Here is a 144179-nt window from a genome sequence, read left to right as displayed (position 1 = left end):
TTGTCTTTTAAGCTTGACGTGTGCAGGTTACTCATAGTGTAGAAGGGGGGGTATACACACCAGGATTCTAAATTTGGTTCAGTTTATTAAATATCTTGTGACAGCGTGGGTATTCTACCACCTTGAGTTTGGGGTCACGCGAGGTATGTCTCTTATCATTTCCATGGTTGTGGTCACTTTAGTTTCTGTTACAAGTGTTACCCCCTCTTGTCTGCCATGCCACTCAGAAAATGTATACGGTGCACAAGGTCAATATAGGGCTCATTGTTCACTCAAGACTCAACTACTACCTACTTCAATATAGTCCCTTTGGATATTGGGAGAGAAATCAAGAAGCTAGAAACTCAAGTAAGAGCGAAGAGAAAGTCTTTCTCAGATTTTGAGATCATCGAGGATGTCTCCTTGCTAGGATTCGGACCGTGTGCATACCAAGGGACCGACAAAACAATATCTCAACTATGTTGCTCTTTAGTTGCAAATAAACACTTTATTGGACCTGATTTTGAAAAACAACCCAGTAAAATAATACAATATGTTTTAAGTCCAAATCTCATCTACATAATTAAAAAAAAAAGGTTTTCTAAAAATTCTACAACTTCCTTAATATGTTTTTAGTACGTCCAAATATCATGTGCATAAAGAAATGAGAAAAATTCCAAAGATTCTACAAGTTCCTTTCCTAAAGGAATGGAGAGGAATTCTAAAGATTCTACTTGTTAATTTGCTTTGAAATATAATACAACAGATTTATTTTTATTAATATTGTTATTATGTAAATGGTGTTTTTATTATGCTAATAAATAATAAAGGATTTACCATAAAATAATTAAGAAACACTTTTATCAAGTGTGATGTGGTTTTTCTGTAAGTCCCCTTGAATATCATGAAATTGTGTCCAAAGCCCAAAATATAAAAACGAGTATTTGAGATTGAAAAAAGAATAACAGGAATGTATATTCTAATGGTGTATACTATACACTTGTCAAGTAACTGAATGCTTTGTTGAAAAGAGCGCGTTGGAAATGGTATGCACGGGGCAGACAAAATCTAACGAACATAAACAGGAATTCAACATGTATGAGAAAGAATAAAACAAGTCTGTTATATTGTGATAAAGAGAGTCTTATGTGTGACACATGCTGAGTGAAGGTATACGGATCAGGGCTTATAAAGAAACAACGTGTATGTATTTTTTCTTTGGTAACAATCTACAAATCTTATTTCTGCAGCTTCAGGTGACTATGGCTGCTTCATTGCTACTCTCCCATGCTTGGAAGATCCTTCGACATTAAGAAAGTTCGGTTATCAGGGTTTTACGTCCATGGTAGCGTGCCATTTGAAGGTTGACCGTGTTACGGATTTGAAGGCGATCGTAATGTCCAAAAGAGGGAGTAGGGAAGACAGACCTCATTTGAACTTTTGCGAATGCCACAGCGTTCTCGTGATAGCAAAGTAACAATGTTTGACGAGATGCAAAAGCAAAAGCAGACCAGTGTCCTTTATCATTCTCGATATGAAATGCCAGCAAACAAAAACAACGCGGTTTGTGTTTCATATCGAAATGACAATATGTTGCATTCAGTGGTTTGTTTTTCATGTTTACGTTTTGAAAGTCGTTGAGAGATGCTGCAACTACCGGGCAGGCGTGCTCGTCACCAGCAAAAATATATTATGGAAAAGGACTGGTGAGTGCCTTTGAAGTCCAGTATTCAAACATTCTTTTACCGACATTATAACGCAACAAGCTCATATCTATATATTTATACCAGGATATTGGTACTTTCTAAAAGTACAGACATTGTTTGTGGAGAACAGTACTGCTGCTTCATCGTGGATTTGAATATCAATATTCACTTTCGTTATAGTTAGTGCAAAAGAAAATTAATGCAGGGTGTTGGAATTGCGATGATGACAATTGTCTGCATATTATTCTGCATCGCCTCGTCATTATCATTATCATTATCAGGGGCCGATGCAGCTGCATTGACAAGTAGTAGCATAGGTCTTAGCAAAGACTACTACAAGAAGACGTGCCCAAGAGCAGAGAGTGTGATAAGAGATACCATACTCAACGCTACCCACTTCGACCCCAAAATCCCTGCTCGCATTCTACGCATGCACTTCCACGACTGCTTCATTCGGGTAATTCTTCTTATAATAATTACTAATCGCCCACTTACTCATTCTTTCTGTGTTGTAATATTACTCATCATGTCATCTTGATCTGAATAATTGTATCTTAAACATTGCAGGGTTGTGACGCATCGGTGCTGCTAGACTCTAATCCAAACAATGAAGCAGAGAAAGATGGACCGCCCAACGTTTCACTCCGCGCCTTCTACGTTATAGACGATGCCAAGACAAATATCGAGTCCATTTGCCCTAAAACTGTTTCATGCGCTGACATTCTCGCCATAGCAGCCAGGGATGTTGTTCTTCTGGTAAATTTCTGACTTCGTTTTCCCTAAAAATTCATTGCAATAACAAAAAAACCTATTCTATAGGGGATCTACCTAGCTATATTAATTGCAATGTTAACAACAATTTAACAGGCGGGAGGGCCACAGTGGGACGTACTCAAAGGACGAAAAGACGGAGTCGTCTCGAGGGCAAACGATACGAGGAATTTGCCAGCTCCCACCTTTAACATCTCTCAACTCATTCAAAGCTTCGCCCTCCGTGGGCTCTCTCTCCATGATCTCGTAGCGTTGTCCGGTACTAATTGAATATTCTCCCCCATAATCTACTTAATATATATTTTTTTTTCTGGTTGAATAATGACTCGTACTGCTATTGACAACAGGCGGACACACGTTGGGGTTCTCTCACTGCTCTTCCTTTGAGAGCAGAGTCCACAACTTCAACGCCACGCATAATGTGGATCCGACCATGGAGCCACAGTTCGCGCAGAAGCTACGCAGGGTCTGCCCACAGCCCAACACCAACAACAGCGCAGGTTCTTTTCTGGATTCCACGGCTACTCAATTTGACAACGCCTACTACCAAAATCTGGTACAAGGAAAGGGAGTGTTTGCCTCGGACCAGGCACTGTTCTTGCACAATGGTCGAACAAAGGCCATTGTGAAGAGATTCGCGAAGGATGAGCAGGCCTTCTTCAAAGCATTTGCAACCTCCATGCTCAAGATGGGAAGTGTTGGAGTGTTGACCACCGGAGGAGAAGTGAGAATCAACTGCAGGAAAGTGAATAACAATTCCTAAACGCACAAACAACAATAATTTCATGTAGAGGCCATCGGCGTCCATTCTCCCCTCCCTTTTGGGGCTTGATAACTGACTGCCATCTACTATAATAATGATGGTATTGTTTGCAGAGAATGTGTTTGGAGAGAGATAATATTTGATTATGTTCACTCCATCTTGTACTTTCTTTTATTTAATTAATACATAAAATAATGCGTATATTTATCCATTCCAGCCACGTATTCACTTGAAATGAAGTACATTTCGACACCCCATTATTTCCGAAGCAAAGTCCGGAATGAACTTCCCAAAGATGAATCGTTATATTTTATTGATCAAACATATGAATTTATACATATGAAGAAAAAAAAGTAAAAGGGAGATAGTTAGATTGAATAATTTCTCCATACTATGGAAACAAACTAAATCTAGTAATATACAATAAATCATGTAAGATTAATTTAATATCTCACTTCAGCGATATCATGTTAAGTAAAGGAAATTTTCACGTTTATCTGCAATTTGTTTTGAAGTAGGACAATGTGTGACATGAATTGTTTTGGTCTCTACATGATTTCTAATCAAATGATACTTGGTTTTGATATGTTTTGTTTGATCATGAAACTTAGGATTCTTCACTTCTAATCAAATGATACTTGGTTTTGATATGTTTTGTTTGATCATGAAACTTAGGATTCTTGACCAATTGAATTGCAGAAGAGTTGTCAACAAATAGAGAAGTTGAAGCTTTTTGTTTCTCTTGCAAATTTTCAATCTTCAAGTATTTTCCAAAGCCAGATGATTTCTTTAGTGGCTTGAGTTACTGCTACATATTCAGCTTCGGTGGTAGAGACTCCATTCTCCTTATCTCCATAAAAATTAGAATCAAAATAACCAACAAAATGGAAGTCTGAAACTTTGGAATATTAGATGCCCTAAGTTTGGGTTCCTTTTAAATATTTTAGAACTCTTTTCGCTGCTACCTAATTCCAATCACAAGGATGATACATAAATCTAGAAAGTATTCCAACAACAAATGTTATATCACTGCTAGTAATAGATAAATAAATCAAACTTCCAACAAGCTATTTGTACTTTGTTGGATCTTCAAACTGTTTTCCCTCTTCTAAGCCAGTTTCAAATTATGCTCCATTGGTGCCGCAACAGTATTACAATCCATCATACTATATATATATTCAATAACTTACCAACATATTGTTGAGATATTAATCTCAGTGTTAGTTAGTTGTTGGTTAGGTGTCATCTTAATTGATTTCTTGTCTGCTAGGTGTCATAAGCAGTTTAGTCTTACTTGAGTTCTACTCCATAGGTGTCTAGTTTTAATTTAGTTATTTATTATTGATGTATACAATGTTAGCTCCATTAAGTTTTGCACAAATTGCTGCCTACAATTATGGAGTTGCAGTCTTTCCTTAACTTATGGAAACCAACTGCAGTAGTTTCCTTAAGTTAAGAAAAGGCAACTGCAATTACTAATTTTGTAATTAGGAACTACTAAAGTGGTCCATCACTTTGATTCGAGTTCTCTGCCTTGATTTGTGGACATCTAACACATAGCTATGAGAAGCTTGATGGAAGCTTAGCTATATGTTCATCTGTTTGGTCCCCAAGCTCTTATCTCAATCCCCTTCAGTTTTACACCATCTAGCTGAGATAGCAGAGCTTGGAAGTGCCTTTAGAATTATTGTGTTCTTTTCTTTTGCTTGGATTGTAGCTGGAGTGCTGAAGAAGAAGCAAGCAAGTGGACTGTGGCCTTCATCAAAACATCACCAATGGCTGGAGGTAACTCGTATCCCTGGGCATTAAGATTTAATGATTCTTTGAGTTTATTCCGCATGAAGAATCGTTATTGAAACTGTAGATATTCTTACATACAATGTAACCTATTTTAGTCATTCAGAATACTGAGAAGAGCAATCTCTACTCCACTTTTCAATTTCATTCTTTGTCATTGTATCAGAGCTTACACTGCGTAAAACTCTTTGACAGAACAACAGAGATCAGAGTAGAATGCATAAAACTAGTTGAAAGCAGCATTTCATAAGTGTGTGTATTAAAAAAAGAAAAGAAAAGAAACAACATAAATTCACTACAAAGATCGTAGCAAAGTGAAGCAACTGTGAGACAAAAGTTGCTGCGAAGTTGCTTTGAAGAAAAACCTATTTTTTTGTGCACGGTGTCCAGGAGTCAAACCAGTGCGTTAGTAACACCACTAACGCTGGACAGTGAGAGGATCCTGTTCCTTGCATCGATTTCGATTTAACCCTCCTTGCTGACGAACAGTCGTTAGTGCTGTAACGCTCGCCTTCAGCTGTGACAAAGGCTTTAGCAGGCTACCCTTCACCATCCAGAGAAGTTTTAGCATGCTGCCTATCCATTCTTTCTGGTTGCGTTAGCAAAAGTCAAACCAGATTAAGTTTTTTTGTTTAACGAGGTATTTTCGTATTCATTTGGATTTTAAAAAATAAATTAAAACCTTATGATATGCCTTATGAGATTATGAGGTATGCGTGAGTTGAAACGTATTTTTTGAATAGAACTTATATTCAAAGGGTTTCTTATTTTAATATAAGAAAAGGGTTTTTTGAGTTTTTTTTAAATAAAAACTTGGAAAGAAAGAGGCATAGTGGATTTGAATTTTTTTTTAAGTTTTTTTTTAAACTTTGAAAGCAAGTGTAGAATTTTTTAAAGTTTTTTTATAAAAATTTGGAAAGGAAAATGATTTTTTAAAAGAGATTTAAAAGAAAAGGCAGATATTTTGCATTCAAAGAAATGGCTTCTTCTAATGCTTTGCCATAGACCCCGATTTTGTTTGGCAAAAAAATTGAGTTTTGGTTTTTGAGAATGATGACATTCCTGCAAGCACAAGAGTGTTGGGATACACTTCATACTGCATATGTAGAGCTGGCTCAAGAAGCATGGGTGGCCATGACTAATAATCAGAGGAATGCAACGAATGAACTCAAAAAGAAAGAACACAGAGCCAAATGTTGGATTCAAAACTCAGTAGATGACTCTATTTTCGACAAGATAACAGGTGCATCCACAGCACATGAAGCTTGGGAAATCTTGAAAGCTGCATATCAAGGTAATGATACAGTGAAGACAGTGAAATTACAGACATTGAGATCACAGTTTGAAACCCTAAAGATGACTGACACAGAAAATGTGGATCAGTTCATGACTAGAGTTGTGGGAATAGTAAATCAGATCAAGCTCATTGGTGAAACTATTTCAAATGAGAAAATTGTTCAGAAAAATCCTTCGAAGTCTGCCCAAGAAATATGACATGATTGTAACAACCATTCTGGAATCCAAAGATCTTACAACTTTCTCAGTAGAATAGTTGACTGGATCACTTCTAGCACACGAAACAAGACTCAACTTGACAAAAGATTCCATGGAACAAGCTTTCAAAGCACAACTCTCTTTTGGAAGAGGTAGAGGCAGAGGATATAGAGGTGGCAACAAGCGAGGTAGATCAGAACATCATCATGTAGCAGAGCAGTGGAGACCTCCACAAAATCAAACTCAAAGAAGTAGACCTTGGAGCAAATATAATGTCCAGTGTTATTACTGCAAGAAATTTGGGCATTATGAAAATGAATGCAAAAAGAAACAGTCAAATCAGCATAGAGGCAATGTCCATCTCTCCAACAATGAAGGAGAATCCTCTGAAACAATGTTTCTTTCATGCAATCTTTTTGAAGACACTCACAACAAGGATCTTTGGTTGTTGGATAGTGGTTGCAACAATCATATGATAGGTAACAAAAATCTGCTTTCTTATCTTGATGCTTCCATAACATCAGAAATTACTCTTGGAGATCGTTCTTGCATTAAAGCTGAAGGAAAAGGTATTGTTCCTATTCTTACTAAACAGAATCAACAAAAATACATTCCTGATGTTTATTATGTTCCAAATCTGAAGCATAACCTCATTAGTGTAGGAAAATTGATGGAACATGGTTATGATGTAATATTTCAAGGGAACATATGTTATATCTATAACAAACCTCCCAATAGAAGACTGATAGATAAGGTTGAAAAAACTAAGAATAGGATGTTTCCTTTGACTCTTAGAAGTCGAAATCTTTCACAGTCTTTTGTACACAATGTGTCAAGAATAGATGAGTCTCAACTATGGCATTCTAGATATGGCCACATACCATTCAAAAGTCTAAGCAGCTTCATAAATAGTCAATAGTCATTGGTCTCCCTACTATGAATGAGAAATACTGTAATTGTGAAATTTTTGTTCTGTCCAAGCATAAAAGAGACAACTTTCCCACATCTTCCTCTAGAGCAAAAGAACCTTTAGAGCTTGTCCATACAGATATATGTGGTCCAATGCAAACACAGTCTATTGGTGGTAGTCTTTATTTTCTAACATTCATTGATGATTATAGCAGGAAGACATGGGTGTATTTTCTGAAAAACAAATCAGATACATTCTCAAGGTTCAAAGAATTCAAAGTAGAAGCAGAAAAGCAAAGTGGAAAGCCTTTGAAAGTACTCAGATCTGACAGAGGAGGAGAGTACAACTCCAATCACTTCAAAGCATTTTGTCAACAACAAGGAATCATAATGCAGAACACAACAAGATATACTCCACAGTAGAATGGAGTAGCAGAAAGGAAAAATCAGTCAATCATGAACATGGCCAGATGTATGCTTCGTGAGAAGAAGTTGTCAAACAATTATTGGGTTGAAGCAGTTTCGACAGCAGTGTATGTTCTCAACAGATCTCCAACAACCACTCTCCAAGATACAGTACCTCAAGAATCATGGGATTTTTTGGATCAATATCTTTTTCACATGTTCCTAAGAAGCTAAGAAAGAAGCTTGATGATAGGAGTAAAAGATGTATTTTTGTAGGCTATAGTGAGCAGTCAAAGGCCTACAGACTTTATAATCCAATTACAAAGAAGTTTGTTTTAAGCAAAGATATATATTTTTTTGAAAATAAATCTTGGTCTGATCAAGTTGATGATGCTTCAAGTAAGTATTTTTATCCACCACAGCCACCTATATTTATGGTTGAAGAAGAGCCATACCATTCTGAAAAGGTACATCTTCAACCAGTGAGTCCACCAGCGATTCAACATCTTCAAAAGACAATAAAAAAACAAGAAGCATCAGAGAAATATATGAGCAAGAGCATGAATTTGACCAGCATAATATGTTTTCATTTCTTTCATCTCAACCAACTCATTTTAAAGAAGCAATTAAAGAAAGCATTGGGTAGAAGCAATGAACCAAGAAATTGCTACCATAGAGAAGAATCAGACTTGGGAATTCGCTGATCTTCCAAGAGACAAAACCAAAATTGGTGTAAAATGGGTATATAAGACCAAGCTAAATGAAAAAAGAGAGATTGAGAAACATAAGGCAACGCTGGTTGCGAAAGGATTCTCACAATAGTTTGGTGTCGACTATGGTGAAACCTTTGCTCCAGTAGCAAGGTTAGACACTATCAGAGCCATTTTTTCCACAACAATTGAGCACAAATGGAAAGTCTATCAGCTTGATGTAAAATCTGCTTTTCTAAATTGTATATTGTAGGAATAAGTTTGTTTAGATTAGCCTCTTGGTTTTGAAGTTCCAGGACACGATCATAAGGTATACATATTGAAGAAAGCCTTGTATGGTTTTAAATAAGCTCCAAGAGCTTGGCACAGTCACATTGACACCTATCTCATCAAAAGTGTTTTTTTTCAGAAGCAATCATGAGCCAACTTTGTATACCAAAATGCATGAAGGTAAAATTCTGATTGTATGCCTTTATGTAGATGATCTTCTTTATACAGGAAATATGATGTTAGAAGATTTCAAAGCAACAATGCAAAAAGAGTTTGATATGACAAATCTAGGAGTCATGAAATACTTCTTAGGCATTGAAATTCACCAATTTGCTAATGGAATTTTTGTCAGTCAGCAAAAATGTGCCAGTGATATCATCAAAAATTTCAAAATGACCAATTACAAACCTACAGATACACCAATTTCTCAAGGAACAAATCTGAGCAAAGAAAATGTAGCACCACCAATTGATTCCACACAATATAAAAGTCTAGTTGGTAGCTTGTTATATCTCACTTCAACTAGACTTGATATTATGTTTGCAACAAGTTTTGTCTCTAGGTTTATGCAGTCACCTAAGATTTCTCATTGGAAGGTTGCAAAAAGGATCTTAAGGTATATTGTAGGGACAATAGATTATGGTTTGTTTTATACACATTCTGAAAATTGTTCACTTTCAGGTTATACAGACAATGATTATGCAGGGAGTTTAGATGATCGCAAAAGCACCTCAGGGTATGATTTTCATCTTGGAACCAATCTGATTTCATGGGCATCCAAGAAACAATCAATCGTTTCAATATCTTCTACAGAGGCAAAATATGTAGCAACAAATTCAGCAGCTTGTCAAGCTGTGTGGTTAAGAATATTATTGAAATATATTTCAAATATTCAGAAGGAGCCAACTCCAATCTACTGTGATAACAGTTCAGCTATTTCCTTATCAAAAAATCATGTATTCCACAAAAAGAGCAAGCACATTGACACTCGTTTTCATTTCATTTGGGAGCTTGTCAATGATGGGGACATAGTACTTTCTTTCTGTGGTTCAAAAGATCAACTAGCAGACATTTTCACAAAGCCATTGGGCAAGAATGTATTTGAATTTCAAAGAAAACAACTTGGCATTGTAAGTGTCACTACATGTAACAGTTGAGATTAGGAGGGGATGTTGAGATATTAATCTCATTATTAGTTAGTTGTTGGTTAGGTGTCATCTTAATTGATTTCTTGTCTGCTAGGTGTCATAAGCAGTTTAGTCTTACTTGAGTTCTACTCCATAGGTGTCGAGTTTTACTTCAGTTATTTATTATTGATGTTTACAATGTAACCTATTTAGTCATTTAGAATATTGAGAAGAGCAATCTCTGCTCCACTTTTCAGTTTCATTCTTTGTCACATATTTCTTTGAGAGATGAAAATATGATGTGGTTTTTGATAAATTTCAATTCCAAGATAAGAATGAAGTAAACCTAAATATATTATATCAAAAAGCTTTTTCAATTCCTTCTTAATAGATGATATATATTCATCATTGCTTCCTATAATCATCAAATCATCAACATATACAACTAGATACACAATTGATCTTCCAACTTTCTTAACGAAAAGAGTTGCATCATCTAGGTCAAAATGTTTATATTTTAACTTAAGAAGATGTTTAGTTAGTTTCTCATACCATGCTCATGGCGCTTGTTTCAAGTCGTACAAAGACTTCATTAGTTTGCAAACCTTTTGTTCTTTCCCTTTAACAGAAAAACCCTCTTATTGAAGCACGTAAACATTTTCTTTCAAATCTTCATTTAAAAAGACAGTTTTGACATCCATATGATGAATTTTCCATTCTTTCTGAGCTACAATAGAAAACATAGATCTAATAGTGCCCCATTTAGCTATAGGAGAAAATGTCTCTGTGTAGTCAATACCCTCTTTCTATGCATATCCCTTTGCTACAATTCTTGCCTTGTGCTTATCAAGTGAACCATCAACTTTATACTAAGGTTTATAAATCCATTTGCAACCAATAGGTTTGATGCCAACAGGAGGATCCACAGCCTCCATCGGCCATTTTTTATGAGAGCATCCTATTCCTTTTACATTGCATCTTTCAACTTATCATAACTAGCAGCTTCTTCAAAACAAGTAAGTTCACAATCCACGGAAAAATTAAATTCACAATGAGAATAGTTACTTGAGGAACTTCATGTCTTAAACTCATCATATTTCTTTAGAAATGTTATGATACGAATTGATCTTCGCAAAGGTTTTGTAGGAAGTTTCTCATCTTCTTCATGCATCTTAGTTCTTTTCATCTTTGTCCCTATCATTTCTATAGAAACACTTTCATCAACCAATTTCTCTTCAGTAGCAGAAATATCATTATTGAGAGAAGGAAAATCCACAAACTTATCTAATATAGGAACCCCCCTTCAGGATGTGAAAGGATATTATTTGATTCATAATAAAACTTTTGAGGCACAAATGTTTCTATCTGATTAAGTTGTCTATCAACGGTGAGGGAATCTTTATCAAATTCAAGAAAAAATACATCTCTTGAAAAAATAAACTTCTTGTTATCTTCACCATACAATTGATATGCCTTAGAAGTCATAGAATACCCCAAAAATAAAAATATATATTTTATGCTTCTTTCACTCAACTTATTTCATTGGTGTTTAGGAATCAAAGCATAACATTGAGAACCAAAAATTCTGAAATGTTTAACAGGAGGAAGACGATTATACCACATTTCATATGGAGTTTTGTTGTTGATCACAGAGGAAAGACGTTGATTTCTAATATATATTTCACAGAGCACTGCTTCTCCCAAAAACATCAATTTGACATTCTTAAAAAACATCATTGACCTTACCATATTAAGCAATGTTCTGTTCATTCATTCTACAACGTTTTTTTGTTGTGGATTATATGGTATTGTGGTCTGGTGTTTGATGCCATTCTCTTGCAAATATTTTTCAAAAACATGTGAAGTATATTCTCCCTCATTATCAGTTCTTATAGTACTAATAGTATGTTTAGCTTCATTTTGTAATAGAGAGATGAAATTTTTTAAATACATAAAAAACTTGTGGTTTTTCTTTAAGCAGATAAACCCAACACATCCTCGAATAATCATCAATAAAAGTCAGTATGTATTTATTGCCATTCGCAGTTGGTACATGCATAGGTCCACATAAATAAGGGTGTATGGGACTTAATTTCCTTGTAGCTCTAGAATTAGAATTCTGAAAAGGTTGTTTGTGATGCTTGACCAATATACAGGCATTACATGGAGTCAATTTTCTTGGAACTGTTGGAAGTTGTTTAATCCCCTGTTGTTTCATAATTCTAATACTTTCATAATTAATATGATTGAATCGTGCATACCACAATAATGATGATGACAGCGTATCATTCTGTTGAACCAAATAATTAGTGTTCAATGCAACATACAACATACCTTTCAATTTCAACAATTTATCTTCTTCCACACCAGTCATTACAGTTTTATTGTCGGTTTCTCTTCAAATTTCCACTTTACCATCAAATATGTGGATGGAATGTCCCTCTTGTCTTATTTGTACAAGAGAAAATAAATTCCTTTGGAACTTAGGAATGTAAAGAACATCATTGAAAGTATAATCAGAAAGTCCATGGATTTTTAACTCAATAGAACCAATCCCTGATGGTTTGATTTGAGACTTATCTACAAAATACATTACTCCATCAATATTATCATTGAATTTTTCAAACAAATCTCTTCTAAAGGTCACATGAAAAGTGGCACCTATGTCTAAAATCCAACTGTCATGCCATGAAGAGAAAGAGGTACTAAATATATCTTCCATATGAAAATTACAATGAGAAACAACATAATGTGCATTCTCAGAAGACTGTCCTTTTTCTGGAATTAGATGATCTTTCTTTTCAATAATTTGTTCTTTTATTTCATTAATTTTAACTCAGGAAATTCTACAATTTGCAGAAGTATGTCTAATTTTACCACATATAAAGCATTTTACAGTTGTTTTATCAAAAAAAATTCTTTGTTTATCATTCTACTGTTTATCTCCCTGAATCTTTCTGCCCCCCTCCCTTTATAATTCTTCCTACCTCATCATCTATTACTCTTGGTATTTTTAACAAATTCTTGAGGTTTTTGGTCTTTTTGAGCAAGACATAGGGTTTCAGTATCAGAATTATGTGACGCATCTTTCTTGCCCAAACACTTCTCTCTTTCTGCAATTTTCCCTATTAATTTGTCAAAACCTAAATCTTTTAATTTCCCGCTAGCTTGGAGAGATTCCAAGTAGTGTGAATAACTAGGGTAAAGAGCTTTTATAAAGGCAGTAAGCTATAGATCAATTTTAACTCCAGTAGATTCAATTTCGTGATTGATGGCCTTAATTTCAGAAGCAAGTTTTAAAGGATGATTATCTTTCATTTCCATATTAAATAACTTCAACAATAACTGAATCTCCAATTCAGAATGTGAATCATAAATCTCTTTTAATTTTGTTATGGCATCATACGTTGTTTTACTTTGAACAATGTATCTACTTACCTCTTCTGAGACTGAAGTGGAAATTAAGGCATAGGCCTTCTTATCCTTACTTTGCCATATTTCTAATTGTTTCAACTCATCAGGTTGATTTGGTTCATTCCCATCTTTTCCTTCATAGACTCCATCCCACAGATCATTAAAACAAGCATATTTTTAACCTTTCTAAACTAATCCTGGTAATTTTCCTTTCCAGATAGAACTATCCCAATTAAGGATACCAAGAGGTTCATATTTTTTAAATAAGTTTATAGAACTAAAAAAAAATATGTTTTAAATCACTAGCACAAAATTCCTTTAAAAAAACTTCTGTTTTAACCACTTCCAGACACAGATTTCTCTTAAAAATAATTTGTTTTAACTTGCAGATTCAATAGTGTTCAATGCTTTTGTTTCATCCACAACAAGGCATAGATTTATCTTTAAAAAAAAAATTTAACTTACAGGTGCAACCATAACTAGGCACAAATTTGCCTTTCTTTTTTACAAAATATTGTGTTTTAACTTACTGATTCAACTGCCACCGGTAATTTCACCTTTGCACTGACTCGTGTCCAATGCCTAATCACACTGATGTTGGTAGTTACTCTACACAGGGTTCATTGTTGTGCCACAACATCGCCTTCACTGCAACATCAGATGAAATACACTAAGTGCAGACTTCACTGTACCGAATCCAACCATTGGCAGGTTAGGGGTCTTCTTGCACCAGCCTCCAAACTGTTATAGGTTCGTCCACTCCAATCGATCACACCAATCATGCCACAACACACACTTAATGAAACTTATGGAGAATTTCAATGTGCATATGGATCTGCTTCTCAGTGCTTTTGAAAAAGAACACAAAAAAACACAGTTTTTCGAAACCCTTATTCACACACTTCCTCCGGTCTCGGATGAACAAAATCGCCACAATAGTTTCTCACATAGAATGCATACTTTGTGAGGTCAATATATCTCTGAGCCACTCTGTGCTAATTCCATGATAGTGGTTTCCAAAACCACTAAGGATTCGTGTTCCCTGAAATATTGATTTTAGTTCTGGAAGCGATGGACATGCACCGATGGAGTGGTTCTACTCATATATAGCACATGTTTCTATAGTGTCTAGTGGACACTCCTTCAGTGGGTGTTTCTTTCTACACTGTGGGCAGAAAATAGCCATCGTTATTTCCAACTCCATCTACTTCTGATTTGTTTGTAATGTGCCCATCTGGGAGGATAATATACTTAGGATATCAGTTTTCAAATTATCCAGCAGGTTCTCAATTTCTACTTTTGTGATTCCCCCGCTTGATGCTTTGAAAATTTGGATTCCTTGTTTATTCCTTGCAACTCCTCTTGAACATTGAATACAGAGTTCACAGATGGTGTCAAAGTCTTCCTTAGATATATATCCTTTGCCTACTATGTTTAACAACTCCAAAGACTCTTCCCTCAAGACCCGGAGAAAAATAATTTTCAAAATATCCTTATCCAGGTCACTGTGGCCAGACCATGAACCATCGCAACGCTATCCCTTTTAATGTAGCAGGGAAAAATTTCGACTTTTAAGCATCATTGACATAGTCATACCCTCTGCAAATGATATCAAACTCAAACATGAATGATCCGGATTTAAATAGGAATGCAAAAAATTATAGAGATAAACATAAATACAGAGATGCAGTAGAAATAATACTTCGTTTCATTAATGTAAAACACTTAAATATGCTTACAAACAGAAATTGAAATAAACTAGCTCGGGCGATGGTAGCTTATCTCCGAGGAGAGATGTGGCGGCTACATGCCTCTGAACTGTCTTACAATGAGGCTCAAAAGCCTATTTATTGTTGAGAAACAATGGAAAACCCTAAACATCCAAAACCCTAACCCTAGGAGATGAAGCGCCAAACTATGGGCCTCGTTTTGGGTAAATTGGTACATCAACTTCCCGGGGTCGTAACTTTGGCATACGATCTCTGTTTGACACGCACAATACCTCGTTAGAAATATCTATCCATAGACCCAAGTTGCTCCTAGTTTTCCCAAAAAAGTTGTTTAGGGCCTCAAAACGGCTGTGGAAGTTCAGGACTCGAAAAACTGCCAAAAATAGTAAATTGTGCTACAAATAAGGAAACTGAAAAATTGGAAGAAACAATGGTGGGGGTCCAAGTGGAATTGGTGGGTGGCCACCAATATCCACTTGGGTCATTCCTCCCCCCTTAGGAAGCAATGGTCCCCATTGCGTTGAGTTCCTCCATGAGATGAGGAAACTTTTGTTGAACTTGGTCCCTGGTGAGCCACTTGCCCTGGTGAAGGAGTTGGACTACTTTGACAACTCGATACAGTTGGATCTTTTGCTGGTGAGTGTGCTTGATTTGTGTGTCCATGATCTGATTAGTTGTATCTTGTTACATGCATTCTAGATTTAACTCTATTGGTGTGAGTTGTTCTGCAATGTCGGATGTGTCTAGTAATGGTGGAAAGTATAGCCAAAGGTAGTCCACATTGAACACTTGGTGCGGGCCAAGGAATGGGGGAATTCTGAGCTCAAATGCATTATCTCCCACAGCCTTGGTAATGGTGTAAGGACCATATCAGAGTGGTCTGAGTTTTCGATAGGCTCCGGTAAGGCATTCCTTTTACAAATGCAACCAGACTTTGTCGCCCACCCGAAACTTGTGTGGCACCTGATGTTGATCATGTCGCTACTTGTACTTGGCATTGGATTTCTCCAAAATTTCATGGACCTACTGGCAGATATTTTGGATGTGATCAATGAGGTCGTTTGCCTTATTTGTTTCGGACTAGACATGAGCTGAATCTGCCTGAGTAGCTGCAAAGGGCATGGCCACATCAATGGGACATAATGGTTGGAATCCCAAGCGCACCTGAAAAGGGTTGTGGCCAGTCGAGCTGTGGAGAGCCTGATTATAGTTGTTTTGAACATAGGGGAGGCTCTCATCCCATGTGCGTGGATGCTTTGAGTTGTACATGCGCAGAATGTGTATGATCATCCTGTTGACAACCTTTGTTTGGCCATCAGTTTGGGGATGGAAGGATGTGGACTTAGTGAGTTTGGTGTCCAACATCGACCAGAGACTGGACCAAACTGTACCGAGAAACCTGTTGTCCTGATCTGAGATGATAGATTGTGGGATACCAAAGTGTACCCACACTCATTCAAAGAAGAGTTTAGAAGTAACTTTTGTTGTGATATTCTTCTTGCAGGCCGCCCTAATGGCCATCTTTGAGAACCTGTCGATGACCACAAAAACAAAGTCGTTTCCATGCTTAGTAGAAGGAAGGAATGACATGTAATCCATGGAGATGGATTCCCAATGTCGACTAGGGGTAGGCAGTGGAGTATAGAGGCCTTGCTTCTTGATGGTCAGTTTGGCAATGGCACAGGCAGTGCAGGATCTGATACTTCCTGACATCCTGTCGAAGAATCAACCAATAGAAATACTTTTGTAGTACTACCACCGTTTTCTCGACCCCAAAATTCCCAGCAGCCCAACTGTAGTGTGCTTCCCAAATCATCTTGGCACGCTCGCTTGAAGGAACACAAAGGTGACCCAGGTGGCATAACAGGGCATCTTGGACGTGAAAATCTGGAACATGTTGACCCTCCAAGAGTGTTTTGTAAGTGTGGTCAAATTCTAGGTCGCTTTTGTAGAGAAGTGGCCAATTAGAAGTCTCGTGCCCACAAGAGTTGAGCACGATGGTTAGTGCCATGATCAGTGGTCGACTGAGGCAATCTGCAACATTATTGGTGCTGCCCTTCTTATATTGATATTCAAATGGAACTGTTGCAGGTATGTGGACCACTTCTGATGGCGATCATTCTACAACTTCCCTTGAATATGTATGAACTGTAGGGGCCGGTGGTCTGTGTGGATGATCGTTTCCTTCCCCAAAATGTAATGCTTCCATTGTCGGCAAGCCTGCACAATGGAATACATCTCTTTGTCATAAGTGGGATACTTCCAGAGTGTGTCTGAAAGTGTCTCACTGTGATATGCCATTGGATGCCCGTGTTGAGAAAGGGCTGCCCCAATAGCATAGTTAGAGGCATTTGTCTCGATCTCAAATGGTTGTTGCAAGTCTGGTAAGGTGAGCACTAGTACCGAGCAGAGGCGATGTTTCAACTCTATGAATGCCTTTTGTTTAGATTCAAACCAAAAATAAAATTCTTTCACTCCTCCCTTGGTAACTTGACTCAAGGGCCAAGTGATATGAGAAAATCCCAACACGAACCTACGGTAGAAGTTGGCAAGACCTAGAAAGTTGCGGAGCTCTGTCAGAGTGGTTGGAGATGGCCAATCCCGAATGACTTGGATCTTAGCCAGTTCCACATGCACCCCCTGTTCATCAATAATGTATCCCAGATATTGAACTTGGGTCATGCCAAAAGTGCATTTCTCCAAATTGGCACATAACTTGTGTTGCCGCAGTGTTTGGAGAACCTGTCGGATGTGGTGCAGGTGCTCTTCCCAACTCTGGCTAAAGATCAAGACGTCATCCAAGTATACTACTATGAATGAGTTGGTGAATGGCCACAAGATGGCATACATTAGCCTCATGAAGGTTGCAGGAGCATTCATCAACCTGAAAGGCATAACCAACCATTCGAAAAGGCCCTCCTTGGCTTTGAAGGTAGTCTTCCACACATCGGAGGGTTCGATTGGTACCTGGTGATATCCTGACTTCAAATCGATCTTGCTAAAATATTTTCCCCACTTCAGTTAGTCTAGAAGGTCATCAATCCATGGGATCGGGTTACCTATTCCAGACAATGACCTTGTTCAGCGCCCGATAGTCAATACAGAGTCTCCAAGTCCCATCCTTCTTCTGTACCAACGGAGTCGAGCTCCCATAGGGCGATAAAATTGGTTGAATGTGACCTTTCTGCAGCAACTCTTGGATTTTCCTCTTGATTTCATTGTTCTCCATAACGGAGCGCCAATAGATTGGTCCATTGGGCAGCGACACACATGGGGTCAGATCAATGGAGTGCTTGACTTGATAGTTCAGAGGAACCCCTGCGGGGGAGGTGAAGATGTCCTCGTACTCCTCCATGACCTTGTCCATCTGTATTTGTCGTGTGGAAGGGCCCTGTCTGGAGGTCGTGGCCACCGTCTTCTTCTTTCCTTGAGGGCGTATCACCAGGAAAACAAATTTCCTGGTTTTCGAAATGAGCTTACTGCATTTTTTGCAGTAACCAAAGAGATGGTGATAAGCAGTGCTACCTCGGGTATCCTATACAACTTATTTCCCAAAGTAACAATAACAGCACGAGACCTTGACTCATATATAGCATGTCGCTTCCAGAAGTATGGTTGGCCTAATAATACATCACAAACATAAAGGGGAGCAACGTCACAAAATACCTCATCCGTGAAGGGCTTGATTTTGTATGGAAGGCGACACTATTGACTCACACGAAGATCTAGTCCTTGGTGAAGCCACCCGATGGTGTATGGTTATGGATGTGTTGTGGTCGGTAAGCCCAGCCGCTTCACAACCTCTGTCGAAATGAGGTTCTTTTGGCTCCAGCTGTTGACAATGAACTGTAGCAGGGAGCCCTTTACCCAAATCTGGGACTGGAAGAGGCGCTCCTCCTCTTCTGGATCTTCGAGTTCCCCCTTCTGGATCTTCATGGTGGCATCGGTGGCATTGGGCTCCGCATCGATAATCTACTTCCCTTTGTCATTACCCTTATTGAGTTCTTACTCAGAGTCTGAAAATGCATCTAATTCCAAAAACTCTAGCTCGGCCACGAGTGATTGCTTGGCCTAACACTCACTTGTGTTGTGAGTGGATCTCTTATGGAACTCACACCACTTTCCCGTTTCCTTCTTTGGCTTCACGGTGTTGTTCTTTACTTGCGGCTTTGGCAAGTTGTCCTAGGCCACCTTGCCTTGGCTTTTTCCATTGTTTAGTGGTTTGGGGGTGCCTTTCCCTTGCTTTAGAATTGCAAATCCAAAGTCTCGCTTCTTCTGTTTAAACTTATGCCTGATCTTGATAGCGCATCGGTACGTCGTGCCGAGGGAGGAGATGTCCAGGAAATCCATTCCGTCCTGGATGTACCTGTGTAGGAAAACACAGTATTTGAGTACCAAATGCAGCTCAGAATCCTTGATACCCAACTTTGTGTGAAGGGTATGAAAAATATTGGTAAACTTTGGCACGTCTTGGTCCCTTCCCTACCATAGCGTGGTCCACTTTATGTATTTATCCTCATAGCTTTTGACAGGGTAGTACTTCTCCTTGATGGCATTCGAGAATGAATTCCAAGTGGTTGCAGCTAAAAAAAGTGAGGTCGTGCTTTCATCCTTCTACTCGCAGTAGGTTTCCCACTAGTCTTTGACGTGGGGGACAGCTTTGAGAAGAGCGAAAGTAATCTTTTTCTAGTCGGAAAAATCATGAACAAAAAAATACCCTTATATCATATTTAACCATTTATCTATAGTGTCTACATATATCTGACCCTCAAATATGGGAATGCCAAAGTTAACTTGTACCTTAAAGGGTGTGGCGCTTCCAGAGTAGCTATTGCAAGTAGATGTGTCACCCCTGGGTAGCCGCTGAAGGATCTAGGAAAAGTTTTCCATCATCACGTTCCTTTGTCGCTCGAGGGTCTCTTCAAGCAATATTTTGATAGGATCTTCTACCCGCTCATCTTTCTTTTCATCCACCATGGGAGGTCGTTGGGATTTGCAAGGCTAGTCTTGCAAAGGTTTGACTAGTTCAAGCCCTAACTCCTTATATCCCGACCTCGTTAGGGACATGCAAGGAAAAACAGAGAAAGAGCAGACCGCTCTGATACCACTGATTTGGATTTAAACAGGAACGCAACATTTTACAGAGATTACCATAAATATAGATATGCAACAGAAATAATACTTCATTTCATTAATGTAAAATACTAAAATATGCTTACAAACAAAAATAGAAATAAGCTCGAGTGATGGTAGCTTATCTCTGAGGAGAGATGTGGCAGCTACATGCCTCTGAACTACCTTACAATGAGGCTCGAAGGCCTATTTATTGTTGAGAAACAATGGAAAACCCTAAACATCCAAAACCCTAACCCTAGGAGATGAAGCACCAAATTATGGGCCCCGTTTTGGGTAAATTGGTACATCAACTTCCCGAGGTCGTAACTTTGGCATATGATCTTTGTTTGATGCGCACAATACTTCGTTAGAAAGATCTACCTGAGGACTACAACTTTGGGATGAGTAACATCGAATAAAGAACCCATGTTACTCCCAGTTTTCCAAAAAAAACATCGTTTAGGGCCTCAAAACGGCTCTGGAAGTTGAGGACCCGAAAAACTACCAAAAATAGTAAATTTTGCTACAAATAAGGAAACTGAAAAACTGGAAGAAAAAATGGTGGGGGTCCAAGTGGAATAGGAGGGTGGCCACCAATATCCACCTGGATCAAGGAAAGTGTTTGGATCCTCCGTGGAAAGCCCATGGAAGTTTGGCAGTGCAGTCAGTGGAATAGGATTCATTGGTGCATCACCCGTAATTTCCTCAATTGGGAAATCAATTGAAGATGTTGCGGGTGCCATAAATATCCTCCAATACTCTCTTGGAACTTCAACAGGTTCTTGTTTTGTAACAACTAGTGGTTGTGAAGATTTGACAGCACTCCCCTGATCACGAGGTGAAGAGAATCCTCTAAAGCTTCCTTCTTCAATCCTTGAGTGGATTTCTTCTTCTGATTCTCTACTGGCTATCTCATCCTAGTCTGATACGAGAGGAAGTGTCTTTGCTTTCTCTGATGCCTTGTTTCTTGTTTCTCCTACAACTATTGAAAGGGATACTTCCACCTCTGGAGGCTGTATAGGCTATTCCACATAATGTCCTTCAGATCTTGTGGGAACCCTCACCCTAGGAGCAACTCGTGAAGAGGCTTATGATGCAACTTTTGTAATAAATTCCTAGATATTGGTATTTATCCCCAAATCCTTCCTTCCTTGCCTTTGGGGTCCTCCTCTTCCCCTTTTATTCGAACCCTTGTTCATACATTTATTGGAAAGAAAAAATTAAAGATTTCACAGCTCAAGATCTAGAGCAGGGTGAGGAAACTCTTTTCCCTCCTGAGGACAAGAGGATGATTTAAAAAAAAAAAAAAATCAGCAAAAAAAAAAACAAAAACAAAAACAAAAAACAAAAAAAACAAAAAAAAAAAAAAAAAAAAAAAACAAAAAAAAACAAAACAAAAAACAAAAACGAAACAAAAACTAAAAAACCAAAAATAAATAAATAAAATAAAAATAAATAATAAATAAATAAAACAAAACAAACAAACAACAACAAAAAAAACAAAAAGAAAAACAAAAGTAGAGCTCGGAAACTAGAGCAGGGTGAGGAAACTCTTTCCCTCCCCAGGACGAGAGAGTGGCCCCTATATAAAAATCAAAAAGAAAATGAAAGAAAACCCAGAGAAAACAATTAAGGCTCAGGATCTGGAGCAGGGTAACAATTCCCTCCCCAGAACGAGAGATTGGTTTCTACATAATCATCAAAATAGAAAATAAAGAAAACAAAACGCAACGCTCAGGACTCAGAGTAGGGCAATAATTTCCCTCCCTAAGACAAGAGATTGATCCAAAGATCAATGTAGATCATGTTCTTGCACCTTGTTAGCCTCCCTAGCTATGATGCCAAAATGTTGGTGTCCAAGTGTGAATACCTATTCAACCCCTTTCCACATTTAATTTATCAATTCAGGTGCATAATTTGTTTCAAGGCAATGCGAAAAATATATGCAGGTAGCAATGCCACAATCAATTAGTAATCTTATATTTAGCAACAGAGTTAACGAAAGAGTCACTATGACTGCAATTAAGAATGAATTGCAGAACTATAAAAAGCATTCACAGCAATTAACTGAAATACTATAACAGCAATTAAATTAGCTCAACACATATGAAATAACAACACACGAAAATAAAGCAGCACCTGATCAGAAGAGTGGGACCAACTCTCTAACCAAGGCTGTGATGGATTCACAACTTATAGAGAGAACAACAAAATAACTTTCTTTCAATTAAATTAAACAGTCTTTTGTTACAATCTCAATCTCTTGCACGACTAACCCCGATTCACAGCATTGAAACCCTTCTTATACAATACACATATAAAACTGTTTCTGAATATGGAAACTAATGTTCTATCATTATACAATCGTTACAACAGCCAACTAGTTTCCGAGAGAAAGACAAGAAAGGTCTAGAATAGGCTTGGAAGTTGTTATGTTGTTACAACGCTTTCCGATATGATACTGGAAACTCGGAATTGCTTCTGTGTTTTGCACCTGTAACCTTTGACCACCAGATCTACGGAAATGGAAAGATTAGTAACTCGCATAGGCAAATTCTCCATAACTATTACTTCATTAATTAAACATTCCGTGAAAGCAATCAAAGAGGGTTTACCTTATGCATTTAGGGCGATTAGTGAAATTAAATGATACAAAGGAGTGAGAGAGAGAGAGTAAAAATGGAGGGAAAAAGTATGTAAGTTTGGTACCTAATAGAAGCAAAGGAAAGTCACCGTAGGAGTGACCTTGGGTCCAACCACATCATCATCTCTGACGATGTCCCAAATATAGTCCCCATCCTAGTCAGCACCCAAGAGAGAGAAGGAAGGTAGCGCCTAGACAAGAGAGAGAATAGCTACCAAAGATAAATTTGGAGGGGCCCACCATTAGAGAATTTTTGAGGTCTAAAATGGGCCTCCTAAGGAATATTATAAAATAATAGTGGAAATAATAAAATAAGATTAGATTATCTCATCAAGTTTTGGAGGGAAAAAAGAAAGAACTAGTTTTTCAACTTATCTCCCTATGATTTTACTCAAATTTCGAGTGGGAGCGCTTGTTGGATGTATGTACCCATGTTGAATACTTTTGATGGACCCTACTACACGAAAAATGTGAAATACATGAAAAACATAATTGTAATCATGTTTTTCATGTATTTCACACTTTTTGTGTGGTAGGGTCCATCAAACGTATGCAACATGGTACTCCTTGGATGCAAAATTAAATTCCACTCCCAATGACTTCTCTCGCTTGAAATTTGAGTAAAATCGTAGGGAGATAAGTTGAAAATTTAGTTTTTTTTTACTCCAAAAAATGATGAATTATCCCCCATGGTTGACATTACTATATTGAATCTTATTGGTTCTTACAAAGTTGATTTTTGTTGTACATTTTTGTTGAGGCTCATTTTTTACCTCAAAATTTCTCTAATGTCTACAGTCAACAGAATTTCCAAGAAACTTCTCAAATAAGTTAGTTACAATACAACTAGCAATTTTGTAACAAATTTTGAGTGGTTTACAAATCCCACTAGTGTTTTAGTGTAGGGATAAGCTCTTTGAGTGCCTATATATAGGCCTCATTTTGAAATGTAAAAGGGGGAAAAGCCTTGGTTGTAGGGGAAACTCTACCAAATTTTTTGGTGAATTGTTGGGAGGTCTTGAAGCAATTTTGGCGAAGAATTATGAAGTAACTCTTGGGATGTCTATTTTTCTTATCATGTATGTTCCATTTCACCTTATGTTTTGAAGCTTACTACCAATAAAATGTAAGTTTATCCAATTTTCATGGCATTTTTAGTTGTGAACCTCATCTGTTATGTAAATTGTGTAGAATTGTATGAATATTTTAGGCTGAAATGAATTTTGACATCACTACGATAGTTTGTTTTAGTCTTTCAAGATCTATCAAATTATCTTAAAGAGTATCTTGGCTTTCTTGATATTTCTTACAAGGGTTTTAAAAGGAAATGGTAAATTTCAAAATTATGTGTTTCTAATGGCTGAATTCTTAATTTCTCAATCATCCACCATGTTTTATCTGGTTTAAAGGAATTCTTAATTGCTCCTTTAAATTGGGTAAGATCTCATTCTCCACAGTTCATCCATATTTTGTTTTTCAAAAGTTTTATGTCGAACCCAAGGGTTATGAATACTCCTACTCAAAACCAGTGGAAATGCAACTCAACAAAAGACTTAATGTATAGCCTTTCCCCCCAACCTTGATTCCCAAGCATCTCTCTAATTAACAACTACCTTAAGCATGATTTAAGTCGAATTTGAAAGATATTCTTATGCGTGACATGTTTCCTTGAATAACACTCAACGAGGGTCGAATTAAATGTGAATAATGTTATGGTTTATTTGTGATTTAGATTAAGTTGATCAATTCACTCGCATTTCACTATTGAAATTAATGTACCTGCATGGAGATTTAATCTAATGGTTGTGATAAAATTCATCATTTTATTTCCTTTTCTTGTGACATTTACAAGGGGAAAATGAAATGCATGTATCTTGAATGTTAAATAGAAGTTTGTCATACTCACTGATTCAAATTTGAATTGTGCATTCATATACATAATTGATTTACAAAGATGAATTAATATACATTCTATCTACTTGCTTTAAAATCATCTTATTTGAATATCGTTTGGTTAACGAATGGAAGCCAATACAATATAGTCGAAGGCCTATGAGTATAAAAGATACATATATAATTTTAAGATGATCATAAACCATATTTAATGTTGAATATTTTTAGTAACATAATAGAAGTTAGAACCACACTTAGATGTTCCCAGGCTCTATGTTACAACACATTAGAATATGAATCTGGGGATCCAACACAAGGTTAAGTTTTGTTTTTTAGGGTTAAATTTCCAATAAAACCCTCATCTTTTTAACAGGGTTTGTTTCTATCATAGGATACAAGACTCAAATTTTGCCAATTCTTTGTTTAGGTGATTCAACAAGCTCACACCCTAATTGTTCCTTCCTTTACATATGTACTTTGTTTGAATTGATTTATGATAGATTACTTATGTTGTGTAGGTTATGTGTGGTCATTACTTGTGGAGGATGTAAAGGGTAGGGTTTTATGTTTCCTACACTCATACCAGCTACTCGTCGACTTATTTTATCTCTTGCCTCTCCTATTATAGGGTTAATTTTCATGGATATTAAAAGCTACAGCCTAACATGACCATACCTCACTTCAACTTACTTACCCTGATAGTTAAAGTTCCCACTAGGCATATTAGCACTTACATGTATGAGTAGCCAATTCTATGGTCGATTTTGTATTAAGTATTATAAAAACAAACCTTAAATTTTAATATTATTCTGCAACATTGTTCTCCTCAAGAGGCACTAAGTATAATTTAACATTTTAACTTATCTATAACTCAGTATCTTATTATCTATTTCTCATTCTATAAAAGACTTATTCTGAAAATATTATTTTGATTTCTTTATAAGTACTCATTATGCTTTACTGTAAGTTATTGTTTCTTACATTTACAACCAAAACTTTGTATTTTATCCAAAACCCATTATTATCCTTAGATTTTTACCGAGTCTTTTATTCCTGCTTAAAATATTATTGTACATGTTTTATTTTTAGTTTTTTCATTTAACCATTTGCATAACTCTTATTTCTCTTACGGACTGGCCTCTATATAAATTAGAGAAAATCTACTATTACTTGCTCTGGTATGGCTAGAGAGGAGGTGCGTAGAGTGTCCCTAGTTCTGAATTTTGAAGTTAAATCGCTCAAGGATTCTTTCAAATATCTGGGGTTCTATTTGAAACCAAATAATTATAGGATAAAATATTGGCAGTGGATCCTTGTAAAATTGGATTCGAAACTGAAACATTGGAGCCACAAGTGGCTCTCTCAGGCAGGTAGGCTTGTTTTAATAAAATCTGTTCTGATGGCAATTCCAGTCTATTGGGTGAGCCTGACTTGGGTGCCCAAAGGTATTCTAAACTCTATTGAGAAACTTTGCAGCAGCTTTCTGTGGGCGGGGTCCAAGTTAGAGAGAGTTACCTCGTGGATCGCATGGGACAAAAGAGCTCGCCCTAAAGAGTGGGGAGGCTGGGGTATAAAAAACCTTGCTAGTTTCTCCCAATCCCTTGCAGCAAAGTTGGCTTGGAGGATCATTTCAACGGAAAATCTATGGACTGTTGTGACTAAAAGGAAATATATAGATCCATTATCAACGCTAGATTGGATCAGACTGCCGCAAAAGTCGTCCAAAAATTCCTCGGTGGTCTGGAAAGCAGTGGTTGCATCTGTTCACATCATTGAGAAGGGGTTGGCATGGTATGTGGGAGATGGAACTCAGATCTGCTTGGGGCGAGATCCTTGGATTGGTTGCTCTGAGGGGTTTACTCTATCTCAAGGTTTGGTTGAGGCTTTAAAAGACAGAGGTCTATACACTCTAAACCAGGTAGCTGATCCCCGGGCCTCTTCCATTTGGAACCAAGGGTGGCTTCAAGGACGAGACTTAGATCTGGCCGACGATAGGTTGGAGGAATGGGACAGGTACACAAGGGATCTCCTCAATTCCTCAGTGCGGCTATCTGACTCTCCGGACGAGCTAAAATGGGTTTTTGCTCAGAATGGCCTTTATTCCCCAAAGGCAGGTTACAAATGGATGATGTCTCAAATTGGTTGGGAGAATCCGGACTGGTGGACTAAACCGTTATGGAAGTTAAAAGGACCAGCTAAAACAAAATTGTTCTTCTGGTGCGTCCTTTTCCAGAAAGTTCCTACGTGGGATTTCCTTCAAAGAAGAGGCAGAATTGGTCCTGGTAGATGTCCACTGTGTAAAGACAGTGCTGAAACAGTTCAACATTTATTTCTCTTTTGCCCTTTCAATTCTAGCCTTTGGGCAGCAATGCTAAGCTTAATAAATGTACCTCATAGATGGGAAGGGCAGGGGCTCCTAGAGGCCTGGCAGAGTTGGTGGAACGTTTCTTTAAACGAAAGGGAACGAACCATCCCGTTACTCATTACATGGGGGACTTGGCTTGCCAGAAATCAAGCTATTTTCAAGGACTCTGCATTTCCTATTGGAAGACTTGCCGCTGAAGGAGCTGCCATCTATGAAAGCATTCCTATCCCTCAAGCTCTTAATTCCTCCAGAGCTGTTAGTCAAGAAGTCATTAGACACTCTATGCCGTGGGCTTATTTTGACGGGGCTTCGGATATTAATGGTCGATGTGGGGCTGGCTTGATCATTCATTTTTCAGAGGAGAAGATTGTTAAAGCCTCAATAGGCCTGGGACAGGGCTCAAATAATTTTGCCGAATTGAAAGCCCTTCATCTCCTTCTCAGCTGGCTTATTCTTCGAAATGTGAGAGAAGCTCAGCTTTTCGGGGATTCCATGAATGTGGTGAAATGGTTCAACGGGGCACATCGCTGCAGCAATCTTACTCTGCTTCCTCTGTTTAGAGAAGTTTCTCGGCTTAGAAATAGCTTCATGGAGATCTCTCTCAGTCATATCTTCCGGGAAAGGAATTCTGAAGCGGACCGTCTTTCTAAAGAAGGAGTTGATCTTGAGATGGGGTCGTGGGCTGTCTCGGAGGTTGATAATGGGGTTGTTCGACTTGTTGAACAACCCATCTTTGCTTAACTTTTCCGCTCGTTTCCTCTGTTCCTGTAAATAACCGTGTGGTGTTTCTGTCTCTTTTTTCATGTTTTTCCTTCTCTCTGTTTTTTCCTCTGCCGGTTTTCTTGGGCTGTTCTCCCTATTTGTGGATGCCCGGGCAGTGGTTCCGTCTCTTCTCTGTAGCGGCTTCAGAATCCTCAAGCTTATTGCGGATCTCTGAGACCCCTTTCCTGATCGCGCACACTCCAGCGTGGTCTTGATTTCAACGAATCGGTTGGATTTGGAGGATTCGTTCCTCTTGCGGTGGCTTGCCTTTTATAGCTGCGGGCTTTTGGGCTGTGTTTCATTGATTTGTGGTTTTTGGGAGGAGTTTCTCCTTCCTGCGATGGCTTGCACTGTCAGCGAGCTGGTTTGGTAGTTGAGACTCTCCCCGCTTGCTGGCGGATACAGCCTTGGCGTTTTGCTTACATACTCTATGTAACCCCCTTTTTTTCAAATAAAAAGATGGACTTTTTCTGTGGAAAAAAAAAAAAAAAAAACCTCTTATTTCTCTTACTCAAATAAACATGTGCATGTTCAACATTCATTTTTGCTATAAATATAGATTATTCTCGGTCCTATCACTTGTTACTTTTGTTTATTAGTTGAACACATACATAGCATTTATACAAATTATTTTTTAGGCATATATATCAGTTATACACACACATACAAATTATTATTTATAGTCTCAGAGTGCATGACTCCTAGCTTCTAAGTCTCTGCGCCTATTACTGCAAGGTTTTCTTGTATTATAAATAGGGACTCCATGATGTTTAAGGGGATGACCTGATAACTTTATCAATGTTAAACCCTGACCATAAAAACCACATTGTATACCAATGCATATGAAATCACATTGCAAAAACTCAGCTGAAACAACTTCTTTCTTAATCCATAGTTTTCTATACAAGATCATTATTTAATTCGAGCGGGCCTTTTCTTCCACACATATAGATACACATAACTATTCTCCCAAAATTAGTTATAACATAAGTGAAACCCTTTTCTCAAGATATCTTGATACTTATTAAGTACTTACATTTATTCCAAACTCATACATAAAAATGATATAAACTTCTACTTGGAAACTAAAAAATTTCCAATAAATCATGAACAAACAAAATTGTTACTTATCTGTGTTTTGGAAATATAATAGGAGCTAAGATGCTCCTCATAGTGGATGAATTGTTGTCTCAAATATTCCCCTCGACCTTGAGAGGTCTTTTCTGTCAAAAAAATAAATTAGTAACTTTCAAATTTCCTTTCTCTCCCACAATTTTTTTTCTAAATCATCTTATCCCCACCCATGACCTTTATCTCTCGTCTATAATTCTGGTGGTAGAAATATTTTTAAAGATGGAGGATTATTTTTCTTGATTGTAACAACTACCAAAGATGTCCTTTCTTGAACTGCAATTGATTCATAACTACTTCTTGATAGTTGAGACCCTGACTACTCACGTGTGGTGGTTCCTATTATATTTCCAAATAAAAATATAAGTGAAATAATATTTTATTCATACCAATATATTAACATTTACATATGTAATACAACTTTATTCTTGACTCCATAGCCAACACTTCCATAATATTTACAAGTAAATCTAAATAATAATGTTTACAAAAAAGAAATTGCACCAGGGTATCACAGCCAATATGTGAAGAACCAATCCTTGGCTCGACACTACTTATCAAGTGAGCACAAGTTTATAAAATTCTTAGGCCTTTCCACCTCATATACCTTTTAGTTGGTTGGGTCTAGGTAGGTAAATTAACCAAGCCCCACACTCCCAAAGTCCAATTGAAACAGGAAAACTTGTGCAAAATAAAGTAAAAAAAACAAGCAATAACCGGAGCCAAACAAAGGAATTCATCTTAAAGAAGAACAATTACTTGGAGAGAATATTAATGAACACAACATCAAGAACTGAATTCAACCAGTAAAAATTAAATTTAATTGTGTCATTGTCACTTGACAGTTTGGAAATTGACACATCAGGCAAAGATAATTGTCGTTCCCACAGTTGCTCCATTGGCCTAAATTGGAAATTTCCAAAACTATAGCCCACAGATTTGAGTCATGACAATCCTCCCCACTGAGTCGGCCACTGGTTGGAGAGATCCTATTGAATGCTAGATTTCCATGGGCTCACCTCCTTGCCACACTACAAATTTCTCGGCCGCTCTCTCATGGCCAAGCATTGGACCATCTAATCAAATGAAAACAGACCTCGAAACCATCATTTCTACCATTTGCTTTGCATGCTTGGTGCTGTTAGAATTAATGGAGAATAGGTGCTTCTTGTTACGTAGTTGTGATTCTTCTTTTCTTAGTTATTTTGTTCCTATTATTCAGGGATATGATTTGCTATCCCTAGCAAATTGTATCTATTTATTGTTGGAGATTGATGTGAAGCCTGTGTGGCATTTTGCTTGTAGGAGCTCTTGGTGATCTGCACCTGTGAGCTCCTCTTGTGTTGGTTTGTCATTTCACGTCTTCTGTGTGCAACTCTTAACATGGTATCAGAGTCGCAGGACTGGTAATCCTATAGGCTGAGTGAAGGGAGCAACTGTAGTGAAATCATCGCGAGTCTTGTGTGGAAAAGTGCAACGACCACCCTGTGATACTCCTCCTCATCGATCTGTTCAAAAATCGGTGCGAGTTGTTGATAGAACTTTGCAGATACGTTTTGTTTTTTCACGAAGATCTTCGTGATCCCGTGGTGTGTAAAAGCGTCGAGTGGATCCGTGGTGGCTAAAGCTGCGCGTGACTAAAGATGGTTGCGTGGTGGCTCTCTGTCCGCCTAAGGGAGAAGTGTGGACGTGAGGTGCGGTGGTCGGCTCGACCTACGTCGAGAGGGAGGCCCTGTCATTTGACGGAGTGGAGGCTGATTGAGGCTACGTGGAGGTTGATAGAGGCTACGTGGAGGCTGAGTGTGGCTGTTGTGGTCAGCATAGAGCATGGCTAGTGCTTGACTATGCGTTTGACTGCCCGGAAGTTGCGTGGTTGATTTGGATTGGTGCTCTCCCGTTCGTGCAGCGGATGTGTGGTGACTGCCTATAACTGTGGTGATCTTGGTAGGCAACGGAATTCTATAGTCCTTTTATCTGTCTTAGGACTCCACCTTATCTGCCCTCACACGTTTTTTTGTCGGCCGTCAATTGGATTCTGCTTGGAGATTTCCGTATGTGCGTGCTGCGTAGAGGAGTTGTTGGGTTCCGAAGAGACTCCACGTGACCACGTGGAGGAGTTTCCCGCTGATCGACATTCTTAATTTGTTTATGATATGAGATCCTTCGACACTAAAAATAATTTTTAGTTCATTAACCATCGGATGCTGAGATTTGGTGCAGAAATAATTATCACTCAGATAATTAAGTTTTTTAATTGAAGTTTGTTTCTTCTAATCTTTAATTGAAAAAAATTGGAAATTTATTTATTTATTTATTTATTTTTTATTGAAGGGATTATTATCTGTCTGGAGGAGAATGAGTTTGTTTCTTCATTCATATCCCGGATAAAGGAAGTTAAAGATAAACTATTGATATCAGTCAGACTGTGGTGAATGATGATCTGGTGATAATTACCATGAACGGCATGACAAATGATTATCAGATGTTTATAACGGGATTGAATGCAAGAGAAAAGCCTCTAGGCTTTGAAGAGCTCACTGGGATTTTGCTACAAGAAGAGGAAAGGAGGTTGTCTCTCAAACCTCAAAATCCAGATCTTGCATTGATGACAAAGTTCAAGCCAAAGGGGAAAGCAGTGGCTGATCACAGGAAAGGCAGTTCATCACAATAAAGGACACCACAAGGTATGACCTCACATAAACATGACTCTGCTCCTAAATGCTTTTATTGTGGTAAGATAGGCCATATTGCTAAATTTTTCCATAAGAAAAAGGCAGATGGGGATAGGTACAAGCAAAGAAGACATGCAGGCTATCTGGCTGATGCAGATCAGAATCAGGATGTTAGATTATTTATGGTTGAGACTGCACTAGCCATTGAGGAGGATGAATCAGATATTTGGTTCATAGATTCTGAAGCCTCCTCACATATGACAGGTAAAAAGCAATGGTTCAGAAATTTTAGAGAATCCAACACTAGAGTAAAAGTATACCTTGGAGATAATAGGGGGTATGAGATCAACAGACATGGAGATGTCCTTGTTACTCTGCCTGATGGAAAGATCAAGAATATATCTAATGTGTGGTATGTTCCTGGTATTAAGAAGAACTTGATTTCTGTATTAAAAATTACAGATCACGATCTCAAGGTGGAATTCTTTAAATCTCTTTATATTATTAAAGACTTGTTGGACTAGATGAAGCCTATTGCTACAGTTATTCGTATAGGAGGACTCTACAAACTAGATGTGAAGAGTACGCCACAACAAGCATTGATGTCATCAGATAAGTCTGCTAAAAATTTGTGGCGTCAACGACTTAGGAACATTAATTTCAGTGACCTTCTTCTGTTGCAGAACAAAGGTATGGTAGATGGTCTTCTTGTTTTGAAAAAATTGCATATTGATTGTGAAGCATGTGAATTTGGTAAACAACATAGAGATGACTTTCCCGCTGTTAAAGATAAGAAATAGAGGGATATACTTGAACTTGTACACACTAATTTATGTGGCCCTATGCAAACAAGATCGTTAGGTGGGGCCTACTATTTTCTAATCTTTGTTGATGATTGTACAAGATTCACATGGGTGTATTTTCTTAGACAAAAGAGTCATGCCTTTGAGTATTTCAAGTAGTTCAGGAACATGATCGAGAAGCAGACAGGAAAGTTCATCAGGATTCTTCGATCAGATCAAGGCGGAGAATTTAAGAAAGGGGATTTCAACAAATACTGTAAAGAGCATGGGATACAATAGCAGTTTACAACACCTTACACACCTCAATAGAATGGAGTAGCTGAGAGGGAAAACAGTACATTGGTGGAGTGTGCTCGCAATATGTTGAAAGGTAAGAATGTAACTAATCGCTTTTGCGCAGAAGCTGTCAATACTGCAGTATCTTTGAAGAATAGGAGTCCCACTAAAATTCTTGATTGTAAAACTCCTTTTGAAGCATTGTTTGGCTTCAAGCCTGCAGTAAGTCACCTTAGAGTATTTGGTTGTAAAGCTTTTGTGCATGTTCCCAAAGAAAACTGGAAGAAGTTAGATTCAGAGGCCATTAAATGTACCTTCACAGGATACTGCAGTGAGTATAAGGCTTATAAATTGTTTGATCCTTCTACTCACAAGGTGTTTGTTAGTAGAGACGTAGTATTCCATGAACAGGTTGATGATGGAAATCCTGTTCAAGATAATGAAGAATGGCATGTACCCTTACTTTCAGATGAGGATGTTGAAATAGGGATCAATCAACAACAGCAATAACAACAACAACAACAACAACAAGATAAAGAGGAGGAAATTGAGTTCAGTCCACAAAGAGAAGAACAGAGCAGAATAGTTGACACCCCACCACTCAGGAGATCTAGCAGGCCGAAACAGTTACCAGCTCGATATAGGGATTGTGCGCTCATGACTAGTATGTTAAACATTGCAGAACCTTCTAATTTTTATGAAGCTAGTAAGAGTTCTGAATGGAAGGAAGCAATGAAGGAGGAATATGAATCTATTATTAAGAACAATACTTGGGATCTAGTAAAGCTTCCTCATGGTAAACAACCCATAGGTTGCAGATGGTTATTTAAGTTGAAATTTAAAGCAGATGGGTATATTGATAAGCATAAAACAAGGTTGGTTGCAAAGGGGTATTCCCAGAAAGAAGGTATTGATTTTGAGGAAACATTTGCCCCTGTTGCAAAATTAAATACCATTAGATTGATTATTGCTTTAGCCACTAAGTATCATTGGAAAATACATCAATTAGATATTAAATCTGCTTTCTGAAATGGTGATTTAAAAGAAGTATAATTAGTGCAGCCTAAGGGGTTTGTTAAGAAGGGAGAAGAGCATTTAGTATGTAGATTAAAGAAAGCTTTATATGGTTTAAAGCAGACTCCTAGATCCTGGTACAACAAAATTGATTCATTTTTCCTCATGCATGGTTATAAACGGAGCAAAAATGATCCTAATTTGTATATTGTGTTTAATGATGAGGGGCAGATAGTGTTGATTTCTTTATATGTAGATGATCTGATCATGACAGGGAGTGCGGAAAATCTTATTGAAGAAATCAAGCAGCAGTTATCACAGAAATTTGAGATGAAGGACCTTGGAGAAATGCATTATTGTTTGATTTTAGAAATTTGGAGAGATTTAAGCCAAACTTTCTTGTCCCAGGGTAAGTATGCTAAGACTTGTTGACTAAATTCAAAATGGATGAGTGCAAGGTTGCATTTGTGCCTTTACAGTAGAACAACAAACTTTAGGTGAATGATGGTTCAAAATATGCAGATGCAACATTGTACAGACAGTTGGTTGGTAGTCTTATCTATTTGACTACAACAAGACCAGATCTAGCTTATGTAGTGAGTGTTTTGAGTTAGTTCATGACTCAACCTCATGAGAACCATTGGCTTGCAATGAAAGGAGTACTGAGGTATCTGCAAGGAACTTCAGACTTTGGTATTTTGTATTCTGACTCATTTGATGTTAGCTTGACAGGTTATACAGACTCTGATTGGGCGGGAAATTTAGATGATAGAAGATCAATTACAAGTTATGCCTTTAGCATTGGGTCCGGGTCATCTCTTGGTGCTACAAGAAGTAGCATATTGTAGCCTTATCCTCAGCAGAAGCAGAATATCAAGCTATGTGTTCAGCAGAATGTGAGGCAGTTTGGTTGCGCAGACTTCTCCAAGATGCAGGAGAAGAATAGACATAAGCTACAGTTATCAATTGTGATAATCAAAGTTCCATCAAATTGGCTTACAATCCTATGTTTCATAAAAACACTAAGCACATAGACACTCAATTTCATTTTTTCAAGGAAAAGGTGCAATCCAAAGAGATTTGTGTTGAATATTGTAATTCTAGTGATAATATGGTTGATATATTTACTAAGCCTCTGGGAAGACTAAAGTTTGAATTGTTTAGGGACATATGAGGTGTGTTTAAGAACCCTTTCTCGATTAAGGGGGAGTGTTAGAATTAATGGAGAATAGGTGCTTCTTGTTACGTAGTTGTGATTCTTCTTTTCTTAGTTATTATGTTCTTATTATTTAGGGATATGATTTGTTGTCCCTAACAAATTGTATCTATTTATTATTGGAGATTAATGTGAAGCCTGTGTGGCGATTTGCTTGTAGGAGCTCCTGGTGATCCGCACCTGTGAGCTCCTCTTGTGTTGGTTTGTCATTTCACGTCTTCCGTGTGCAACTCTTGACAGGTGCAAGAACTAACATAATTTCGCCACCCTTTCATCTTTTAGAGTGAAAGAGATTTAGTGTTTATACAGTATTGCATTACACTTGCGGGGACATGGTACCGCCTCTTTTGACTTATTGGACTAGTTCCTTTTGTTTCTCTAATCAGGGCATCTAATAAATATACATACATACATACATACATATATATAACTTTATTTTAAATTATTATTAATTATAAAAAGAATTAGTATTTCAATCTTGCATTTTAAAAAACATATAATAATGTCAAATTAAACGAATCAAAAAAACATAAAATTAACTAAATTATAATTTTATTTTAAATTATTATTATTAATTAAAAAATAATATATTAATTACATGTATACATTTTAAAAATAACTAAATTATAATTTTTATTTAAATTATTATGATTATTATTAATAATAGAAAAAATAATATATATAAATTAAATGTATATATATTTAAAAAAACATGTAACAAAATTCTTAATGATAAAAATTCACTTCTACTTTACTTTAAAAAAATTTAGTTTATTAATAAATTATTGTTTTATTATTAAATTTTATTATAATTTTATGTTTCATTACTATAAATTATAACCACTACATTTCTTTTAAAAAAAAACCATAATATAATCATAATATTTTATAATTATATATATATATAGATATAACATTTCAACCATAATATTAATAATTAAATTAAATCATGAACAAAAAATAACATTCTATTTACATAATTAACACCTCTCAAAATGAAAATGATTTACCCATTTGCTGTTGAAATGACAAAGGTGGCCAACCAAATTTCATGAACACGTGGTGTTAACTTAAAATTGAATTCAACGAAAACGAATGAAGGTGAAGCGTAATAAAGAGCGTTGAATATGCACTACATGTCAAGAGTAATAAAGAGCGTTGAATATGCACTACATGTCAAGAGTAATAAAGAGCGTTGAATATGCACTACATTTCAAGAGTAATAAAGAGCGTTGAATATGCAGTGCGTGGAGAGAAGGCATTCACATCCCGTGTCGCGAAAGTATGCTAACCTGGTTTGGTGCCGATGGTTGCTTCAGTCGCCACTCACCCCTGGGCTTCGAAGCGCCTTCGGCTTTAAGAAAGTTTGCTACACAGCATCGCCGTTAGGATTAGGGGCTTGGTTGAAATTTCAAAACAGACCAACCCTCAAATTCTCTTACCTGTGAAAAACAGTTTCAAGAAAAGATTTTGAAGGTTTTTTAAATTCTGAAACTGTATTCCACCGGCGAATCACGCCCATTGGAGGTTGCCAAATTCACGATGCATCCCATGCACGTTAAAATACCACACTCATAGTCGATACGACTAAATCTAACGATTGTCGTATGCTCTTATGTGATTTGTGTAAAGATATTTTGATAATTTTTTTGATTAATCATATTATGAGTTTTTGGTTGATCATTTAATGTAGTTCATCATCAAGAATTTTTGGTCTATCATTTAATGTAGTTCATCATCAAGAATTTTTGATCAATTATTTTTGGTCTATCATTTAATGTAGTTCATCATCAAGAATTTTTGATCAATTATTTAATATAGTTCATCATCTGGAAAAAATGAAAAAATCAATTAATCAAAATGTTTAAATAACGAAAATTAGCCATTAAACTGAAATCACAAATGCATCCCATTAAGACCCTAATGTGTAATCTATAGCATTCGGAGTGATAGCAAAGTAATCGTTTCTAAATGAGATGTGAAAGGAAAGATAAACCAGCTTCTTTTATCGAACTCGATATCCATGGCCAACCAACAAACCAATCGTGAGTGCCTTTGAAGAACAGTCTTCAAAGTTTTTTTTATTGAAATTAAACTGCAGCCACGCATTGAAACAATCTCATATCTGTATATATATCTATGCCGCCATAATATCAGCTCCCAACAGTTCAGTTGTAGTGTGTGGACGTTAAGTTTATACACTGATCATCGCCTTGGTCGCAAGCGACACTGCTTCTTCATTGTCCATTAGAATATCGAAGGAAGAATAATGAAGTGTGTTGAAATTATGATTGTTTGCTTATTAATCTGCATGGCTTCCACATTATCATTATCATTGTCAGGGGCCGATGCAGCTGCAGTGACAAGCAGTAGCATAGGTCTAAGGAAGGATTACTACAAGCAAACCTGCCCAAGAGCAGAGAGTGTGATCAGGGATACCATACGCAACGCTACTCTCTTCGACCCCAAAATCCCTGCTCGCATTCTACGCATGCACTTCCACGACTGCTTCATTCGGGTAACGTCTATGAATTGTTACTAATATTCCATGCTCATTCCTCAATCATTTCATCTTCATCTCATGAACGATATCATTACTTATGGCAGGGGTGTGACGGATCGGTGCTGCTGGACTCAACTACTACTCCAAGAAATGAAGCAGAGAAAGATGGACCACCCAACGTCTCACTCCGCGCCTTCTACGTTATAGACGATGCGAAGGCCAAGATCGAATCCATTTGCCCTAAAACGGTTTCCTGTGCTGACATTCTCGCCATAGCAGCCAGGGACGTTGTACTTCTGGTAAATTCATGGCTCCGTTTGCCCTAAAAATTCCTTGCAATAACAACAAAACTATGCTATAGGGATCCATCTATCTATATTAATTGCGATGTTAACAACAATTTAACAGGCAGGAGGGCCACAGTGGGACGTACTCAACGGACGAAAAGACGGAGTCGTCTCGAAGGCAAACGATACGAGGAATTTACCAGCTCCCACCTTCAACATCTCTCAACTCATTCAAAGTTTCGCCCTCCGAGGGCTTTCTCTCCATGATCTCGTAGCATTGTCCGGTACTAATAACATATCCTCCCTATAATCTACTAATTATTTCCTTTTCTAGTTGAATAATGACTCATGCTATTGACAACAGGTGGACACACGTTGGGGTTCTCTCACTGCTCTTCCTTTGAGAGCAGACTCCACAACTTCAACGCCACGCATAATGTGGATCCGACTATGGAGCCACAGTTCGCGCAGAAGCTACGCAGCGTCTGCCCACAACCCAACACCAACCGCAGCGCAGGTTCTTTTCTGGATTCCACCGCTACTCAATTTGACAACTTCTACTACCAAAATGTGATACGAGGAAAGGGAGTGTTTGCCTCCGACCAGGCACTGTTCTCGCAGAATGGTCGAACAAAGGCCATTGTGAAGAGATTCGCGAAGGATGAGCAGGCCTTCTTCAAAGCATTTGCAACCTCCATGCTCAAGATGGGAAGTGTTGGAGTGTTGACCAGCGGAGGAGAAGTGAGACTCAATTGCAGGAAAGTGAATAACAAATCCTAAACAGAGAACAACAATAATTCCATGTCACTTATAGGCCATGGGCGTTCTAGCATTCCTTCCATGTCACTTATAGGCCATGGGCATTCCAGCATCCCTTCCATTTGATGATACATAACTAACTGTTATTCTAATGTAGTGTTAATAATTCCTTGTCACGTCTGAGCCAGAGGCGTTCGAGCCTCCCTCCCCTTTTGATGGTTCATGACTAACTGGTATTCTAATATATTGTTTTTAGAGTAGTTTGGAGAGCGATGATATCTATATAAAATTAAAATTATTTGATTTTGTATCACACCGCTCGGTTTATACAATCAATGATCGGTGGAAAAAATGCAGGTAGATATAATAAATTTATTTGATTTTGTCACACACCGCCCTACAATTGGATTTGCTCGTTTTATTCAATCAATTATCAGTGGAATAAATGCAGGCAGATATATTTATTTGATTTTGTCTCAAACCGCCTTGCAATTGGATTTGCTCGGTTTATTCAATCAATAATCAGTGTAACAAATGCAGTTTCATGGAACGCATGCTGGCATGCATATTCTTTTAAATCCGACTGGGCAGACTAGTTAGCAAGTTTGTGTAGGGGTTTGTGGGGCTAAAGCTGTAAAAAATAAGTATAAGCATGAACACTTTTAAGAGCGAAGGCATATTTTTTCGGGTAAGCGAATTTCTCATCGGTTTATTATTACGTTTTTGCGTATCAATTTTATCCAGAATTTATAATCACTGTCAAATAAAATCAAAATAATTATATTGAGGGACAGAAATATATTTCCCTATGTATTAAAATTTATAAGGTCATTGGGAAAGAAAAAATTATAAACTCATTCATATTTTATTGAACCATTTTCACTCTTTCACTTTTGTTGATGGACAAAAGTATTTCCCTTTATATCTATGTACTATAATTTTATTGAGCCATTTTCGTTTTGCTGTTATTATGGATGTTATTTTCGTTTTTATGGGTGTTTTCTTTATAATAGAATATAAAGAAGATAGGTATTTTTCCTTATTAAATATGAGTATGAGTTGTTATATGAGTATGAGTGGTTATATGACATTCAAAAAATTTAATAAAAATAATATTTTAATAGCAATTATTTATATAATTTAATAAAAATCATATTTTAATAGTAATTATAAATAAATAATTTAATATTAATTTTTTTTTTCCTTGAGGGTGTATCATTAAGAAAACAAATTTCTCGGTTTTGGAAATGAGCTTACTGCATTGTTTTGCAGTAACCAAAGAGATGGCGGTAGGCGATGCTACCTTTGGTATCCTGTCCAACTTATTTACCAAAGTAAGTTACAATAGTAGCACGAGGCCTTGACTCATATACAACATGTCGCTTCCACAAGAATGGTTGGCCTAATAATACATCACAAACATCAAGGGGAGCAACGTCACACAATACCTCATTCGTGAAGGGCTTGATGTTGTATGGAAGGCGACACTACTGGCTCACGCGAAAATCCAATACTTGGTGAAGCCACCTGATGGTGTACAGTTGTGGATGTGTTGTGGTCGGTAAGCCCAGCCGCTTCACGACCTCTGTCGAAATGAGGTTCTTTTGGCTCCCGCTGTCGACAATGAACTATAGCGGGGAGCCCTTTACCCACATCTGGGAGTGGAAGAGGCACTCCTCCTTCTCTGGATATTCAGTTTCCCCCTGCTGGATCTTCGTGGTGGCAACAGTGGCATTAGGCTCTGCATCGATAATCTGCTTCCCTTTGTCATTACCCTTATCAGGTTCTGACTCAAAGTCTGAACATGCATCTAATTTCGAAAACCTTAGCTTGGCCACCAGTGACTGTTTGGCCCGACACTCACTTGTGTTGTGAGTGGAGCTCTTATGGATCTCACACCACTTTCCCGTGTCCTTCTTCGGCTTCGCGGTGTTGTTCTTTTCTTGCGGCTTTGGTGGGTTGTCTTGAGCCACCCCACCTTGGCTTTATCCTTTGTTCAACAGTTTGGGGGCACCTTTCCCTCGCTTCGGATTTTCAGATCCAAAGTCTCACTTCTTCTATTTAAACTTATGCTCGATCTTGACAGCATATCGGTACGTCGTGCCAAGCGAGGAGATGTCCAGGAACTCCATCTCGTCCTGGATGTACCTATGTAGGAAACCGCGGTATTGAGTACAAAATGCAGCTCAGGATCTTTGATACCCAACTTTATGTGAGGAGTATGAAAAATATTGGTAAACTACGACACATCTTGGTCCCTTCCCTGTCGCATCATGGTCCACTTTATGTATGTATCCTCATAGCTTTTGACAGGGTAGTATTGCTCCTTGATGGCATTCCAGAATGAATTCCAAGTGGATGCAGTTGAAAAAAGTGAGGCCATATTTTCATCCTTCTACTCGCAGTAGGTTTCCCACCAAACCTTGATGTGGGGGGTGGCTTTGAGAAGAGCGAAAGTAATCTTTTCCCAGCCGAAAAAATCATGAACAGAAAAAAGCCCTTCTAGCAGATTTAACCATTTATCTATACCGACTGCATCTATCTAACCCTCAAATATGGGAATGTCAAAGTTAACTTATACCTTAAATGGTGTGGCGTTTCCAGAAGAGCTACTAGAAGTAGATGTGTCACCCTCGGTAGCTGCTGAAGGATTTGGGCAAAGTTTTCCATCATCGCGTTCCTTTGTCGCTAGAGGGCCTCTTCGAGCAAGATTTTGATAGGATCTCCTACCCCCTCGTCTTTCTTTTCATTCACCATGGGAGATCACCGGGATTTGCGAGGCTGGTCTTGCAAAGGTTTGACCAGTTCAAGCCCTAACTTCTTACATTCCGACCTCAATGGGGACATGTAAAGAAAAACAGAGAAAGAGCAAACCACTCTAATACCACTAATCTGGATTTAAATAGGAATGCAACAAATTACAGAGATAACCATAAATATAGAGATGCAGCAGTGCGGTCAATGGAATAGGCTTCATTGGTGCATCACTCGTAATTTCCCCAATTGGGAAATCAATTGAAGATGTTGCGGGTGCCATAAATATCCTCCAATACTCGCTTGGAACTTCAACAGGTTCTTGTTGTGTAACAACTAGTGGTTGTGAAGATTTGACAGCACTCCCCTGATCATGAGGTGAAGAGAATCCTCTAAAGCTTCCTTCTTCAATCCTTGAGTGGATTTCTTCTTCTGACCCTCTGCTGGCTACCTCCTCCCTGTCTGATACTAGAGGAAGTGTCTCTGCTTTCTCTGATGCCCTGTTTCCTGTTTCTCCTACAACTATTGAAAGGGATACTTCCACCTCTGGAGGTTGTATAGGTTGTTCCACAGAATGTCCTTCGGATCTTGTGGGAACCCTCACCCTAGCAACAGCTCGTGAAGAGGCTTCTGATGCAGCTTTTGTAATAATTTCCTGGATATAGGTATTTCTCCCCAAATCCTTCCTTCCTTTCCTTTGGGGTCCTCCTTTGCCCCTTTTATTCAAACCCTTGTTCATACATTTATTGGAAAGAAAACATTAAAAATTTCATAGCTCAAGACCTGGAGCAGGGCAAGGAAACTCTTTTCCCTCCCCAAGACGAGAGGATGATTTAAAAACAATAAATCAGCAGAAAAAAAAAAAAAAAAAAAAAAAAAAAAAAAAACTAGAGCTTAGGAACTAGAGTAGGGTGAGGAAACTCTTTCCCACCCCAGGACGAGAAAGTCACCCCTATATAAAAATAAAAAAGAAAATGAAAGAAAACCCAGATAAAACAATTAAGGCTCAGGATCTGGAGCAGGGTAACAATTCCCAAGAACGGGAGATTGGTTTCTACAAAATCATCAAAACAGAAAATAAACAAAAAGAAAACAAAAAAAAATACTATACTCAGGACTCAGAGCAGGGCAATAAATTCCCTCCCTAAGACGAGAGATTGATCCAAAGATCAGTGTAGATCATGTTCTTGCACCTTGTTAGCCTCCCCGGCAATGACGCCAAAATGTTGGTGTCCAAGTGTGAATACCTATTCAACCCCTTTCCACATTTAATTTATCAATCCCGGTGCTTAATTCTTTTCAAGACAATGTGCAAAATATATGCAGGTAGCAACACCATAATCAGTTACTAATCTTAGATTCAGCAACAAAGTTAACGAAAGAGTCATTGTGACAGCAATTAAGAATGAATTGCAGAACTATAAAAAGAATTCACAACAATTAACTAAAATATTGTAACAACAATCAAATTAGCTCAACACATATGAAATAACAACACACAAAAATAACGCAACACCTGATCAGAAGAGTGGGCCCAACTCTCTAACCAGGGTTGTAATGGATTCACAGCTTATAGACAGAGCAACAAAATAACTTGCATTCAATTAACTTAAACAGTCTTTTGTTACAATCTCAATCTCTTGCACGACTAACCCCGATTCACTGCATTGAAACCCTTCTTATACAATACATAGAGAAAACTGTTTCTCAATATGGAAACTAATGTTCTATCATTATACAACCGTTACAACGACCAACTAGTTGCCGAGAGAAAGACAAGAAAGGTCTAGAATAGACCTGGAATCCGTTATGTTGTTACAAAGCTTTCCGATATGATACTGGAAACTTGAAATTGCTTCCGTGTTTTGCACCTGTAACCTTTGACCACTAGATCTATGGAAATGGAAAGATTAGTAACTCGCATAGCCAAATTCTCCATAACTATTACTTCATTAATTAAACATTTCGTGAAAGCAATCAAAGAGGGTTTACCTTATGCATTTAGGGTGATTAGTGAAATTAAATGATACAAAGGAGTGAGAGAAAGAGTAAAAATGGAGGGAAAAAGTATGCAAGTTTGGCACCCAACAGAAGCAAAGGAAAGTCACCGTAGGAGTGACCTTGGGTCAAACCACATCATCATCTCTGGCGGCGTCCCAAATATAGTCCCCGTCCCATTCAGCGCCCAAGAGAGAGAAGGAAGGTAGTGCCTAACCAAGAGAGAGAATGGCTACCAAAGATAAATTTGGAGGGGCCCACAATTAGAGAAATTTTGAGGTCTAAAAAGGGCCTCCTAAGGAATATTATAAAATAATAGTGGAAATAATAAAATAAGATTATATTATCTCATCAAGTTTTGGAGCGAAAAAAAAAAAAAAAAAACTACTTTTTCAACTAGTATTTTCCACTTATCTCCCTATGATTTTACTCAAATTTCGAGTGGGAGCACTTGTTAAATGTACGTACCCATGTTGAATACTTTTGATGGACCCTACTACATGAAAAATGTGAAATACATGAAAAATATAATTGTAATCATGTTTTTCATGTATTTCACACTTTTTGTGTAGTAGGGTCCATCAAACGTATGCAACATGGTACTCCTTGGATACAAAATTAAATTCCGCTCCCAACGACTTCTCTCACTTGAAATTTAGGTAAAATCGTAGGGAGATAAGTTGAAAATTTAGTATTTTTTTTTTACTCCAAAAAATGATGAAGTATCCCCCATGGTTGACATCACTATATTGAATCCTATTGGTTCTTACAAAGTTGATTTTTGTTGTACATTTTTCTTTTGAGGCTCATTTTTTACCTCAAAATTTCTCTAATGTCTACACTCAGCAGACTTTCCAAGTAAATTCTAGAATAAGTTAGTTAATACAACTAGCAATTTTGTAACAAATTTTGAGTGGTTTACAAATACCACTAGTGTTTTAGTGTAGGGATAAGCTCTTTGAGTGCCTATATATAGGACTCATTTTGAAATGTAAAAGGGGGGGAAACCTTGGTTGTAGGGGAAACTCCACCGAAATTTTTGGTGAATTGTTGGGAGGCCTTGAAGCAATTTTGGGGAAGAATTCTGAAGTAACTCTTGGGATGTCTATTTTTCTTATCATGTATGTTCCATTTCACCTTATGTATGTTCCAATTTTCATGGCATTTTTAGTTGTGAACCTGATCTGTTATGTAAATTGTGTAGAATTGTATGAGTATTTTAGGCTGAAATGAATTTTGACATTAGTACGATGGTTTGTTTTAGTCTTTCGAGATCTATCAAATTATCTTAAAGAGTATCTTGGCTTTCTTGATATTTATTACAAGGGTTTTAAAAGGAAATGGTAAATTTCAAAATTATGTGTTTCTAATTGTTAAATTCTTAATTTCTCAATCATCCACCAAATTTTATTTGGTTTAAGGAATTCTTAGTTGCTCCTTTAAATTGGGTAAGATCCCATTCTCCACATTTCATCCATATTTTGTTTTTCAAAAGTTTTGTGTCAAACCTAAGGGTTATGAATACTCCTACTCAAAATCAGTGGAAATGCAGCTCAACAAAAGAATTAATGTATAGCCTTTCCCCCCAACCTTGATTCCCAAACATCTCTCTAATTAACAACTACCATAAGCATGATTTAAGCCGAATTTGAAAGATATTCTTATGCGTGACATCTTTCCTTGAAGAACACTCAACGAGGGTCGAATTAAAAGTGAATAATGTTATAGTTTATTTGTGATTTAAATTAAGTTGATCGATTCACTCGCATTTGACTATTGAAATTAATGTACCTGCATGGAGATTTAATCTAATGGTTGTGATAAAATTCATCAATTTATTTCCTTTTCTTGTGACATTTACTAGGGGAAAATGAAATTCATGTATCTTTAATGTTAAATAGAAGTTTGTCATACTCATTGATTCAAATTTGAATTGTGCATTCATATACATAATTGATTTACAGAGATGAATTAATATACAGTCTATCTACCTGCTTTAAAATCATCTTATTTGAATATCATTTGGTTAATGAATAGAAGCCAATACAATATAGTCAAAGGCCTATGAGTGTAAAAGATACATCTATAATTTTAAGATGATCATAAACCATATTTAATGTTGAATATTTTTAGTAACATAAAAGAAGGTAGAACCGCACTTAGATGTTCTCAGGCTCTGCATTACAACACACTACAATATGACTCTGGGATCCAACACAAGGTTAAGTTTTGTCTTTTAGGGTTAAATTTCCAATAAAACCCTCATCATTTTAACAGGGTTTGTTTCTATCACAGGATACAAGACTCAAATTTTGCCAATTCTTTCTTTAGGTGATTCAACAAGCTCACGCCCTAATTGTTCCTTCCTTTACATGTGTACCTTGTTTGAATTGATTTATGATAGATTACTTATGTTGTGTAGGTTACGTATGGTCATTACTTGAGGAGGATGTAAAGGATAGGGTTTTATGTTTCCTACACTCATACTAGCTACTCGTCGCTTATTTTATCTCTTATCTCTCCTATTATAGGGTTAATTTTCATGGATTTTAAAAGTTAGAGCCTAACATGACCATACCTCACCTCAACTTACTTAACCATATAGTTAAAGTTCCCAGTAGGCATATTAGCACTTACATGTCTAAGTAGCCAATTCTATAGTTGATTTTGTATTAAGTATTATTAAAACAAACCTTAAATTTTAATATTATTCTGCAACATTGGTCTCCTCAACATTGTTCTCCTCAAGAGGCACCAAGTATAATTTAACATTTTAACTTATCTATAACTCAGTATCTTATTAACTATTTCTCATTCTATAAAAGACTTATTCTGAAAATATTATTTTGATTTATGTATAAGTACTCATTTTGCTTTACTATAAGTTATTGTTTCTTACGTTTACGACCAAAACTTTGTATTTTATCCAAAACCCATTATTATCGTTAGATTTTTACCAAGTCTTTTATTTATGCTTAAAATATTATTGTACATGTTTTATTTTCTAGTATTTTCATTTAACCATTTGCATAACTCTTATTTCTCTTACTCAAATAAACATGTGCATGTTCAACATTCCTTTTCGCTATAAATATAGATTATTCTCGATCATATCATTTGTTATTTTTGTTTATTAGTTGTGTTAGCTCTGCTACATGTTGCTGATTTTCGAGGAGGAGGAATAAGCTCGGTCCTTGGTTGCTGGCTCGGAGATGGTCTACACTGGTTATCCTCGCCTTTCCCTATTCCCCCGCTTACTTCCTTTCACCCTGCTTCCTCCGTTTTGTTCCTCTAAACTCTGCATAACCCATATTTCCTTAGCCCCGGGTGCCGAGTTCAAACAGTCATATAACCGCGATCATATGACAGCGCGCTGTTCGCGGGCCCTTTCCCGTCACATCAGTCAAGATCCGTGCGATCGAGTTTCCACCATCCGATCATCTACCGCTTGATCGAACGGTCTCCGCCTTTTTCCCTGCGCATTAAACTCCGTTTGTTTCCCCCGTCGTCCGACCGTCCGTCGCGCGATCCGATGGCATTCGCGCCTCCTATTCCCGCGAGTTGCCCACTCGTTAACTCGCGGGGAAAGCGGTTTCCCGCCTGTCACATCCGCCATGCATCACAGTTCTAGTGGATCGCGAGCCCATGTACGAATACCGCCGCAGCTCCAAAGGCGGTGCGATAATTACCGCTCGCCGCCAAAACCGCCCTTCCCGCTCGTTATCTCCCGCGCAGCTTCCACCCCCGATCACCATTGGATCTGACCATATGAGATCCAACGGCCCTCGTCCATCCCGATCTCATGTCTCCCGATAGCTTCCGCGAACCAATCTCCGTCGTTCAATTACGCAATCCGACGGTCAGCCTCGTTCCTCCGTTCAGTTTGTCCGCCCGCCAAGAAGTCCAAGCTCCTTAATTTCTCTATGCATCTGAAGGATGAGCATATCCAGTCCTGGTACTGTTTGTATCAAATTTTCAACCACCGCATTCAACAAACAAAGTGGCCAAGAAGAAAAGGTCCAGCCTCGAGCAGTTAAATGCATTCAATGGTTATGGAGTTTCGTCCATATTTCACGCCACCTGCTCAGAGAAGGACCGCCAAACAACAGAAAAGCTCAATTTGTTCATTAAAGCCAACAGATCATAGTAGAGACTCCATCAGAGAGTTAAGGTGGTTGGTGGTCCATTATGACCCCTCCATGCATAGCATAGCAACATATCTTTGTAATCAAACTCTATATATACCCAGAACAAAGATGTAATCAAGGTTGATGGTTGTTGTTTTGATGTAAGGTTCAACTTCTGGAGACTGTAACTACTTTGATACTTGTAGCGTCTGGTCTTCATTTTCAGCTAATACAAGCTTCTTTTGTTGTTAATTGCTCACTTTCCATTTATGCTCTGTTCTAGGCTATGCCTGTTATGCATTTTTTCATGTGCTCTTGATTTTTAGCATTATAGGGGCTTTCATCCCACCTCTGTGTTAGAATCTATTATGTATCATTGAATGTGTTATGCAGGTTTTTGTTTACTTAGTGCCAGAGAGCTGTCATCCTGTCTGTGCATTAGGAAATAGATTTGCAAACCTCTTTACTGGTTGCAGTCGGCCATCACATGGTTTTGTGCATCTGCTGGTGTGGTCAGTATTCTCCATGTTCACATAATCCTCAAACTTTGAGTGATTGGTGGTCTAAAGCCTTGTAGTCTGGGGGTGTTCACCCATGTCTGGAGTTAAGCATAGTAGAAGTGGTTATCTGGCTTGAATATGCATCATTCCTTCCATTCATCCACCTATTTCCAACATCTTTGTTGAGTTTCTAATGTTCCCAAGCATCTCTGAGATACAACCTAGGAGAGTTTCTTGGGGTGATAACATTAATTGGCGTCGTTGTCTGGGAGAAGAGATTGAAGCTCAGCTTCCCTAGGAGACAACATAGTTCCAGATTTTGATGATAGACAAAGTCTGGGCACATTTCTGGTTGTAATCATCTATCTGGCGACTCCACTGGAGGAATACCAACCTTTGGTAACTCCACAATATAGTCCTGGCTCAGTTTGTGAGACATACTCGAAGAAATCCTCAGCAATCACCAGCTGAACCAGCGCCTGACCCTGAGAAGATTGTCAAATCGAAGAAAACATCATAGAAAGGAGCATGAGGATTAGGTAAGCCTTAAAAATCCATTGTATCTCTGTTAGTGAAGAAGTCACCTTCAGAGATTCACAAAGCTCTTAGTCATTCATTTCCATTTCGGATCTCAGTCCAAAGAAGCATCCATGTTGTCCATCATATTCCTCTGTCTCTGTCATCCTTTTCATTGATCCATACCACTCAATCTACCAGTATCCTTACACCTAACTCTAGTCATGGCAAGCCAGCAACCCCTCACAAAGATAGAAAGAATCGTTGCTGCTAAGTATGGACCCTTGGTCTTGCGTGTCCCTTTGAATTCCATGCCTGCAGGAGATTATCAAGAATATATGCCTAAGTTTACTGGTACAGAAGGAGTAACAACTGAAGAGCACCTTGAGGCCTTTTATAGCTATGCTGATAACCTGGATATCAACGAAGAGGATGTGTGGATGAGGGTTTTTGTCCAAATCCTAGATGGGGAAGCTAGAAAATGGTTCAGAGAATTACCCCCTAGGTCTATTACAGACATTGAGGCTTTAGATGATGTGTTCCTAAAGCACTGGGGGGATAAGAAAGATCTGCTCTATTATCATACTGAATTTGGGAACTTGCAGAGAGAAGATGGTGAGCTGTTGTCTAATTTCAACAAGAGACTCAACCATTTATACAACAGAATACCAGTTGAAGTCAAACCCACCCCTACTTCTACTATGATTACTTATGCCAATGCCTTCGATTCTTAGTTCTGCCTACTGTTAAGAGAAAGAATATGTGCTTCTTTGGCTGATATGCAAGATGCAGCCTTTGAAGTAGAATCGAACATTTTAGCTGCAGAAAGACTCGAAGGTGATGCTGAAAGGAGAAGATAGGGAGGTGAGTCCTCATCATCCTCTGATCCTAAGATCGATAAATTGGCCAGGATGATAGAGCTATTGGCCTCTGAAGTTTCCAGATTGGAGGCTGAGCAGTATTCTCAGGAAGCAGGAGCTCCTTGTTCCTTTACTCTTCCAAAGCCAAATCCATATAGAGGAGCACAGGAGCAGTTGCAGATTTTGCAAAAAAGTAGAGATATAAACGAAGACAAAAGGGTGAAAACCCTTTTTCAGAATATAGTCATGGAAGAAGAGCAATATGAAGAAGAGGATGAGGTCCATGGTTTGGAAGACAAGGGCAGTGCCCCTTTCCTAACCAGAGCTGCCTATGAAGAAGCATTATCCAAAGGCACTGCTCATCAGTTTGTTGTACCTGCAAAACAACAAGCTCATCAGCAGAAGCAAGTAGCAGCAGATCCATTCATCCTCAAAGAATCTGAGCCCGAAGCCAGCCCTTTTTCCCATGACTATGTAGATCTGCAAATTCACTAGCTTGCTATTATCCCCAGTATAGTGATCAATAAGGGAGAAGAAAGCTCCCCATCATCTTATGTTTCTCTGTCTGCTCAAGTGACAATCCCTCACAGTTGCCCACTAGGCACTGAGGTAGGTCATAGCTCCATTAACAAGGCTGATATTGATCACCTCAGTCTTGATATTCTGAAACCTGCTCAGGTGGCCTCCATACAGACTGAAAAGGCAACTTGTCAGATGACAGAGGAAGAGGGTGCATAGTTTTGGGACTCCTCCTTGGATGTGGACTATTATAAGAAAAATGTAGGAGCAGATGATGTCTATGTGTCCCCTGCACAAGAATACATTGGTTCACCATTCATATTAGTTGTGCAAGCCACAGATGACAAAGACAAGTACACAACAACCGTGGTTATTCAACAGGTGTACAAAAGCTCCCATGAAGAACATCCAAGGAGGAGAGTATACAGAAAGGGGATGAAATTTGATCCATATCTACCAGATAAGGTCAAATGCCCTAAACTCTTTGAGGTAGAGGATCAAATCAACCCAATTTTGATGATCTATGATGAAACGGTCAAGAGGAGGAGAAACGGTTTTGATGGCCCAGCAGATGGCCAGTTTTTGAAGATTTATGTTATTTAAGGTTCTCAGGCCTTAATGATTGTAAGCATGTTCTTTTACAGGTTTTTAGCGTAGACTTAATTTGACTCCATGCCTAATGGATGCTAGGCAATGTTTTTAAGCTGGTTTTGTATAAAAGCATTGGTCTGTAGTTCTTGAGACCTCACAAGGAGGATCTCATCCCCAGAAGGAACCAGTGTTATCTCTGCTACATGTTGCTGATTTTCGAGGAGGAGGAATAAGCTCGGTCCTTGGTTGCTAGCTCGAAGATGGTCTACACTGGTTATTGATCTGAATTTGAAACTACTTGAAATTTGTTTGCAAGGTATTCAATTCAGAATTAAACATGTTTAAAAGATTTCCATGTCTTGCAGAAAGAAAACACATGAAATTTTCAGCTATTCATGACTCATTTAAGCATAGCAGAGTTAATTCCTTTCACTGTTTAACACATTAAAACGAATTTGTTCTGCAAAATAAATCAACCACAAATGCAAAAGAAGTTGATAAAGCAGTTCACCCCCTCCAGGGCTACGTCTGCTGGGTCCAAAGCTCCCAACCGGGCTTGTCCTTGTTTTTATTAAATGCTCAAATTGAAAATACAACTGAATAGAAGCATCTACAGGAGAAATAGATGGTAGAAATGGATTCATAACACTTGAATCCTTTAGGATTGACTATTGGATCACCTCCAATGGATACCTGCAACCCTATACAGTCTTCCCAATACTAGGCCCTGGTGGCTCCTAGAACTTCCACGCCTTCAAAACGTCTGAAAATGACCTCTGATGGCTGTAAGACCTGCACCAATGGCTTCAGAAGGTCGAAAATACCCAAAATCCAAAAAAAAAAATCGTCCAAAACCGCCTTTCCTAGCCAAAGTTATGGCCATTTAATGATCCCCTCCAGTTTAGCCTAAAAGAACTCCAGCTAACTTTGGTGAAGGTCTAGTTAGGCCCGCCAAATATGGCGGGCCCGACAATTTTGGCGCTCTTGCCAAATTTTCCGCCAAAACTGCAGTTACATTAAATTTTTGCCTCGGATTCCGCGCTGACCGTTTGGGCTGGCGGTTGGGGCTTAAGCCCGTGGTTCTGGGTCATGGTCCTATGGAAGGCGGGGCTGACCCCCTTTGTTTTCCCGACCAGCAAAATTCAAACTTTAAACATAGTTTGTGCCGCCCACATGTCAAATATGGCTGCGTTGGTGAAACAGTAAGCCTGTGGAGTCGCTTGCGGGAGGTCTCGTGTTCAAACCCGACCGATGCCAAAACTGTTTTTTACATACGCCCATTGCTTGCTGACGTCATCTGGGGGCCACGTGGCGGCCTCCGGGCCTGCCACGTGGCAGCTTCTGATTGGCTGCTGCGAAGGGAATATTCCTTGGAATATTCCAAGGAATATTCCTTGGAATATTCCTTTTTTTAATTTTTTTTGAAAAATTAAATTTTCTAATGTTATGGACAAATTATTCTTTTTGCCATATCTTCCTCATACGGCGACCGTTTTTCGAACCGTTTGCGGCACCGGAATCGGGAGGACGAGCACTTTCCAGTCATTCAACTTTGAACCAGTTCTGAGCACTTTAAATTTTGAGCATTTTTACGACACTTAGGACATGAGCACCTGATCACGCCTCCCCATTGGGAAGATTTTGGACCCCAAAAGCCTTCAACTACCTGTTAAAGAGGTGAGGGTACAGCTCCCTCACTCTGTCCACCTCCATCCACTTTGCCTTGTTCGGTTTGCTGCCTTTGAAACCAAACCGAACATAATCTACACTGCCCCTTCTTGAAGTGCGTGTCCTTCTGTCAAGGATTGTATCTTCTTTCAGCTCATCTAAGAATTCTGGCGAGAAATCTTCTATAGATGGCAGTTGAACAACACTTTCATGATCAGCAATCAAAGGAGGTTCATACAAACGTAAGTTCTCCACATTGACAACAGAATACATTTGCATGTAGGAAGGCAAATCTAATTGAAAAGCATTATTTCCAACCTTCTTGAGGATTTTGAATGGACCATAACGAATAGGCTTCGGCTTTTTACCTTCTCCTTGCATCCTTTCCTTACTAATGTACAGCCATACCTCATCCCCTTCTTGAAACTTGTGATCGACTCTATGCTTGTCGTGTCTTTCCTTGTACTTGCCTTGACTCTTCTCAAGCTATTCTTGAATTTGCTGATGTATTTGCTGAATTCTCTTAATGAATGAACGAGCTTTGTCAATATCACTATGTCCCTCAATGGCAACATCTTTCTCAAGAATGAAATCAAGAGGTGATTTTGGCAAGTAACCAAAACAAGCTTCAAACGGTGAGGTGTTTGTGGAAGAGTGCTTGGCACGGTTGTAAGCATGTTGTATGTAGTGCAAATGTTCATCCCAAAGCTTGGGATGCTTGCTGCAATAACCTCTCAAGAGGTGCACAATGGTTCTGTTCACAACTTCGGTTTGTCCATCTGTTTGCGGATGGAAAGCAGTACTTTTCTTCAACTTTGTGTCCATCATCTCCCATAGGTTGGACCAAAAATTCCCCACAAATCTGGAATCCCTGTCACTAATAATGGAAGTAGGCAAACCAAAGTGAATCCATACATGATGAAAAAATAATTCAGCAGTTTGTTCAGCAGTTATAGTTTTCTTACAAGGCATAAGTATACACATTTTGCTGAAACGATCAACTACTACATATAAATAATCATGTTGCTTTCTAGATTTTGGCAAACCTCCTACAAAATCCATAGAGATGCTCTCCCATGGTCTAGAAGGTACCGACAAAGGAGTATACAAACCAAGCTTCCTATTGCTAGGCTTGCTTGTAGCACATAATGAACAACCTCTTATGAACCTTGAAACAGAATCTACCATGCGAGGCCAATAGCAATACCTCTGTAGATGTGCAACTGTTTTGCTCACACCAAAATGGCCAGCAATAAGAGAAGAATGAGCTTCTCTTATGACATTTATCCTCTCCCCCTGTGGTATACACAACTTGCCCAAATGAAACAACAAATTGTTATGCATGTGATAATCATTTTCCTCTACATGATTCCCTTTACTCAAGTTAGCATACACATCTTTAAAGTCATCATCAGATGCATATTGTTCTATGTAACTATCATGTACAATGGAATCATCCTTAAGTAAAGTAACAGCACCAATAATAGGCCTTGAAAGCATATCAACAACCTTATTCAAAGTACCTTTCTTGTACCTTATTACCAAATGGAACTGTTGCAAGAAGCCCATCCATCTGAAGTGTCGTGACTGTTGTAACTTGCTTTGTGATTGCAAGTACTATAAGGGCTGATGGTCGGTATGTATAACAGTTTCTTTGCCCATCAAATAGTGTTTCCACTTTTTGACGCTTTGTACCAACGCATACAACTCCTTATCATATGTAGGATAATTTACAACAGCACCATTAAAAGTTTCAGAATGAAAAGCAATAGGCTTACCATGTTGTAGAAGAACTGCACCCATAGCATAATCACTAGCATCAGTTTGTATCTCAAATGGCTGTCTCAAATCCGGTAATGCAAGGACTGGAGCTGAACTAATCTTCTCTTTCAAAGATTCGAAAGCTTTTGGCTGCTTGCCTCCCCATTGGAAAGCATGCTTCACACTTGTCACTGCATGCATAGGAGCTGCTATAGAAGAGAAGTTAGAGATAAACTTCCTCCAATATTGAGCTGCACCAAAAAACTTCTTACCTCTGTTATGGATTTGGGAGTAGGCCACTTCACAATAGCTTCAATCTTAGCAGGATCAATTCTCAAAGCATCTCCTCCTACTATGTGTCCCAAATAAACCAAAGAAGTCTTTCCAAATTCACACTTTGACATTTTAAGAAATAACTGATTCTTCTTCAAAACATCAAGTACTTTCTTAACATGCATGACATGATCTTCTCTAGACTTGCTGAAAATTAAGATGTCATCTAAGTAGACAATAACGAAATCATCAAGAAAAGGACGCAAGACATCATCCATTACCCGCATGAAAGTTGCAGGTGCATTGCACAAACCAAATGGCATCACAAGCCACTCAAAGAGTCCTTGTTTGGTTTTAAAGGCTGTCTTCCAAATGTCACTTTCTTCAATTCTTACTTGATGATATCCACTACGCAAGTCTAACTTATTGAAATATCGAGCATCTTTCAGCTGGTCTAGCAAATCATCTATCCTTGGGAGTGGGTAACAATTCTTTACCGTTATCTTGTTCAAGGCCCTGAAATCAACACACATACGCCAAGTGCCATCTTTCTTTGGAATCAATACAATCGGTGACCCACATGGCGAAGTACTTGGCCTTATGAAACCCTTGTCCAACAAGTCCTTGATTTGCTTCTTTATTTCAGCATTCTCCATAATAGACATGCAGTACATGCCTATGTTTGGAAGAGGACAATCTGGATGCAAATGGATTTCATGTTGAATCTCCCTCTTAGGAGGCAAACCTGTTGGCTCCTGAAACATCTCATGATATGCATCAACTACATCATAGAGATCTGATTTAAGTTTTGGATCACAATTGTCAAATGACTCATGATTCACATCAACCTTGGGCTTAATCATAAGAAGAACAAAATTCTTACTTGAATTGACCAACCTTTTTACCTGTCCTGCATTCACCATCGCTATATTTGTCTTCTTGCGATGAGCTCTAACAATGAACTCCTTGCCATCTTTGAACAGATGATATTTGTTTTCATGGCGATGAAAGATAGCTTTCCTATCAAACAAGTAAGGACTTCCCAAAACAATTCCTGCTATATCAAAAGGTACCACATCAAGTTCAACTGTATCAATAAAATGTGTAGTAATTGCAAAGCGCAATGTGCACTTTCTTGAAACTTGTAAATTTGCATCCTTGCAAATCCATCCAAGTGGATATGGCTTCGGATGTGGAACGGTCTCAAGTTTAAGCTGCTTGACCAAGTCCTCTGATATAAGGTTTGCTTGTGACCCACTATCAAAAAGTGTGTCAATCTTAGTATGTTTTGAAATCACCCTCACATGAAACAGTTCAATTCTTTCTTCCTCCTTAGGAGCTTGTACATGACAGTTTGAGGTACTAGTGCTGGCTTGAGTTTCAATTTCTTTTCCCTTCAAGTTTTTCAAACCCATGGCTGCAATTTTGGTTTCATCACCTGAATCATCCCCTAAATCTTGTGGTGTAGATGTAGTAGCAGCAGTTTTCTGTTTCCCTTTGGATTTGTTAAATTGAGGTCTTTTTTCAGGATGTAATTTCCAACAGTTTTTCTCCTCATGGCCTGGTTTAGAACAGTGTTTACAGATCACTTTCTCACTCTCTTGCTTGACATATGCATTCTTTTTGCCCTTTCCCTTGGAGGTTTTCTCTTTGTTTTTCCCCTTGGGGGGCTTGTTTCTACCCTCTTCAAATGTGTTTTTTCCCCTTGCCTCTAAATGGGTAGCTTGGACACAAACCTCGTCCAGGCTAGTAGGGTTAAACATCAATATGGTGTGTCTAAGGTAGCTATGCAAGCCACCGATGTATTTCAGTAGGGTTTCTTGGGTCTGTAAATCTACCCCTAACAAGAGAGCTCTTCTCCTGAATTCTTGGGTGTAGTCTTGGACACTCTGACCCTTAAGTTGTCTGAAATTTTGCCAGTTCATAATGGCTTTCTGCATGTGAGCAAGAGGATAAAACTGTTTTTTAATGGCTAACAGAAATTCAGGCCATGTTAAGGTAACCTTACCAAATTTCTTGATCTCCTCTTTAGTCTTGGCCTCCCACCAGACCAAGGCTGCTCCATCCATTCTCAAAGAAGCCAACTGAATCTTTGTGGCATCATCATGCATATTTTGGATCCTCAAGTAAACTTCCAACTGCCTAATCCAGTTGTCAAGCTTTTCTGCATTCACTTCACCATTAAACATAGGTAATTCGAATTTTACATCAAGCTTCAAAAAATGACTTTTTCCAGAGGATCTATGCTTATGAACAGAAGAAGACGAGGATGAAGAGGAAGACGGTGAAGATGGGGGTGGTGGATCACCATTTCCTCCATGTCCTTTCTTGGAATGATCATCATCCTTCTTACCTCCTGAAGAGCCCTCTCCTTCATGTGGATGTTTGGACCCTTCTCCAGCCAATTTCTCATTTCTTTCTTGGTACAATATCCTCACCATTTCAGTGAGGTCCAAGAAAGCCTTTCTGAAGACTCTTTCTTCTTCTTTTGGATCTGTCTCTATAGGAATTTCTCCTTCATGTGCAGACATCCTTGAAGCTTCTGCTGAGACTCTTGAGGGTGAAATTGAAGGTGGAGGTGATGGCTCTCTGGCCTTCCTTGACTGAGGATTCTCTCGTTCTCTAGTCAACTGTCCTTCCCCTCTTTTAAGTTTCAACCTGGTAAGCATCAATACTTTGCAAGACAGTTAGAAGATCTTTGCACAAAAACCCTGAGCTCTGATACCACTTGATCTGAATTTGAAACTACTTGAAATTTGTCTGCAAGGTATTCAATTCAGAATTAAACATGTTTAAAAGATTTCCATGTCTTGCAGAAAGAAAACACATGAAATTTTCAGCTGTTCATGACTCATTTAAGCATAGCAGAGTTAATTCCTTTTACTGTTTAACACATTAAAACGAATTTGTTCTGCAAAATAAATCAACCACAAATGCAAAAGAAGTTGATAAAGCAGTTCACCCCCTCCAGGGCTACGTCTGCTGGGTCCAAAGCTCCCAACCGGGCTTGTCCTTGTTTTTATTAAATGCTCAAATTGAAAATACAGCTGAATAGAAGCATCTACAGGAGAAATAGATGGTAGAAATGGATTCAGAACACTTGAATCCTTCAGGATTGACTATTGGATCACCTCCAATGGATACCTGCAACCCTATACAGTCTTCCCAATACTGGGCCCTAGTGGCTCCTAGAACTTCCACGGCTTCAAAATGTCTGAAAATGACCTCTGATGGCTGTAAGACCTGCACCAATGGCTTCAGAAGGTCGAAAATACCCAAAATCCAAAAAAAAATTCGTCCAAAACCGCCTTTCCTAGCCAAAGTTATGGCCATTTAATGATCCCCTCCAGTTTAGCCTAAAAGAACTCCAGCTAACTTTAGTGAAGGTCCAGTTAGGCCCGCCAAATATGGCGGGCCCGCCAATTTTGGCGCTCCTGCCAGATTTTCCGCCAAAACTGCAGTTACATTAAATTTTTGCCTCGGATTCCGTGCTGACTGTTTGGGCTGGTGGTTGGGGCTTAAGCCCGTGGTTCTGGGTCATGGTCCTATGGAAGGCGGGGTTGGCCCCCTTTGTTTTCCCACCCAGCAAAATTCAAACTTTAAATATAGTTTGTGCCGCCCACATGTTCAATGTGGCTGTGTTGGTGCAACGGTAAGGCTGTGGAGTTGCTTGCGGGAGGTCTCGTGTTCAAACTTGACCGATGCCAAAACTGTTTTTTACATACGCCCATTGCTTGCTGATGTCATCTGGGGGCCACGTGGCGGCCTCCGGGCCTGCCACGTGGCAGCTTCTGATTGGCTGTTGTGAAGGGAATATTTCCTGGAATATTCCAAGGAATATTCCCTGGAATATTCTGTGGAATATTCCCTTTTTTAAATTTTTTTTTGAAAAATTAAATTTTCTAATGTTAGGGACAAATTATTCTTTTTGCCATATCTTCCTCATACGGCGACCGCTTTTCGAACCGTTTGCGGCACCGGAATCGGGAGGACGAGCACTTTCCATTCGTTCAACTTTGAACCAGTTCTGAGCACTTTAAATTTTGAGCATTTTTACGACACTTAGGACATGAGCACCTGATCAGTTATCCTCGCCTTTCCCTATTCCCCTGCTTACTTCCTTTCACCTTGCTTCCTCCATTTTGTTCCTCTAAACTCGGCATAACCCATATTTCCTTAGCCCCAGGTGCCGAGTTCAAACTGTCATATAACCGTGATCATATGACAGCGCGCTATTCGCAGGCCCTTTCCCGTCACATCAGTCAAGATCTGTGCGATGGAGTTTCCGCCGTCCAATCATCTACCACTTGATTAAACGGTCTCCGCCTTTTTCCCCGCGCTTTAAACTCCGTTTGTTTCCCCCACCATTCGACCATCCGTTGTGCGATCCGACGGCATTCGCGCATCCCGTTCCCGTGAGCTGCCCACTCGTTAACTCGCGAGGAAAGCGGTTTCCCGCCTGTCACATCCGCCACGCGTCGCAATTCTAGTGGATCACGAGCCCATGTATGAATACCGCCGCGGCTCCAAAGGCGGTGCGATAATTACCGCTCGCCGCCAAAACCGCCCTTTCTGCTCGTTATCTCTCGCGTAGCTTCCGCCCCCGATCACCGTTGTATCTGACCATATGAGATCCAACGACCCTTGTCCATCCCGATCTCATGTCTCTCGATAGCTTCCACGAACCAATCTCTGCCGTTCAATTACGCAATCCGACGGTCAGCCTCGTTCCTCCATTCAGTTTGTCCGCCCGCTAAGAAGTCCAAGCTCCTTAATTTCTTTGTGCATCCGAAGGACAAGCATATCCAATCCCAGTACTGTTTGTATCAAATTTTCAACCACCGCATTCAACAAACAGAGTGGCCGAGAAGAAAAGGACCAGCCTCGAGCAGTTAAATGCATTCAATGGTTATGGAGTTTTATCCATATTTCACGCCACCTACTCAGAGAAGGACCACCGAACAACAGAAAAGGTCAATTTGTTCATTAAAGCCAGCAGATCGTAGCAGAGACTCCATCAGAGAGTTAAGGTGGTTGGTGGTCCATTATGACCCCTCCACGCATAGCACAACAACATATCTTTGTAATCAAACTCTATATATACCCAGAACAGAGATGTAATCAGGGTTGATGGTTGTTGTTTTGATGTAAGGTTCAACTTCTGGAGACTATAACTACTTTGATACTTACAGGGTCTGGTCTTCATTTTCAGCTAATACAAGCTTCTTTTGCTGTTAATTGCTCACTTTCCATTTCTACTATGTTCTAGGTTGTGCCTATTATGCATTTGTTCACGTGCTCTTGATTTTTAGCATTAGAGGAGCTATCATCCCACCTCTGCGTTAGAATCTAGTATGTATCATTGAATGTGTTATGCATGTTTCTGTTTACTTAGTGCCAGAGAGCTGTCATCCTGTCTGTGCATTAGGAAATAGATTTGCAGACCTCTTTACTGGTTGTAGCCGGCCATCACTTGGTCTTGTGCATCTGCTAGTGTGGTCAGTATTCTCCATGTTCACATAATCCTCAAACTGTGAGTGATTGGTGGTTTAAAGCCTTGTAGTCTGGAGGTGTTCACCCATGTCTGGAGTTAAGCATAGTGGAAGTGGTTATCTGGCTTGAATATGCATCATTCCTTCCATTCATCCACCTATTTCCAACATCTTTGTTGAGTTTGTAATGTTCCCGAGCATCTCTGAGATACAACCTAGGAGAGTTTCTTGGGGTGATAACAAGTTGTACACACACATAGCACCTATAGAAATTATTTATTATACATATATATCAGTTATACACACACATACAAATTATTGTTTACTAGTCTCAGAGTGCATGACTCCTAGCTTCTGAGTTTCTGCACCTATTACTGCAAGGTTTTCTTGTATTATAAACAGGGACTCCATGACGTTTAAGGGGATGACCTGATAACTTTCTTAGTGTCAACCCCTGACCATAAAAACCATGTTGTATACCAATGCATATGAAATCACATTGTAAAAACTCAGTTGAAACAACTTCTTGCTTAATCCATAGTTTTCTATACAAGATCATTATTTAATTCAAGCGGGCCTTTTCTTCCACACAAACCCTTTTCTCCAGATATCTTGATACTTATTAAGTATTACATTTATTCCAAACTCATACATAATAATGATATAAACTTCTATTTGGAAACTAAAAAATTTCCAATAAATCATAAACAAAAAAACTTGTTACTTGTCTGTGTTTTGGAAATATAATAGGAGCTAACATGCTCCTCCTAGTCGATGAATTGTTGTCTCAACAATTCCCAGACTTCTCTTATGTCAAAAAATAAATTAGTAACTTTCAAATTTCCTTTCTCTCCCACAATTGTTTTTCTAAATCATCTTATCCCCACCCATGACCTTTATCTCTCGTCTATAATTCTAGTGATAGAAATCTTTTTAAAGATGGAGGATTCTTGATAGTTGAGACCCCGACTACTCACATGTGGTGGTTCCTATGATATTTCTAAATAAAAATATAAGTGAAATAATATTTTTTTCATAGCAATATATTAACATTTACATATGTAATACAACTTTAGTCTTTAGTCTTGACTCCATAGTCAATACTTCCATAATATTTACAAGTAAATCTAAATAATAATGTTTACAAAAAAGAAATAGCACCAGGGTATCACAGCAATATGTGAAGAACCAATCCTTGGCTTGACACTACTTATCAAGTGAGCACAAGTTCATAAAATTCTTAGACCTTTCCACCTCATATAACTTTCAATTGGTTGGGTCTAGGTAGGTAAATTAAGTTTGCCCCCCCAACTCCCAAAGTCCAATTGAAACAAGAAAACTTATGCAGAATAAAGTAAAAAAAACAACCAATAACCTGAGCCAAACAGGGGAATTCATCTTAAAGAAGAACAATTACTTGGAGAGAATATTGATGAACATAGCATCAAGAACTAAAGTCAACCAGTAAAAATAAAATTTAATTGTGTCATTGTCACTTGATAGTTTGGAAATTGACAGATCAGGCAAAGATAATTGTCATTCCTAGAGCTACTCCTCAGGCCTAAATTGGAAATTTCCAAAATTATAGCCCACAGATTTGAGTCATGACAATCCTCCCCGCTGAGTCGGCCACTGGTTGGAGAGAGCCTACTCTTGAATGCTAGATTTCCATGGGCTGACCTCCTTGCATCTATTATTTTCCTGCCACACTACAAATTTCTCGGGCGCTCTCTCATGTCCAAGCATTGGACCATCTAATCAAATGAAAACAAACCTCGAAGCCATCATAGCCATCATTTCTATCATTTGGTTTGCATGCTTGGTGCAAGAACTAACATAATTTCGCCACCTTTTCATCTTCGAAACTGAAAGAGATTTAATGTTTATACACTACTGCATTACACTTATAGGGACATGGTACCACGTCTTTTGGCTTATTGGACTAGTTCTCTTCATTTTTCTAATCACTCCATTTAAAAATATGTATATGTATAATTTTATTTTAAATTATTATTAATTATAAAAAGAATTAATATATGAATGTATTTTAAAAAACATGTAATAATGTCAAAATAACAAATCAAAAAACATAAAAATTAATTAAATTATAACTTTATTTTAAATTATTATTATTAATTAAAATAATAATAATAATAATATATATATAAAATAACTAAATTATTATAATAGAAAAAATTAATATAAAAATTAAATATATATATTTAAAAAAACATATAACAGGATTTTTAATGTATTAGTCTAATGCTTTTAAATATACTCAAGAATTTTTCATATTATTTTTATGCACAAACCAAAAATCTCTTATATTGAGTGAGCAAAGATACACTTCATCTTAAACTAGTAACCTCCTACAATGTCATAGTGCACTAAATTTGGTTGTCCTTAAGTTTGAGTGAGAATAAGATACACCAGTGACCTCCCACAATGTCATAGTACGGCGATTCCTAAATCCACCTCTATTGCAAAGTTAATGCCCCTGACATGCGGGGGCGATAGCCACATATAACGCGCGCGTGATGACTAACGAAAAAAAAAACATCACGCGTTATATGTGACTATCGCCCCAACATATCAAAAGCATTAACTTTGCAATAGAAATGGATTTAGGCATCGCCGTCATAGTACACTATGTTATAACTCCTTAAGTTTACACAAAAATTGCCCAACTCATGTGACAGTTTTTAAAAACGAAAACAAAACAATAATATTGAAAACCTAAAAATATATCCCACATCTAAAGTCTTTAAATTAAGAAATTTGAAACCATTGTAATTTACTTCCCACATGCAACGTGTATGTTCTCGGAGCTTCCGACGACGGAGCGTCTCATAGCACATATAAAAAATGATTCCCCCGACATTTTATGCATTTCTACAGAGTGTGACACACTTAAGGTCGCATTGAATTACACAAAACGCATATCATCTTTAGGAGCAGCGCGTGAAGCTTTTGCAGCAATGACAGCCATGGACGAAGAATACGAATACTCGGCAGGTCGAGCGAGAATCCCCGACGACACTCTTCTCTACGCCATTTTCCCAGACTTCGCATTATCAGACTCGATGTCAGCCGAAGAAACCGAGTCCCGATTGAAAGAACTCCAGGTACAATGTCTAGACACAATTTCAGATTTCGCCAAGGATTATATATGGCAACACGAGTCATTCAACCTTCAACCTGCTATAACCTCATCGTGTCCCTGTACTCTCAATTCCAATCTCCGGGACTCGAACCCGCGGGCTTCCGTTCCCCATCTTCACGGCAGGCTCAAGTACGGAGACAACGTAGAGGACGAATGGTTCGTGGTCTTTATTCTACGCGAAATCACGAAATGCATACCTAGTGTTTCGGCCAGGGTTTGGGATGGCTCCGGCCAGAAAACAGCTGGAACAGGGTTTTTATCCGGCAGGGAGAAATTCACATTCTGCCTTTGTCCACTTCTGCGGGAGAGGTTTACCATTTACCGGTGAAACCCTCAGTATGGGACTCCTTGCGGGCTCTCACGGGTGGTTTTGTGCAAACCAGAGCTAGCGATGCTGTTCAGAACGCTATAAACAGTCGTATTAAAGGTTATCCCGATAAAGCTAGGGTTAACATGCATAGGGTCAGGGTTCGAGTTCCTCTGAGCGTGGCTCAGGTTTTGAAGCACGAGCCGCACTTGATTTCTAAGGCGGTGGAGGCCTTTTATGACCGGGACGTGGATTCCATGAAGGCGGCGTCTCGGATGGAGAAGTTTTTGGGCAATAAGGAGATGGTAGATGTCTCTGTGAGGATGTCAAGGGCCATGTATGCTCAGCTCGTGCAGCAAGCCTTTCAGGCACCGCGTTGCTATCCGATGCCGCCTCTGTCGTCTCCAAATTACAAGGAGGCGGAACTGGGTATGAAGATAAGCTGTGGATTTGAGATGATGTATCAGCAGAGATCGCATTATCAGTCCGAGATGGAGAATGCAGAACTCGGACTGAGTGGCTCAGGGGTTGCTGGAGTCCAAAGCTCGGCACTGAAAGCAGCGAGGAGTAGAGATATTGGATGGGAGGCATTCAGGAGAAGCTTAGAGAACAGGGGTTATTTCAGGGGTCTTCTTGAAGGTTCGAAGGAGCATAAGAAGCTCATGGATGAAGCATTGGACTATTACAGAAATACCACACTCTTCTCCAGAGTCAGGTAAGCTTAATTTTTTTTTTCACAGATGATCCATCTGATGCACTACCTCCTCAATTTAAGTACACATTATCAGCAGTGAGAAACGTCATAAAACCAAATAATTTCTTTTATTTATTCTATATCTGGCAACCTATTTTTTTTACATGGATGGTAAACCTGGAAAGGATATCTACCCACCCTCATACATTTGAGCGAAGAACTGGTACCTTGCCAGCACCATACCATAATCTGCTGGTAGGTTAAAGAAATTCCTTTATTTATTCGTAAACGGGAACCTGTTGTTTTTACATGGATGGTAAACCTTGTAAGAAGCTCCACCTACCCTTACACATTTGAGCGAAGAACTGGTAACTTGCCAGGACCATACCATAATCTGCATACCTCAATAATATTCAATATAGTCAAGAGCCACACCTGGCAAATCTCATTCAAGGGAGGAGCATGCCTGTTAGGATTAGAAACCGTGTCATTGTCACAAAAACTTCTCAAGTTTCCACTAGACCACAGCCTGATGTACAAAGCAACAGAAGTTCTTGTAATTGAATTCAAAATTGTATGCAGGCTTCTCTAATATTGTAAGCAATGGGGCTGTTAAATTCAATTTGTGTCTACAGAAGGGAGGCCAAACACACATACATGTGTGCCCAGATAGTGCACACATGTATATATTAAACACGCCTCCAAGTTCTATCGATAAAAAAATATATCAGTACAATGAAAATGTTACGCAAAAAGGGTGGATAGCAGAAAGGCTTTTGCCATAGAAACATATAAAGGGCAGGTAACGTTGGGCCTAAGTACTAAAATTGGGCCTAAGTACTAAAATTGGCTACCTATGAGCTAGTGAATCCTGTGATTTACAAAACACAGCTGTACAGAGTCCAGACACAATCAAATTGCACCCCTTAATGAAGACACATGCCTTCATGCAAGAGTGCAGCATGAGCCTGGTAGTGAAACAGAAATCAAACTATTCCTTTGCAACTTTTCAGGCATCATGCGAAGGAGTGACATATGTCTGGTCAGGAAGCACAACTAACCTATTAACTATTACCTATAAAATGCTGAAAGGGTGTGAGGGGAAACACCACACCCCCACACGATATGCAGATCTGAGACCACTCAAGTCCAACAGACCCCAGCCAGCAAGAGCACCCTTGATGGGCCACAGCAAGTCAGCAATGGCATGGGAGTGGCAGAAAAGGGTTATTTTCCTATGCCTTGCAAACAGCATCACATGCACCAGTAGGCAAATTGAAACTGAGAAAGGCTTCTGCAGTAAAGCAACTGTGCTGTGGCTGGAAATAAAGGGCATCATGGCTTTTTCCCAAAGCAAACTGATATCAGCTCTGCCATATGAGGACAGGACAGATAAGGTCAAATTAAAATGATTATAAAATGCAAACCAATAGTGTATCTGCCATATCAGGAGTCAGGACAAAGCAAACAAGATGAAATCTTGAACAGTCTCTAGGTTGCTTGGCCTTTGCAGGAGATTATTTAGCTTTGGAACCTTCTTCTTTAATGACGTCCACATGGTTATGTTATAAAATGTTGTATTTAACCATAACCTCCCCAGGTCTTGAGTTAAGTCTGTCAAAGTGCGTGGCTGTGGTATGATGCGAATGAAATCTGCCTTTTTTTGACGTATGACAAATCATGGCTGTGTTCAGTTTGCAAAATAGCAAGGTGTGATCAAAGCTGTTCACTTGCTCTCTTATGTCAGTAGTCATGATTAGAGATTCCAATCAAATAGTTGATAAACTTGGTAAAGATCTAAGTTCAATTAAAACTACACTCAACCAGCATGGAGTATGTGATTGTATATTGTATACTTCTTCGACACAGGGAAGCGTTATTGATTCCCCAAGGTTCTTGAAGATGGCTCAATTTCCTGTTATGCTTGGTAATGGTTTCTTGTGATAATGACCAATGTGAAGCACACAATTTCTTTGTGAAATATAGAAAAGTATGTTTCATGGAACAGACAATTTCTTACTTTGTGAAACATAGAAAAGTCCATTTTGTGGAAAACCTTAAAAGGAAAAAATGTTTTATGTTGAAATACATTGATTCGTGCTATGCTTGGTTTCTTGTGATAGTGACCAATGTGAAGCACACAATTTCTTTGTGAAACATAGAAAAGTATGTTTCATGGAGCAGACAATTTCTTACTTTGTGAAACATAGAAAAGTACGTTTCGTGGAAAACCTTAAGGAAAAAATGTTTTCTGTTGAAATATGTTGATTCAAAATAAATACAGGCAATTCACTCTAAGGATAAAGATAGTATGCACTATGACTTGTTATTTACTTAGCATGATTCTATTTTTAACAGGAAAGGAAATTATTTAGTGTAGTTTTAAATAAATGTTCAATGTTGAAATCTGAATGTAATCATTGGCAAATGACAGTTACACAAAACAATTTCTAAATGATGCATTGCAAGATTAAGGTTTTTGCTGTTGTTTTTGATATAATGAAAGATATATACTTCAGTAGGTGCAAAAGGCTTAAAATTAGAAACTTGAGGACTGAAAGCTGCTAGTTAAATTTTCCAATTTTTTATTAACCTTTTTATTTTTCTGAGATTGATTGTGTTTTTGGAGAGTTATCTTTTTTGAAGGATATGTACAACTTATTCTTGTCATCTTTAGCATACGATTAAAGAAATAGACTCTGTTCTTTGGTGCATGGCCATTACAGCAAGTACTTGATTTCACTTTTGAAAGAGTAGTTATGAAAGATAAGTTTTCTTATTTGATTTTGATATGATGTTTTGCTTTTGTTTCAGCAAAGTAATGCATGCTCTAGTTGAATGCATTGATGAAATTCTGTCCTTGCCCCATTCCTCATCCGATTTTGTGGGTTTGGACCTTCCACTGGATGATGATGATACATGGCTTTACAATGGAGAAGAGGATCTGAATGCTGCCATGCTAGAGAGACAGAAGGAAATAGATTCATATGAGAGAGATCGACTTAAGCAGAAGCAATCAAAGAATCCTACAGGGAATTACTCTACCTCAAGAGAGACTATGAATGATTTTAATGTGGAAGATGTAGCCAAGAATATGCAGGAATTTGTGGATAAAATGTCAAGTTATGAAGGAGCTGAAGTTCCAGGAAATGGGTGAGTGCTAGTTAATATGTTTCTTGCGTGTGATTGGTTGTTCTATTGCTAAATATCATTCGATGTAAGCAGAAACATGCATAAAGCAGTAATCCTACCAACCTTTATAGTTTCAACACAGTTCTTTGGGCACTTATGTCTTCTAGACAGGGCTTCCATTTATGGATAGGAGGTTTTCTTATGCAGGAATAAAAATTATGTATCCTTACCAAAGCAGTAGTATACAACACATGCCCTTATGTGCATTGGTCCTTGGATGTTCTCATGAACCAGAAAAATATTGCCTGGATGGTGTAGAAGAATTGACATTTTCCGGCAGAGATAGCATAGCATATCTTTTAGCTTGGATTCATCTCTTTGACAGCTGCTAGAGATTGGCAATGTAAGGCCATGTTGGTCGATGTTTTCAACATATCATGGATCTGTTGTCATTTACAATTTTTCCATGTAGGTTAAATATAAACTAAGTCAAAAATAAGGTGATATGAAGGGAACCATAATCAGATTTAGCGTCAAAAGGTATCAAGCACTAGACTTCGTTATTAGTGTTCTGGTTCAAACAGGGAATAGCACTTTTGAGCAATTTCACAATGTTTGCTGAAGATAACTGGCAGCTAAGTCACTAGTAACTTGGGAAAGGAGCATACAGCTGCTAGAACAGACATATCTCGCACAACCAAGTCACATCTCTACTTGGTGGGATAACCCACTTGACAAGGATCTCACACAACCAAGTCTCATCTCTGCTTGGGGGGATCCACTTGTCAACACATGACAAGGATTTCGCACATCCAAGGCTCATCACTGCTTGGGGGGATCCACTTGTCAACACATGACAAGGATCTTGCACATCCAAGGATCATCACTACTTGGGGGGTTCCACTTGTCAACACATGACAGGGATTTCGCACATACAAGGCTCATCACTGTTTGGGGGATCCACTTGTCAACACATGACAAGGATCTCACACATTCAAGGCTCATCATCCATGACCACCCTCGTTAGGAAGGGTCACATCCATCAGTCCAAGTTGCTCTCTGAAAACCAAGAACATTCCTTTCGGCAAAGGCTTGGTAAGAATGTCGACGATCTGGTCATTAGTGGCTATATTATGGAGTCTTATTGCTCCTCTCTACACCATATCCCAGATATAGTGATATTTATGCTTGGACTTGTCATGGAACACAAGATTTTCTGCAAGTCAAATCCTACTCTTATTGTCGCAGTAAAACACTGTTGTGTCCAGAACATGCTCCAACAACTCTCCAAAGAGCTTCCTTAGCCATACTGCCTCACAACTGGCCATGCTAGCAGAAATGTACTCAGCTTCCGCTGTGCTGAGGGCTACATTTTTTTTTTTGTATCTTTTTCTTTTTCTTTCTATTCATCCAAGATATCAGGGCAGATCCTAAGCTGAAGCGACACCTAGATGTGTTTTTTCTATCAGTAGAGTTACCAACCTAGTCAACATCTGAGTATCTATGTAGTCTTATATCATCGATAGTATATTTCAATCCTAGATTGATGATCCCATGCAGGGATATCTCAGCACATGCTTTGCAGCAACCCAGCGTGCGTCAGATGGTTTAATCATATATTGGCTCAGAGTATTGACCACAAAACATATATCTGATCTAGTGTTCACTAAGAACATTAGTGCCCCAATCAATTGATGATACTCAGAAGGATTTGCTAAATCAGGCCCTGCAACTTCACCACATAGCTTCTTGAAGTTCATCTCCATTGGAGTATTCATGGATTTACATTTTGTCATACCAAATCTTTCAAGCAGCTTGACAACATATTTTCCTTGAGAAAGGAAAATCTTACCAGGTTTCTGCCATACTTCAAGACCCAGAAAGTAGTGCATTAAGTGAAGATCTTTCATTTCAAATTCAGAAGCTAACTCCCTCTTACACTGGAGAATAAGAGGTTCACTACTGATAAAAAATAAATCATCAACATAATACTAAAATCAAAGGCATACCTTGTACTGTCATGAAGTAAAGATTTGGATCAACATTACTTCTAGTTAAACCAAGCTTCAAAGAAGGTATCGATGCGGGCATAACAAGTTTTTGGAGCTTGCTTCAAACCATAGAGGACTTTCTTCAGTCTACACATGAGTTTTCTGGTCATGTACTTTAAAACCTTGTGGTTGCTCCATAAATAATTCTTCCTTGAGGAAGCCATGTAGAAAAGTAGTCTTCACATCCATTTTGTGAAGGGACCATCCTTAGCTAGCAATTGTAGTCGCAATAGATCAGATGGTTGTATAACATGCAACAGGGGCAAAGATTTCATCATAGTCTATTCCATCTTTTTGAGAGAACCTTCTGGCCACAAATCTAGCTTTATATTTTTCAACACTGCCATCAACACCATGTTTAATTTTATACAACCATTTAGAAGACACAACAGATTTACATTGGGGTCTTGGAACCACTTCCCATACATAATTATGAATGATGGACTCATATTCTTCAACCATTGCATCTTTCCACACTTGAGCCTTCACAACTTATTTAAAAGTGCATGGTTCAACTTGAATAATGTTGCTCATGGCTACAACATATCCTTGGTATTGGCATGATTTCTTGTTTTCTCTGAAGGTTCCTCTGGGAGCAACACTTTTATCAACATCCTAAAGGGTGTCACAAAGCCATAAAGGTCTTCTTTTAGTAGGAGGATCACATGGAGGAGGATCAACAAGATCAATTTTAGGGTTAGGATTTTCTTGTATCTCAAATGCATCATCTTTATTATCAACATTAGTAGGAGAAAGAGGAGTGTCTCATGCCTTTCCAAGAGCTGCATCATCATAAAATGTTACATCCCTGCTAAACTTTATATTTCTTTCTCCAGGTACATATATTTTGTAAGCTTTAGAATTTTCACCATAACCAACAAATGTATCTTTCTTACCCGAAGCTTCCAACTTGTTCCTCTTTTATTTTGGCACGTGGAGATATACAAGGCAACCAAAGATCCACAAGTGCCCAACCTCGGGTTTTTCATCAGAGATGACTTCTTTTGGAGTCTTGTTGTTTAGGGTACAGTGAGGAGATCTATTTTGAACATAGACAACTGTGTTAGCAGCTTCTCCCCATAAAAACTTAGGTAGTTTCTGATCATGCAACATAACTTTGACTACTTCCATGATAGTTCTATTCTTTTCCTCATCCACACCATTTTGTTATAGGTTATACAGTATTGCGTTCTATTTCCTGATTCTAGCTTCCTTGTAGGAGTCTTGAGCTTTTATCCACTTCATGCCCACTCAAGTCATGGGATGGCTCAACATCTTCCTCAATCTCGATACAAAGGACTTGGTCCTCACATTCATCAAATGTACCTGTTGATCCCAGAACAAGACCATGAGCAATAGTAGCAAAGTAAATAAGCATAATGATAGTATACCTGGTGCTGAGGTAGGTCTTTCATTCTTTTCTAGATGTGAGAGTGGCTCCTTAATTATCCGTGCACCAACTTCCTCTTAGAGTTTACTCTTCTTGCACTATTCTGCACCCTAATGATCTTCAGGATCTGCTTTTCTTGATCGCTTCCTCTTCAAGAAGTTAGTGAAAGAATCATTCAAATACTCATTTAGGAAGGATAACCAATGATCTATAAAGAATCAAGATAAATCTAAACAAGAACAATGACACAAAGAAACAACATAAGACTTGAAAATACTCATTTTTTTTCTGGGGATTGAAGGAAGCTGTTAGCTCTCTCTTGATCTGACCTTTGTAAGTTACCACTGTCCATCAATCATATGTCATTAGCAGAAGAAGTGCATCTTCTTGAACGCCACTTGGAAAACTCCATCATGATCCACTCTAATATGGCTTTTGGGCAACCATTTTTCTCGCATGAGGTAATGCTTTATAGTGAAGATGAGTGAACTTTCGGTGCCACAATTTATATTGATGATTACTTATCATCTAAGTCACTTGACACAGGGACACCCAAATTCGTGTCTGACACGGTCACGTAGACCCCCCAGAACAAGACACGTTATATATATATATATAATTAATACTAAATAATTATCATCCATGATACAAATTCAGGCATAGATCTAGATTCTACATTGTAAATTTAAAATTTGTAAGTTGTACAATGTAAGATTATGCATACAAATACAAGTGTGATAGATTCATCAATGATCCAATAGGAGAAAGACAAGAAACTGCAATTTTTTGATTATGTCATCAAAATCAAAATGTGTTACATAGGTAGTAGCAATGCTAATTAGAAATAGCAAATACAAAACAATTACAAGGTAGTAGGTAGCTCATCAATCATCATCATCATCAAAATCAACATCATTGTCATGGTCACCATTGCTCTCCTCTCTGCATCCTCCTCCTTCGTATCCAATGTAATCTCTGCATCTACTGGTGTGGAGGATGACTCCTCAAGAGTATCACCACCATCAAAGTGACGTGCTCTAGCACTGGGTCATCAAGATCCAAGTTGGCCAATGACAACTCAACACTGCTGTCCAAACCCATATCATTAAGAAAGATATACCACATCTTTGTCTTTCCCTTCAACCATTCATCCCTCTGCCTGTAAATAAGACGAAGGTTGGTGTTTACATACACCATTTTCTCTGGCCTGGATTGCTCAAGCCTACTCTTCTTGACACTATACAAATTCCCATATGTGTGCCAATTCCTCTCGCAACAAGAGGATGAAGTCACTTGAGAGAGGAGCCTCATGGCTAACGACTGTATAGGAGGTCTGGTTGCCTTATGAGTTGCCCACCAAGAATAGGGCTTCTTAGCCCCCCTGTCTCTAATCACATCATAGCTTGCAAATCACCCAGTTCTAGTGAAACTTTGCAAAGGCATCCTCCACCTCACCAAAACACAGACTCTATTTGTGAGTCTCTTATGTGATAGTGGGAGCTAGACTGGTTTCATTGGCTGCAGACTCATTTTGTGGAAATATCAATATTGGCAAGGAAAGAAGGGAGGATCATTCTAAGACTTTTCTAGATTGTCATCAATAGTGGACGAACCACAGTTTGAGGGAGCTGTTAATACACTATTCCATTTGTTAATAAGCAAAATAGGCAAAAAATTCAATCTAGGGTTTGAGAGGTTGTCATCCCACACATTGTTATTGTTGCCTTTTAAATCCGACTACAAATTAGAGCGTAGGTACTCAGACCAAATTTTCAAGGGTTGTGTTCATCCTTTGACTCAGGCAAACTACCTTGCTTTTCCTCCACTTATAGTTGCATATGCTTTTATTGCCTAGATATTGTGAATTTTTTTTTTGGTTCTCTTGCTTTACGATCACATTTTTACTAGTTGCTTTGCTTCTCCATTAACCTTTCATTTACTTGAACTGGAGAAAATGGCGAAAGTTGACAAAGTATTATAGTTACTTAACACTTTGATACTCTCTACAATGGATGATACAATAAAAACTAGCAAGGGCACTCTCTCTGACATTCATACTTGTCTGCAAAATGCACAAGAAAACATTGATTTTTTGCAACTGGAGTCTCAACTTTAGCAAGATGAGTTACAACATAAAAGACATAATTCTAAACCTGTTTTTGTTCAGAACATTGAGACAAACTCCCATCAACAACAAGTCAATAATGTTGAAGTTCATTCAGATTCAGTGCCCAATGAAGGAGCAAAGTTGCATGTAGATGCAAAAATTCAGCATACACATCCAAGACCATCATCAGGGCTTGTGAAGAGCTTGTTCATTACAAGAACAAAACTGGTCTTGGATATGACAAGGATGTGTCCTTTCATATATCAGATTACTCAAAGCCCATCTAGTTTTAGAGTGTTGGATTTCTTTATGACAATTCATCTTTCGCTGTTTTAGATCCTGCTCCACTTGCACAACCACCACAACAGAATGTTAAATGCCAACATTGTGACATAGTTGGCCATATAAAAGATCATTGTTTTGATCTTCATCCATGTGAGCACTGTCATAAAACCACTCATTTTTCAAACATATGCTTCATAAACAAACCTCCCGCAAGAACAAAGATTCACCTTGGATGGATCACTTCTTGGCAGTGGGCTTCAACAACCAAGAAGATATTTCAGTCATATGTCAGAATTTCTTCTAGAGTATTGAAAAGTCTTGCAGTTGAGTTTTCTCCATCATCTCACCTTGTATCTGACAGGGGGGGAGGTGATGGTCATCTACAAGCTTCAGAACCACATCAGGCGAGCCTGAGCCACAACTTGAACTTGCCGCTTAATTCAGAGTTGTAGGCAGAGACACAAAAGTTCAAAGCGAGCCTAACCCACAACTTGCCATACCAGATTTAGAGTTGTAGCCAAAGATAAATATGCCCCTGAGCATGCCTTTGGTTGGTGGTCAACCTTAAACCATCTATGCGGGGTTGAGACTTCCCTTTTTAGGTTGAGCTTCTCCCTCTTCAAAGAATTGGGGATACTTCCTCTAGTAGAAGACTTCAACTTCTTCCCAGTGTGGAAGACTTCCAGGAATTGCATTAAGCATTCCAGAGTTAGTGGTCATCCTTAAACCACCGCAGGTTGTAGACCTCCCTTTTCCAGGTTGAAGGTCTCCCTCTCCAAAGCATTAGGAACACTTCCTCTAGCAGAAGATTTCAACTTCTTGCTAGATTTGGAAGAGTTTCGAGAACTGCACTAAGCATTCCAGTGTTGTTGGTCATCCTTAAATCACCCCCTTATACCAACATTTCAGAGAGCACATTTAGCCTAGTACTGCCATGCATTTTTGCACATTTTGTATTACAACTCTCTTCTTGAACTCATACATACCCCTTCGGATTAAGCGGGGAATGTTGGATACCTAATTCGCTAAGGGTTATGGTGAGGAAGTTGAAGAGTCAAAGGGAGTCCAAGAGACTTTGGAAGATGAATCCAAGAGTCTCTCCAATGTATTATAAATGTATATCATGTGAATAATATATGCCTTTATGCTTATCCTTCATATCTTTCGTCTTCGCCATGGTTATGTTTAACAAAAATAACGGTCCTCATGGACTCAATCATGGAATCCCATCCCTCACTCCAATGTATTATAAATGTATATCATGTGAACAATATACGAATTCATGCTTATTCTTCATATCTTTCGTCTTTGCCATGGTTATGTTTAACAAAAATAATGGTCCTCCCGAACTCAATCATGGAATCCCATCCCTCATAAACCTCTCCTAGGATGGGTTGGTCTGTATCTGCAAATCGTAGCAAAGCAATGATAGGGTTCATGATCTTAATAGTGAGATCTACCCTCTCCCACCAAACATCATCTAATACTGTGTCCTTGACTATTTTTTAGGTTGCTTGATCTGTCTTTCTCCAAAAAGACCAAAACTTTGAAATAACCATAGCCCCAAGAACAGTCTTGACCTCCCTCAATCTCTTCAACATGATGAATGAAGATGCAAACCATGTATGTGCAATCTTCAACAATGATAGATGGGTGTACTCTTTGTAGATTGTGAGGACACTTATATGATTTTGTACAAAGTTGCAGATATGTCGTGCATCCTTGTATTGTCCAAGTGCATCCACTGATTTCAAGAAAACTGGTCCATTCAAGGAAGACACCATGAAGTTGTATTAGAATATTCCTATTTAGTATTTAATGCTCAGTCTTTTAGCTGTTGCTATTTTTATTCTTTTAACAGTTTCTTAGATGAAACTGTTTGTTTCCATATTCTACATAGAAACCTGATGTTTCTATTATTGTAAATATCTTTGTATTATCATTGAGCTGTTTTGCTCATTTCCAATTAATTCATTCGATATTCTTTTATGGTATCAGAGCACAGGGATTTTTTCGAAATAATTTTTCATAGCTTGAAAAATTCAGTAGATCATTTCGAAACTGCTCTCAGGATTTGTAGATTTCTTTCTAAGGTCGAGCCCTCTGTAAGCCAGGTAGCCTTCACTGAGTCTTAGCCTCGGCTTTGCTCACTGTGATAAAAGCTTACAGTCGTCAATCTCGATACAGAAAGGGATTTTTCTCCTGCATTATCACTGTATGAGGAATTAACTTTGTGACGGTCATCGGAATCGTAAAATTGCTTTGAAAGGATCAGTTTATTTGTTTGAAGCCTAGCCACTCAAGAGGAAGAGTACGCGCAAGTTCAAGGACTCGATAAAACCCGTATTCAGTTTTCACTCTCGCTGTAATAGCCAGTAGCCAGCTTCTGCGTTTTCTGTCGTCTTCCTTCGTAGATTATTTTCCGGCTTCAAAGTTTTTGTTTCTGTTGAAGGCGATTGTGGGTTCGGGTCCCACCGGGCGTGTCATTTTATGGTATCGTGTTTGTATCGGAACCGGAAGTGGAAATCGTGTTTGTAGTGGAAAGCCTGAGTATCGGAACCGGAAGCGGAACCAGATTCGTATTCATCGAGATTCTCCAGCAACTTAATTTCGTTTTCACCAAGTGAAGGCTTTTTCTCGTGACGGCATTGAAAAATCACGTTTTTTCCAGAGACGACATTTTCACACATTGCATTTTCTCGTGACGGCATTTTCACGCATTTAAAAAGGGTATCACGCATTTTCAGATTACAGTAAAGGTATTTTTCCAGTTCAGTCCGGTATATATCACGCATTTTTTTGTGACGGCTTTCTCCAGCTCAGTCCAGTTTATATATCACGCATATATAACAGCGTATATATAATCGATACATATATAACAGCATATATATATATATATATATACATCACGCATTCAGATTATAGTTCAGTCCAGTTTATATATCACGCATATATAACAGCGTATATATAATCGATCCATATATAACAGCATATATATATATATATCACGCACTCAGATTATAGTGACAGGACCAGAACAGCGTATATATAATCGTGGACAGCTTCAGTCTACGTAGTTTTATGAAGATACATGTGACCTCTTGTCATATTTTTCATCTGGTGTTTTGATCTGGTACAGCTCTGAGTTATTGTGAAAGCCTAATTTTTTTTCCAAAGCAGAATTTGTTAAGGTTTGGTACAGTCATCCTGAAAGAGGGATTTTAAGCAGGCAGCTACATTGTTTTTGTGTGTCAGACTTCTGTATTGTCTTTGGGAAAATGGCCACGCTCACCAATCTGATGTTAGAAGGAAATCAACGCTTTAATGGCAGCAACTATAACATTTGGAAACAAAGAATGCTGACCATTTTTGAATACAGGCGTCTTGATCAGCTCATTTTGGGCAAAGAGTCTCGTCCCGGTACAGCTGGTACCGATCAAGATAAATTTGATGATCGAAATCGAGAAGCTGTTATGCTTCTCAAGCTCTCTGTCGCTGATGATCAGTTACCTCAGATTCCTTCTGGCAAGACCGCTGCCGAAATCTGGCAACAATTGAAAGAACTGCACGAGACATCTGACAAAAGCAGAGCATTTTTTCTCAAAAATCAATTGTTCTCCATCATGATGGATGAACATATGTCTTTACAGGAACATCTCAACAAAATTAAAGACATTCGAGATCAGCTCGAAGCCATTGGTCGGACCATGGAGGAAGAAGATATGGTAGTCATTACTCTGAAAAGTCTACCGAAATCTTATGAACACTTCATAGAAACACTCAACATTACGACCACAAATGTTGATCTGAAGTTTCCAGATTTATGTACCAAACTTCTGCAGCAGGATCGGTGGAAACAGCAGTTTGGTAGTGGTGCTTCATCAGTGTCCTCGGAAAATGCATTTGCTGCAAAATACCAGTCCTCTCAGTCCTTTCAGCACAGAGGCTCTTCTCAGCTTTTGGATCCTGCTAGGAAGAAAAGTGTGCAGTGTAATTACTGTCACAGGTTTGGTCACATGAAGAAAGATTGCCGACAGAGGATTGCTTCTGAACAGAAGAAACAGGGAGGGCCACATCAGACAGCCAATGTTGCAGAACATTCCGAGCAGACAGATTCTGCCTTTTACGCCTTTATGGCTAAAAGGTCTTCAGAACATGTTCCTTCCTCTGCATGGTACATTGATTCTGGTGCATCACGCCACTTCTCTCACAGGCGTGACTGGTTTATTGACTTCTCACCTTTCAGTGATTCCGTGGTATTTGGTGGAGGTGAAAAGTACACTGTAGCTGGCAGGGGTACAGTTCAAATTCAGTCTGGTGGACGCACACTCATATTTCTGAATGTATACTATGTTCCTGGTATGGAGATTAATCTGCTATCTGTCAGCCAGATTATGAGGAATTCTCCTCAGCTTGATGTTGTGTTCAGTGCACACAAGTGCTCCATCATTGACAGGGAGACTAGTCTAACAGTTGCTGTTGGGCTAGAGGACCATGGTCTATACAGGCTACTTGACACTGGTGACTCTCCAGAAGTGGCTCTAGCAGCACGTGTCTCTCCCATCAGCACTCTATGGCATCAGCGATATGGGCATCTAAATATGCAGTATCTCTCTCAGCTCTCTCGGGAGGGACTTGTGTCAGGATTACCTGATATTCAGACTCAACAGTTGGGGGTATGCAGCGCCTGTCAAGCAGGAAAGCAACATCGGTCTTCATTCACAAATGGAGAATCTTGGCGCGCATCTAAGGTACTTCAGTTACTTCATGCTGATATTTGTGGTCCTATGAATACAGCTTCTATCACTGCTTGCAAATATTTTTTACTTATTGTAGATGACTTCAGTAGAAAGATGTGGGTGTATTTTTTAAAAAATAAATCTGATGCTCTTAGTACCTTTCAGAAGTTTAAAACCTTAGTTGAAAAAGAATCTGGTTGTAATATCATGACCCTTAGGACCGACAATGGGGGGGAATTTTGTTCCTCAGCTTTTGCCAACTTCTGTGATATTCATGGCATCAAACGTCAATTAACCACCCCTTACACTCCCCAGCAGAACAGTGTTGTCGAGCGTCGCAACCGCACGGTTGTTGAAATGGCTCGTTCCATGTTACAACACAGGAGTGTTCCAAACAAATTCTGGGCTGAAGCAGTATTTACTGCTGTTTATCTTCTTAACCGATCACCTACTCAGGCGGTTAAAGGGAAGACTCCTGAAGAAGTTTGGTCTGGTCGTAAGCCCAAGATCAGTCACCTCAAAGTATTTGGCTCAGTTGCATATGTTTGGATTCCATCTGCTAAGCGCTCTAAATTGGATTCCAAAAGCCAGAAACTCATGATGACAGGTTACAGTGATCATCACAAGGCCTATAGGCTGATAGATATAGCCACTGGTCGTCTTAGCTTCAGTCGAGATGTAGTATTTGATGAAGACAGAGGCTTCTTTCAGTCTTCTTCTTCTGAGCAGCGTTCTGAGGATCAGTTTCACAGTGTTCTTCTTCTAGTCGGTCCACCTGATGGGAGGGATGATGTAGTATCAGTATTTGATAATACTCTATCTGAGCTTCCTCCAGAAGCTAACCCTCCTCTTGCTGCCCCTATTGCTCTTGAGTCTTCTCCATCTCCTCCTGATATTGGTTCCTCTATTCCTGATATTGGTTCTTCTTCTCTTCGGCCTAAATGGTGGGCTAAAACCATTGGTGATCTCCGGGATGATGAGCTCCTTGAAGGTAGAACTTCTAGACATAAGAACAGACAACAGTCTACAGTCAATTTTGCTCTTATGGCTAACCTACACAGTAGTTTTGAGCCTCAAACCTATTCAGAGGCTATGGGTACATCTAAGTGGGAACAGGCTATGGAAGCCGAATTCCAGAGTCTTCAGAAGAATCACACCTGGACACTTTCTGATCTTCCTGCCGAAAAAAAGCCCATAGGTTGCAAATGGGTGTATAAAGTGAAATACAAAGCTGATGGAACCATAGACAAGTATAAAGCTCGTCTTGTGGCTCGAGGGTTCTCACAGAAGGAAGGCATTGATTATGAGGAGACTTTTGCTCCTACAGCCAAGATGAGTACCATAAGGCTTGTTCTTGCCCTAGCAGCTCAGTTCAATTGGAAAGTTCATCAGATGGATGTAAAGAGTGCTTTCCTAAATGGTGATCTTCAAGAAGAAGTCTACATGACGCAGCCTCCAGGATTCAAGGTTGCTGGTCAAGAACAGAAAGTGTGTCGGTTAGCTAAAGCAATCTATGGATTGAAACAAGCTCCTCGGGCTTGGTACATGAAAATTGATCAGTACCTGACAGATCAGGGTTTTCAGCGGAGCCCATCTGATGCAAACCTGTATATCAAGCATACTGGTGATGATATCTTGTTTGTGGTTGTCTATGTGGATGACCTTATCATTACTGGCAGCTCTGCACATTTGATCCATGGGATCAAACAAGATCTATGCAGAACTTTTGAGATGACAGACTTGGGACTTCTTCATTATTGTCTGGGAGTTGAAGTTTGGCAGACTGAAAATCAGATCTTTCTCTCTCAGTCCAAGTATGCCAAAAATCTTGTGGAAAGGTTCAGAATGCAGGATTGCAAACCAGCCACGACTCCTATGGAACCAGGGCTCAAACTTTCAGCACAGTCATCCTCTCCCCTTGTGGATGAAACTTTATTCAGGCAATTAGTGGGCAGTCTCATCTATCTTACTGCTACCAGACCTGACATCAGTTTTGCAGTAAGCTACATTTCTCGCTTTATGTCAGCTCCTAAAGCTGATCATTGGATAGCAGCAAAGCGGGTGCTACGATATGTGAGTGGTACTTCTGATTATGGCCTCTTATCTACTCGCAGCTCCAATCCTATTCTCAGTGGCTACACTGACTCTGACTGGGCAGGTTCGGTTGATGACCGTAAATCTACAGCTGGGTATGTGTTTAGTCTAGGATCTGGTGCTGTTACTTGGACTAGTAAGAAGCAACAGGCAGTGGCTCTCTCCTCAACAGAAGCAGAGTATCGGGGAGCAGTTAAGGCATCTTGTGAGGCCGTTTGGCTTCGTCGTATGCTTGCAGATATGCATGTTTTTCAGACAGGGCCTACTTCTTTGTTTTGTGATAATCAGGGAGTGCTCAAACTTGCCAAGAATCCAGTCTTTCATGAACGAACAAAGCATGTGGAAACTCATTGCCACTACATTCGCCAGCTGGTTGAAGACGGCTCAGTTCAATTGCAATATGTTCCCACAACAGAGCAGCGCGCCGACATTTTCACCAAGCCTCTTGGTCCTGATAAATTTGTAAAATTCCGAGGGTCTATTGGTGTTGTAAATAGATTGAGCATTAAGGGAGGGTATTAGAATATTCCTATTTAGTATTTAATGCTCAGTCTTTTAGTTGTTGCTATTTTTATTCTTTTAACAGTTTCTTAGATGAAACTGTTTGTTTCCATATTCTACATAGAAACCTGATGTTTCTATTATTGTAAATATCTTTGTATTATCATTGAGCTGTTTTGCTCATTTCCAATTAATTCATTCGATATTCTTTTAAGTTGATGAGTGGGTGGCGTGCTAGATCTGTCCATCCATCAAAAACAATACTAACCTTAGATGTTGGCCATGCTGTTTTAATAGGCTCAAGCATTTTGTCCACCTCTTTCTTTGCCTTAGTCAACAATGTGGTTCTAAGCTTCTCTGACATAGGAGGTACATACCCTGTTCCCTTGAGTTAGAGCTTGGCAGGTCTCAAGAAATAAAGGTGAGTGTGCAATATTAAAGCATATGAAGTTCAGATAGAAAAATAATGCAACGGGGAGATCAAACTCTTCCCGTTTCTCTTTCTGAAAAATCTTGTTCGTTGGACCAAGTGCCAATGCCTTTCTTTTTACTGCTTGACCCACACCCCCACCAAAACTCTCAAATGGAAATTTGCTACGGTTATTCCTCAAGAATGGAAGGGGATCATTTAGATGATGCAACCACCCTTGCCACACCGACATTGGCCTCTTTTTCTATTTCTTTCCTCTTAGCTAAAGGCACCTGTATACATGCTCCAATTCCACAACCTAATAAGGCTAACAAATGAGCTTTCACACGATAATAAGTGCTCTTGAAATGATTGCTGCAATAGTTGCATTTCCAAGCAACATTGCCTTCTCCCTTCAACTTGCTGCCTGATCCTTGATCTCTTGTGACATACTTCCATAAGGGATATTTGTTTTCTTGAGCATGCTGTCTTTCTAAATTCATTCTACCCTCAACATTTGAAGTTGTTGTTGCAACCCCACTTCCAATAGAGGTTCAGACTCTGATGAAATTGGAACAGGAGGGGCATCACCAATGGGGATATTCTTCCCCTTCCTTTGCCCCTTCCCTGCTCTCCTTGATTGAGCCATGAATGCTGTAAAAAATATAGAAAAAATGCACAAACTTGTAAAAAAATTGTACATGCAAACTGCTCTAGCAAAAATGCAAAAAATAAAGGCAAAATGCACTTACCTATTGCTTGAATCACCTCCAAAATGCTCCCAACCCCTTTGCTAGTCGCTCCCACACTCCCACAACAAGAGAGACACTCAATAATGAGTGAGAATTCGACCCAAATTGGGCTTTAAAGGCAGCGCTAAGCACTTTTCAGAGAGACGTGTCCCGAAATCAGGACTCGCGTGCCCTTGGGGAATCTGACCCTCGTGCCCATCGAATCCCATTTGCCAAGGCACACTGGACACGTGAATCATACACATGTCCTAGAGAATCATGTCCGATTCACGGGATTCTAGACACGAGGAGGGGAGGACGAATCTGATTTCTTAGCTTATCATGAATCAATGCATGGATAGGTCTTTCATTGATTTTATAAAAATCTTCAAATATTGATCCCAGAGTGAAGGCATGTAATAATAATTATACATATCGACTTCATTGCATGCAATGATGTTAGTTATAATCCATCTTTGATTGTTGCAAAAGGGGTTAGTTTAGAAAACTATCATTCCATCTTTTGCAAAAGTCATGATTCTTACCTACAACCACTATTATTAGTAAACTCTAATATCAAAATTACCAAAACCCATAAGATTATGACCTTTTTCATATAATGTGAGAGAGTCAAAATCCCCCTATCTTCAACATTCAATTTCTATCAGTTATTCTTTCATAACCTTCTATGCATTATACTTCTTTTCAAGACAACGCTTTATTGCATATGCATAAACAAAAGTAAATCTACTCTTTATTTTTGTATACATCAGCAAGTATCAAAACCACAATTATTAAACACATGCAACACCTTAATTACTATCATATCTTGGGTTCCTTGAAATCTTGGAAGAACATTAACAGTAAAATTTCAGCAGCAAAATTTTAGCAGTAAAATTTCAGTAGTAAAATTCAGCAGTAAAATTTTAGTAGTAAATTTCAGTAGTAAGATTTCAGCAGTAAAATTTCAACGGTAAAATTTCAACAGTAAGATTTTAGCAGAAAATGAGCAGCAAGTAGAAGGAACAACAAGTGATATTTTAATAGAAAATGGGCTGCAAATAGAGTGAAAAATACTTTATATTTCAACAGAAAATGCGCTGTAAATAGAGTGGACAAAAGAGATATTTAAGCAAGAAATGGTTTGCAAATAGAGTGAACAACAAGAGATATTTGAACAGAAAAAATGGGTTGAAACAACACTTGTCTTTTTGAGCTTGTCTTCATCAAAGCTTTGATACCATGTTGAAATTTTGATGTTCTACGCTGTAACAATCACTTATTACAAAATTTATTTATGCTGCAATATTAGATAAGCAATTGTAGATAGAACATAAATCAAATGCAGAATAGAACACAACCAAGAATACAACGAGACATAGAGAATTCAAGTCCAATGACCAAAGAAAAACTCACAAGGGGAAAACCCAATTAGATTTTTTTATTGGAAATCAATTGTTCAGTAGAGATACAAAGTACAATGATAGATCAAGAGAATGAGTAAGTTCACCCAAATATGAACAAGTTGTAGCATGAAGATCACTGGTAACAACAGTAGATGCACACAGTGAATCAACCTTTCCTTCAATTGAATCAACACTGAAACATTGAAAGCATTGAATCAAACTTGGCTCACCAAGTTCTACTCTTACTCTCCAAGTCTCTCTCTCACAATCTTCTTCAATTCTCTCCAACTCATTCTCAAGTTCGAATTCTTCTTTCACAATGCACAAGTAGTGAGGGGAGAAAGAATGAGGCACATATATATAGGAGGAGCAACGAATTCATACCATAAATGTAGAAAATTTATATGCCTTGCACCCTTGACCTTGTTTACAATTTTGCATATGTTTGTTTAGGCCCAACCCACATGTTTTGTCATGTTGATATAAAAATCAGAATGCATTAATTGCAAACATAAAGAGTGCTTCTACTCTTTTTCTCTTTCCTAGCCACTGATAATTAAAAGCACATTAAATGCAAGCATTCACAACACATGAGACAATTTTTTTTTGTTAATCTGACCCTAGAAAAACCCCACAACCTCTTGGGGAAAACCAATGTTCAAAGGAGGATTTTATTGCTTGAGTAATTGTAAATAAGTACATCAAATACACAGTACTTATCTCCCTTTTGATGTAGCATTAAATGTACACATTTTGGAAATTTGTGCCCATTAAGAAATCATATTTACACATAAATTTAGCATTTCTTCTTTTCCTAGCTCCTCAAAATTTGTGCATAGAAAAACCTTGAAAAATGTGCTTTGATATGCCTGCCTTGAATTGTGTGCCCAATAGTTGACTGTACCTCGAATTTTGTGCCAGAGAATTGTTGAAATCTCCCTTGATTTTTGTGTAGCATATAACAAGCAGAATCACGAATTTCGGGCCAAAACAACACAGTTCCCTCCTTGAAATTTGTGCCTTGATTGCCTTAATTTTCGTGCTGATAAATTATCGGTGTCCTCGAAAATCGTGCCTATTTCTCCTTGAAATTCATGCTATTGTACGGTCCTCCTCATTGGGATTCGAGCCCCTCTTTTACTGTTGCAATTTCTTCTCCTTTCCTTGAAGTTTTCTCCTCTCTTCTCTTCTCATGCTCTCTCAAGTGTGAAGTGAAGAATGAGCTTCCCTTTTCCTCTTTTTTCTCCTTGGAAAAGATTGAATCCCTAAACCTAGGATCCAATGGCTGAGATTTCATCTTCAAATCTCAAGATGTGTGGTTGAGATCATTTCTCCCAAATGACCCCGCTCATACATTGGCCCCATCACTTAAAAGTCTCTTAGTACTCGTTTAAAGTTATGTACCTTTTTTTTGGTGACTAGCGGAATCGGCAACAACGGTGGTATTGCACTTGCATTACACGGGGTTGAATCCCACCGGTTGCCACTATAACCTCTAGGAGGAACCGCCCAGCCTGCAAGGATGGCCCTTGGTTAAGACGAGACTTGAACTCGTGACTTGCATAGTGGCACGGACGACTTAGCAGATCGTCTGTTGGCCACGAGACCAAACCTCTGCGGGCAAGTTGTGTACCTTTTTAATTTCTCTCATAAAGTGATTTTTCTCCTCACTTTAATATTAAAAAAGTACACTTAGTACTTTTAAACATAAAGTCACTTTATAAAGTACAAGTGACTTTAGTATTAGAAAAAGTACTTGGCACAACACTTCTAAGTATGTTTTCCCACCATGACATTAATATAACTCATAAATGTCATCAAGATAAAAACCATTAATGTGCTTACTAGGCTAAAAGTGATAAAAGCCTAGTAACACCTCTTCTTTGTACTATTTTCAACATTTCCTCTTACCGAGGAAGGTGTTTCTCACTACTCCCATCCTGTCTCTAAAAAATACATGCTTTTCCCTTGGCAAGGATTTGGTGAGAATGTCTGCTACCTGTTCATCAGTGGATACATACACAAGTTTCACTGCCGTTCACTGAACCCAGTCTTTGATGAAGTGATACTTGATCTCAATATGCTTTGACTAGTCATGAAATACGGGATTCTCAGAGAGTTTGATATAACTATGATTATCACAGATTATTATTATTATTATAAAATTTTAAGGTCATGGCCAAGCCAGACACCAAATTGGTGTATGAGACGCCCTTGTTTGTAGGACAAGGGACCCACCTTTGCGCAATGATTTGACTGCTAAGTCTACGAAGGTATACATACTCTACCCCCTTTTGGTTTGAACCTATGACCTCTTAGGAGGAAACACATGCTCTTAACCATTAGGCCCACTCTCTTAACCATGCTCTTATCATAGTTGGTCTCAACATCTGACCAAATAAACCAAAAAGCATCTTGCGAAGCCACATTGCCCCGCACCCTGCTTGACTAACTTACATATACTCTGCCTCTACGCTGCTTAATGCCACTGACTTTTGTTTCACGTTGAACCATGATACAACTGCTGAACCCACTCTCTTAACCATGCTCTTATCATAGTTGTTCTCAACATCTGACCAAATAAACCAAAAAGCATCTTGCGAAGCCACATTGCCTCGCACCCTGCTTGACTAACTTACATATACTCTGCCTCTACGCTGCTTAATGCCACTGACTTTTGTTTCACGTTGAACCATGATACAATTGCTGAACCCAATGAGAAACAACACCCGAAAGTACTCTTCCGGTCATTAGCATTGCCAGGCCAATTTGAGTCTGTGCAACCAATCAATCTAACTCCATCAACCCTGACATAGTCCAAACTAAAATCCATTGTGCCTTGTAAGTACCTCAACACATGTTTTGCAACCACCTAGTGTACTCTCCTGGGCTCCATCATAAACTGACTCAACATGTTGACTGCAAAACAAATATTCGGTCTAGTGTTGACCAAATACATAACCAATCAGTTGTTGATACAAAGTGGGATTAACCAACTCAGAATCTGAAGCATGCAACTTCTTCTAGTTGGTGATCATAGGAGTAGCCATAAACCTGCAACCCTCCATACAAAATCTCCTCAATATATCACCTACATATCTGCCCTGGCCCATGAAGATATGCCCATCCTCATGCCAAACCCCGAACCCCAGAAAGTAATGCATCAACCCCATATCAATGATATCAAACTCTGAAGCAAGATCTCTCTTGCAGTGCTAGATAAGTATGTTCTCCCTTGTAATAAACATGTCATCCACATACAAAACTAGAATGAATGGATCATCACCTACCATGATAAATTATAGGTTCGAATTTGCCTCATTCTTCTGGAAACCCATCTGCTGCAAGTAGGCATCTATCCTCTCGTACCATGTCGTCAGTGCTTGCTTTAGTCCATAGAAGGATTTCTTAAGCCTATACACATGAGACTCCCTCCCATGCGCCTCAAAGCCCTCAGGCTGCTCAATGTACACCTGCTTCTGTATAACGCCATTGAGAAAGGCGATCTTCACATCCATCTGGTGAATCCTCCATCCCATCTCAACTACTGTAGATATCACTGCTCTAATGGAAGTATAACAAGCAATCAGTGCAAGGGTCTCCTCATAGTCAATTCCCTCTACTTGTGAGAACCCCCACTCCACAAATCGAGCTTTGAAGTTCTCCACGCTGCCATCTACAACATGCTTGATCTTGTAGAGCGCCTTGAAAGTCACCTCTGACTTCGCCTCATGAAGTGGCACTACCTCCCAGACATCACTCTTCATGATAAAGGCATACTCCTCCACCATGGCATACCTCCAGATCTGTTGATTGGTGGTCTCCGCAAAACTAGCTGGCTCTGTCTCCACAACATCTGCTACAAAGCCACCCAACCTCTCTAGTGGTCTGCTCTCCCTCACTGACCACTTGGGTCTCCCCACTGCCTCTTGAGCCTCCTTTAGGGTCTCTCAAAGCTATTTTGGATTCCTCTTCCCTGTAGTAGTCTCCTATGGTGGTATGGGAAAATCCTCAATTGGCGCCTCTCTTCTTGACGAGGAAGGCTTTGCTATAACCGATGGAGATCTTTGACTTTGAGATCCTATGCTTGATGAGACTGCACTAGGTGATCCTGAACCAGGGGAAACTGTCCTCTGTGAACCTGTCACCCCTGAAGAAGGTGAACCTCTTGATGCTCCTGAAACCTGTAGTGTAGCCCCTTGCTGAGGACCCTGTTGCTCTACCTGATCAACCTCCCAAGACCTCCTCAAAGCCTCTCCTCCTTAAATCTCATATCCCACCTCTAGACAATATTCCTTTGTGCAGAAGATATATACAATAGGCTTTGCGCGTCTCACTGTAACCCATTAGGATACCCTTCTTTGCAGTGGGTTCCGACTTCATCCTCCTCTCCTCAGGCACGTGTGAATAAGTAAGGCATACAAATATCCTAATGTGCCCAACTTCTGACTTCTTGCTAGTAAATATCTCCTCAGGAGTCTTGCTCCCCAAGACTTTGTGTGGGCTCCTGTTCTGCAAAGCAGTGTTACACGCCTCAGCCCACAAGAAGAAAGGTAAACTCTGATCATGTAACATTGCTCTAGTTGCACCCACAATGGTCCTGTTCTTCCTCTCTGCCACCCCATTCTGCTGGGGGTTGTAAGGCACAATGTACTCCCTCTTGATGCCAACACTCCCACAAAACTCCTTCATCTCCGTGGAGGTATACTCACCCCCATTGTTTGATCTCAACACCCTGATTTTCCTCCCTCTCTGGTTCTCCACAAGAGCCTTAAACTCTTGGAACCTCTGGAAGACCTCATCCTTGGTTTTTAAGTAGCAAATTCAGGTCTTCTGGAGTGGTCATCAATGAAAGTCACATAATACTCATATCCACCCAATGAAACATGGGACATGGGACCACATATGTCAGAATGAATCAAATCAATGATACATGTAGCTCTGCTAGACCACATATGTCAGAATGAATCAAATCAATGATACCTGCAGCTCTGCTATCACAACTTGGGAAAGGTGTCTTGGTGTACTTTCCCAAAGCACATCCCCTGCACACATAATGATGCTGTGCTAAAGTTAGGCAAACCTGTAACTGTCTCCCTCAACATCCTGAAAGCTACATGGTGCAAGTGGGCCATCATCTTGTGCCATAGCTTACACAACTCACTGCTACTGGTTTGCGTTACCATAGCTCTAAGAGGCTAAAACATAAGTCTGTATAGTCTCCCACTACGAGCTCCATTCACACGAGTAGACTCGATATTGGATCCTCTGGGATATATCAACACTTGTCCCTTTCGGAACAATACCTCAAACCCCCTGTCCTCCAAGCTAGAGACTGATATCAAACTCTTCTTCAACCCCAGAACATAAAGAACATCTGTCACCTTTAGAGGAGGTAATGACTCCCTTTGAAATGAAACTGTCCCCACTCCTGCCGCTTTGACTTTGGAGTTGTCTCCAAGCACAACCTCCAAGTCTACATCATCCTCTAAAAGGCTCGTGAAGTGCTCTCTCACTCCGGTCATATGGCAGGATGCTCCACTGTCAATGAACCATGCATGGGAAGATGTAACATGAGTGGCTAAACTCACCACCAATGCACACTCTGAATCAAATCTAGCCGCAAAATCATCCACCTCAGCTGAAGCTGCAACTCCCTGTTTCTTCTTACCCTTCTTGTTGGGACACTGTACAACATAGTGACCCATCTTTCCACAAGCAAAGCATTTCACTTTGCTCATGTCCTTCTCCTTAGCCTTCTGCTTCCCCTTCTCTTGCTTTGCTCCACTAGAAGACCCCTTCTTGGCCTTCTTCTTCTTGCCCTTTGCCGCAAGAGCAACATTCTCCTCTTCACCTCCCCCACCACTCTTGCTGCCCCCCTTTGCACTCCTCTTGGTCTCCTCTTGGATGAAATCGTCCCACATCCTCCTCCAACCAGGAAAATGCTCTCTGGCCACCAAGCCATGGATAAAACCATCCCACTTCTCGTGGAACCCATCCAAAACAATTCTAACCAATTGTTCATCTGGAATAGCCTCTCCAATGGCAACTAACTCATCCTTCACTTGTGAGATCCTGGTGAGATATGAGGTCACACTGTCGGTCTTGGTCATCTTTGTGTTGCGTAGCTTTTGTCTCAACACCATCTTCTTGTTCTCATTAGAACTCTGGTGTAAAGAGACCAAGGACTCCCACATCTGATAGGCAAATCTCATCCTGGAAACATGAGGGAATAAATGGTCCTTGATGGCATCTAGAAGGATCCTCTTTGCCTTCACATTCTTCTTGTTGAACTCCACCAATTGAGCTGGATCAATGGGTGCTTGCACAACTGCTTCAATAACATCCCACACTTCAACTTCTGCCAGTAAAAGCATGATTTTCTCCTTCCATGGGCCAATTTTTTTAGACCCTGCCAATCTGTCCTCTACTCTCAACCTTGTTGCGATGACCCCACAACCAACAATTTGGAGCAAATTTGTGAACTAGAACCTTCCTCTTTTTGAAATGCTGAAATTTTTGGGTTTCTGACAAAGTTTCAAAAGGTTTTGGTTCACTGTTAGCAAGATTTAATGCTTGCTGCCCTCTTTATCAGCTGTATGGAATTTTTAGATCTGAGCCTTCAAATTTGCTCCGATACCATGTAGAAAATTTATATGCCCTGCACCGTTGACCCTGTTTACAATTTTGCATATGTTTGATTAGGCCCAAGACACATATTTTGTCATGCTGATATAAAAATCAAAATGCATTGATTGCAAACGTAAAAAGTGCTTCTACTCTTTTTCTCTGTCGTAACAACTGATAATTAAAAGCACATTAAATGCAAGCATTCACAACACATGAGACAATTATTTTTGGTCAGTTTGACCTTGGAAAAACCCCACAGTCTCTTAGGGAAAACTGATTTTCAAAGGAGGATTTTATTGCTTGAGTAATTGTAAATAAGTATAGGAAATACACAATACCTATCTCCTTTTTGTTGTAGCATTAAATGCACACATTTTGGAAATTTGTGCTCACTGAGAAATCAAATTTACACAAAAATTTGTGCCCAAAAGTTTAGCATTTCTTCTCTACCCAGCTCCTCAAAATTTGTGCACAAAAATGACCTTGAAAATTGTGCTCAGATCTTCCTCGAATTGTGTGCCTAATTGCTGATGGTACCTCCTCGATTAAGTGCTAGAGAACTATTGAAATCTCCCTTGATTTTTGTGTTGCCTGTAACACACAAAATCTCGAAATTTGTGTCTCGAATTCCAGGCTAGAACAACACAATCCCCTCGAATTTTGTGCCCTGCATGCCTCGAATTTTGCGCTGATAAATTGTTGTTGTCCTCCTCAAAAATCATGCTTGCTTCTCCTTGAAATTTGTGTTGTTGTACGATCCTCCTTGGAATTCGAGCCCCTCTTTTACTGCTACAATTTCTCCTCCTCTCCTTGAAATTTTCTCCTCTCTTCTCTTCTTCTCATGCTCTCTCAAGTGTGAAGTGAAAAGAGAAACCCTCTTTTGCCTCCTTGGAAAAGATTGAAATCCCTAAACCTAGGATCCAGTGGTTGAGATTTCATCATCAAATCTCAAGATGTGTGGTTGAAATCATTTCTCCCAAATGACCCCCCTCATACATTGGCCCTATCACTTAAAAGTCTCCTAGTCCCTTTTTTAAGTTGTGTACCTTTTTAATTTCTCTCATAAAGTGATTTTTTTCCTCACTTTAATATTAGAAAAGTCAATGTTGCACGACTCGTACTCGTATAAGGCTTGTCATGGCATTGACTCGTTGACTCGTGTAAGACTTGGGAACGATCCTTATAGGACTCATATACGACTTGTCAAAATACAAAAAAAAACTTAAAATATGGTAAATTTTAAGCACAAAAAAGAAAATAATGACAATTCCAATCCTTATAAGTTATAAAATCCACAATATATGCAATAATTCATAACATCATCTCATATCTATAAAAGTACAACATAACTTATTCGATTTTTGTAAGCAAAACATTTAGATACTTTATAGATATCGAATATGTTAGCAAGTTCAAAATTCAAATACATATGTCATAAATGATAAATGATTGTCTCATAACAATCTTAAGTTTCATCACTCATGGCTGACCATGCCTAAAATAAGCCCTCGTGGAGCTAGTGGTAACATCGGAAAGTTGAAGCAACTGTGAGGCATGTGTTTTTGGAGTCTCCATTTGAGATGGCAAACTAGAGAGATCCTCAATCTCTTCATCAAGCCAACTCAAATTAGGGGTGTCCTCCTCCACAACCCAGTTAGACTCTAAATCAATAGTATCCATTAAAAATGGATTTGTATCCTTTGGTTGCACTTGTTTTGTGAGCATTCGAAGGTTGTAGTAGATGAAAACCAACTTCTTCAATCTCTCATGCTCCAACCTGTTTCTCTTTTTGCTGTGGATGTGCTCAAACATTGAACAATTGCACTAAAAGAAGAAGCACTGCAGGGTTGACTCAAAACTTTGATTGCAAATTCTTGTAATTGTGGTGCCTCAATGCCACAATCTATCCACCAATGAGTTGTAAAAAATTAACAACAAAGGTTATCAGTATGCAATGCCAAACATATAAAAGAGAATTAGCACAATTACAAGCTAAGTTCAAACAATTTGCACTTACAAAGCATTTTCTTGTCCTTGAGACGTTGGCTTGAGTTGAATCCAAACATGCCAGATGCTTCCTTGTACATATCTGATTGTATGTTGATTTTGTCCTTAATATATTGATCCAAGAACATCTTCTCAATGCATATCATGACACCTCTCATCACCTTGGGATCTCTTTGAATGCTAAACCCCTCATTATAGAATAAGCTCGGATTGAGATATGCTCCTGCTGCATGCAATGGTGAATGTAGTTGCCTGTCCCACCTAGAATCAATAATTTGCCATATAGGGAGATATTTAGATTCATTTCCCTTATAGAAAGTCTTGATGGCCTCTTTGGCCCTGTCCATGCCCTCATAAATATATCCCATTGCAGGTTTCTCTCCATCCATCAATCTCAAGACTTTCACAAGGGGCTCAATGAAGCTGACAATCTCAGTGACTTTGTCCCACAAACTATCAAGAAAGACAAATGTTTTCATAGACATTGCTATCTGTCCAGAATACCCATCGTTGGCTACAAAACATTCTTCTCAAAGCTTGGTACTTATACAAAAGGCTTTGGAGGGAAAGAAAGTTTGTAGCAAACCATGTGACAGCTGGGCGACTAAGCTCACCATGTGTGAATTCCTTTATAAGGTTCAACACTCGAGCATGATTATAAATATACTTGGTAATATGCTTGCATTTTTGCACAACATCTTGCATTGACTCCATCTTCCCAATGTCCTCTAGCATCAAGTCTATGACAATGGGTAGCGCATGGAGTCGAAAAAATGGTGGGATATTTGGCACAAAGCAACCTTCCAGTTTCCACATAATTCGCTGCATTGTCTGTGATTACTTGGACAATATTTGCAACCCCAACTTCCTCCACCACATCAGCCAACAATGAAAAAATCAAATGTGCACCTTTTACATTTGCAGATGCATCAGTGGATTTTAGGAACATGGTTCCTTTAGGGCAAGCTACATAAGTGTACAACCTGTAAATTTCCATGAGCTTTTATTGCTTTCCAATTGTTCCTTGACACACTCAAGCTCCTCATTTAGCTCTTTCCGCCCAAGTGAATCTTAAGATGGGGCTTTGTATCTAGGGCCAACACATGCAATGGCATCCACCATGGGCTGATAAAAATAAGACTTTGCATAGTTGAATGAAAGGTTGTTATGGTACCAAAACCTCCTCACTGCCATATCTGCCCCCTTCCCCTTCTTATCATTGACACTGTCCAAGGTTGGTTGAGATCCTGGAGTTGTACGAGGACTGAAGGAAGAGGAGGTTATACTCCTGTTTGCCATAACACTTGAAGAGGAGTTATCAATGCTCGGGCTTTGAAACTGTGTTTCACTCTCAGATGAAGATCTACCTATTCCAACAATCTCAACCCTCTTAGAATTTGCTTCTTTAATGGATTCCAAAGCAGCTACTATTTTAGTAGTGACTTCATCAGGGCAACTTTGACAACATCCCACAACATTCCCAAGAATTCTGGCTAGGTTGTATTTTAGTTTGCAATTCTTTTTGGTTGTGTGGTTGAGGGAGGGGAACTAAGGAATTGCATGGGAACCACAAGCTTCTCAAGGCCCAGGGAAACTTAATCCTTGGCCCACTCTCTTGGTCATCTAGATACTATAAGACATCTATTTGACCAGATTTGATTGGCTGTTGCAAAGGACTAAAAATTCCCTGTTTTGACCAGGTTTTAGCTATATGATTTGTTTGGTCAGTTTGACCAAGTTTGACTGGGATATTCAAATTGTACATTTGTTGAATTGGACAATTTCTCCTAAGAAAACGCTGCTAGGTTTTCCCGAGGTTGGGTTTTCCTAGGGGTAAAATTTGTGTCTCTTGTGCATGTTTATTTTATTTTGATCTCTACTGCCCTACTACATTTATGGTTGAAATTTCTTAATTGTAATTGATTAATGATTTAAGAATAATATCATTGGAAAATATTCTCTGTAGCTGAAAATTGTGCTTGTTTATATTACACTTGAACATCAACAAAATTGCCAATAACAATAAATATAACATTGATTCAAAATAATACTTACATGTTCTAGATGTGATTTACCTTTTCCTCTTGCTTGAATAATATCAACCTTCAGCTTTTTAAACCTTGCAATAAACTCTTCAGCTGTGTAGAAGTCACCTATCTTGAGATTGGAGAGTTAAATTTCAGGTTGGTTGACCTGAGTAATATTCACTGTTCCATAGAGAGTTTTGAAATCGTGCTAGATTTCCTTTGCACCTTTGTTATCCTTGTTAATTTTGGTAGCATCAGATGTGCTCTAGCTCCAAAATTTTGTGGACAGGCTAGAACACATGAGATCTCCAAGACCCAGAAATCGTTTGGAGAAATTCCACCCGGATGAGGAGTTATTAAAATAATTAATATTTTTAATGGGTTCCTAAGTCTAAACTTAGGAAAATAAAAATATTAATGGGTATTAATAAAGATATGGGTGAGAAGCTTCTAAGAGACGAGGATCAAGTCTGTTTTAATCTTAGCCGTTGATTAGAGACTTAATCTCGACCGTTGATTCATCAACATGAAAAGTATAAGAGAAGACTTGAGAGTCATTTGGAGACACACTGGGCAAATACTCAGTAACCCAAGGGAAATCGATTCTCAAGGAGAAGGAGTTCGATTTTAGAGGGAGAGTTGTAGGGTGAAGGAAGAGGAGGGCATCAGCAGCAGTGAGAGATTGAGGAGGAGGTGACGCAAGGCATTCGAGAGACAACGCAAAGGGAAGAGCAGGGAGACAACACCATTGGAGACACAATCCTCACGCAGAGTGACAGAGAAGCGGGTGAAGGGTCTCTAGGGTGTCAGAACTTCTCTAGGAGGAGGAGAAACTTTGTCTCAGGTGTTTCTCTCAGAAGTGTCTCAGTTTTTTTTGTAGAATCATCCTTGTAAAGCGATTGTTGCTGAAGATTAATAAATAAACCCTCATCTCCTGCACTGGTTTTCCCACATTGGGTTTTTCCGGGGATAATTGTCCAAAAACAGCTGTGTTGATGTGATTGATTCTTGTGCTTGTATATCACTGTTATTTTCTCTATGTAATTATGTGATAACTGCAGTAGAATTTATTTTAATGTTTATTGAAGGGTTTTGTAAATAACTTATTGTGAGAGATAAGTAGGTAAAATAAATCAATTACTGCAGTGGAATTTCGTGTTAGAAATTTTCACATGTTATTAGAGTAGAGACAGAGCAACAGGATTGAAGAATCTGATATGAGTCAGGAGCATGATGCCGGGGCATCAACTTAGAGGGACTCATGCAAATCTCCAGAGAAAGAAGAGAGCACGAAAAACATGGATCACGATTATTCTATGTTAGCTTCCAGACTGGAAGAAGAAGTCGCTTTCCTAGCAAGTTCTGCCTCCTCTGAGGTTTGGCATATAGATAGTGGAGCTTGTTGGCATATGACAAGAATATGAGATTGTTTTTTGAATTATCAGGAAGAAAGGATGAATTTGCAGATCACCATGGGAAATAAGGCAAAGTGTACCCTCGTAGGAAGAGGTATTGTAGTCTTTCAAACAGAAGAAGGGGATCGGCTTCGAGCAACCAATGTGCTGCATGTGCCAGGATTGGGGATGAACTTACTCTTTGTATCTCAGCTTCAAACGAAGGGCTATGATGTTTTCTTCATTAAGGAGAAAGTATATGTCAAACACCCGAGTTGGCAAAAGAAGGCCTAGATTGGAATCAGAAGTAACAGGCTGTATAGATTACAACTAGAATCTCCAATGGCACTGATAGGCAATAGTGGGGAAAAAGATTTGAATGAACTATGGCACATGAGGATGGAACACTTACACCATGGGGCTCTAAGAATTCTTGGGAAAATAGTATCAGGAGTTCCAGAATTAAGTACCGAACGAGATGATGTCAGTAGAGGATGCATACTAGGCAAGTATGCCAAGGCAACATTTTCCAGAAGCAACAATAGGGGTAAGAGTGTTTTGGGATTGATACACTCAGATATCTGCAGACCATGTCCACGAAAGCTCTTAGTGGTGCCAAATATTTCGTCACCTTCATTGATCACTGTTCCAGAAAGACTTGGATCTACTTTCTAAAAACCAAGGATGAGGTTTTTGGTCGATTGAAAGAGTTCAAGGCTCTAGTTGAGAATCTGACGGGAAATAAGATAAAGATATTGTGCTCAAACAATGGTGGAGAATACATTGACAAGGACTTCATTGATTTTTGCGCAAGGGAAGGCATCAGAAGAGAGTGAACAACCCCCTATAATCCGAAGCAGAATGGAGTAGCAGAAAGGAAGAACTAGACTATTGTTGAAGCAGCCAGGTCAATGTTGTATGTTCTGGATATGCTCAAGTTTCTATGGGCAGAAGCATGCAACACGACAATGTATATCCAAAACAAGACTCTTCACAGGGCATTAGGTAAGATTATTCCGGAGAGTGTCTTCACCGGTAAGAAGCCTGAGGTGAGCCATTTCAGGATATTTGGGAGTTTGGCAAACTGCCATGTACCTGAAGAAAAGAGGAAGAAATTGGATCAAACTGCAGAGAGGTTATTCCGGAGAGTGCCTTTACCGATAAGAAGCCTGAGGTGAGTCATTTAAGGGTATTTGGGAGTTTGGCATACTGCCATGTACCAGAAGAAAAGAGGAAGAAATTGGATCAAACTGCAGAGAAAGGATATCTTGTAGGATATAGCGAGAATGCTAAGGCATAGAGAGTCTATTTTCCAGGGAATAAGAAGATCGCAATTCGACGGGATGTAAAGTTCATGGAAGACAGAGCTTTCGGAAAATCCTGAGAAATTCCTTCCGAAGAGCAGTCAAAGGATGATCCGTTGGTCCAACCACTTCGACCAGCAAAAACTAGCACTAATATTTCTCCTAAAGACAAAACTCCAGAGGTGGAGCCTTAGGTAGAGGAGGAGCAGATAGATATACCCACTACCAGTGGTAGAACGAGCTGGGAACTTTGACAGATACTAAGAGATGCATAGGATTTTATCGGGGTGCCCAGGAATGAGAAAATGGAGCGTAGACAACCATATAGATACCAAGCCTTGGTGGCTCAGGTTGGATAACCCTTTATTTTTTAGGAGGTCGTTCAACATCAAGTATGGGTAGATGCCATAGTGGAGGAATACAGTTCCATAATGGTCAATGGTGTTTGGGAAGTGGTACCTAGGCCTCAGGATAGGTCAATTGTAGGGGTAGAGATGGCTCGACAAAGTCAAACACGCTGCAGATGGTAGTGTAGAAAAATACAAAACCAGGTATGTGGCTATAAGGAGTTTGCTTAGAAGGAAGGGATAGACTATGAAGAAACCTTCGCCCCAGTAGTCAAGTATACTTCTATTAGATTTGTGATATCCCTTGTAGTTCAGATGGGTTGGGAGATTCACCAGATGGATGTCAAGACGACGTTCTTGAACGGGTTGATAGAAGAAGTATACATTGAACAACTAGAGGGTTTTGAGATACATGAGAAGAAATCTCATGTATGCAGATTGAAGAAAGCTCTGTATGGGCTTAAACAGGGACCTAGAGCATGGTATGGTCAAATTAATGGCTACTTGCAGAAAATGGGATTCATCAAGAGTGACGTAGGTCCTAACCTCTACTGTTTGGTTGTAGAAGATAAGCCTTTAATCTTGGTTTTATATGTCCATGATCTCTTTTTGACAGGATCATCCAGGCTCATCAATGATTGCAAGGAGAACGTAGCCACAAAATTCAACATGAAGTATTTGGGACAGATGCATTATTTCCTGGGGTTGGAAGTTTGGCAGCAGAAGGGTGAAATTTTCCTTGGGCAAGGGAGATATGCTATAGAGATTTTGAAACTAATCAAAATGCAGGACGGTAGACCTATGGCTACTCCAATGATCACCAACTGGAAGGAGATTGATGCATCCAAAAAGAAAGAAGTCGATCCCACCTTGTACAGGGAGCTCATAGGGTCCCTGATGTATTTGGTCAATACCAGGCTGAACATTTGTTATGCTGTCAACGCCCTCAGTCAATTCACGGTAGAACCAAAGAGGGCGCACTGGGCAGCAGCCAAGCATGTTCTCATATATATGCGAGGAACAGTCGAGTTGGACTAATGTACACCCAAGGAAATGACATCAGGTTGAGTGGGTTCACTGACGCAGATTGGGCTGGAAGTTTAGTAGATTGGAAAAGTACCATTGGGTACTGTTTCAGCATTGGATCAGGAATGACTTCTTGGTGTGGTAGGAAACATAAATCTGTGGCTCTGAGCTCAGGTGAAGCTGAATATATGGCAGCAAGCACAACTTCATGCGAAGCCATATGGCTTAGGAAATTGCTTATGAATCTATTCAGGAGAAAGATGGAAGCGACTAGTATTTTGTGTGATAATCAGAGTTGCATCAAGCTCTCTGAGAATCTAGTCTTTCATGATTGGTCGAAGCACGTTGATATCAGGTGTTACTTTATCAGAGACTGTGTTTAACGAGGGGCGGTACAGTTGAGGTATACCCCAACAGGAGAACATGTGGCAGACATTCTCACCAAGGCCCTAGGAAGAACAACGTTTGTTTACTTCAGGGAGAAGATGGGGATAGCGAAGAATCCATTTCAGTAGCAGAAGCAGATAGTATAGGGAGTTACAGTGCAATAGTTAGCAGTGGCAGTGCTATGGGCAGCATGATGCAGCATATTCAGAGGGAGCTGCAGTAAATATGTAGCAGTGACAGTTACAGTGTCATGGGCATCAGTACAGGTTGCGGCAACGCAATGGATGAGGGGCAGTTTTCCGAGCATCAACAATGTAGAGGACCAATGTCGTGGATCAATGTGATGCTTTTGTTGGGAAGTATTGCTAGAGCACATTCCTCGTTAAGAGGGAGTGTTGATTTTGGGTAGCATTGGATGTGCTTTAGCTCCGAAATTTTGTGGAGGGGCTAGAACACATGAGATCTCCAAGACCCATAAATCGTTTGGAGAAATCCCACCCGGATGAAGAGTTATTAAAATAATTAATATTTTTAATGGGTTCCTAAGTCTAAACTTAGGAAAATAAAAATATTAATGGGTATTAATAAAGAAATGGGTGAGAAGCTTCTAAGAGACGAGGATCAAGTCTGTTTTAATATTAGCCGTTGATTAAAGACTTAATCTCGACTGTTGATTCATCAACAGGAAAAGTATAAGAGAAGACTTGAGAGTCATTTGGAGGCACACCGGGCAAATATTCAGTAACCTAAGGGAAATCGATTCTCAAAGAGGAGTTCGATTTCAGGGGGAGAGTTGCAGGGTGAAGGAAGAGGAGGGCATCAACAATAGTCAAAGACCGAGGAGGAGGTGACATAGGGCATTCGAGAGACAATGCAGAGGGAAGAGCAGGGAGACAACACACAGTCTTGATGCAGACTGACGAAGAAGTGGGTGAAGGGTCTCCAGGGTGTCAAAACTTCTCCAAGAGGAGGAGAAACTTTGTCTCAGGTGTTTCTCTTAGAAGTGTCTCAGTTTTTCTGTAGAATCATTCCTTGTAAAGCGATTGTTGCTGAAGATTAATAAATAAACCCTCATCTGCTGCACCGGTTTTCCCACATAGGGTTTTTTCGAGGACAATTGTGGAAAAAGAACTGTGTTGATGTGATTGCTTCTTTGTGCTTGTATATCACTGTTATTTTCTCTATGTAATTATGTGATAACTGCAGTAGAATTTATTTTAATGTTTACTGAAGGGTTTCGTAAATAACTTATTGTGAGAGATAAGTAGGTAAAATAAATTAGTTACTGCAGTAGAATTTCGTGTTAGAAATTTTCACAATCCTTGGTAGGATGAGCCAGATCAGGCTTGATATAGAGTGATTAGCCCAAGAGCTTCATCCTTCTTCAAACATAAAAGGTCATAATTATCATCATCTCTAGTAGGAAGGGACCTTGCCATGCACAGTGATAGAGCTTTCATTTGAAGTAGGGGGGTGATTTGGTTTACCCATGAATAATGGTCTGGTCCCATTCAGACAGGTAAACAATCACTCTGAATCAACATGCTGAACGTCCGCATGATGAAGGCTCCTTGTGGAATGAAGACTTCAGAAATTTGTGTTTGTAGATCAAAATGTTACAAAAACCCAAGTTTCCCTAGGAATGAAGGTTGTGTTCTTAGAGAAGGATGAAAAGTGCCAAAGAACACTCTATATGAAAGACACATCCCTATATTAGGAACTGTGTGGGTGTCCTCACTATCCTGCATTTTGGGTAATATATTGTCATCTGTAGATAATTAAGTATTACTTCTTCACGGTTCTTTGTATCAAATGTCTTCTGCTCAAAGGTCATTCTGTCTGTCAGTGCTTCTCATTCATCCTCATTGGGCTTTCTCACCTCTTTTCCCATGACAAACCCTAATAGGTATTTATACTGGTAAATGTCTCTCATTCTTTACTGCCAAGTATTGAAATTATGGCCATTAAATTTCTGACTAGACTCGAGCATGGTATTTGAAAGACAAATGATTTATAAAATTTTCCAACCACCAAAAAAAATGGAACAAATTTCAAAACTTCGAATATTTAACATTAAAATTGTCACCTCAAACATTTCTGCAGCCACCGTTGCAGCCTAATACTTTACCAATCTGGCCTAAACCAGTTCACCACAGGCTCAGAATATCTTATAGCCAATAAAATTTGCTCCAGAAATTATAAAAATCAGAGTTATGGTCTTCGTTGGTGTCTATGCCTGCTGCACTTGTGCATATTTACACTTTGTGCTTGCATGCACCTGCCTGTGCATGCACAGCTTTGTTCAAGCTACAAACATACCCAAACTTATTCACATGGTTAGTGATGGCCAATGCATTGGCAGCCTTTGTGCCTGGGACCCTTGTGGGTTGTGCAGATTGTCTGTCTGTACTGCTGCTCCTCTCATACATCATATTATATGCAATCAATGGCTATTGGGCCCTTTGCACTCAATCTTGTGTTGACAATGATCTTGTCTACTCGTTATGCTTAGGCTTGCACCTCTGTGCATTGCTCCCCACTTTTGTACATTGCTGCAAGTCAACACTGGGCGTTGTTTGTCCGGTAAACTTATTTTCTGTAGCAGATAAATGGTCTGCCTGATCAAGTCTCTATGCGCAGACAATGTCTGGGCTTTTGAATCAGCAATGCACCACTGCATATCGTCTTGTTGCAGTTTGTTCCTCTGGCATACATCCATATAACTCATAGAGTCATATGTGAATAAATTTAATTATCTTTATTTCCAAAGTTATAACTTTAGGAATATTCAAATACTAAATTCTGCCATCTAGTAATTATAAACAAACCCATCTTTGGTTGGCCTTCCTCACATTGGCTTTGTTTTGATTTGCATGTTACAGTGTGTTGAATCCTTCCCTGTACATATTATAGTTCCCCAGATTCTTCATCACATCAAGCCCCTCTGCGTAGCTTTGACAAAATGCTAGAGTTTCATTCAAATATACTAGTAGATAATAAATACATGAAAGAAAGAAAAGTACTTGGATTGATTTTATTCAATGCTGTTGTGCCATAATACATAGGTGAGACAGAGAGAGGGACACACATTATCCAATAAGTTATGTAACAACCATTTCATAATTCTTAATTAATGAAGTAACTTAAGATGTGATTTGTGACCACATCATTAGATTAATATATAAAGTGATGCTATGGAAAAGGTACATCAAGTACATTACAAACTCTGAGATATGACGATTACAACTATTTACTCTTATAGAGGTGGACCAACTAATTCTAATAAGATTGCAAAAAACACTAAGAAGACATCCATACTTGAGTACTGTTTCATTGTTATTTTGTGAAATATTTTATAATCTGCAAAATTAATGGATATACTCCAGGTTATGATTGTGCAATATAGCTCTTAAGATGTGATTTGTGACCACATCATTAGATTAATATATAAAGTGATGCTATGGAAAAGGTACATCAAGTACATTACAAACTCTGAGATATGACGATTACAACTATTTACTCTTATAGAGGTGGACCAACTAATTCTAATAAGATTGCAAAAAACACTAAGAAGACATCCATACTTGAGTACTGTTTCATTGTTATTTTGTGAAATATTTTATAATCTGCAAAATTAATGGATATACTCCAGGTTATGATTGTGCAATATAGCTCATCATTCTTTGTTTTTTATTATGTCATGTTTTCGTTTCTTTCAGATGTAGAATCTTGTTTGCAAAATTCATCTGTGCTCAGAAGATGGATAACCAGTGGATAGAATGGCATTTTTTTAGGAAAACATCCTAGATTGGATATAGTTTTAGTGAGGCTGAGAATGATTTTTATGTACCATTCATAATCTTGGTATTTGTCTCACATTTCCTTGAAAAATAGATGTTTCCTTCAAAATGAAAAAATAATGGCCTTCTAGAGTGTGTTGAACATTTCGATTAACTAGTTTTATGAACTCATATATGTTTTGAAATGCGTATAATTTGTTGTCATGTTTCAATCTAACATTCTGAACTTGATTTTGCTGGTTTTCAGGAACTCTGAATCTATATCAATGGACATGAGACAATTCATTAAGGAATTAAAATTAGCAACAGGGCATGATAGAAAAAAGAAGGGTGTTTGTTCTGAGGAAGAATCTTTGGAGGATAGCGACTATTCTTCTTTAGACATGGATTTTGGTATTCTCTAAACTAGTTTTCCTCGTTTTCTTTTTCTTTTCCATTGTTATATGCCAAAGGAAATTTTTGACTCAGGGCCCCTGTCATGAATAAGAATTGATACTTACTTTCTTTTTAATTTTAATGTCAAAGGTTTTACAGCAATCTTTAATGCCACAGATTATTCACAATGCGTCTACATTGAATTTAGAAGTATAACATGGTTCATTCCTTCCTGTCTAAGTGCATCCTTCCTCCCCTCTGAAATCTCACCATCCATGTGAGGAGGGAATCTGCATGGAGTAGAAGGCCCATTGTATTGCTGTTGTATTTGAGATTCAATGAATGAGCCAAGCAATGCAAAGGTGTGCAAATCTTATCCCACTTGTTGACATGAATATCTTGTGTTGTGGTAAAAAAGGTCTCTGCTGATGTCTCATAGAAGGGGCACCCATTTTGTAAAATAATAGTCTTCATGGGGTCAATCATGGAATCTCACCCTTCATAAGCCTCTCCTAGGATGGGTCGGTCCATGTCTGCAAACCGCAATAAAGTGATAATAGGGTCCATGATTTAATGTTCAAATGTAATGTCCTCCACAAATTGAGGTTGAATGGACTTAGTAGCCTACTCGTCCCCTTGGGCTATAGTCCTTTATAAAGGGGACAAGAACCCAAAATACCCATTGTTGGGCAAATTTTGGGTTAGCTGGGGTTTTGAGTAAGCTACACTCAACCAATTAAGAAGATGAAACCCCTCAAGGAAGTCTATAAATAAAGGAAGATTGAATTCATTTGGGGCATCATTTGTTGAAGAACCTAGGGCACATGTAGTTAATGAGATTCTTCTCTGACTTGATAACTATTTGTGAGGCATTTTACTTTCTTATTAGCACAATCTTCTCTTTGACATTATTAGAGTGTGAGTTCTTTATTTCATCAAATAGCTACCAAAACAAAGAGACAAGAACACAAGAAGTTGGCATTCTGCCAAGGCCAAAACCTCTCCCTCTTGGAGAGGAAAAGCCGCACATAATTCTTCTTATAGAGATTCCAATTGACGAACACCAAGACCATGACCCTTGACTTACTATGCCATTCCAAGACCAAGACACCAATCCTCTCCTTTGTCACTGCTGAGTTCTTCATCATCACTGCTACTTCATTGAGGAAATCATTGTTGCACACCATTGCTGCCCCTTCGCTGATATCCTTGCTGCTTCTTTCCTGAGACCAAGATCATGATTGAGTTCAGTATGCTGAGAAAGCATTACTGTGTGATCATCGAGCTTCTTCTTGTCACAGTGAGATCACTGTAATCCTTCTTGTCAAGACAATGACTCCATTCAGTATGCCGAGACAGTGATATCATTACTATGAGATCATTTTACCATGATTATGTTGAGGCTGTGTGTACTACTGTGTAATCTGAGATCATCTTCATTACCGAGATCATAACTGTCTTCTTCCTGTGCTAAGACCTTGTGACTGTGTTCTCCTTGCATTGAGAGCTTTATTATCATATTTAAGCTGAGACTGATATCACTGAGAAGGTTACATTGTCCACTGAGATATTCGAGACTCTGTTCTTCCTGCACCCATCCGAAGTTGCATACTAGTCTGAGATTCACTGTGCTGTCCAAAGTTTCAGAGTGATTCGAAGTTGTATGCTTCCTGTGGTGACCCCAGCGGGGTATTTATAGTAGTCACGTCTCCATAAATAAGCCGACATTACAGTGTGAAGCGTTGTGTCTATTTATTGAGTCAACATGAGTGAATCTGATTCTTTTTAGGCCGACATGATTGTCTTTTACCTCGCTTGCTAGCAGTCTTCTTCTTTGGAGGATGGTGCTTGTCTTGGAGGGCTACTTGACACTAGGTTGGTCCATAGACATGCTCAAGAAGAGCTCTTTAACGTGACGTTGATTCTTTGACTTTTCTAGACCTATGGAATGAGCAACAAACTCATTCAAATAATTTACTAAAATAATATTTCTTTTTCTTGATGAGTACAAAGGTCAAAATTACATTTACAAATACCGAACCTAGTTACACTTTTCTTCAACATCATTGTGGATCAAATCATTTGTTCTTGAGCATAAAATCCGAGGGTTATCAAACCCCTTCTCTCTCTTGTCAATTTCAATGGTGAAAGATCACCCTAGTTGACACTTCAATTTCCTTCATTCTGCTCAAGCAAAGTGGGATTTTCTTTGTTTGGCACAGGGTTTGAAATTACATTGTGAAAGATTTGCGATTTTTGGCCTGGAAGGACAACAAAGCTCTCTACTCATTTCCCTACTCATTTATTTGGCATGAGAGTACCTTTTGAAGCATGGGCGAGGTTTTCTGAATTAGAATTGGGAAGGATTGCAAGTCAACGCCAGAGTTTGGGCAATTCACATCTTGAGAACAAAATCTGTTGGGGTTTTTTCCTAGCTATCTCCGCACATGCACGATAACACGTACACAGGCATACATGCATACCCGTATAGGCACATACAAGCATACATACACGTGCGCTGGCATACCCCCCTCATTACAGGGTTGGGCAGCTTAATGCCCATATGATAGCAACAATTTGCTATGCTACCATCGATCTTGATTTCTGCCACCACGCCGTGGAACATGATGGAAGTAGGATGCAGAGGCATCACAACTTTATGATATCTTGAACTGAGAAATCAACCAATCTTGAAGAATCCGCAAGATTGCAGAACAAGTAGAAAGATTTAAGGCTTGAGAAGATGTGTGTAAAGTGAATTTTGTGACAGAGCCACGACGGTTTTGGATAAGCTTCATAGTACAAAGAAGTCTGAAACGATAGCAAGGAATGTGAAGCTGTGGAGAATCGAACCTACCTGAGCCAGTTAGCGTAAAAGAGTTGTCAGGCCAGGAGGTAACTCCTCAAATTGAATTATATTTTTGCATTGAGATAGCTCATGGATATATACAAGGGGGGAGAGACTCTTGGGCGTCACCTCCCAACGTCTCTTCATATTCCTATTCTCCATTATTTACTATTTACATATATTTACATATATTCACCCAATCCCAATGATTAGGTGTCAACATTCCCCCCCTTAATCTGAAGGGATGTTGGTGAGTCCAAGCATCGTTCTGAACCTTTCAAACTTTTCTCTTCCAAGTGCTTTGGTGAAGATGTCTGCAATCTGCGCATTAGTGAAACAATGGTGTAGATGGATTGTCTTGGCCTCAACATGATGTCGAATCAGATGGTATTTTGTATTGATGTGCTTCGTTCGATCATGGAACTTTGGGTTCTTGGCCAAATTTATTGCAGAGGTGTTGTTAATCATAAGTGGAGTTGAATGCACTTGTTTTACCTGCAAATCTTTCAGAATTTTCCTGAGCCACACAATTTCCTTTGTTGCTTCAGCCGCTGACACATATTTTTCCTCTGTTGTGGAATCTGCTGGAACTGATTGTTTGCATGATCTCCACGAGACAACTCCTGATCTAAGACTCATAACATAACCTGAAGTAGATACCCTAGTTTCCTTGTCTCCATCGAAGCTTGAATCATAGTATCCAATCAAGTTGAAGTCACCCACCTGTGTATACTTGAGTCCAAAGTCTTGGGTTCCCTTCAAGTACTTTAGAACTCTTTTTGCAGTAGACCAATGTCCCTCACAAGGCTTTTGCATAAACTTGGAGAGGATTCCAACAACAAATGAAATATCGATCTGGTAGTAGTCTGGTAGTTGAGACTTCTTACAAGTTGTCTATACCTTATTGCATCCTCAAATTCTTTTCCTTCAATGGATGTGAACTTTAAGTTCTGTTCCATTAGAGTAGTCAAAGGATTGCACTCAAACATGCCAAACCTGTTCAATAGATCTCCAATATACTTCTTTTGAGAGAGGAATGTATACTTCGGATGTTGAGTTATTTCAATACCAAGATAGTAGTGAACATAGCCCAAGTCAGTCATTTCAAAACCTTTCCTCAATTCCTTCTTTATGGATGCAATGTAGCTCTCATTGTTCCCTGTCATCAAAAGATCATCTACATATACCACAAGATATACAACTGTTTTTCCAACTTTCTTGACAAACAAAGTTGCATCATCAAGATCATAATGTTTGAAGTTGAGTTTCAGAAGATGCTCAGTTAACTTTTCATACCAGGCTCGCGGTGCTTGCTTGAGGCCACTTGTTTGCATACTTTATGTTCATGCCCCTTCCCAACAAATCCTTCTGATGGGGACATGAAAACATTTTCTTTCAGATCTGCATTCAAGAAAGAAGTTTTTACATCAATTTGATGGACTTTCCAATCGTTCTGAGCTTCCAAGGCAAAGAGTGTCCGGATGGTAGCCCATTTTGTTGTGGGGGCAAAAGTTTCCTCATCATTGACCCCTTCCTTCTGTGCAAAACCTTTTGCCACAAGTCCGGATTTGTGCTTGTCAAGTGAGCCAATAGATTTATACTTGTTCTTGTAGACCCACTTGCAGCCAATTGGTTTGGTTCTCAATGGAGGATCAACCAACTTTCATGTGCCATTCTTTATCAAGGCATCATACTCCTTTTGCATCACTTCTTTCCATTCATCATGAGAAGCGACTTATTCGAAGGAAGTTGGTTTAAAATATGTAAACAAATTCAATTCACAATCATAAGAAACATCCATATCAACAGGTGAATCAAAATGATCTACATCACCTCCATTTTGCTTGGTTAAATTTCTTGTTCCTGTCTTTCCAATCTCATTAGGATGAACACTTTCAAGTGTCTTTGTCAGCCATTTTGGGGGACCTTTTTGAGATGGTCCAGGCTGCTCAGTTGATTGAGTTGGGATTGAATGAAGATTGAGTCTCCCAATTTTGTCAATCACATCACTCAAATTATCATCAGTGGCTGGAGCTACATGTTGGGGAGAGGGTGCTTCAGAAGAAGATTCCACAGATTGATCCAATATAGGAATCCCCCCTTCAAGATGTGTAATCTGATTATCAAATTTTTGAAACGATTTTGCATGTCCGAATTTATCCAAGCGATCAAGCTGCCGCTCAACAACATTGTCAACTTTGGAAGATTCAAGAAAGATTACATCTCTAGATACAACAAACTTCTTATTAACTTCATCATAGAGACGATCTGCTTTGGAGGTATTTGAATACAAGAAGATACACTTACGACTCCTTGCACCAAGTTTGTTTCTTTGTTCCTTTGGTATCAAGGCATAACAGGTGGAACCAAAGACCCTGAGATGCTTTATCGAAGGAATGTGGCCATACCACATTTCATAAGGAGTCTTCTTTCTAATAGCATTAGATGGACATCTATTCTTTACATACACAACACATAGAATTGCATCAGCGCAAAACATCAATTTTACATTCTTGAAAAACATCATGGAACGTACCATATTTACGATTGTACTATTCTTTCTTTTAGCTACTTCGTTCTATTCGGGATTATAAGGCACAATTGTTTGATGTTTGATCCCATGTTGGAGAAGATAGTTTTCAAATTCATTTGAAGTGTATTCTTTTCCATTATCAGTGCACATAGAGCCAATATGAGATTGTGCATAATTTTCAATCCATGTATGAAAGTTCTTGAATGTTTGAAAAGCATCAAATTTGTTCTTCAATAAATAAACCCAACACATTCTGGTGTAGTCATCAATAAATGTCATCATATATTTATTTCCATTTTCAAAAAGAAGATGCATTGGAGCACATAAATCTGAGTGAATGAATTCAAGTTTTCTATGTGCTCTGGAATGTGAATCATGAAAAGATTGTTTGCTATGCTTTCGTAGAATACAAGCCATTGGTTAAGTTTCCTAGGAATTGTAGGCAAACTAATGGCACCATTTTTCTTCAACAAGCGAAGGCTGTCATAGTTCAAGTGTCCAAATCTAGCATGCCATAAAAGACTTGATGGAAATGTACCTTCCTCATAATGAGAACTGTATGAGAAGTGGATCCTCATTCTTAGTTTTCCTACATGTTGCTGCCACCAGGCCCAAGCCAACATTGGCCTCTCTTTGCGTTTGGATGCACTCATTCTTCGACATGCTCCAAGACCACAGGGTGTGCGCAACAAATGGCTCTTAAATCGAAAGTAGGTGCTTTTAAATTGATAGTGTCAATAACATGTCCAAATAACATTCCCTCTCCTTTTTAATTTGACCCTAAGCCCTTGATGTCTTGAAACATGTCTTCTCAATGGATAGTTTTTCTCTACAACCTATTGTCTTGCTAAAATAGTGTTTTGTTTTTTGAAACATTTGAAGTTGTTGTTGTAGCCCCACATACAGCAAATGGAGCACCAGTATACCTTGGAGAAAATGGAGGGGGGCAACATTGGTGGGGGCATTTCTCCCTTTCCTTTAACCTTTTCCAGCTACCCTTGATGATTGACCCATGGTTTTTGTGAAATGTGGAAGACAACGGACAATTGTTAGAAAAAGCTTGAAGATTTGTGGACAAATCCACTTGCCAACACTTGGGATTCCTTCTAACACTACACAATAACCCTCAGCTGCACACTAAAACATCTCACACCTCCAACCTATTCAGTTAAATGAGCTCAAATGAAAGGAAAATATGTTTTTAAGTGTTGTGGGCCACTTTTACAGTGGACATGTGTCCAAATTTTGGGACACAGTGAGAGCATGTGTGCAACACATGTTTGACATTTGTCCTCTTCATAGGACACGTGTGTTGTATACAAACAATATTCCATTTGATATTGAAGAAGAAATATGTTTGTAACAAATGTATTAATTGATATATAATTGATAGAATGATAGAATGATTGATGTCACAATTGAGGGGCCCCATTATAAAAACTAGTTGGTGTGCCCTTTCATATGGAGAGTCGTGCCTTGTGGATGACACACCTTTACACCTTTTCATATATATTATATGTTATTATTATGTTTGTTGCATTGTTGCGCCCTTAAGGAAATGCTTTGTCCTCAAAGCATAATGAGCAGGATTCTCTCTAATTACGTACATAACTATTTTCATGGGTTTGACTTTGGCAAATTGAGGGTTAGTCATCTTCATTGCAAACCCCATCTTTTATTTTTTATTTATTAAATTTAAAATATTATTTTATTATTATTGTTATTGTTATTTTACTTTGCTTTTATTTATTTATTATTTTTTCCCTTTGAGGAAAAAATTGTAACTTTCATTAGATGTGAAAATAACATTCTGAATGTGCATAGAGAACACTGTTGAAAATTAACAGGTATGGGGTGAATTTCTTTGAATAAAGTTTCATTTCTGATCTTTCTAAATTGACTTTCAAAAAATAGAAAGTCATGTCTATTTTTGCAACCATGATTGTCCAAAAATAGTAAATCACCTTCCATCAATTCATAATCATATATACATGATGGAAATTCACTTAACTCGTCCTTAATTAATCTCAATTGTTTAATTTTTATGTTAATCAACAATATTATTATTTTTATTACTATTATCCTATTTATGATATTATTATATTATTATTAAAAAGAAATTCAAGTCTCTCAATCATGCGACTCAATCATGTCATATGTAACTCCCCTCAATTAATGCATATGTTACTCTTTCTCTCTTAATGGATTCATTCTTCTTTCTCTTTAATGATCTTACGCACCACCTCTTACACTCTCTTACACAGTTTAATGACTCGTCATAAAAAGATTCCTCTTACACCTCTTTAATGCATAAGTTACACTTCTTTCCTAAATGCATAAGTTACACTCCTCTCGTTTATGGCATAAGTTACACTTCTATTTTGGCATATGTAACTCCTCCAAAGAATAGGAGTTACTCCCTCATGAATTCAACCTCCTTGCTTGTGCCTCTCATCTTCACTTGACACCCTTGTGCTTGTGAAAGGAGAATTCGAACTCGAGAAAGAAAGAGTTGGAGAGTCTAGAGGAAGATTGAGAGAGAGAGAGAGAGTCTTGAAGAGCAAGAATAGATCTTTGAGAGCCAAAATGATTTAGTGTTTGCATCAACTATTGCTATCAGAGATCTTCTTCATATTTGGGTGAACTTCTTCATTCTCATTGTACTTTGTATCTCTCCTGAACAATTGATTTCTAATAGAAGAAGAATCTGGTTGGGTTTTCCCCTTGTGGGTTTTGCCCTGGTCATTGATCTAACTTCTCTGTGTTTCATTGAGTTCTTGGTTGTCTTCCATTGTGCATATAGTTTATATGGTTTATATTCTAACTACAATTACTTAACTTATTTTGCAGCATAAAGAGGTTTTAGGTTTAAATGATTGTAACAACATAGAACATAAAAATTTGAACACACTCAAAACATCATCCACATGTGGTTGCTTAACTTATTTTGCAGCGTTGGTGGTAGAATCCATGCTCTTATTCATTTGTGCGCTCTGTGATGTGCCATGTGCCTAAATCCTGTGTAGCACCCTTCATAGACAAAGCATGAACAACCCCATTTCTTTCCCTGGATCCGAACCACTTGAAGAAGATGGCTTAGTAGCTATCATTGGGTCGGGGCTACGTCTTCAACATTGGTTCAGAGCTGCTGCTACCGTTGAAGGGCCTTGGGGTGATATTGTTGTCCTCTGTCCCTTTTGGACCAACGCCTCCTCTTTTTTTTGCCCTTCTTTGCAAACAAATTGCTCACTTTTCTTGCCTCTATACGGGAGGGGGCATTCATCTAACACATGACCCAAATTATGACATTGGAGGCATCGAAAACGAACACCCTCATAGTCAAGTAGTTGCTTGTGAGTTATCCCCTTGAATGTTAAATTTATATCAAGATACAAACTCTCACGCATGTATATGTTTACCAGTATTCGCGCTATGGACATCATCCTTGTTTCTTCAAAGGACCGGTTTGCATCCACATATGCTCCCAACCTACTCCCAATCCTTTTGAACATGTCCTCAGACCAATATTGGAGAGGTAGGCCCGGCAACCATACCCATAGAGGGGCATTTCCCATCTTCTCTCGCCTTGCATCGAACAATGGAGATCATTTTTTCAAAAGAACCGACGAGGAGTCAATGCTTTATGGCTTGGACAATAGTCTACATGCTGCATCTGTCAACACAAATTTGAGCATGAACCAACCCTCGGTTAGGGTAGTGATTTTAGGGGTCTCTAATAATTCAACTTTCCAATCCTTTTCGCATTAGGCATGCAAAAATTCCACAAAAAAGAAGCAACCCCTGGTTCACCCAACAACCACCTTCTCTGTGGTTTCCACAACCTCCTCTATCTAAACATCTTCACCAAATACCATGTTTGCTTCGTTGGATCTTAGTCGCGTACACTTTCTTTTCTTTCTCTTTTTGCCACTTGAGGGGGGCTCGTGAGTGCGGTACCTTGATTTAGGGTTTCAACTTGTGTCTTCGACCCTAATACTTGCCCCGCATCATTCACTTGCTTCTCTCCGTTTAGAGTTGGTGCATCATGGATGAAGCCTTCTATACCTCCTAAATCCCGAGGAAGAGTTTGGTTTGCCATCCAAACCTGACTTGAAAAAACCCTCTCCTCGCTACCCCACCAGAGAAACCCTCTAGCTACGAAAACCTTAGACCGTCGAAGAGTTCTTCTAGATGACAGTGTTCAGAAGCCGTGAATCCACCAGAGAAAACACTTGAAGAGTTTTCCACTTGAGAGAGAGCCTAGTTTGAGTTGGAAATTCCCGTAAGAATTGGGGTATCCAACAGAAAAGGAGCCAACCCAACGGAAAATGGTGCAGAAACCCTAGACTGTTCTAACGTGGAACTAAATGTAGGTTTGATGGGGACTTCTGAGATTTCTGGAAATCGAGGAGAAATATTCACACCAACTTCCATAACTATTCCTCCAACTGGCCATTCAACTAAAGCTAGATGATGCTGAGGTGGCTTGTTTGCCCAGAAAACGATAACATCATCCAACTCGGGAGAAAAATCCACTAGCTCATTTATACCCTCAAAGTGAATATCACCCCCGTGCTCTTGACCGCTTACATTTTTTGAAGGAACATCAATCTGAACGGGCGACTTACTATTCTCCTTTGAACTCATCCTCTCCCTGTATTTCGTGCTGGTTCCTTTGAAACCCTAGCTACAAACAAAGGCACCTCACCGCAGAGCCATCTTCCAACTCTTTTGTTACTCTGACCTCAACTTTTATTTAACTTTATATATAATTTTATTAAGTAATTGAAAGTTTGTTATCCCCTTATTGTACGAACACAATTTTCACTATACAGATGCAATTTTTTTCACTTATTTGGTGTACAAAACATCTTCGAGTAGCATACAGTTGTACAAAGTTCGATGGGGACTCAGAGTTTCGCTGTTTGAGTTTGGACATACGGTTGGCTGAGTTTTGCCATGGATAGGGACAATGTTGGCATCGTTATTGTTTGTGATACCTTTGGTTCGGAGCCACCAAAAGCACTGCAAATTCGAAGCCAAGACCAAAAGCCTGATTAGTGGACTTAATTGAGGACACAAGGAATACTATCCAAGGGATTCATAGAACAATGGTGTTGTGACTTGGAGAATGCGGAAGTGGGTGTAGAATTTCAACAGATGTTCGTGTATAAGGATTGCAGAACCTTGCCATATATTGTGTTCAACCTGAGGGTTTTCTTGACGCTACTAAGATCCGAGAACTCAATGTACGCACATCCCTATGGGTTCCTGAGCTCATTTGTAGGAATGGTAACACAATTCATTGTCCTACAACACTCAAACTGTGTCTTCAAGTCTTTTGCTGTGCACCAATAATCCACGTTATCTTCGTAAATTGAGTACTTGTCACATTATTTTGTTTCTCCTCCCATCATCGCTCTTCCCTGTTTAGTTGACATCACCTCTTCTTGGATATTGTACTCCGTATTTTCATCATTAGCAGTGGTGGTGTTTTTGGTTGTTCCTATTGGTTGAAAGTGCCTGAAATCTGAATTTGAGGATGACGAAGGAGGTTGTTGCTGAATGGGGTGGTTGTTTGTGTTTCCATATGGTGGTCTCTATGATTTTTTAAAATTAGCAATGACACTTTTGAAATTTGTAGTCTGTAGCTATTCCCAAGGAAGGCGAAATCCTCAGTGACTATTGTTTTTGGGGTTCCAACTTTGACACTTATTTTGCGAAACACATTGATCTCTTGGGATTCGAGGACAAAGCCATTTCGGTAGAGGAAGGATTTCTCTATATTTAATGACGTCACCGTTGGGATGGGTAATTTACATGCTTCCTTGACAGATGGCATCTCTTCATTTTCCCCCCATATGGTATCATCAAAAGTGAAAATATTAGGCGCAAAGGACTTCATGAGGATATCGTAATGCAAGGATCAATTGTTGACTGCTAGAGAATCCATGTTTGATGGAAAGATGGTACTCGTTGCACTTCAAGGTCTTCCTCCAATTTGGGAGACATTTATTACAACTATAAGCAACAATGACGAGTTCTCGACATTTGATGCACTGGTTGGCAAGTGTACTCAAGAAGAAGCCAGGATGATTTCCAGAGGGAGAATTCAAAAGCATGTAGAAGGAGAGTCCTTTGCCTTTGTTGCTCAAGACAAGAAGAAAGGGAGAGGAAGACCATTTAATTCAAGAAGTCGACACCAACATCCAGGGACTCTCAAAGAATATTTAAGGACAAAGTTGAATGTTTCAAGTGCCATAGGTATGGACACTTTGCTAATGATTGTCCAGAAAATGAAAATGCGCCTAGGTCATACAACAACAACTATGGGTTCAACAACAAAAAGTTCAATAATAGAAGAAGAAGAGATGCTCCTGATGATCATGATGAAGACCTTCTTGCTCAAAAGAAATCAAGGAACACAAGGTATGGAAATAATGTAGCTGCTACTCAATGTGAATACTTTATTATTTCTGCACTTTCTAGCTCCTCCCCTCCAGATTTGTTTGATAGTTGGTTGGTAGATAGTGGGGCCTCTAGACACTTCACTGGGTATCGTGAAGTCCTCTCAGACTTGGTTGAGAGAGAGGCTAATTTGAAGATCATTTTCGGGGACAACTCTACTTATCTTGTGAAGGGTTTTGGTTCTGTTACGTTATATTTGGATTATGGGGAAATACATCTTCATGATCTTATGTATGTATCGGGATTAAAGAACCTTGTATCTATATCTACCTTGGCAAACAAAGGGATGAAATTTGCCTTCATAAGAGGAAAGGTGCTCACTTGGTCCATGGAATCTCGCATGAGGGATGAATTCACCATGGGATCTAGAATTCAAGGAGTGTATAAAGTAAATGGTGTTGGAAAATGCACAGTGGCAAATATCAATTCTTTTTTTGAATAACCTTAATATATGCTTGTGAACTTGGTTAATCTTCTTCTGTTCTTTAGTTAGATCTTTTCATCAAACAAATATCAAGAATGAAACGGTAACAACAGAGGACACAAAAATAAGGTTCTCAGCTAGGGCAAAACCCCTCCAAGGGGAAAACTCGGTAAACTCTTATGTTCATACAGAATCTCCTTCAGAATGAGACATAAAGACCCAAACCCTAGATCAAGTCCTTTTCCAACTACCAAGTGAGCCCAAGCACCAACCAACTTCAAACTACAACTTTGACCTGCCAACTCAATAGTTCAACTTTGACCTTGTGATTTTGACTTTGTAGTAGCTACATAAACCCTAATCTAGCTTCCTCCGGAGACCTTTCTGGAGCAAGACAAACTCCTCCCGTGGTCAACGAGGTCAAGATAGTGTATTCTTTCCTTTAGCCATAAGATACTGCACTTCATCCTCCTGCAGCTTGGACCTGCAACTTCGACGTCCTTCTGTAGCACCAAAAATCCTAGAACTTTGCACGTATGAGAGAGATAGAGCCCAAAACATAGATTTTTCCTTCCTTCTTGGATTCTTCTTGCTTCTTAGACCTTCGCTCTCCTTTTCTGCTTCTCCCAGTGACAGATACAACTTACTTCTTGATATATCGAACTTGTGGTTGAGTGTGTCGTAAATGAGGTCAAACTGCTCTTTTATATAGCCTTTCTTGGGGGTCGAATTCCCTATTTTAGGCCAACTTGTAATTGCTAGGGCCGACTTGTACTTTTGGAGTTTCTAAGACTTTCTCGACTAAAAAATAATTCGTTTCACAATTACATTTTGCCCGAAAGGATCTCATAAACATGATGTTGACTCTTTTGACTCATGACAATAAATCCTAAGACCCAACAAACTCTAGAAGCATGAAGAACATGCTTTTACCTAGAAGACCATCAATAAAGAACATGAAACCCATGCTTTAATAATAATACTTTTTCTTTTCTTTTTTTTTGCTTGTTACATAGGATACATATTGAAATGAGGACACCAACAATTATGAAGACCGAAACTAGTTACTTTTTCAACAAATGGAAGACTGATGAAAGCACTAGTACATGATAGCAATCATTAAAGTGAGCTATAGCACCGAAGGTTTGCCCATCTTCACTATGAGGCCCTGCCTAAAGTAAGGAGGATGGTTTTTGAAATGCCTGAGGTTCAATCAAATCATGCTGGGGTCTATCTAGTATGTGCAGGTGGAAAGAAATCGAAGTGACCATTCCCCTCCAGTAAAAGTAGGATCAATGGCATTTTACAAGTCATACATTCTGACTTATGTTGACCCATGCCTGTGAAATTTCTTGGTGGCTCTATCTATTATATAACCTTTGTGGATGACTTCTCACGGAAAGCATGGATATTCTTCTTGAAGCACAAGGATGAAGCATTTGATATGTCCAAGGACTTCAAGGAACTAATAGAGAATCAAATAGGGAAAATAATCAAAGTCTTCAGGTCGGACAATGATGGGGAATTCACATCAAATGAGTTTGTTGACTTTTGCAAGAAATCTAGGATCAAGAAGGAGACTGTTGTACCTTACAACCCTCAACAAAATGGAGTGGCTGAAAGAAAGAACAAGACCATCATGTACGCTGCCTGAGCCATGTTGCATGATCAAAAGTTGCTGGAGTTTATGTGGGTTGAAGTTGCAAACATCGCTGTCTATGTTCAAAACATGACCCCTCATCAAGCCTTGGGTGACAAGACCCCCAAGAAGTGTTCATTGGTGTGAAGCCTGATGTTGGACTTCTGAGGATCTTTGGCTGCCTCGTGTACTTTCATGTGCCAAATGACAAAAGGAATAAGCTGGAAGCCACTGCAAAGAAAGGTACGTTTGTTGGCTTTTGTCAAAATTCTAAAGCTTTTAGAATAATGTCACCTTCATTGAAGACGCTGCCCTTGGAAAAGCAAGGGACGTTCCTCCTTCTCCTTTTGAGAAGAAGGATGATGACATGTACCTACTAGAAGGTCCTTCTGTGGTTGAACCTGAGACATATGCTGCTGATGATCCCATGGTGCCCATGGACCCCTTGGGTCCTCCTCCTTGTGATCCCCTGCTAGGAAGAGACCACTTTGGCTTTGTGATACATTATAGGATGTTGAAAGTCATGCCGCTACCAGAGGAATCTTTAGAGAAAGTAAGAAGCCATGTCGATATCAGGGTTATGTTGTGGCTATGAGCACCATCATACAAGTTGAGCCTCCCACCTTTGAAGAAGCAGTGAAAGAGCAGGTTTGGAAAGATGCTATGGCCGAAGAATATGAATCTATAATGAAGAATGATGTATGGGAAGTAGTTTCGAGACCTAAAGGGAAGTTTGTTGTGACTTTTAAATGGATGTACAAGATCAAGCATGGAGCAGATGGGAGCATTGAGAAATATAAGGGAAGTTTCATGGCTAGAGGTTTATCCCAGAAAGAGGGAGAAGATTATGATGACATGTTTGCACTGGTTGCCCGCTATATTAGATCTATTGTTGCCCTTGCTGCTAGTCAAGGATGTACCCTTCACTAGGTGGATGTGAACACTGGGTTTCTACATGGCATACTCTAGGAAGAAGTGTATGTTTAGTGACCACAGAGATCTGAAGTGCATGATAGGGAGATTCATGTGTGCAGGCTGAAGAAGGCACTCTATGGCTTGAAGCAAGCCCCTAGGGCTTGGTATGCTTGCATTGATAGCTACCTAATGAAGCTTGGATTCATGAGAAGCAATGCTGACCTAAACCTCTACTTCATAGTTGTACAAGGTATGCCCCTGATTTTGGGTTTATATCTTGATGACTTATTCTTGACAAGTGGTGAACCTTTGATGCTCGAGTGCAAGAGGGAGCTGACCTTTGAATTTGAGATGAAAGACCTTGGATTGATGCACTACTTCCTAGGCTTAGAGGTGTGGCAGAGACCTGGTGAGATTTTCCTTTCACAAGGGAAATATGTGGTGAAACTGCTGGAAATATTTGGAATGGTAGAAGCCAAGTCCATGGCCACACCGATGGAGATGGATTTTAAGAAGATATGTGGAGAAATTGCTTGACTTGACTTTGCGAATCCCTTTAAGTATCGACAATTGATTGGGGCACCGGTGTTTCTTTTGAACACCCAACCAGACATATGTTTTGTAGTTAACACTTTGATTCACTTTTTGACTGAGCCTCTACTTGCACACTGGGTTGTTGCTAAGCATGTGCTGAGATATTTACATGGGACAATTAATATTGGTCTGAGATATGCGGTGGAAGATGTGAGACTTCATGGTTATGCCGATGTTGACTGAGCCGAAAATGTTATTAACAGGAAGAGCACATCACAGTGCTGCTTTAGTTTGGGTTTGCCATGATATCTTGGATGAGCAGGAAGCAAAAGTTCGTTGCTTTAAGCACAACCGAGGAAGAATATATTGCTACTAGCATGGCTAGTTGCGAGACAATATGGTTGAGAAAGTTCTTTGGAGAGCTATTTGAGCAAGTTTTGGACATGACAATGATATATTGCAACAACAAGAGGGGATCTGATTGGCAAAGAATTCCATGTTCCACGACAAGTCCAAATATTTTGAGACCAGGTATCACTACATTCGAGATATAGTGCAGAGAGTAGTGAGACTCCATCACATTTCAATAGATGAGCAGATAACAAATATCCTTACCAAGCCTTTGCCGAAAGGAAAGTTCTTGGTCTTTAGAGAGCAGCTTGGATTGATGGATGTAACCCTCTCGGGTAAGGGTCACTGATCGAGTACACTGAGCTATGCTCTTTCCCCTATGTCTGAGCTCCCAAGGTGAGGAATTAAGCCATAAGATTTCTTGGGGTTAAGGATCTTTGGACAATAGGATGTGCGATAATTTCCATGGCAAGTTGGGCTATCCTTCCTACTGTCACTATAGGGCAGTATTCCATGTGGATGTGTCCTTCCTCCTTGGAAATGTGTACCTGCGCTTCCTTGCACTCTAGGGACTTGGGGACGTCTAGGGGATGTTTCCCCACGTCCCCAAAAAACGGAAACACGAGGAAACTCGAAAGGGGGGTGTTTCCCCACCTCCCCAAAAAACGGAAATGTGAGGAAACTTGAAGGGGGACGTTTCCTCCCAATAGAGGAAATGTTTCCAAAAAAAATTGAGGTCAATGTGAAAATTAGCTATTGCTACAACAATTGATTTATTTTACCTACTTATTTTCCAATAAGTTATTTACGAAATCCCTTCAGTAAACATTAAAATAAATTCTACTTCAGATATCACACCATTATACAAAAACAAATACATGCACAAGAATCAAACACATCAACACAATTATTTTTGGACAATTGTCCCCAGAAAAACCCAATGTGGTAAAACCGGTGGAGTAGAGCAAGATTTTATTAATCAACTTTTCTCGAGTACAATTAGGGTGCCAAACTGGATCCCCCAACCGAGATAAATCCTCTGGCACTGTCCCTTAGGCTTAGCGTTAGTCCAGCTAGCCTCTACGCAGCTCCCAGACCCTCTGCGTCAACACTCTGCCTCACTGCGTCAGCACTTGGCCTCTCTGCATCACCCACATAGGCCCTCCAGTCACTGCACAGTCCAGCTGCCTTTGTGCCTTCCTGAGTGGCACTGTCCCTGCCTCTCTGATCTCTGCGTTGGTCCTCCGACACTGTCCCTGCCTCTCTGATCTCTGCGCTGGTCCTCCGACATTGTCCTTGCCTCTCTGTTACGTACTCGCTACCTCTTGCTGCAATCCAGTTTTCTAGTTCGAATTTCTCAGCAAGCCCCGCTCCAGAAATCAAATTGACTGGTCTCCTTCAGTATATCTCCAATTGACCCTCAAGCCTTCTCTTATACTTTTCTTGTTGATGAATCAATGGCCGAGATTAAACTCCCTAATCAACGGCTAAGATTAAAATAGACTTGATCTTCGTCTCTTAGAAGCTTCTCATCCTTATGTTTATTAGTACCCATTAATATTTTTATCTTCCTGACTTTAGACTTAGGAACTCATTAAAAATATTGATTATTTTAATAACTCTTCATCTGGATGGAATTTTCCAAAACAATTTCTGGGTCTTGGAGATCTCATGTGCTTTAGCCTTTCCATCAATTTTCATGGCTAGAGCACATCCGATGCTACCCCAAATCAACACTCCCTCTTAACGAGGAATGTCCTCTAATAATGCTTCACGATCGAACATTACTCAGATCATTTGGCACCGATACCTGTGCTGATGCTTGGCTTGCTGCCCAACATCCTCTGCACTGCTGCCTCCTGTAATGCTACCCATGGCTCCCACAGCTGCCACTGCTACATCTGTACTGCAGCTCCCTCTGCATCTGTGCTGCTGCTGGTCCTTCCTCCCAACATTGCATCTGCACTGCAACTCCGTCTGCATCCGTGCTGCTGCTGGTCCTTCCTCCCAACACTGCATCTGCACTGCAACACCTAAGACATACCCATTTCTGCTACTGAAATGGATTCTTTATCATCCCCATCTTCTCCCTGAAATAAGCAAAATTTGTTCTTCCAATGGCCTTGGTAAGGATGTCTGCCACTTGTTATCTTGTAGGAGTGTAGCTCAACTGTGCATCTCCTCGTTGGACACAGTCTTTGACAAAGTGACATTGAATATCAATGTGCTTTGACCGATCATGAACACTGGATTCTCAAAGAGCTTGATGCAACTCTGATTATCACACATGATTCTGGTTGCTTCCATCCTTCTTCTGAATATGGCTTCGCACGAAGCTGTGCTAGCGGCCATATTTTCTGCTTCAGCTGAGCTCAGGGCTACGGATTTCTTTTTCCTACTGCACCAGGAGGTCATCCCCGATCCAATGTTGAAACAGTACCCAAAGGTACTTTTCCAATCCACTGAACTTCCATCCTAATCTGCATCAGTAAATCCACTCAATCTGATATCATTAATTTTGGTGTACAAGAGTCCATAATCGACTGTTCCTTGTATATATCTGAGAACATGTTTCGCTGTTGCCCAATGAGCCATCTTCAGTTCCACCATGAACTGACTGAGGGTGTTGACAGTGTAACAAATCTCTGGTCTGGTATTGACCAGATACATTAGGGATCCTATGAGTTGCCTGTATAAGGTGGGATCAACATCTTTGTCTTCTGATGCATCAATTTTCTTCCAATTGGTGATCATTGGAGTAGCCATTAGCCTATAGTCCTGCATCCTGAATCTCTTCAGGACCTCTGTAGCATATCTCCCTTGTCCAAGGAAGATTTTACCCTTCTGCTGCCAAACCTCCAACCCCAGGAAATAATGCATCTATCCCAAATCCTTCATGTCAAACTCTGTGGCTAGATTCTTCTTGCAGTCCTCAATGAGCCTGGATGATCTTGTCAGGAAGAGATCATCCACATATAATACTAGTACTAGAGGCTCATTCTCTACAACCAGATAATAGAGATTGGGATCTGCATCACTCTTGACGAACCCCATCTTCTGCAAGTTGCCATCAATTCGACCATACCATGCTCTAGGTGTCTGTTTGAGCCCCTACAAGGCTTTCTTCAATCTGCATACATGAGACTTCTTCTCATGTGTCTCAAAGCGTTCTAGCAGTTCAATGTATACTTCCTCTTCTATCACCTCGTTCAAGAATACCGTTTTGGCATCCATCTGATGAATCTCCCATCCCATCTGTGTGCAAGAGATATCATGGTTCTAATAGATGTATACTTGGCTACTGGGGCGAAGGTCTCTTCATAGTCTATGCCTTCCTTCTGAGCATACCCTTTATCCACAAACATGGCCTTTGTATTTTTCCACACTATCGTCTGTAGCATATTTAATCTTGTAGATCCATCTCGAACCTACCACTGATCTATACTGAGGCCTAGGCACTGCTTCCTAGACATCATTCACCATTATAGGTACTCCACCCTCAAATCCATCCAAACTTGATGTTGAGCAGCTTCTTGAAAACTGGAAGGCTACCCATCCTGAGCTACTAAGGCCTGATATCTATCTGGCTGTCTTCACTCCATTTTATTGTTTCTCGGTGCTCCAATGAAATCTTCTACATCTCGCAGAATCTGTTGGAGTTCTCAACTCGTTCTTCCTCTGGTAGCAGGTGCATCTGTTAGCTCCTCTTTCTGTGATTCTTCTAGTTTTGAAGGGGAATTCTTGGCTTCCGTTGGTTGAAATGGTTTGACCAACAACTCATCTTTTGATTGCTCCTCGGAAGGCATTTCTCGAGATTTTCTGAAGGCCCTATCTTCCATGAACTTCACATATCATCAAACTACTACCTTCCTGCTCCCTGGAAGATAGGTTCTATATGCCTTAACATTCTCGCTATATCCCACTAGATATCCTTTCTCTGCAGTTTGATCTAACTTCTTCCTCTTCTCCTTGGGTATACGACAATATGCTAAACTCCCAAATATCCTGAAATGGCTGACTTCAGGTGTCTTCCTGGTGAAGACTTTCTCTGGAGTAATCTTGCCCAATGCCCTATGAGGAGTTCTATTCTGGACATAGACTGTCGTGCTGCATGCTTCTGCCCACAAGAATTTTGGCATATCCTAATCATACATTGTGGCCCTGACTGCTTCCACGATAGTCCCGTTCTTCCTTTCTGCTACTCCATTATGCTCCGGGTTGTAAGGAGCTGTCCACTCTCTTCTGATGCTCTCCCTAGCACAAAAATCGGTGAAGTTCTTATCGACATATTCTCCACCATTGTCTGAGTGCAAAACTTTTATTTCCTCCATGTCAGATTCTCCACTAGAGCCTTGAACTCTTTGAATCGACAGAACACCTCGTCCTTGGTTTTCAGAAAATAAATCCAAGTTTTCTTGGGGTGGTCATCAATGAAGGTGACAAAGTATTCGACACTACTAAGAGATTTAGTGGACATTGGTCCGCAGATATCTGGGTGTATCAATCTTAGTACACTCTTGGCCCTGGTTTTACTTCCAGGAAATGCGGCTTTGGCATACTTGCCCAGAGCACATCCTCTGCATACATCATCTCGTTCTGTACTAAGATATGGAACCCCTGTTACAGTTATCCTGAGAATTATCAGAGCCCCATGGTGCAAATGTGCCATTCTTCTGTGCCATAGTTCATTCAAATCCTTGTCTCCATTATTACCTATTAGTGCTATTGGTGATTCTAACCGTACCCTGTACAACCTGTTACTTATTATTCCGATTTGCACTTTCTTTTTCCAACTCGGGTTTTTGACGTATACTTTCTCAGTATATCTCCAACTAACCCTCAAGCCTTCTCTTATACTTTTCCTGTTGATAAATCAATGACCGAGATTGTCCCTAATCAACGGCTAAGATTAAAATATACTTGATCTTCATCTCTTAGAATCTTCTCATCCTTATCTTTATTAATACCCATTAATATTTTTACCTTACTAAGTTTAGACTTAGGAACTCATTAAAAATATTAATTATTTTAATAACTCTTCATTCAGATGGAATTTTCCAAAACGATTTCTGGGTCTTGGAGATTTCATGTGCTTTAGCCTCTCCACCAATTTTTATGGCTAGAGCACATCCGATGCTACCCCAAATCATAAAAAAAGTCAAATTTCTATTTTTTATTATAAAATATTATAAATATACTATAAATCGATGGGGGGGGGAAGGGTTTTTTTGGTTATTTCATATTTGAAGGGACCAACCACACGATGGGATGTTGATCCAAATGATGATGCACAGGTAGATATGGAGGAGGGACTTGAGACACATATGGGGTTGGTTGGTGTGCCACTTAGCATGTTTGAGAATGCAAATGATTTTAATTTAGATGGTGAAATTGTTGATCCTGATTTATTCATGCAGCAGCGGGACGCAGAGACTAGCAGGGCATTGCCTTGAGAAATTATGCTCATTTTTCATTTGATATGTTCTTATGTTATCTGCTTTTCTGTTTCAGACTTCAGTTGTAGATTTTAGATTGTTTTGAATCTTGATATATGATATATTAGACTTGACCCTATAAAAATTTGAATCTTGATGTATCAGACTTGATTTTTATTTCAATATTTAGTATTCATAGTTGGAACTTCAATATGGTTTAAGCTTTTATTTTGATGGTACAATGTTACAGTTACATGTATGATTGTATCATACTTTTTGTTTTAAAATATGCTCATTTGTCATTTGATATGTTCTTATGTTATCTGTTTTTCTGTTTCAGACTTCAGTTGTAGATTTTAGATTGTTTTGAATCTTGATATATGATATATTAGACTTGACCCTATAAAAATTTGAATCTTGATGTATCAGACTTGATTTTTATTTCAATATTCGGTATTCATAGTTGGAACTTCAATATGGTTTAAACTTTTATTTTGATTGTACAATGTTACAGTTACATATATGATTGTATCATACTTTTTGTTTTAAATTTGTTTCAATTATATGATTCATCGATTTATCCTTCATTATGTAAGTGTTATATAATGATAAAGACAGTTAAATTTTCAATGATATAACTTTTTAGTATTTTACTACTTTTGTCAGGGTCCCTTGTGTTAAAGACCCCAGTGAACCCCAACGTTTTGTAAAAAGCTGGTGGGGAGCTTTTGCATGGGCCACTCCTGCGTCTCCCCGCTCCCCCGTCCCCACGTCTTGAATACTTGGTGGAACTATGCTATAGGGTGTATGTGATCCTTGACATTTATGATAAGTTTGGCAATCCTCCCATACCATCTGTTTGAGACTTGATAGAGTAAACCCCAATATGGCCAATGGGTGAGGAGAGACTTGGGAGTGTGTGATCCTTACCCTTGGTAAGTTGGGTATCCTCCTCAAGTGAAAGGAGTCATATGTTCTACCTCTTGATTCTTGAGGGTCAGGGTGGGAAGAGCAGCGGGCAATAGGATGCGTGATCCTTGTCTCAAATGACAAGTTGGGCTATCCTGCCTATTGTCCTTGGATATAGGGTGGTAGCTGGAGCTCCCCTATGATGATTCTTCTTTTTCTTTAGATTCAAGAATGTTCAACAGATGAGCAGACATGAACAAAGATGAGCAAAGACGAGATATGACTTGTTGATGATGTTGAGACATTTGAGATGGGACTTATGTCACAGTCGGAAATTTCACCCTAGCAGAGAGTAGTGTTAATTTGGCAGCTCAGGTATAAATTCCCTCCATGGGACAGTCTTCCTCATTCAGAGAAGACCCTACTAGCCCTTGGAAGAATTTAATCTGTTCAAGGAAAAATATTATTTTTAAGGTGAAACCCACGTGCACAAACATACAAGTGGGTTTTGTCAAGAAAAGCCATCTCATCAACCACATATAAATACACATCATGTCACATCACTTGGAGGACATCATCACATGTCACATCTTCTCTCTCTTGATCTGATTGGTTCGTACAAGTCTGAAATTGCAGGGTCCAAGCTTACATGTGCGAGGAGGAGAGAGGAAATTCTGTTGACTGAGTTTGACTTCTGTTTCGGGATTGTTTGACCAGCATTGAACGTGGATATTTTGACTCTGATTGAATTTCTGATCTGTTTGGGAGGTTGAGTTGACTGAAATTTTTTGAGAATGTTTGACCAGTGTTGACTGCAGTCCTGTAGCTAGGGTTTTCACAGGTCAAAGGGGTTGAGTTTGACCGATTTATGTGAGGATTTTGTTGATTGTTTTGACTTGAGTTGACCAATTTTGGAACGCTGAATTTGATGTTGCTTTGGCTGAATAGTTTGGAGGATTGTTGACTGTTGACTAGGACTACTGTTGCTGTTGTTGACTTTGACCAGAATTGCAGATTTGACTTGTTGACCAAATTTGACTTTTGAGCCCATCATTGGATTGGATATTGGATGGTTGATTCTTGGATAGTCAAAGGTTTGACTTTGACTCATTGTTGATGAATTGGAACATTTTATCTCTCTGCTGAACATTTGATAATAGAAGAAGAATTTTGAAAGGGTTTTCCTCGTTGTGGAGATTTTCCCTGGTCCTTGACCAAATACTGTGTCTGTCTTGTTCTTGGCTGTCTTCTATTGTGCATTGTATTTACTGTTCTATCAACAATTGCTTATTGTTACTGGAAGATTGAATTTATATTGGATAAGTTGATTGCTGAATGAAGAGGAATTGAAATAAGTAATTGTGCTAGCTTAAAACAATGAAAAATTAACATTAGGCATGTGTAGAATACCTGCTTGAGCTACAAACATCAACAAGAATGATCATTGACCAACGTTAACTAAGATGCCCCTATGATGTGACAGGAGGGGAGGGGGATCCCAATGGCCTCCTTCCAATAAGTATTTTTCTTCATCCTAGGATTGGGGGATTGGACTTATTTCCTTTCCATTTGAAAAAACCCACAAGCATTGTTCCTGTTTCAATGATCTTGCATTCGCCATTTCATCTGCATTCGAGTTGTGGTCTTCTTTCACCTAGAAGAGGATAGCATCTTGAAAGCTTCGAAGCAATGGGATTATTCAATGGACGATTTTAGCCATGCGAGAAGAGAAAGGAGCTTTTCATCGATCATTGCTCAAATGATGATAGTGGATGCTGAAGATGACCATGTTTTCTTGAGTTCCCTCTTTTGAGGAACAATATTCGTTGATATGCTATAAGTACCTCAACTTTGTTATCTGTGGCATGTCCGGACTCCTAACCCCAAGTTTATGATAACTCCTGATTTTGTTGGGGACCCAAAATGACCCACCATGCCTGTCACCCCTTATGCAGTTCTGTTGTGAAGATTAATATACTTTATTTTTTTGTCCTTGTTAATGAACATACCAATATTAGTGGAGTTTTGGGTGTTTTTGCTACGAGGAAGGACCTGGGTGGGAATTTTGATATCAGCTTGATATTATCTTGCAATGGATGGTTTGCATGAGGGGATGATGATTCTTATATGGGGGAATAAGATTTGAGAAATTGTCACTGGAATCCGTTGTTTATTTGGTGATATACATATACCTTGACGAGCAACCCAATAGATGTCATCTATTGAAAATTTATTTGGTGAAAAGTTAGTGATATGAATCAATTTTTTTGTCCATTTCCCAGTTTCATAGTCTAGTTATTTGGCCTTGAAAATTTTTGGAGGACTTGGCATTCATATTAGCCTCTGTCTGAATTTTTATTTATTTTTAATGGTTAAACCTTTAGTTTTTTATCCCTTTCACATTGTAAGGAATGAGAGTCGTCGACATCTCTTCTTGAACATAATGGTTTCATAACGTATTTTGTTTTCTGCAGAAAAAAACAGTTATTAGTGATTGTGATTACTAAAACTTTCGTATTCATTTGTTGCTGCATTAGTAATGGATGGCCAGCTTGTTACTCAGTTTTGAATTAAATTATGAAGGTTTATTTACAAAAAGAATATAGTGATAGATAATGAATTTTCCAATATCTAGATTCATGTTTTCTTGTACTTAATTACTGTGTGATATTATTTGCAGATGAGATGGACAGTGATAACAGTTGGCCTTATGATGCTTCAAAAGAAATTTATGAAGGTGTTGACATAACAAAAGAGGCTGAAGGTCCTAGTAACACTTTCATGGAAGCTTATTCAGATGCCTTGAAGGATGAACTAAAGAAAACTTCTTTAACAAAAAGTTTTGTTCGTGCAGAAGATCCTTCCTCAGCTGGGGATAAGAATAAGGTATCTCTTGAAGTTTCTTTCTTTAAGCCTCTTTGTTATTATCTTTAACATTTATATCTTTAAACTCCATTTTCAGTAAATGAAGTGAGGTTTCTCTTAACTTGATGAATATTTTTCCTCTAAGTAAAAAGTAGGGGATATTTGAATGAAGCATCTTCATAAGAAATGGGACGAGTTCCTGCTTTGCATCCTTCTTTCCCAAAGCAATGATACTAAGCTTTATTGGATGGAATTTGTTACAACAAAATCTAGCACCTTTCTATGGTGTTAAGACTCAAGCACCAAGGGGATGGCCTTGCGCAACCCAAGAAGGTTACCTACTACTACCACTGCAATGACTCTTCCTCTCACTCTTGTTGGCTCTTCTCCAACTCAAGGTTGGGACCTGGGTGGGGGGGAAGGATTGATCATTGAAGAGTTAGTCTAAGAAAATGAGTGGTATTAGTACAAGTGCAAGAGTGGATGGTGTGAGCATGAAAGAGGTAGCAAAACCCCAAGACCAAGCGCCTAATCATGCTTTGTTAAAATGGAGTCAGGGAAGCATAGGTCAAAGAGGACAAGTGCATGAAGATGTAAGACAGTAGGGGCTGCTATGCATGCTACAAATCAGCTTTAACTTGCTGAAATTTATAGCAGAAAATTACCTTGGCAGGCTAAGGGTGCCATTCTTAAGCATTATTATGATAGTGAGGTTGTGTTAATCTAGCAAAAATCAGGTTTATTAAATGAAAGGTTATCACAAAACAATAGCAATAAGAGGGATAACATCCTCACATTGCTCTATTAAAATGAAGCATGGTTTATTACAAGGTATTCTTGACATGCTACAAGGGTTTCTGACGACAAAAATCAGCATGTGAAAAATAAGTTGCACAAAGAAAGCCTCACATAAGAATGATATTATACCTCCAATCTTTCATTCAAGCTCCAAGCATATGGTGTACAAATTAAGTCCAAGGGGAGAGCTCCTCGATTACCGAAGTCCCAACAACTATTACAATGGAGAGAAAGGTCCTCTTTATAGAGGGAGTCTCTTATGCAATAAAGAATTATTATTTGTTAACCAACTCCATGACAAATCAAACAAACAATGTAAAATTCAAAGTTAGATCCCTCCTCTATCCGTGGTTGACCTTGTCATGGTATATGCACACAAGTCCTCTCTAAGGGGATTGACTCTCATCCAAAAATAGGAAAGAGATTACATCAAAAATCTTTGGGGAGGGCATGCAACTAAAAATGGGCATGATAACTAGGTTAACATACCAAAGTTCCACATAGAATGTGTTCTCCAAAATGGATGCATGCAAAATATTATAAAATATTCTTCAACCTAGGAGGATGTGCTCAAGGCTCCACCTAGAAAACTCACAAAAGTGCACCCTCCAGAGTCCAAGGTGTGTGAGAGCTAAAACAATAAAATAGTCCTCTTAGGGGAATGCTCCATAACCAACCTCCAAAAATAGCAAGTGGTTTGTTACACACCCAACCCCCTAATGTTGTTTTAGGGTTGTGGAGTGTAATTACACTCGACCTTCAAGGTTCATTACGAAGATGGGGTTATCAAATGCCGTCTTTCTTTTGGCACCTCAAATTATATTTTTGATATTCTCATCGTCTTTTGCTCGTCGAGAGCTTTCAACTTTATAAATTTCATCTCATTCTGAGCTCCAGGCACAAAGTTATGTCCATTTGAAGATCACCCCCTATAAAGGTTACATCATCACTCATACAGCCCACGTAGCTGACGTGTGAAGACCCTTGACTATCCATGCCCACTGCTTGGCTAGCATATTGGATCCTTGCCATATCAACCTTTTCCATAAAGTATGCCTTGTTTGAATCTCTCGAGGTTCGAGTATCCCAATATGCTGATAGAGCCGATATGTTGATATGTCCAATCTGCTGATACAACCGATACAAGAATACTAGGATATCAACAATTTCCATATAACAGCAAATCCTTCTAATTCACCGATAGATTGGTGGCCAGCTTAGCATGCCACGTCATATCTCTGACATCCAATCGTAGCCTACCACATGGCAAAAGCTGATGTGCCTGATATGTGGCACTACTGATGTGTATACCGGGATATCGGGCTATTGGAGATTTTCTAAGACACAACCCTCATGAAGTCTCAATATGTTGATATGCCAGTATGATAACTCATCATGCCACATCATGGTATAACATCCAATCATCACTTTACATGTGGCAGTTGTTGATGTGTCCTTTGACATATGGCACTTGCTGATGTGTGCCACATGTCTCTCATATTGGTATAGCTGGCATGCCAAAAACACCATGTTTGGGTGACATGTGTCATTGCCATGTCATCGTTTGTGACATCATCGTGATGTCACTCCTCAGGGTTTCTCGATACTGTAATACTTCAGTATCTGAGGCTGTCAATTAACACGCCTGGTTAACAGAGTGTTTGCCATTAAGTGTTGTCCATCCACAAGAGCCGTGCCATAACGGACAACCCCCCAAAACTTTACTTTGATTCTTCCAGGGCCCGATATTTTGATAAGCCCCTCCTCCTGCCTGGCTTTTGGTCATAGGTCCCCTCGACCATGTGACCAGGGCTAAGGCTGAGGCTTCTCAAACTCTAAATGTCGAACAAAACGCAGAGATTTTATGCTCGATTTCTGTCAATATTTTTGAGCTCTTCATCCCGTTCCAAAGCCAAAACAATTCTGTGCTTTTAATCAGGTAGCTCCAAGCTTCCTCATCTCAATTGCTTATACTATAGGGATGTCCGCATGCTAGCTTACCTCCATAGACAGACAAGTCGTTAAGCTCCAATCATCATACAAGTTTCTCCCCATCTTCATGGTCTACACAATAACTCGCTCTAATAGCTTTCATAGAACAGGAAATATGTGTATATTTGTATAGAGTCATTATAGCCAAAGCAAATTTTTCCATATGACCATACAACTCATGGAAGTCACTTTAACATAAGAGAAAGCATTCCATATCACACATCATTCATATTCATAAAAGGATGCATATCAACATTCAAGCAAGCCATGTTAGTTACTCAACACGCTGATCATACATATTCAATATGATGATACAACAACTTTCAGACTACCATTACATACACAGTAAATCCAACTGTAACATAGTATTTAAACATGAAACATTGAACAACATTTACATGTCATTTACAAGGAAGAAATACACTTATCTGTTCCACTTGGATTTGCTGGGAATTGACGAAGGGACAACCACTCTCCACCCAACCGTAGGCACAACTACACTGCAAGCTTCTTGCAGCTCCACCCCTAGGCCAGATCCAATGCCTGAAGGATGCTTCGCTTAGGGAATTTCAACAAAGGTCACTTTAGGGATAGCGTATGAAGTCTATTCTCCTTCCCTCGTGGCAAATAGGAGTGCTGCCTCTTAAGGATCAAGTCTGGGTTACACAACCAATTATGACCACTAAGGGTCTGCATAACACAGAAGGAGATCCCTTCACAGCTTCCTATAGCCCTTCCCTCCTCCTCTCGAGTGCTTCTCGTGCAAAATACAACTAGGAAACCAAATTAATTTTGGTCTACCTGCCTCAATCTAAGGGTCTCCTCACTGGTTTGCTCAGTTACTCATGATTCAAGCATGTACCCTGCCATCCAGCTTTCAAACACATGCTTAGCAGTTGCCTGCTCACAATGGATTCACAAGTGGCTACCACTCTGGCAGATGATAGGTTCACAGGGATTCACATCCACAATCACTCATCGTCTCCCCAATTGCTCAACCTCCAATTCATTCCAATGGCATTCTCTCCACCTCACGAGCATTGCCTCATGTATGAGAGGTCGAGGGGTCTCTCCTCAGGCTGTGGAGTCAAGCAAGATCTACCACATGGTATGCAGACCATGCTTGGGGTAGTCCAGTACCACCTCCATTCTTTTCTAGTTACTGCTTGGTAGTTTAGTTGTTTAACTTGAACATACGGGGTCATAAACATTAGTTTTAGGAAAGATAGGAAACTTCCAAACCCCCCCTTACATGCTTCCTTAAGCAAGCTATCCTTTTAGACATTGGGATCTGTAAAGGCTTGTCCTATTCTTCAGCTGTAGCAATTTATTATTAAATTTAATAGGATATTTACATCAACAGTTTTGGCATGATATTCATGCTTTCCCGCCAGCATTATTATCCCTAACAATATTATGAAAGATCTACCTCCTAACACCATCATCATCTAATCCCCCTCATTCAGAAACAAGATGTAGCACAAAACCACACCATAATGAGATAGCATGACCCATGACCATCAAATATGCAACCAATGGGTGATCAACAAGGCAAGCACATGTGAGAAGACCACAAACCAGCAAGCACAATCATCCAACCAAGGAGAAGTGAGACTCCCCCAACCAAATACCTCCATCAAATGATCCAATGCCATGAAAAAAAGGGGCTCCATGAAGATGAATCCCCCAAGTTGGTCCAATGCTCCAAGATACCAGCTGTGTATATGAGGCAATAACAAAGTAGAACTTCATACAATATGAGGTGTAACAGTTTTCACTCAGCTTTTCAACTATATTAATCTTGGCTTTCCCAGACTGCATAGAATAAAAGGATATTTACATGATTTAGAGGGCTATGGGCCATCCACCTTTTGGGAGATGAATTGAATTGTAGGTATGAGTGTGATATTTGCAATTAGTGTTACTAGACTGATTCTTTGTAGTAAAAGGGTGTTTATATGACTTGGGGGCTGTGGGAGATCCAACTTTTGGGAAGTGAATCACATTGTCACATAGTCTGAGTGTGTTTTTTGCAATTGTGTTACCAGACTTTTTTGAGTTGATATAGACTCCAAGGTCTGATTCTGCTCTTTGAGGAATATCAGTTGATGGTTTAGAGTCTTAACTTAGCTCTGAATCACACATGGAATTTTAACTTGTAAAGTATGAATGACATTCCTTATTCAAATGCGCGTCAGATTGACTATAGGAGTCTGACTTGCTAGTCTCATGATTTAAATTCGATCACTTGTCTATAAAGTACAGAAAAAAAAAGAACACATCATGCTCACTTTTTGATCTGATTTGACAACTGACAATCAACAAATCTGTCAGTTGTCCACAATTCATGATATTTTTAGTACGTAGCATGATATGATATGACACTTAAATTGGTGAGAAAGGCTTTAGCCTCTCAACAATATATTTATCCAATGATATCAATATATAGTACATGGATGTAATCATCTTGTCGACTGAAAAGTGCCATCACATTGAACTCATCAATAGACAAGAATGACACTTTATTTTTAAATTCTTTTATGCCAGATCTGATTTACTTTACTTCAGCAATCTATTAAATCCTAGAAAAATCTCAAATATCTCTGAAATTGCTGATAAAATAAACATACTGGTATATTAACTAAAAAAATAAAATGCAAGCGGAAATAAAATGGAGAGATCAATCATACTACAATAGCGAATTTTTAACCAACACAATCTTCCTTGATATTAAATTTCTCAGTAGAATATGTGCCTAGACCCATAGACATGCAAGCGGAAATAAAATGGAGAGATCAATCATACTACAATAGCGAATTTTTAACCAACATAATTTTCCTTCATATTAAATTTCTTAGTAAAATATGTGCCTAGACCCACAAAGAATACATAAGAAAATACAACTGCTTGGACCCTGGAAACTTGACTCCACTGGGAAAATCGGTCTCAATGAAATCGGCCCCTGGAAATTGACCCTCCTGAAGAAACTCGGCCCTGGAGAATTAGACCTGTCTCACCAGCAAATTGGTCCCTTTTTTTCTCACCTCGTATGGCTCCACGCACTTGAGAAAATTGGCATCTCTGGATATTTCGGGCTCCTCTATAATTCAAACCTCTTCTTCTGCGACTCGGTCTCCCTCTTCCCTGAACTCAGCCTCCCTGAATTTCTTGTGTAATTCCCGGTTCTCTTGTCCTCACTTCTCTTCAGTCTAGTCGAGCCTCTTGCTCTAGAGAAAATCGTTTCCTCCACAATTGTTTGTCTTCACCTCTCCCTTAGGCTTATTTTATGATTTCACTAAGCCAAAATCCTTGACCCTAATCTCCCAGGTGATCAACGGTTGAGATTATATCTAAGTCACTTAACTAATTTTATTATTTATTCTTAGAATTTGGGCCCAATAGTCCTCAATAATTAATTAAATTAAATATTGTACTTTTCCAAATTTAACCTTGGCAAAAAAAATCATAAAATCACGCAGTCCACCAAGCAAGGACCTAAAGAGAATCAAATATCTTCTACACGCGAAGACACCAAACCAATGTAGAAGAACTTCTGAGGCTACAAAATCAACACTTATCAATGATAAAGATGACAACTCTCACAAAGAGGTGATCGAGGACTGTTGAAAAATGTGTAACTAGGTTCGATCTTCATAAATATGAAATGTACTTTTGATTCTTGTATTTTGTAAAATGAAAGAAAAAAATATTATTGTTATTTTTGGAGCATGGGTTTTATGCTCAAGGTCTTTTATTTTAAAGGTCAAGCACCCATTGAGTGCTTCTAGGGTTTGTCCTAGGTCAAGAAGTCTAAAGAGTCATTGTCATAAGTTGAAGACCCCATCAGGTACATTGTAACTTGTAAAGAAAATTATATTTGTATTTAAAAGAGTCAAAATACCCTTCAAGACCAAGTCGACATGGCAGCTGAGAAGTCAACCTAATTTGAGGTGCCACTTCCACCTTGAGAAGCTTATACAAAGGAGGGAACTCGACCTCCTTTGGACACATTCACTTCTCATCTCATTCAAGCGAAGGAGAAGCACAAGAAGGTTAGCAAAGGAGGAGGATGAAGAAAATAAGTTTTTGGGCTAATTCTCTCACATGTGCGAAGAAGGAAAGCTTAGGGTTTGCTACGTCAAGGTTGAAATTCTCTATCTACTGGAAGAGGATCAAAGTTGCTGGAAGAAGGGCCTAATAGGTCACCTACTAGCCATAGACAAGGAAGCAAGTCAAGCGAAGTTGCTGGGAGGCCTTGGAAGGCTAATTTTTCTCACGTGTGGATGTAGTAGCAGTTGGAGGGAGACGAAAATTTCAGACCTGCAGTAGAGGCCGAAATTCTGAGCTGGGGGTCGAAGTTGTGCTGCTAGAAGAGATTTGACTAGGTTTGACTTGGGCAAACAAAGCACATCATTAAGAGAGGTTGGACTTGGTCTTGGAAGGGTATTTGTCTTGTTTTAGAGGTCTTGGAATTCGTCAACCTATATCCTTTGTTCTTGTGTACTATTGTTCTTCTTGGTTATGGTAGTTGTTTGATGATAAACAAACACAATAATAAAAGAAGAAGCTAATAAGTAAGAAAAAGTAAAAAGACATCACAATCAAATAACATCGAAAGAGAAATCATCCTAACTACTTTCCTATCTCAACATGGTATCAAAGATAAGGTTGGCTAAGGGCATAATGAAAATCTCTACTACACTAAAGAAGTTCCTAAAGAAGTGTATGAAGGTGGCAAGTCAACTCAAGAAGGGCATCAAAGAAGTATGGGATCTCCTATTTTCTTCTATGAAGAAGTGACCAAGACATCTTCAAAGGGTGAAGGATTGTTCTCAACACTCATTGGCACATTTCAAGATGAGAAAATTTGGGTGATCAACAATGGAGCATTGAGACATATGATTGGTCAACACAAACAATTAAAGACATTATCAAAAGGAAAGTCCTCTTACTCCATAGAGCTTGGTGACAATAAAAGCTACCCTGTGAGAGGAATTGGATCAACTTCACTTGAGTTGGAGAATGGGGGAAACATTCATCTCAACAATATCTTATTTGTTCCAAGTTTGCACAAGAATTTACTTTCCATTTCATGTCTAGAAGACAAGGGTGATAGAGTTGCTTTCATTGATGGAAAGGTTGTAGTATGGGGTAAAAACTCAAGCATAGAAGATGCAAGAATGATTGGGATTCGTGAAAGAAGACTTTACAGATTGTTAGCTCCCTTCGCTCAAGCTTTGGTTCACATTTAAGTTAGCATCCTCGAACTAAAAGAAGATCATGAAGGAGTATGCAAGGGATGTGCATTGGGTAACAACACCAAGAGACCATTTGGAAGCAACGCTTCAAGGTTAAAAGAAATCTTGGATCTTATTAATTCCGATGTTGATGGTCCTATGACTCCAAAGTTACTTGGAGGTCATCTATATTATGTCACATCCATAGATGACCATTCAAGGAAAACTTGGGTTTACTCAATGAAATCCAAGGATGAAGTATTTATCAAATTTCAAGAATTCAAAGATGAAGTAGAGAACCTTACAGAAAGGAGAATCAAGATATTAAGTTTTGATAACGGAGGGGAATACACATCCAAGGAAATTATAGCCTTTTGAATGGAGTTTGGGATTAAGAGGGAGTTGATAGTCCCATATAATCCTGAGCAAAATGGAGTTGCAGAATGAAAGAATTGGTCCATTGAAGAAAGTGTAAAAGCTATGCTACATGATCAAGATTTGCCGAAATTTCTATGGGGTGAAGCTACTAAGACAACTGTATACATACAAAATCGAAGTCCCCATAGGTTACTAGATAACATGACTCCTGAAGAAGCATTCACTGGGAAGAAACCAAGAGTAGATCATCTCTGAATTTTTGGTTGTTCTGCCTATATTCATATACCAAAGGACAAGTGAAAGAAGTTGGATCCATCAGGCATGAAGGAAGCATTTTTTGGCTACAGTAATTCTTCTAAGGCCTATAGGATTTGCATAAAAGGAGGACACTGAATAGAAGTCAATCAAGATGTGATATTTGACGAAAGTGTTGCATTCAAGAAATCAAAGGATCTCCTTATGGACTCTGATGATGAAGAACTTCCGGTATTTGAAGAGGAAGTTACTAGGGAGGAAGAATAATCAAATCATGAAGATGAAGGTCCTAGTGAACCTATACAACCTGTGGTAATTCCTGAGACTAGAAAGAGACCTAACTGGTTGAAATCTACTCTATTAAATGCAGAGGGTCATGGAGAAGCTAAAGGCACATTTAGAGAAAGCAAGAAGCTCAAATGATATTTAGGGTATGCAATATATATGACAAAGTAATAGAAGCAGAGCCATTGACTTTTGAAGATATTTCATGATCCAATACTATGATCCAATACGTTCCAATAAGTTCGATCTGTGCTAGGGACACCCTATAATTAAGGATCCAGCCACCTACCTTGTAAAACAAACTTCTTATGTTGCTCAAGGCTGCTTTTTTTTTAACTCTAAAGTGTCACTCGAATCACTGTGTCCTTTAATCATCAAGAATGGAAGATGCCATGAATGAAGAATATCAATCGACAATGAAGAATGGGGTATGGGATGGTACCTAGGCCTGGGGACAAGTCTGTGGTAACTTCCAAGTGGCTTTACAAGATTAAACATGCAACAAATGGAAGTATTGACAAGTATAAGGCAAGATTTGTGGATGGGGGGCTTTTCTCAACAAGAAGGTATCGATTATGAAGAGACATTTGCTCCAAAAACAAGGTATACAACTATACGCTCACTGGTCTCTTTAGCAACATCGATGGGATGGAATATACATCAAATGGATGTCAAGGCTGCATTCCTGAATGACACAATTGATGAAGAGGTCTATATAGAACAACCCTTGAGATTTGAAGTAAAGATAGAAAGGCTTATGTTTGCAGAAGAAGGTATTATATGGTATTAAGCAAGCACCAAGGGCACGGTATGCTAGGATGGATGCATACCTACAAAGATTGGGCTTCACAAAGAGTTCAACTGATCCAAATCTCTACATCAAGGTTGTAAAAGGTAAGCCTGTGATTATTCCTCTATATGTGGATGATCTTCTCTTGATAGGTTGGGGGGGGGGTCGAATCTAAGAATGCAAGAAGTAGTTAGCAACAAAATTCGATATGAAGGATCTTGGGTTAATGCTCGACTATTTGGGACTAGAAGTTTGGCAGGGACCTGATGATATCTATCTAGGTCAAGGGAAGTATGTGATCGGCATGTTGAAGAGGTTTGACATGATGGATTGAAAACCAATGACAACCTCGATGATCACAAACTTGACAAGACTAAGGAGTTCCGAATCAAGCTTAGTGGATCTAACCAGGTACAGACAATTGATTTGCTCAATGATGTACTTGGTAAATACTTGACCAGACATATGTATTGCAATAAATGTTCTCAGTTAGTTCCAGGTTGAGCCAAAGCATAATCATTGGATAGCAGCCAAGCATAGTCTGTGATATCTGCAAGGTACAATCCACTACTACCTGAAATATGAAAGGAGTAATGATATCCACTTGATTGGATATATAGATTCCAACTGGGGAGGCAGTGAGCAAGATGGAAGAAGCACTACGAGAGGATGTTTTAGTTTGGGATCCTCCATGATCTCATGGATGAGCAGAAAGCAAAAATTAATTGCTTTATGTAGTGCTGAGGCTGAATCTATTGCAGCCTGTGAAGTAAGTATAGAAGCGGTCTGGTTGAGCAAGCTGCTGTTCAATTTGTTTGAAGGACCAATGGACCCTACAATGGTACATTATGATAACACTAGTTGTATAAGATCTTCTGAAGACCCAATGTTTCATGGAAAGACAAGGCATATAAACAAATATCACTACATTCAGAAGCTAGTACAAGATGGTGTGTTGCAACTATAGTATATCTCCACCGATGAACAAGTAGTTGACATATTGATGAAATCTCTTCCTAATAAGAAGCTTGTATGTTTGAGAGACAAGCTTGGTCTGGTTGATATATCCTTCCTAGTTGAGAGGGAGAGATAGACGCATCATTCTTGTCTTCACTTGGGAAGACATAATGGAGGATTGGGTAAACATCTGGCATCCGATGCTCTTTGAGGATGAGGTAGGGCATCCAAGATAAGAGTAGTCGAGGACTGATATTCTTTGAGGACTAGCTATTCAAGATAAGAATAGTCCAAGAAGGACATATGTGAACATCTGGGTGGGGTATGTGCTTTGAGAGACAATGAATGATGGTGTCTATAAATCATTGGTCTCGCCAGCATTTTGCTTTGATCTTGTGGAGAGATATTGTTAGTCAAGGCATTCCTATGTGACAATGCTGGTCGTTATGATGCGAAATAGATGGGTTACCAATCTGACTCTTCTTATGAGATCTCTTCTGATCAAGAATGTCCATGTACCATTTATGAATACCTCCCTAGTTAAGAGGGATTATTGAAACATGTATAACTAGGTTCGGTCTTCATAAATATGAAATATACTTTTGATTCTTGTATTTTGTAAAACGAAAGAAAAAATTATTATTGTTAATTTTGGAGCATGGGTTTCATGCTCTAGGTCTTTTATTTTAAAGGTCAAGCATCCATTGGGTGCTTTTAGGGTTTGTCCTAGGTCAAGAAGTCTAAAGAGTCATTGTCATAAGTTGAAGACCACATCAGGCACATTATAACTTGTAAAAAAAGTAATTTTTGTATTTAAAAGAGTCAAAATACCCTTCAAGACCAAGTCGGCTTGACAACTGAGAAGTCGGCCTAATTTGAGGAGCCACGTCCACCTTGATAAACCTATATAAAGGAGGGAACTCAACCTCCTTTGGACACATTCATTTCTCATCTCATTCAAGCGAAGGAGAAGCACAAGAAGGCTAGCAAAGGAGGACAAAGAAAATAAGTTTATGGGCTAATTCTCTCTCACACATGCGAAGAAGTAAAGCTAGGGTTTGCTGCTTCAAGGTTGAAATTCTCTATCTACTAGAAGAGGATCAAAGTTGCTGGAAGAAGGGCCTAATAGGTCACCTACTAGCCCTAAATAAGGAAGTAAGTCAAGGTAGGTTGCTAGGAGGCCTTGGAAGGCTAATTTCGCTCACACGTGTGGATGCAATAACAGTTGTAGGGAGCTGAAAATTTCAGACCTGTAGTCGACGCTGAAATTCTGAAGCTGGGGGTCGAAGTTGTGAGCTGGAAGAGATTTGATTGAGTTTTACCTGGGCAAAGGAAGCACATCATCAGGAGAGGTTGGACTTGGTACTGGAAGGGTATTGGTATTGGTCTAGAGGTCTTGGAATTCGTCAATTGAAGAATCTATAAGAAGAGAAAAGATTTACATGTTTGCATCTCAAGTGGAGAGGTTTTGGCCCTGGCTTGTAGGCTATACCCTGTGTTCTTGTGTACTATTGTTCCTCTTGGTTTTGGTAGTTGTTTGATGATAAACGAACATAATAATAAAAGATGCTAATAAGTAAGAAAAAGTAAAAAGACATCACAAACAGTTATCATCGAAAGAGAAATCATCCTTAAAAGAATGTTCAATGAATTAATTCACATGGAGCAAACAGCTCAATGATAATACAAAGATATTTACAAGAATAGAAACATCAGGTTTCTACACCAATAGACCCGCGAAATTTTACAAATTTATCAGGACCAAGAGGCTTGGTAAAGATATCGGCGGGCTGCTCTGTGCCATAAAAGAATGTTCAATGAATTAATTCACATGGAGCAAACAGCTCAATGATAATACAAAGATATTTACAAGAATAGAAACATCAGGTTTCTATGTAGAATATCGAACAAACAGTTTCATCTAAGAAACTGCTAAAAGAATAAGAATAGAAACATCTAAAAGACTGAGCATTACTAAATAGAGATATAGAGATATATTCTAATAATCCTAACTACTGCCCTAGAGATTTCTCAACAAGGACTTTGTGATTGTCTAGGAAGTTATAGGATAATGCCCTCATGCCTGGGTGCACTTTGCACCTGCCAACTCTATCACGTTCAACAAAAATCACAAATTCTTAAACAACTTCAGTTCCATGCTTGATACACTGAAGTTAAATAGCAAGGAAATTATGGTCTGTCAAAGGAAGTCGAGTATAAGTCACTACTTAGCTGTATAATTAAATATTAATTATGGGTTAATTAGGACACAATATTCACATCTTTCTAGTCACAACTTTAGGAATTTAGCAAAACTTTCCAGTTTAAAAATAGGTATTCTCTTCTAAGAAATCATTATTATGAGATAAAGTTTAGATTCTTCTGTTACGTTTAAGGGCATGTGAGTTATGTCCTAGGGTTGTAGAGTGCACTATACTTGCGTTGCAGAATGCATCCTGTATCATCTTGCAGATAATCAAAGTGCTACCCAAGCTCATTATGTACTCAATATTACAATGTACAAGTAAGAATAGCCGTTTTAACGAATACCATGGTGAGTTTGCGATAGTTGGGTGCAAAATTCGTTATGTACCAGATTGTAGTATGCTTTAAGTTGGCATCTTGAGTGTCCTATTAAAGCTTTTTGTTACTTGCTGTTTATCTAAAACTATTAGGGGTATTCACATCATTTTAGTCACAACTTTAGGGATTTAGCAAAACTTTCCAGTTTATAAATAGGTATTCTCTTCTGAGAAATCATTATTATCAGATAAAGTTATTTAGATTCTTCTGTTACGTTTAAGGGCATATGAGTTATGTCATAGGGTTGTAGAGTGCATTCTACTTGCGTTGCAGAATGCATCTTGTATCATCTTGCAGATAATCGAAGTGCTACCCAAGCTCATTATGTACTCAATATTACAATGTATAAGTAAGAATAGTCGTTGTAACGAATACTATGGTGAGTTTGCGATAGTTGGGTGCAAAATTCATTACGTTCCAGATTGTATTATGCTTTAAGTTGGCATCTTGAGTTTCCTATTAAAGCATTTTGTTACTTGCTGTTTATCTAAAACTATTAGGGGTATTTTAAAACAAAAGATTACTTTATAACTAAGTTCATTAACCTATTGTTGCCAATATTTTATTCCTCTACTTGAATTCATCATATTGACAAGTTCATAGCTTCAATCTGCGTGTGCAGGCACAATCAGATGTTAAGGGGACTGAGAATGAAGATTTTAGACCTGTTGATATTGATGTTAACCTCGTTCAAAGTCTTCTGGACTCATTCTCTTCACAGCAAGGTCTGCCAGGTCCTGCTTCAAATTTACTTGGATTAATGGGGCTTCAGTTGCCTGATGATTCGAAGAGGAGAGAACGTGATTTGTGATTGCATTATGAAGGGCAGCGGTTGATGTTTTCTATCTTTCTGGATCTAGAGAATCAAGTTTATATTGTCGTGGAGGTGCCAAGAATGATTGAAATTCTTCGAGGATTTATATAGGACAAATTAGGTTTCTGAAATATAGTATATGAATGAGAACATATGGCATTTGCTACCCGTGCATTGTAATTTGAGGGTTTATATGAGTCAAACTAGATTCACAAAATGTAGTATATACTGTATACAGTTCTACAAAAAAATCCTGAAGGGGGACAGGTGTCATGTGTTCCCTGTCCTTTGTCTGCTGACATCCCTTACGGTGTAACACATGCTTATTGTTAGCATGACAGAAAAGCTAAAGATTACATATATGTAAAATGTTTAATTGGAAAAAGTGAATCAAGTTAAGAATCTGTCCTTTCACATGCTTTCAGATTGGTGAAATTCCACTGGAAGGTTGTAATATTGGATTTATCAAATTTTTGTCACCTGAATAAAGTTACTAGAAGGAAATCTTTGAATCGATTTCTTGTAACTTCACTGTCTGCACAATGTTTCACCTGAATTAAGTTACTAGGTGAAGAAAATCTTTGTATCGATCTTGTAAGTTCACCATTTGCACAATGTACTGTATGCTTCACAAGTATGCTTCAAGGTTTTGGTTTATCTGTTATATTTTCAGTCTCGATATAGATGGGTCCTGTCATCCCTCTGATTCTCCCTAGAGAAAAAGTCCCAACCTCACCAAGGGGAGAAACCTAAGGGCACTAACGGGCAAGCCACCCACTGCCCCCTCATGGCTTTGCTCCCACTTTTAGGTTTTGGATATGTGGTTTTCCTAGCCTAAGGGGGGTTTCCCTATATTTGATTAAGTTTGTCTTTTGGTATGAGTGATATTTGATGCTTTCTTAAAATGATAATTCGTTCAACAAAAAAAATTAATGTTTATTTCAAAAAGTGACACCGATCAAATCAGAAGATTTCATTTGGCTTGATTGATCCAAGTTCCAAGATCCCAGTTGTATATCATAAAACCAAAGATTGATACCCACAAATAAGTCATTCTATGCAATCACAAATCAAATCTAATTCGGTCCACGTATTGTTTATTTGCACCATAGATCTCTGTAATGGTGTAGGCAACTTGGTCATTAGAATTCAGATTGCAATGCGCAAAATTTTTAACCCATATACCATATGTAATATGTAAAATTATCACCACCATGATGTGTCTGAAGCAAATACTCGAAATGAAAATGGATATATATTTATTTAAGAAAACCGTTTAGAAATGTGTTATGCCCGGCTGTTAGAAATATCCTTGAACAAGTGGACCAAGTAGCAACAATAAGACCGTAAAATCAATAATCCAATTGTTTTGATTTTTTTAACCCTCTGTAGAATATGATTTGAAGTTTGAAACTGATAGATAAAAATTTAAAACATCAAAAACCTTAAAATCAACTTGGTTGAGTTTTTTAAATAAAACAAGCTACGAGGTATTAATAATTTAAACAAGCTACAAGGTATTAATAATTTCGTTATTGAAATTGTTTTAAAAATTATAATGATACAAATTTAATATTATGGATAAAGTTTTTATTATTAACTTCAAACCCGCAGAATGGAATAATGTGACCAAAAGATGTGAATTTGGTGATTATAATGATACAAATTTAATATTATGGATAAAGTTAAAAAAAATACTGTGACCAAAAGATGTGAATTTGGTGATTATAATGATACAAATTTAATATTATGGATAAAGTTAAAAAAAAGATGTGAATTTGGTGATTATAATGATACAAATTTAATATTATGGATGAAGTTAAAAAAAAATAACAATAGATGAAAACTTAAAACATCAAAAAGCTTAAAATTAATTTTGGTGAGTTTTTTAAATAATTTTAATTATTGTTACTTCAAAAAATCAAAACAATAATAATGTTAATTGAAAAATATATTGCACTTAAGTAACATGAATTTATTCACAGAAATAAATACTTTCCACTAAAGGTAAAATTATAGATTTGTTATATGTGTTATCATAAATACATAAATGATACATTAACAAATATTTCCAAATTTTATAATATATTACTTTAAAATGTCAAAAATATTTTAATAAACAAATCTTAATCACATAAGACATAAAGATTTGAGGTACACTGAATTAACTAAACCAAACTATTACATAATAAGATATTATTACATAATAAGATATGAAGAGAGGAAACATACTAAAAATTAAAGTTTATGACCTTCATTGTCATTGTCATGCATACCATTGTATGCTTGCTTTCATTGCCATTGCCATACATACCATTGTGTGCTTGCTTGTTTTTCTAATAATGTGATCTCGTAGGGTTATTCAACTGAATTAAGGAAACCATAATATCTCCATTTGGATCTAGAATTTTACTGTTTCCCTTGTGCTTGCCTTTGGTTATAGGTTTTTATCTTTAGTTTATTAAGATTTAGTAGGAATTACATAAAGAATTGAATCATTATGAAGAACATTGTTACATGTGTTTTTCTTACTACAACCACTATACATATGAAGAACATTGTTACATGTGTTTTTCTTACAACAACCACTATACAATGAATGATATCTTCTCATGTTGTTATTGGTGATGCTAGTAGCAATGTGGTATACTTTTATTTCTTGTATTGGATATGGGTACACTCGATAAATAATGAACACTATTTGTTAGTAATGAAAATCAAAATTATGGTCACAAAGATCATTAAGTGGACTAGGAGGTGATACATTTTGCTCTCTAATTGCATTTATGGGATCTTTATCAAGGGCATCACTAATTGTTGGTATTCAACCTACCCAAGAATTTCCATTAGACTCTATACCACTCAACATGTGAATTTGAGAGTTTAGATTAGATCTACTACATATGCTTCCCTTAATCTTGGCATTAGACATGGGTATGACACTAAGCAAAAGATAAAAAATATTTAAAAAAGGGAGTATATATATATATATATATATAGTTATTAAGATAGCATTGACTTTCATATATATAATTAAAGTTAAATGTTACTAAAAGAAATATAAATGGTGAATTAAAAGTAGTTTTAGTGATAGCTCCAAGAAAAACTAACTTTTAATTGCCCAAAAAGCCATATTTCTTAAACATAAAAAATATATATTGATCATTCAAAATTTGTAAAAATAAAAGTTTACATTTTTTTTAAATAAGTACGATAAATCACCTTATATTGAGAGATAGTACCTGCTAAAAAAAAATATTTTTATTATTAGTTAATAATTCAATTATAT

At 38.8% G+C, this 144179-nt stretch overlaps 2 protein-coding genes and 1 pseudogene across 3 annotated transcripts; all 3 read left to right on the top strand.

The window, feature by feature from the left end:
• The first annotated feature begins 1425 nt into the window (after window positions 1-1425).
• Window positions 1426-3273, top strand: LOC149146388 (peroxidase 66-like). Its single transcript, XM_089452742.1, has 6 exons — window positions 1426-1542; window positions 1614-1685; window positions 1891-2142; window positions 2253-2441; window positions 2553-2715; window positions 2804-3273. Exons 1-6 carry the CDS (start codon window positions 1426-1428, stop codon window positions 3217-3219), a joined length of 1209 nt encoding a protein of 402 aa, XP_089308868.1. The 3' UTR covers window positions 3220-3273.
• A 33847-nt stretch (window positions 3274-37120) lies between these two features.
• LOC149146387 (peroxidase 66-like) lies at window positions 37121-38764 on the top strand. Its single transcript, XM_089448015.1, has 4 exons — window positions 37121-37484; window positions 37574-37768; window positions 37878-38040; window positions 38121-38764. Exons 1-4 carry the CDS (start codon window positions 37236-37238, stop codon window positions 38534-38536), a joined length of 1023 nt encoding a protein of 340 aa, XP_089304141.1. The 5' UTR covers window positions 37121-37235; the 3' UTR covers window positions 38537-38764.
• A 23688-nt stretch (window positions 38765-62452) lies between these two features.
• Window positions 62453-141406, top strand: LOC149146386 (protein ecdysoneless homolog; annotated as a pseudogene). Its single transcript, XR_016264624.1, has 5 exons — window positions 62453-63759; window positions 66553-66891; window positions 101753-101898; window positions 126617-126822; window positions 140699-141406. The product of XR_016264624.1 is annotated as a protein ecdysoneless homolog (transcript).
• Window positions 141407-144179: the final 2773 nt, after the last annotated feature.

Source organism: Pinus tabuliformis, chromosome X (assembly GCF_031772625.1).
Source record: "Pinus tabuliformis cultivar Carrire ecotype Pingquan chromosome X, CPIR1, whole genome shotgun sequence".
NCBI classification, from domain to species: Eukaryota; Viridiplantae; Streptophyta; class Pinopsida; order Pinales; family Pinaceae; genus Pinus; species Pinus tabuliformis.
Note: the sequence above shows the minus strand (reverse complement) of the source record. Positions and strands in the feature narration are given on the sequence as shown.

Bases quoted from the DNA above. Each gene is read 5' to 3' on its own strand.
- LOC149146387 (XM_089448015.1), top strand. From the start codon at position 37,236: ATGAAGTGTGTTGAAATTATGATTGTTTGCTTATTAATCTGCATGGCT. The intron at 37,485-37,573 runs GTAACGTCTATG...TACTTATGGCAG, and splicing joins TCCACGACTGCTTCATTCGG to GGGTGTGACGGATCGGTGCT. The intron at 37,769-37,877 runs GTAAATTCATGG...ACAATTTAACAG, and splicing joins CCAGGGACGTTGTACTTCTG to GCAGGAGGGCCACAGTGGGA.
- LOC149146388 (XM_089452742.1), top strand. From the start codon at position 1,426: ATGCCACAGCGTTCTCGTGATAGCAAAGTAACAATGTTTGACGAGATG. The intron at 2,143-2,252 runs GTAATTCTTCTT...TAAACATTGCAG, and splicing joins TCCACGACTGCTTCATTCGG to GGTTGTGACGCATCGGTGCT. The intron at 2,442-2,552 runs GTAAATTTCTGA...ACAATTTAACAG, and splicing joins CCAGGGATGTTGTTCTTCTG to GCGGGAGGGCCACAGTGGGA.